Source organism: Lotus japonicus, chromosome 3 (assembly GCF_012489685.1).
Source record: "Lotus japonicus ecotype B-129 chromosome 3, LjGifu_v1.2".
Lineage (NCBI taxonomy): Eukaryota > Viridiplantae > Streptophyta > Magnoliopsida > Fabales > Fabaceae > Lotus > Lotus japonicus.
The window spans coordinates 8,627,626-8,769,769 of record NC_080043.1 but is presented as its reverse complement, the minus strand read 5'-3'; the positions used below and the strand labels follow the sequence as shown (position 1 = coordinate 8,769,769).

General features: G+C 35.5%; 15 protein-coding genes, 1 long non-coding RNA gene and 1 other non-coding gene across 21 annotated transcripts; 8 read left to right on the top strand and 9 right to left on the bottom strand.

The window, feature by feature from the left end:
• Positions 1 to 12,910: 12,910 nt before the first annotated feature.
• On the bottom strand, positions 12,911 to 16,003 carry LOC130748420 (uncharacterized). Its single transcript, XM_057601644.1, has 2 exons — positions 15,521 to 16,003; positions 12,911 to 13,774 (listed from the first exon to the last, which is right to left on the bottom strand). Exons 1-2 carry the CDS (start codon positions 15,785 to 15,787, stop codon positions 13,133 to 13,135), a joined length of 909 nt encoding a protein of 302 aa, XP_057457627.1. The 5' UTR covers positions 15,788 to 16,003; the 3' UTR covers positions 12,911 to 13,132.
• Positions 16,004 to 23,101: 7,098 nt separating this feature from the next.
• On the bottom strand, positions 23,102 to 26,770 carry LOC130749701 (uncharacterized). Of its 3 annotated transcripts, XR_009023032.1 has the most exons (5): positions 26,368 to 26,770; positions 25,772 to 25,868; positions 24,699 to 25,435; positions 23,832 to 23,876; positions 23,102 to 23,582 (listed from the first exon to the last, which is right to left on the bottom strand). It is a non-coding gene; the product is annotated as an uncharacterized LOC130749701 (long non-coding RNA). The 3 variants fall into 3 exon arrangements; XR_009023031.1 differs by having other exon boundaries at positions 23,832 to 25,435; XR_009023030.1 differs by having other exon boundaries at positions 23,102 to 25,435.
• Positions 26,771 to 28,228: 1,458 nt separating this feature from the next.
• Positions 28,229 to 29,995, bottom strand: LOC130742817 (GDSL esterase/lipase At5g45910-like). The gene is made up of 5 exons (XM_057594920.1): positions 29,761 to 29,995; positions 29,251 to 29,439; positions 29,009 to 29,154; positions 28,591 to 28,864; positions 28,229 to 28,470 (listed from the first exon to the last, which is right to left on the bottom strand). Exons 1-5 carry the CDS (start codon positions 29,993 to 29,995, stop codon positions 28,229 to 28,231), a joined length of 1,086 nt encoding a protein of 361 aa, XP_057450903.1.
• Positions 29,996 to 33,098: 3,103 nt separating this feature from the next.
• On the bottom strand, positions 33,099 to 35,757 carry LOC130742453 (transcription factor MYB41). Its single transcript, XM_057594559.1, has 3 exons — positions 35,511 to 35,757; positions 34,672 to 34,801; positions 33,099 to 34,089 (listed from the first exon to the last, which is right to left on the bottom strand). The coding sequence occupies exons 1-3, from the start codon at positions 35,641 to 35,643 to the stop codon at positions 33,258 to 33,260; spliced, it is 1,095 nt and encodes a 364-aa protein (XP_057450542.1). The 5' UTR covers positions 35,644 to 35,757; the 3' UTR covers positions 33,099 to 33,257.
• A 13,715-nt stretch (positions 35,758 to 49,472) lies between these two features.
• LOC130748136 (uncharacterized) lies at positions 49,473 to 50,134 on the top strand. The gene has a single exon (XM_057601292.1). It carries the CDS (start codon positions 49,676 to 49,678, stop codon positions 49,949 to 49,951), a length of 276 nt encoding a protein of 91 aa, XP_057457275.1. The 5' UTR covers positions 49,473 to 49,675; the 3' UTR covers positions 49,952 to 50,134.
• A 3,160-nt stretch (positions 50,135 to 53,294) lies between these two features.
• On the top strand, positions 53,295 to 53,828 carry LOC130748135 (uncharacterized). The gene has a single exon (XM_057601291.1). It carries the CDS (start codon positions 53,391 to 53,393, stop codon positions 53,664 to 53,666), a length of 276 nt encoding a protein of 91 aa, XP_057457274.1. The 5' UTR covers positions 53,295 to 53,390; the 3' UTR covers positions 53,667 to 53,828.
• Positions 53,829 to 56,022: 2,194 nt separating this feature from the next.
• LOC130749823 (uncharacterized) lies at positions 56,023 to 56,735 on the top strand. Its single transcript, XM_057603190.1, has 2 exons — positions 56,023 to 56,281; positions 56,427 to 56,735. The coding sequence occupies exons 1-2, from the start codon at positions 56,144 to 56,146 to the stop codon at positions 56,586 to 56,588; spliced, it is 300 nt and encodes a 99-aa protein (XP_057459173.1). The 5' UTR covers positions 56,023 to 56,143; the 3' UTR covers positions 56,589 to 56,735.
• A 6,780-nt stretch (positions 56,736 to 63,515) lies between these two features.
• On the bottom strand, positions 63,516 to 72,855 carry LOC130748365 (cyclic nucleotide-gated ion channel 4-like). Its single transcript, XM_057601586.1, has 7 exons — positions 72,235 to 72,855; positions 69,643 to 69,858; positions 68,691 to 69,007; positions 67,962 to 68,070; positions 64,914 to 65,150; positions 64,671 to 64,757; positions 63,516 to 64,208 (listed from the first exon to the last, which is right to left on the bottom strand). The coding sequence occupies exons 1-7, from the start codon at positions 72,808 to 72,810 to the stop codon at positions 63,678 to 63,680; spliced, it is 2,073 nt and encodes a 690-aa protein (XP_057457569.1). The 5' UTR covers positions 72,811 to 72,855; the 3' UTR covers positions 63,516 to 63,677.
• Positions 72,856 to 77,247: 4,392 nt separating this feature from the next.
• LOC130748818 (double-strand break repair protein MRE11) lies at positions 77,248 to 86,683 on the top strand. The gene is made up of 20 exons (XM_057602062.1): positions 77,248 to 77,622; positions 77,748 to 77,838; positions 79,313 to 79,432; positions 79,553 to 79,621; positions 79,717 to 79,808; positions 80,123 to 80,225; positions 80,312 to 80,419; positions 80,522 to 80,584; positions 80,720 to 80,791; positions 81,087 to 81,164; positions 81,560 to 81,622; positions 81,718 to 81,778; positions 82,555 to 82,637; positions 83,100 to 83,213; positions 83,417 to 83,494; positions 83,838 to 83,909; positions 84,002 to 84,225; positions 84,714 to 84,834; positions 84,982 to 85,179; positions 85,930 to 86,683. Exons 1-20 carry the CDS (start codon positions 77,321 to 77,323, stop codon positions 85,960 to 85,962), a joined length of 2,145 nt encoding a protein of 714 aa, XP_057458045.1. The 5' UTR covers positions 77,248 to 77,320; the 3' UTR covers positions 85,963 to 86,683.
• A 2,196-nt stretch (positions 86,684 to 88,879) lies between these two features.
• TRNAF-GAA (transfer RNA phenylalanine (anticodon GAA)) lies at positions 88,880 to 88,952 on the top strand. The gene has a single exon. It is a non-coding gene; the product is annotated as a tRNA-Phe (tRNA).
• A 257-nt stretch (positions 88,953 to 89,209) lies between these two features.
• LOC130748820 (chlorophyll a-b binding protein 13, chloroplastic) lies at positions 89,210 to 91,428 on the top strand. Its single transcript, XM_057602064.1, has 3 exons — positions 89,210 to 89,510; positions 89,770 to 89,931; positions 90,718 to 91,428. Exons 1-3 carry the CDS (start codon positions 89,370 to 89,372, stop codon positions 91,225 to 91,227), a joined length of 813 nt encoding a protein of 270 aa, XP_057458047.1. The 5' UTR covers positions 89,210 to 89,369; the 3' UTR covers positions 91,228 to 91,428.
• A 694-nt stretch (positions 91,429 to 92,122) lies between these two features.
• On the top strand, positions 92,123 to 93,650 carry LOC130748819 (chalcone synthase 4-like). Its single transcript, XM_057602063.1, has 2 exons — positions 92,123 to 92,395; positions 92,526 to 93,650. Exons 1-2 carry the CDS (start codon positions 92,218 to 92,220, stop codon positions 93,515 to 93,517), a joined length of 1,170 nt encoding a protein of 389 aa, XP_057458046.1. The 5' UTR covers positions 92,123 to 92,217; the 3' UTR covers positions 93,518 to 93,650.
• A 182-nt stretch (positions 93,651 to 93,832) lies between these two features.
• Positions 93,833 to 105,723, bottom strand: LOC130748817 (myosin-2-like). Of its 2 annotated transcripts, none has more exons than XM_057602059.1 (24): positions 104,783 to 105,723; positions 103,933 to 104,034; positions 103,702 to 103,845; positions 103,467 to 103,617; positions 103,338 to 103,365; positions 103,045 to 103,213; positions 102,779 to 102,842; positions 102,625 to 102,638; positions 102,456 to 102,540; positions 102,029 to 102,132; positions 101,777 to 101,915; positions 101,245 to 101,363; positions 100,996 to 101,148; positions 100,817 to 100,906; positions 100,082 to 100,159; positions 99,695 to 99,853; positions 98,795 to 98,992; positions 98,389 to 98,594; positions 98,179 to 98,314; positions 96,897 to 97,026; positions 96,457 to 96,567; positions 96,257 to 96,369; positions 95,254 to 95,469; positions 93,833 to 94,822 (listed from the first exon to the last, which is right to left on the bottom strand). In XM_057602059.1, exons 1-24 carry the CDS (start codon positions 105,194 to 105,196, stop codon positions 94,322 to 94,324), a joined length of 3,624 nt encoding a protein of 1,207 aa, XP_057458042.1. In that variant the 5' UTR covers positions 105,197 to 105,723; the 3' UTR covers positions 93,833 to 94,321. The 2 variants fall into 2 exon arrangements, with proteins under 2 accessions (XP_057458042.1, XP_057458044.1); XM_057602061.1 differs by having other exon boundaries at positions 95,254 to 95,466; positions 104,783 to 105,722.
• Positions 105,724 to 113,939: 8,216 nt separating this feature from the next.
• On the bottom strand, positions 113,940 to 114,557 carry LOC130743542 (diaminopimelate epimerase, chloroplastic-like). The gene has a single exon (XM_057595789.1). It carries the CDS (start codon positions 114,555 to 114,557, stop codon positions 113,940 to 113,942), a length of 618 nt encoding a protein of 205 aa, XP_057451772.1.
• Positions 114,558 to 119,086: 4,529 nt separating this feature from the next.
• Positions 119,087 to 119,704, bottom strand: LOC130743541 (diaminopimelate epimerase, chloroplastic-like). The gene has a single exon (XM_057595788.1). It carries the CDS (start codon positions 119,702 to 119,704, stop codon positions 119,087 to 119,089), a length of 618 nt encoding a protein of 205 aa, XP_057451771.1.
• Positions 119,705 to 123,917: 4,213 nt separating this feature from the next.
• Positions 123,918 to 126,689, top strand: LOC130749385 (uncharacterized). Of its 2 annotated transcripts, none has more exons than XM_057602732.1 (3): positions 123,918 to 124,110; positions 124,201 to 124,231; positions 126,359 to 126,689. In XM_057602732.1, exons 1-3 carry the CDS (start codon positions 124,023 to 124,025, stop codon positions 126,519 to 126,521), a joined length of 282 nt encoding a protein of 93 aa, XP_057458715.1. In that variant the 5' UTR covers positions 123,918 to 124,022; the 3' UTR covers positions 126,522 to 126,689. The 2 variants fall into 2 exon arrangements, with proteins under 2 accessions (XP_057458715.1, XP_057458714.1); XM_057602731.1 differs by having other exon boundaries at positions 123,920 to 124,110; positions 124,186 to 124,231.
• Positions 126,690 to 131,633: 4,944 nt separating this feature from the next.
• Positions 131,634 to 133,120, bottom strand: LOC130749138 (uncharacterized). Its single transcript, XM_057602431.1, has 2 exons — positions 132,382 to 133,120; positions 131,634 to 132,258 (listed from the first exon to the last, which is right to left on the bottom strand). The coding sequence occupies exons 1-2, from the start codon at positions 133,022 to 133,024 to the stop codon at positions 131,858 to 131,860; spliced, it is 1,044 nt and encodes a 347-aa protein (XP_057458414.1). The 5' UTR covers positions 133,025 to 133,120; the 3' UTR covers positions 131,634 to 131,857.
• Positions 133,121 to 142,144: the final 9,024 nt, after the last annotated feature.

Below are 142,144 nucleotides of genomic sequence, written 5' to 3'. Positions count from 1 at the left end.
TCCTTCTATTGAAGAGTAGCAAATTTCAAGCATTGCAAATCAATCATTAAATGAATTGTTGCTCTTATTTGAAGAGTAGTAATAATGGCTCTCTTTATGGTATGATTTTTTTGCCGCAAATGTTAGTTGTTAGAAATGTTCGTACATTAATCTCTCCTCCGGGTTCAAACCCGGGACCCTTCACCCCACTCAACCCTTATATCCCTAACTCTTACCACTTGAGCTATCCTTCGAGGACCTTTCTTTATGGGATGATGCTCTTACTGATATTTTTTCCTTCCTTTTCTTTTCTTTTTGATAATCAAGCACCTACCCTCTAATCAAGTCTCCAAACATGTAATGATTTGTTATTCAAGTGAAATCAAGTTTATACATGAGGCTAATCTTTGACTTGTTTTAGTTTTGAGACACTTCCTTAACATGACAATGGTTTCTGAAAGTAGTTGTTATTTTATTTTACTATCATTACTCATTTGCATAATTTTAATTATCGATCATTATTCTTGCTCATAAACCTATATTATTAATTACTTTTATAATGTATTTTTACAAGGACTAAACTATATATATTTAATTTTATGTATTTTTAATTCATGAAAGATTTTTTTAAGAAAATTCTCATTTCGATTACATATTAATGAGACAAAGTTGCGTTTGTGGAGTTACTTCAAATTATTTTTAGTCAAAAAATAGTGCTTAAGAAACATTGAAAAAAGTAACATTATATTTGGGCTTAAAGTGGCCAAGCTTGTTATAAAATGAGCAACCATAACTTTGCAGTTTGTTTTTTGGTTGACCGCTTAAAAAACCCTAAGGTCATGGCTGAAAGTTTGAGTATTAGAAACGGAGTATGATAGAATTTTTACTCCAACGGTAAATTAGAAAGATCGAAGAAAGAAACAGTGAAGAACAAACTCCATATTTTGAGTATGCATGTGCTGCAGAACTGGTGATACCATGTGATCTCCTTGTGTTGTGCAGTTGTGATACTATATGTAGGATGAGAATTAATTTTGTTATATATTAAGGGTGTATTTGATGATCTGGTTGATAGACTTTCACCATATCCTGTGTTTGAGGTATATAGGATAATAACAGGATATGATACATAATTAATTAGAAAAATGTATCAAATTTGTTATTTGAATAAAAAATACATTTAAAAATTGATTCTTTAAATTATCATTTTTAAAAGTGATTATTATATTTATTTATTTATTTTTACAATTTCGTCAATGAGCATATATACGTTTTAAAATAACTATCATTAAATTAATTTTATTGATTAGCTTTTTTAAGGGAACCAAATTTAATTAAAATTATGTAATCAATCAATTATTTTTAACTTAGTTGTGACAAGTGATAAAAAGTTAAAAATAGAGTTTAAATAAATTAAATAAATATTAATAAAATATTAATTTCTCCAAAGTACATTATGTTTAATTTATTATATAAGTAGATAAATGATTTTAATAATTGATGATAATAGAAAATTAATCTATTACTATTGATAAATTAATATTTATAAGTAAGTAGTCTATTTTACTATTAACTAGATATTATACCCCTGCAATGCATGGGTTTGCTCACAACATTTTTAACATTAAATAACAATAATAATAGTTTAAATTATTACATTAACATTAAAATAGTTTTTACCTTAAAACAAATAATAAAAATAATTGTGTTCAACATTTCAATAATTTCAAAAAAAATACTTTTCAATAAATAGTATTGGAGTTCTCTTTGTAAATAATTAATATTATTAAAGTTTAATAATTAATATTTAATAATCAATATTGAATCATTTTAAAAATTAAAAAAATTAATTATTTAATAATGTGAAAAATAATACTGTCCATGTGAAAAAAATTAAGCGATAAGTTTTTAATGCCATCAACAAAGTTGTTTTACCATTTATGTACTTTTTACCGAGAAAGTCATTTTTTAGGAAGGGCAATCACAATTTCCCAAAGACGTTTACACATGTTAAAATCGAGAAAAATAAAGCAATTTCATCTTTTTCAACAATAATAAGATATAAATGAAATAGATTAAGTTATATAGTAAATTTATATTTATTCAGCTTTGGTCATAACTTTTTTCTCTATTAATCTTGCTCAAAAACGCTTTTAGTGATATATAATATGATCATAAATTTTTTTTCGAAAGAAGAGAATAATAGATAAATGGATAAAGAGTTATTACAAACAGGTAACAGAAAGCCAAAGGAAGAAGCTAGCTAGTCTAAAAAACAAACGGCAGGGTACTGCCAACAAGAAAAGAAAAGAACAAAAAAAACATAATAGCCAAACAAGGCTAAACTACTAGCTTACAAAGACATAACAGTAAAGAAAAGGAAGCAATAAGAAATAACACTTAAAGCCCCATGTAACAGTGGAGCAGAATTGCTCAAATGCTGCATAACAACCTCTTCAAAATACTGATAATGAGGTTGCTTCTTCAAATAAAACACACATACGTTATAGTTTTTTTAGAAAATGGAAATTTATTTGAATAAAAGATGTCTTGAGAACAAAGCTCTCTCAAGTGAGTATAATAGCAACAGGAAAAAAACAGAAATAGATAAGCAAGAAATACCTTATAGCGCCATTTTTAAATTTAAACAATTTTATCTAAATTATTTATTGATAACATTATTTTGCCATTAATCAAGTGTAATTTTAATTATTTTTTCCTAATGCAAAATTCAAGTCAATTTTTATGTTTATGAATATTATTATTCAATTTAGGTACTTGAATTTCTTTTGATAATACAATTTTTTTCAGTTTTTAATTTTATTATTTAATATATTAATTACAAAGAAATTTGCTATTGCTTCCTTTATTTTAATACAAAGGCGGGAGGATTTACTGCTTAATGTATTTAATTAATTTTTTATGATAATTAAATTTAAAAATAAATGGTTATGAATAATATATTTAAAAAAAATATTTTTGTATCTAATTAAATATTTTATTAGATCATTATATTAACTCGTACTAACCTTTTTACCTGAAATAAAAGTATAGTTTTTCTTTATTAGAGTGTCTTTTTTCATTTTTTTTTTCACTCTTTTTTAGAGAACTAAAGTGTTATGTTTCATGAGTCTTTATTTGAAAATTATATTGATAATTTTTTAGTTTATGTTAATGTAATAATACAAAGGAATTAGGTATGATTGTACAGATGAATTTGCTTTGAATCAAATTACGGCCCAAATTCAAGCGTGTATGCCTCCTTAGGGGTGGTGATTGGTAGTTTGGTGTTTCTGATCGGAGTCGGGTGCTTTATCCTTTCTTTTGGTCTTTGAGTCTTTCTGGTATGTAGCTTTTGGTCTTTTATTTTTGGTTGGGTTTAGGGTCTTTGGATGTTGTAAAGTTTTTGGTTTGCTTTCGTCTGGGGATCGTACTTCTTGGAGGGGTGATTAGCTTTTTGTTTCTGCTAATAACCCCCTTGCTTGTTTTGTCTCCTTTTTAGCTTTGTTTTTCAAAGCTGTGAATAATACACTCTTTTGCTTTCTAAAAAAGTACAAAGAATTTTTTTTTTTTGATTTCTGGTGTATTTATAACAAAATTTCAATTGAGTTATACATTTTAGTAGGTAGTTGAATAGCTAATGACTTAAACAAATTTATTCATTTTTAATATTTTAATTTAATTTATTTAATACAAAGGAAAATGCTAATACAAATGTTCAAAGTAACTTTTACATTTTAGCAGGCAATGTAAAAATAGTAGTAATAAGTTTTATTTGTTATTTTTTAAAATTCAGTAATTATTAGTAAATTAATTTGAATTTTAATATATATATATATAAACTTAGAAAGTTTTACAATTAAAAAGAAGGCTTAATTGCACTTTTGCTCCCTGATCTTTCACCTTTGTGCGATTTACCTCCCTCATCTTTAAAATGAGCGAATTTCCTCCCTCTTCTATTAATATGTGCGATTTAGGCCCTTCCGTTAGTTAGCCGTCCAATTACTAACGGCGGTTGCTATTTTCACCCTCCCTTTTACTAACCACACCCCCATATCAGAAATAAAAATAAAAATAAAATAAAAAAATGGAGGTAAATCGCACAAAGGTGAAAGATCAGGGGGCAAAAGAGCAATTAAGCCAAAAAATAAAAAAATAAATGAAAAAGAATAATTATTTTTAATTTAGTGTAGGTGGTGCAAATAGAAACAAATTCTTCTTTTATTTTATTTTTAAATTTCTATCTTCAATTAAAAAAAATATGTTATTTTCTTTGATTTTATAAAAACATTTTTTTCTTTGATTTTTATAAAAAAAAATTCAGTTTTTTCTTTGATTTTATAAAAATATTTTTTCATATTCTATTAATTGTATTTAACTTATTTAATTTATTTTATTATTTTTTCTTTGATTTTTATAAAAATATTTTTTCAGTTTTTTTTAATTTATAATTTTTTTATTTTCTATTAATTTTATTTAATTTATTTCGTTTATTTTTTATTTTTTTATTTTTATTTCTGATAAGGGGGTGTGGTTAGTAAAAGGAGGGGTGAAAATAGCAACTACCGTTAGCAATTGGACGGCTAACTAACGGAAGGGCCTAAATCACACATATTAATAGAAGAGGGAGGGAATTCGCTCATTTTAAAGATGAAGGAGGTAAATCGCACAAAGGTGAAAGATCAGGGAGCAAAAGTGCAATTAAGCCTAAAAAGAAGTATAAAAAATTACTATTAACTATCTAATATTGTTATTATTGTAAAGTTAGTCAATTTCAATTACTTTTATATTACTTAAAAATTTCCCTCATGTAGTAATTAATAATTAAAATTTAATTTAAAATATCAGAAATTCAATAATTATTATTAAATTAATTTGAATTTTAATATATATATATATATAAACTTAGAAAGTTTTACAATTAGAAAGAAGTATAAAAAATTACTATTAACTATCTAATATTGTTATTAATGTAAAGTTAGTCAATTACTATTATATTACTTAAAAATCTCCCTCATGTAGTAATTAATTATTAAAATTTAATTTAAAATATCAGAAATTGAAAAGTTTAACAAATTATATTGTTTAATGCATTTAATACTTATAGCTCAAGTGAGCTTTACATATATACTAGAAATTAAACTCGTGCGTTGCACGAGTTCATTTTTAATTTGTATTTTTTAATTGTAATATTTAAATTTGCATAAAAGTAAGAAAGCTATTATTTAGAAGAAGATTTAGAATATATGTATAATTAAATATAATTGAGTTATGATATTCTTACACTTTCTTTCTCTAATAAGGGAAAAAAGGGATCAAACATGTAGATTTCTTTTTTTTGCTTCATCGGAAGAAAAAATAGGTAGATTTCTATTGAGATTGAAATGAGAGTAGTTTTTTTTTTATATAAAAGAAATTTAATTACTTAATTAGATTAGTATTGAAATGAACGTTGTAGTCTACTATTTTTTTTTTCTAATATTGATTTAGTCATTGCAGTGATGTTATCAGTTGTGCTAAAATTTTTTTATCAAGATTGATGTGGTTGTTTACCATTGTTGGTGGCATAGAAGTTCTTTTAAATCACGAACATAAAAATAGATTCTATCTAACTGCAGGATGGACGTCATTTGTTCCCTTTGAATGATTAAGTTGCTATTTTTTTTTTCCATAATATGACAATATTGAGGAGTGAAAGATTCCTATTTCTTATCAAGAATATAGTGAGTACTACATTTTACACTTATCTTTCTAGTGTAGTATATAAATTTATGTGGCTCACACTTTGTTACTGATTTGTGTCATATAAATATAGAAATGATGATATATTTGTATGATTTCAATTGAATGAGAAGAATTGTTTAGTAAATTACCATATATGTGAAACTCACAGTTTTATTTTCCAATCATCTGCAACAGAGATATATCACTAAGTAATGTGTGTTTCTTGTTGTTGTTGGTGATCTTTCTCATGCAATAAAGAAATAAGAATGAGTAACTTAAAAAAGAAATTTTGAAATTAACTAAAATAATTAAAAATGAAATACTTGTTGAAGTAGTTAGAGACAATTATCATTTTTTTCTCACCAGTAGCTGAAGTCTAAGAAATATGAATAATTTGAGTTTGTGAGTGATTTCACTGATTTGTTTATATAGAGATATAATAGATGCATGGTTCAATATAATACATTTCATTTTTTATTTATTTAATGTAGATAGTTGAATAGCCTCCTGACATTAACAATTTTATTCAGTTTTTGACACTGGTATTGCCATCATGCCACTATTTTTAATTTAATGTTAGTTTTTCTTCGGAGTTTAAGAAAAATAGACATATATTCCTGCAGAAAATTGGACAGCAAACTAAGACCAATGCATATCAAGATTAATTTTGGCGGAAGTATGCTTTATTGTTAATAGTTTTTTTTTCTTGGACTAAAATGATACTCCCTCCGTTCCTTATTATAAGAACCAAATGAGGGGTGTAGTTTGGTCCTTTTTATAAGAAGCAATTCAAATTTTAAGGTGCATTAATTATATTTTGGCAACAATACCCTCATTTAATTGAGTTTCTCTTTCTTTCCACTATGCAACTCATTATAATGAGTAGAAATTAAGAAAAATAAGTTGCGGTAGTTTTCGAAAGTCAAGATAAATTTGAACAAATTTAATACTACCAACCACTTTCTTAAGGGGTGTGCATTGGTGGTTTGGTTCTTACATATAGGAACGGAGGGAGTATTAGTTTAAAATTAACATTAAATTTGATTTTAAATTAAGGTACTGTGCTAAAACCATTTGCATATATAATTTTGTGGTCTGTTACACTTTTGGCATGGATGTTACTCTTTTGCTTATACATTTGATATTTATTAAGTTTAAAACTGAAATCATTAGTGCACAAGTTTTCACTACCCGCTCATTCACTCACTAAGCTATCTCATTAAAACACCAGTTTTTTTACTAATGTATGTAGGTTCTCATGTGTATTTGTACTTAATACTTAGCTCAAGTGAGCTTTACTAATATATATATAGATATAGATGAACAATTATTTATTTGTTTTTACTTTAATTAAAAATAATATTTTTCTAATTATTAATTAATATCATTATATATTGAAATAAATTAATTTGAGGTTCAGATACCAAAAGAGAATATATAACTGTTATCTTATCATATCATGTCAGGATAAGTTCTATCACAACTCTCCCCTCAGGATAGTTTTTACACATGATAGACTGGATAAGATAAGGGACAAGATAGTGTTATCCTATCTTTTGACGCAACAAACACCCGATAACAACATGATATGAAACCCTTATTCAATGATGAGATTTACCAATTTTGTCCACCAAACGGGCCCTAAGGGTACGAAACCCTTATTCAATGATGAGATTTACCAATTTAAACCAAATAGAAGACACTAGTTTTTAAACAAAACAATTTGACCCAAAAATATATGTTAACCCCCACAAAGTCTAACTCGGTAAATACAAAGTCATATGAGAAATTTTCTTAAAAATTCATCAATGAATTAAAAATAAATAAAACTAAATACATATTATAGAAAAAATGTGTATCACAAAAAATAATACTCCTTATTAAAAAGATAGAATATAAGTATTGTAGGTTGGTGACCAAGAGTCATAGATCAGTAAATAAAATTATGCAAATGAGAAATGATAACAACAAAAAAGAACTACTTTCAAAAATAGTTGTAATGTTACACTAAAAAATGTCTAACAACTACAACAAGTACAATGTCCCTACATGATACATCTCAACTTCACGTTAAATATCAACTCAACATTTGCAAGGTACTGCTTGCTCATCTTAAAAACTTGTTTGGTCAAACACCATTGGAAAATAAGCTCAAAATTCATTGGAAAATAAGGCTAAGATCGATCTTGGGCTTATTTTCCAATATTGTTTGACCAAACATGTTTTTAAAATGAGCAAGCAGTATCTTGCTAATGTTGCATTGATAATTAACGTGAAGGTAAAAGGTTGGATGCAGGAAGATTGTGCTTGTTGTAGTTGTTAGGCTTTTTTAGTGTAACATTGCAACTTTTTTGAAAGTAGTTGTTTTTTATTTTGTTATCATTTCTCATTTTCATAATTCTATTTACCGATCTAGGATTCTTAGTAACCAGCATACAATAGTATTTTAATTATGTCTTTTCTAATAAGGAGTTATTATTTTTTGTGATATTAAAATTTTCTATAATTATATGTATTTAATTTATGTACATTTAATTCATTTATGATTTTTCAATAGAATTCTCCTTTAACTGCTTATTTAATGAGTTTGATTTTGTGTGGTTATTTTAGAGTTTATTGGTCAAACAATTTTTCTCAAAAACATTAAAAAATAAAGTCCGGTTTATTTGAGCTTAAATTGGTAAAGCTCATCATTAAATTAGGGACATAAAAAGTTGTCAAATGGACATTAAAACACGACGTAAGACATGATAGAATTCAAGATTGAGTTGAGGTTAGAAATATAAAAGTGTCAGGACATCACACGAATACATAGGTACTTGAAACTTGAGAGAATGAAAACATACATGCAGCCAAAGCCATTGGTACATAGAGTCAAAATTTCAGGTCATTGATAAAAGAAAGACTGGAAGAATTCAAAAAAGAAACATGAATGAAACATCATTTTCAAAATTGCAAACCCATAACATGAAAAAGAAAATTCCTAGATTAAAAGTTCAAGTTTTCTCTCACCTTTCTCAATTTTCTGGAAAACTCATATAGAATGAGAGATCGAAAACACAAATAACTCACATACAACCATGAAGAGTGAAGTTAGGGGCAGTTCTCAGTGACATTTCAAATATCTGAATTATTCAAACATTCACTTGGTTATCAGCAACATGCAACGGGAAAGAAGAGATGAAATAACTGAGATGAAATGGATAATAAATCTAAAAGGAAAAAAACCTATATAGAATGAGAGATCGAAAATAAAAATCACTCACATACAACCAAAATGAGCGGAAATTTTCTGGAGAAAGTTTTAGGGGCAGTTATCAGTGAACTTTTGGAGATCTGAATTATGTAAACATTCACCGAATAATCTACAACATGCACCAGGAAAAAAGATATGAGAAATAAGTGAGATGAAGGGTGTAATAAAGTAAAAATAAAAAAAGACTCAAATCAACCTATACACACCAAACTAAAGCTTCCATGCAACCACCTGTATGAAGAACAAGAGTGTATGTGTGCGTATGTATATAAAATATTTTGTTGTGGGTATGAACTGAGTTAGGATGTCCTTATATAGTTGGAAAAGTGGTGAGAGGATTAGGGAACGTGAAAGTAGATAAAATTGGATTTTACTGCCACATCAAACTGTCAAAATTATCTTTCCCAAAAAGAAAAATATTATAAAAAATTAATGACGTAAGAATGGAAAAATATTTATTATAAAATATAATATTGATATAAATCATAAAACATAATTGAATGTTGTTAAAGCATTGACTATTAAAATAAAAATATTTTGTTTAAAATATAATATTTTATGTTATTAATATCAATAAAAATCAAATTTAATTTACTTTGAGAAAAAATATAATTGTTAGTAAATTTTGTTCAAGTATATACCAACTAACGTTCTAAAGCATTGACTGAAAATGAAAAAAAATATTTATTATAAATATAATATTCAATATCATTAAAATATAATATTTAATACATCATAAAGGTCAGTATTCAATGTTCATGAAGCAATGATTGATGATTTAATATTATTAATATATTAAAAGTTTCAAGTATAATTTTTAATACACTAAAGTGTGATTGATTTAAGTATTACATGTTTGATTCTCTCTTAAACTAACTCTTATGTTCAATTCTATTAGATGAAAATAATATTGCATAATGAAATCCTTGTGTTGAGTCTGCCGCTATTGCATGACAGGCTATACTATGTGAACTACTTGTATTGCGCGAATGTGATACTATTGTAGGATATAATTTTTTTTTTGTTATATATTAATGTCATCGAATCCTAATTCGATGATAACCTTTACCGATTCAAGGAAAAATTGAAGAGACTTTAGTTTCTTTTAATATTCTTAAGTATCATCTTTTGAAAAAAAAAAGTCAAATATAAACCACAAATTCTAACTTATTAAATAAGTAGTCAAATGGGGGAAGGGTGGTTCACTTGGTGAGTTAAGAGAAATGAAGAGATTGCAGGGTGAAGGACCAGGGTTCAAATCCTGGCGAATGAACTAATTTGCTAACAATTACTAGTAACAACTAACATTTGCCTATAATAGTCAAATGATATTTTTCTTCAAAAAATTCCAATGAATTAAAAATACATAAAATTAAATACATGTAATTATTACGAAAAGTTTTTTTTATAGGCAAATGTTAGTTGTTAGTAATGTTAGTAAATTAATCTTCCTCAGGGTTCGAACCCCGGACCCTTTACCTTTCATCCCACCCAACCCTTATGTCCCTAGCTCTTACCACTTGAGTTATCCTTCTGTGACATTTCGAAAAGTAATTACTCCTTATGAAAAATACATAGTAATAATAATAAGGATTAAATATGTTTCAAGTTCTTGGCATATAGGATTAAATCTAAATATGTCCCTAGAATTATTTAATGACTTTTGGTCCTTGTCAAATATTTTTAATTATATTAAACATAAGTGATGGCATGGTGCTCACAGAATCATTCCACGTGGGTTTTCACGTCATTTTTTGTTATTCTAATTTCTTTAATCACTTTCGGTCTTTCTCCTCCTCTTTCCCTTTTTCCTCTTCCTCCTCCCACCCAACCTCCACACCCACCGCCCAACTCTCACTCAACCACCAACTAGCCCACTCTCAAAATCATTCTCATTGAAACCTCTATTTCTTCTTCTTAGTCGGTCACACCCACTTTCACTTCCCCTCATTATCTTCCTAGGATTTTTCCATTTTCACTTTTTTATAATCATAATTTTGTTAATGAGAATTTTTGGTTTGTTTCTTTTTTGATATTTCATGCCATCCATGCAATGAGAACCCTTCTTTAACTTATCACTCTTCAATCTTTAATGCACATCTTTTTGGGTTAAGCAGTTCAATCATTTTCACTGATATGATTAAGTCTTCAATGTCACTAAATTGTCTCAACAACCATTACATTTACTTTGTCTTTAACCACAAATTTTATCTAATACAAATTAGATATTTTCACCCCTCTAGCCACAACCAAGTTACGTTTCATGAGCTTTCACTTTCCAAAACCAAACTAATTATCAAAACAACCATCATAAAGTATCGGCATAGAGATCAAATTAAGGAGAACACATGTTAGTTTGATCTCTAACATGTTGGTAGCATATTAGTAGGCGACTGGGTTATGAAAAATTGGCGAAAGAGTGCTCTAATTGATAAGGGCAAATTGAAATTGGTTAGGAAGACTAAAAAAATTCAAGATCAGGTGAGTTCTTATGGCTGTTAAATAATATGAATCTTGGTATTGAAAGATAAAGAAGTCCAACATAGTGGCTTGAACACTAAAACTACAATGCATGGGTTAGAGTGTTGGAAATTTAAAATGTCTTATGAGATTTTTTGGACAACTAGGCCATTACACTCACTCAACCTACATGTGTATTTTGGGTTTGCACTTTCAAGTCCAACAAGTGAGATTAGAGCTCCAATAGCCACACACAACCCATGCTTAAAAAAAGGAAAAAAAAAAAGACAAGGAAAAAAAAAAGAGTTATGAGCTCAATCGAAAAAAGAAAGAGAAAACTATCAACAACTAAACTTTCAACTAAAAAAAATAAAATTATGCATCTCTGATACTCAAGTTCATGAGCTCAAGCCCCCACATAGGACTCTAAGGTTTCGCTAAAGAATAGGCTTGTTCTGGGAGTCGGCAAGATCGCCCACTCCCCACCCAACCAAGATAGAACGACCACACTTTTAGTTCAAACTCCACTATCCTAGTGGACCAAAACTAGGGGACTACTGTTCTGGGAGTCGGTAAGATCGCCCATTCCCCACCCGACCATGATAGGACGGCCACGTCCTCTTCTAGGAGACGCTCCAGCCGATCAACCCCCTGGTCGATCACGTTATCTCCTCACCCGACCAATTATAGGGACCAGCAACCAAGGCAAAGACACAGAGCTCGATGATGTACTTGACACTCATGACTGCTCGAACTGTGCAATCTCAAACTCTATAAAAGACAAGGCATGGAGAACTTAAGGTATATATTAATCTATCTCAGTTCTCAATCTGTTAATCCATGTTCTAACTTGAGCGTTGGAGTGTCACTGAAGGGACCCCTCCCGGGCACGACGAACAACGGAGCACCGTCAAGACCATCACCTCGTCACCCCCTCACCGGAGTTTCGCCGTTCCTCCTCTACCCCTTATCGGGTAGGCTAGCTTGGTTGGTTCCCCCGATCAAAGCTCATGCAAGTTTTTAATTTGACTAATCGAGTTAGACTTGAGTGGAAGTGTTCAAATTATGTGAATGAAAGAAGTCTACTATAGTATATATGTTGGAGTGTTGGAAGTCCAAAATTTCCAAAGGACCCAACAACACTCATATCTAACCTATTACACTCGCCCAGCCTATATATAGGTATATATAGTTTGGGCCACGCTTTCAAATCCAAAACTTGCGCCCGACACCATGAAGATGATTGTGACTATACCATGTACAAACTTGTTCATAACGTAAGTAAGATCATTAATTAAGGAATACTACCATATCACAAATATGATTGTGATTTTATTCCTCGAAAAATTAACTACACTTGTAGAATAGAAACGTACCATTTTTTGCACAATAAGGTGAGAGAAAAAGACGTGTGAGAGATATATAAGATGTTATAATGTGATAAACAGAAAGAGATATAGAGTGAAACTAACGCTATAGAAAATTTTATAAAAAAACGTTCTATGAATTAATACTTTCTGATATATACATATCTTAATTACTGTACAATTGTCATGATTCAGCAATTACTCAAACTACATTCAAGCTCTAGCTCACCCAAAAACATGGACATCATCACGTATGTGAAAAAAGACATCTAATCAATCAAACGAATTAACAATGAAAAATTAATTATCAATGATGTTCAAGCCTCTTGCCATTTCCCCAATTTAGCTACAACACCTTGGGCATAGAACTGGAACCTAGAGGCACACGGCTGTGGCTCCTATCAAGCAACCCTTCCATAATGACCTTCTTCTTATACTGAACTGAGTCAAACTCATTATTATTATTACTCTCTCCACACAAAACCCCTTCGTTATTGCATGATGATGGCCATCTCCTACTGGGACGCACCAGATAGAACAAAATTGATGTGCATAATATAGCAACAAACTTACCCCACAAAATCAAAACCAACAAGCTAACCAAAAACATGCACAAAACCATGTTTGAAACACAACAATGTCCTTTCCTCTTGTCCTCAAAATCACATTGCTTCTGCTTCACCGCGCTGCTTCCGTTATTTAAAAACGGAGAGCAAACCTCGCGAGAGGAAGTGGCCGAGATAGGATCCGTGCTTCGCGATGAGCAACTTAAACTCACGGAAGAGGAAGTGGAGGGGGTGAATGCAGATGATAAGCTGCTGAAAGTTGAGGAAATGTTTGAGGTATTTCTGCTGCTAGTTTTGGGTTGTGGGGTTTGGATTTTAGTGCTGCCTTCTCCTCCTCCTTCCAAGGTGCTGCTTGATGAACTGGACATGGATGAATTAGTGTCCTTATTTGATTTCCGTCTGCTAGTTTTGATCTTCTTCATCTGTACCAATCACCAAAAGACAAGCTTAAGTTTTTTTATCTTGATTCTTGACTAATATATTCATGACTGATAGTCATGAGACTAATCAAGAGAAGCTTAATTTGTAGTCATCTTATAAACTTAGGGTCCGACAATTAAGGCTTCTAAAAATTTCAAACACTAAATTAAACTATAGGGCACTTATTCAAAAATTTGTGTTCAAGGCTTTACATAATCTTTAGTTGAAGGAGATTTGGGGAATAAGCTTTTGATTCAAACTTTGAGAAAAGGGAGAGAAAAATGAAAGGGTTAAAAACTTCTCTTAAATAAGTTTGGTAAGTTTCTAAATAAATTTTAAATTATTTGGAGGGGAGATAAATTATGCAGTTTAAATACTCAAAATCACATTTTGAAATTAAATACAATGAAAGTAAATTTTGTTTAAAATCTCACACATGTTAGTTTCGTGATCGCCATTAATATTAACCATGGTCATAAATATTAAAATTCTCCCTCCCTTTCTCATCCTCTTTTAAACCAAATCTTTATCACCAAAAAAAAAACAAATCTAATATTGAAAAAATAATAATCTAGTTTCATAGATTTACTTACTATTCTTAATGTAAGATGACATGGGCAGAGAATTCTAAAACCAATAGAATCTATTTATAAAAAAAAAATACAAAACAGTAAATAAAAATACCAGCATGAACTCCAAACATTACTCTCTCCCTTTAGATTTGGATGCCTTTTATGAGAATAATGGTTTTTATATGATAATAAATCACCACAATAAAATTTAATGATGAATGACTAAGTTTGAAATGGTCATGTGACTTTTTAAAAATAACACATGACATATATTTAAGTGGTCATGTGATGACCATATAAATGATGCTAACACCATGCATGTTTGACTCTCTTTTTTACTAAACCACTAAGGGGGTGTTGAGTTTTAGAGGGGAGAGAAAGGAACCTGGATTCTTATGAGAAGTCCTCCCTCTTATGAGAAGTCCTCCCCTTGTTTGTGAGATTTTAGGAATGGGAAAGGTTTGAGGTTTTTCTAAAATCCCTCCAAAACAATATTGTAGCTAGTTATATTTTTTAACTCGCCAAATTTAGAGTTTTGAACTTGCAAATAAGCAAAGTGCTTACCCCTTCCTAGGCCTCCCCTCTCCTTCCCATCTTCCTCCACTCCACTAAAAACTCAGAAACAGACCTTAAGAGTAAAAATACACATCAAACACCTTATTTTTCAATCTATATCTTATTTCTAATCACATAATAGTTTTCACTCTTTTTTCCCTTTCTAAGTCTACCCTTTGATGGTCAACCGAAAATTCCCCTGTTTCTCCCCTGTTTATTTCTCTATTCCTATGGTCAACCAAAACATGTGTTAGTTATCACTTTTTTCTTCTCTCTTATCCTCCTTTCTCTCCAATCTTTTTTGTTTATTTCGGTCGTGGGTGCCTAGGAAACATATCCTACAAACTCTATAACCTACGGAAATTCTGCTACTACGCAACCACGGCGAGAGAGGGAAAAGGGTATATGAACAAGAAAAGAAAACAATGGAGGGAAAACCGACAGAGAAAACAAATTAACAAGGCATTCTCATCACTTTGGATTATAAAACACAACGTTGTTGTCATCTTCCCTACCCAAACAATATTTTAACAAACATGATTAACTCTAAGATTATGATCACAACAACAACAACAAAAAATGAAAAATTGAATTGAAGGAAAAAATAAACTACGTACGTACCATTGTTGTGCCATTAAAAGCCGTCTTAATGGCCCGCCACCTATCCCTACCATCCTTTCGGCGGCGGCGCCTTCCGCATTCTCCTCCGGAATCCTCCGCCGCCGAATACGAAACAACGCCGTCCTCGTCGGCGACAGCGAGATACTCAAGAACCGGGTCCGTGGCTCTGAAAGAGCGGTCCTCCATGCCGCTGCTGCAGGCAGCGGGTCTGAAACACGTGAACAGCGACTTCTTGTTGCTTTTATTCGTTGGCCCAGCGGACTCCATTACAAGATTTTGGAACCGCCACAAGAGGTTTTTGGAACCGCTGAAATTATTACAACGAATATGAAGAGTTTTTTTCTAACATCTTGAAGAAAGAGGGAGAGAAGAGAGGGTGGTGTCGTTTGAGATTTCGTGGGTCATGTTATGTCGCTGTTGGTATGTTGAACTCATCATCATCATCATCATCGTGTACAAAAGAGACAGCGGAGAAGTGATTCTTCAAAGGGAAAAAACGGATAATATATATATCCCGTGAAACTTGGATTAGTCAAGTTTTCTTAACCAACAAATCGTGTCTATTTATTTATTGATTAGATCTCTTTCTCTCTCTAATCTTTTCCAAAATATATACTCATATACTCAATTTATTCTTTTGCATGAAAACAATCTAGGGTGAGGAGATGATGTCCCAATTAAATCTGAAAAGTTATCGGGTGGAGATTTAGAGTTGTGATATGTGAACTACGAGATTCTATTTATATTGTGTTTTACTAGACCAATTAACCCTTGAGCTATTTGAATAATAAACTCAATAACTTGTGTAATCTTATTATAGTGGACGTGTAATTGTGTAATACTAGTCTTTTAGCCGCGGGAAAAATAATTTTAAAATTATTAAAATATAATTTATGTAATTATTTTCACATTAAGTAATATTATAGATTAGAAAGAAATACTAATAAAATTTTTAATATCTATATTTTAAAGTATAATTTTCTAATTTTAAATTTAATATTAATTTAGTATCTATTGAAAAGAGTTAAGATATGAATTAAAATTATAATGTTATCATAGATATGGAAATAAGTATCTTAGACCATGAGCAATGGTTCAACAAAAAATGTTTTGTTTACCCCTTCTTCATCCCACTTTTTCTCTTTCCAACACTCCACATCATCTTCTCTCTCCAATTCAACACACTCTCAACAATTACCCACTCCAATGGTTTTCACTCTCAACACCCTACCCCACCACTTTTTTATTTCACATTTTTATTTAATTTTATATTTTTGTTTTTATTATTTACATAAAATTACAATTATTGTTTTAAATTAAATTAAATAATAAACACTTAACAATTTTTATTTTTTTTAAATATAGACAATAATTCATTTTATTTCCTTAACTTAAAAATGGAAGACAACTAAGCAATAATATAGTGAGAAACTTGGTTAAAAAAGATAATAAGATGGTAAGAGAGATAATAATATGGTGAGAAATTTGGTTTTTTTTTTTTTTCTGTGTCCAAATCAAACAAACCTAGTCTCTATTTATAGAGGAAAAAAAAGTTATGAATTTTGGTTAAAAAAAAATTTTAAAATTGTTTTTTTTCGACCAGATAATTCAGTTTAAAATTTTTATCAAAACAAAATCCGCCGGACCAATACACTCGCGCCACGCGTCCCACACATTATCCCAGCAGTTTCTCTCTCTTCTCTCCCCTGCCACTCACGCCCCTTGTCCGCGCGTGAGTTACACGCGCCTATCTGAGGCCACTCACGCGTTGACACGTGGCACCGAGGACCTCTCTCAACATTGTTGACAATCCTCAACATTTTTCCCCTCCCTCTCTCCTCCACATCACTCTAAACAAGTTTCAACAACCATTGCACCATCTAAACAACTCTCAACAAAAAGTTTCAACATCCATTGCACTTGGTCTTAGAGAGGAGCTGAAAGAGACCAATGAAGTTGATCAAAGTAACACAAGAAAGGGGGTTTGAACTGTGTCCCACTTAAAACTTGATTTCCCAAACGATATAAAGATTTGTCATCTTCGTTGGTATCGTTTGGTGCAGCAGAAGTGTAAGAGCATAAGAGTAGATGATACACACAGACAAATTTATCCTGATTCACCCCAAGAACGATAGGGCTACATCTAGTCCTTGGCAACACCAAGATTTCACTAATAACAAGTATCAAGGACTTCTCCTTACAAGTATTCGACATGACTTCTGAAAAAGAAAAGAGTTGCGTAACCACTACGTAGCTTTCCAAAAAAGAAAAGAGTTGCGCGACCACTATGTGGTCTTCCGAAAATAAAGAAACGAGCTAGGGGAACCACTACATGGTTTCCTTAAAGAGACAAACGTGCGATGGACCACAACGTGGTTTTTTATCGAGCACACTACGTGTGCCTTGGACGCTTGTTGGCCCACTACGTGCGCCTTTGAGCGGGTGCACTACGTGTACCCTGACTGAATGATGGCCCACTACATGTGTCTTTGAGGGTACACTATGTGTACCCTGAATATATTTTGCCTCACTACGTGTGCCTTCGAGCGGGTTCACTACGATGGATGCTGGCTCACTACGTGCGCCTTCGAGCGGGTCCACTACGTGTACCCTGGATAGATGTTGGCCCACTACGTGTACCTTTGAGCAGGTTCACTACATGGTACCCTGAATAGATGCTGATGACATGCCCCTTTGAGCGGGTCCACTACGTGTACCCTGGGTAGATGTTGGCCCACTACGTGTGCCTGTGAATGGGTCCACTACGTGATACCATGGATGGATGCTGGCGTACTACGTGCACCTTTGAGCGGGTCCACTACGTGTACCCTGGATAGATGTTGGCCCACTATGTCTGCCTTTGAGTGGTGCACTACGTGTACCCAATATAGATTTAGGCTCATTACGTGCGCCTTTAAGCGGGTTCACTACGTGTACCCTGACTGGATGATGGCCCACTACGTGTGCCTTTGAGTGGGTGCACTACGTATACCCTGGATAGGTTTTGGCCCACTACGTGTGCCTTTGATTTTTTGTTATTTTTTCCTTTTGCATGGGTTGCTCTTTATGAGCTCACCTTCTTTATCAGTCTTTATTGGATATTTAGGCGCAGGGCCTTATATGAGAGAGATGTGATAGCTCAGGCGTAGAAACCTTAGATGAAACGATGTTGAGGTCAAGACGCGGGGTAATGAGACGGACGCAGGGGTCCAGGGGCGGGGGCCTTAGATAAGATGGACGCAGGGGTCTTAGCTCACTTGAGTATTCTTTTACCACTGCCTCTCCGGCATTAAGTATTAGAAAGGACTCCTCCATTACAAGTATTGTACAAGACTTCTCTCAAAACAATTTTTCTCTAGATTGCTTTCTCCTCTAAAATCTCTTCTTGAAAGAGGGATAGTAGATCAATTAAGTTCATGAATCATAAAGTATTAAGGTTTGACTTTTAAGTGAATACTTTATGTTCAGTTACATGATAGAGGTAGAAAGGATTTGACTCTAAAGAATATCTACTCTACATGTTGAAGCAGATGATGATAAATGATATGATCAATTGAGGTTCATCTTTGATCTCTGATTGTTGAGCTCTGAGACTTCTTTTCACGCTTAAGTGATTTGAGCATAAAGCTCAATCCATGAGAGCCTAAGCACTACTTCTTCAAGTCTTCATTTCCTCCATTTATACTCTTGAATCTTCGGTGAGTGAAATATAGTCGTTGTGGCCCATTGGAGCGTGTTGTTCACATAACTTCTAGTCATTGGATCAAACTGTACAAATGGTACTTTTGTCAGAGTGTGGTACAGTTTGATTGAGACCTTATGCCGTAAATATGTAATCTATCATGTAGCAGGTAGCATAGGTCTGTGTTTCTATCTGTTGGTGTAGAGATATGGAAATATGATAGTGACACCACAGAGCTTTTCTCTTTATCATAGCATTGTGTCAGATATTTGATTTTCAACTTGAATCTTATGCACAAAGCTTTCTCGGCTTTATCTTCAATGGGAAGTTTGCTTGATTTGACTTTGTAGCTTGCTTGTGTGAGACCTTGATTCTTCTTCAAATGGTCTTCTGCTTCTATCGTCTTCAGTTCTTCAGACGAAGACCTTTCTTCACATGGTTGATTCTCATTTAGATGATTCTTCTATTGAGCTCACATCATCAAGCTTCACTCTTGACATAGCAGTCTTCATATGATGATAAACATTGGTTGCCCTTGAAGATCTGCTTGCTCGGTTTATCTCAGATGAGGCTCTTTCTTCACCCATTCTTCTTTTAGAAGATTTTTCGGTTTGGCGCATGCTTCATGCCTCTTGTCTGTTGGTCACTTAGTAGTTGAGACTTTCAGCTTTGACCAATTTCTTCTTCATAAATGGATTTTCTAGTTTGTTTGTATTAAATAGATGCTTGTATACAATGACAATAGACTTCGCTCCATTCCATCGATCATTTGATAAGAGAGAAAGAGGAAACTTTGATATTGACATGTTGCACTATTTTCCTTAATTAGTTAGAGTGCTCTGTAGAGTATCACATGATTTCCTAGCACTTGACTTTCTTTTCAAGAATGTCAGAGATATTTCCATTTGAGTATGGTGCTCTTTTCTCTGAACATTGTTTTCCTTTGATCAGCCTTGAGATAGACGATGTAGTAGAAGTTGAGTGCAGTTTTCTCAGACAATCGGATAGCTTGGATAGTTCTTGCATTGTATGTCCATGAATCTCTGAATCTTTCATGTGTAGCTCTGAAGCTTTTGATTATCTCCCTAAGAGTATGTGCTTGAAAGCTTGAGCTCTTCCTTGTGAAGATGATCTTGATGATTTGACTCTTCATGTTTCTTGATCTATTCATCTTGATTACTTTCTCTTGATAGACGTTCTAGCATATATGACTTATCTTTGATAGCATTGTTACGTTGTAGCTCTTGATCATTCTTCACTTATTCAAGATATATGTTGAAGCTTTGACCATTCTTCTACTTCTTCTTCTGATCAGGCTATTCAGTAGATAAAACATTCATTTGCTTGTGTAGTCTGCCTTGATGCTTTGACTGACTTTCTTGGATAGACGATAAAGCATGTATGAGTTTCTTCTTTAGTCTGTCGTCTGCCTTTGTCGCTTTGTCCTTTGGTTGACTCATTTGGCTTTGCTTGTCTTCTCTTTCTCTAGTTGATATGTCTTGAAGGGTGTAAGATTAATTTCCTAAAAAATGCAGTTCACATGATATAAACAATTAGTTCATTTACACTCTTGAAATTTTTTATCATTCAAAACATGATAGGCGATACGATTGACGTTTAAACTTAACAACCGATGCTTCTCGAGCTTGTCACTAGGTTTTTTTTTATATTCTCGGGTTTTGCTAGTCGCTGTTTTTTTGTTTAGGGTTTTGTTCTCTCTTGTTCTTTGGTGTTGGGTTGATATTTTCGTTTTTAATTGAGTTATTTTTTTACGTAGTTTCTCTCATGCTGGAGTTTTGTTATCTCTTGTTGTTTGGTGTTGGGTTGGTATTCTCGTTTTTAATTGAAATCTTTTTGGGAGGTTCTTGTCATAGTGACTGAACTTTTGCCAGCTTTTTTGCTGGATACTCATGTTGAGTGAGGTTATTTCTCATAATTTTATATATATTATTATCATATATTTTGTTTTCGAAAAGAAAAAAAAATAAAATTTCTTGCCCATTTTGGGCACCCATTCTTTTCCAAAATTTGAGATCTCACTCAACTTTGTGAAACTTGTGAAAATTCAATATTTAAAAATCATTGACTATGTTTGACCCGAGTTGGTGACGTTTAAACAGGAATCATATTTGTTACGACTTACGAATAAGATGTACTAGGATTATGCCCGTTACCCGTGCGATCCACGGGAATATTTTTTTACAAACTTTATGATAATTACAATTTTTATATATTCAGTATATATATAATTATGTAATAATATATATATAGATACCTATACAATTTTTTTATAGGCAAATGTTAGTTGTTAGTAATATTAGTAAATTAGTCCTCCTCATGGTTCGAAGTTTGGTCTCTTCACCCTTCAACCCACCCAGCCCTTATGTCTCTAACTTTTACCACTTGAGCTATCATTCGGAGACTAACTTACTATACAATGATAATTTATCTTAATAAGAGACTAATTTACTTACAACTAATATTTGCCTAAAAAAAGTACTTATACAACGATAATCAACTTTCTTACAAATTAATGCTTGAGGAGTTGAGACCGTATTTGTGTTTGGAAGCTAACTATGTATAGTGGTGATAAAAGATGATCAACATATATTTGGGCCATAGTATATTAGACAATTAAAAAGACATTCCCTAAAAATATTACTCCATCATATGAAAAAAAATTATTGTTAAATATAAGTCCATTTATAATATTTAAGAAGCATTAATTTTTTTTCTTCAAATTTACATTCATATTATAGAAAATTAAATAAGGGTAATGCAAATTTATTGTGAGTAACTATTTTTCTTAATCTAATAAAATTATGTAAAAGTAACTTATATATAGGAACAGGTTAAGTATGATAAGTGAACTTAATGACAAAAACCTCTAAATATAGTGATTAATATAAATAGAAATACAAAGATTTGCTCAAATATAGGTGCAAAAAATATTACAAAGTTATTCCAACTAATTATTGTAGATCTTTTGAAGAATGAAATAATTTACTTTCAATTAATAATTATTGTAGATTGTGAGACTATACAATTAAGTGTTACGTGTTTTATGTTTATCTCACATGGGCATGGCACCATGGAACACTTAAAAAAATATAAGTAGACTCAATAATTACTTTTTTCAATATTAAACAGAAAATTAGATTATGACAAATGGAGGAAAGTATATTTGTGTGCCAAATATTAATTCATCTTTTTAATTGCTCTAAGATGTTTTCATATAATTCTTGACAAAGCCCAATTTGTGAAGAGAAGGAGTTTGATTCAACAAACAGGTGAAGTAGTAAACCATTTGTGGCTTCCAACTTTCCAAAAAAGATTGTTTGAAAAAAAAATTCAAAATGAAAGGAGATATCATAGGCAAAATTAATGTTGGACAAAAAGAAAGAAAAAATAAATGAGTGTCCCTATGTTGTTGATGTATTTTTTTTTAGCTTCATATATTTGAGAATAAAACAATTACTTATTAATATCAAACTTGACCATATTTCAAGGAATCAAAATCAAACGGTCAAACATTGTCAAACTCCCAAACATGTTTTCCATCCTGTTCTATATCATTGAATAAATCATTCATAAAATGGAGATGAAAACAGTTATGCAAATGGAACCAAGAAAAAATGGTGTAAATTGAATGTTTTGCATTTTGATCATGTCATGTAAACATTAAATTACACCAATTTTTTTTTTAATTACACTACATTAAATTGCAAACAATCAGATTGTACTCAATAGCAAAGCAATTCAAGGGGAAGTGATCAAAGTCAGTATAGTTACTCCAAGACTAATTGAATACCTACATCAATAATCACAGCTAACATTAGTTTTTCCTTTTCTCCTAGAAAAAGATATATACACATGGGATCAGCCATCCTCCTATGATAGAAGTTAACTAAATTACCATTAAATAAATTTGTTTTACAAACTCAATAAGTATTGTTTATTGAAACAAAATGAACTAAAATAAGAAAGATGGGTTTCAACAAATTTAAGATCAAAACAAACAAAACTTCAAAAAGGAATACACATGGTATTCACTAAAAGCTTTCACCTTTGCAAACGGTATCATAACTACAAACTACTTACCATTAGATGATAAGTGCTCATTCACGATATGAAAATATTCATCCAACAAAGTACAAACTCAAAAGGGGAGTGGAACACTTAGATACAAACTCAGAGACATACAGAAAAGAGATGGGAAAGATCTGATAAGATGAGGCTGTTGATGGAAGGAACATCACTCCTATTTACTGAGGTCCTTTACCTCATCAAGCCAAAAGGTCGCTACTACAACCAAGCACATGGTGCACGCTTCCTTATAGACATAGACACCTTCAAATGCGAATAATATGTACGTTACTCCTATAGAGCATCAAAGTAAAAAATGTTTTAGAACAGAAATAGTTAAAAGTGGAAAAAGAAATAACAGACAAAAATCATATAGGTAGACATTTTGATAAGATTTTGCAAGTCAAGCTAGATCACTGCAAACCAAACACTTCACATGTCATCAATTCATATCGTCTTTTTGGAAAATAATATATTATATGAAAATTCACAGAACATTGGATCCCGATAAGTTTTGTCATGAACATGAAGATGATCTCTTACAATGGAAGGAGAGGTACTGGAATGGATTCAACGCTTGAAATGACACTGCAAATGGCATAATGGATGAACCATCAACTTTTTGCTGAAAAGTAACTAAAATAAAAATTGTTGTTTGTTTGTGATATTCCAAACCATTGAAAAGGGGGAATGCAATTGATATTATTTTGCTTTGTTTACTTTTTGCAAACAGTGGATGATTCACCTATTGTTTCAAGTTGTTTCAATTTTTCCCGCGTCATCATCAACATATATACATCTTAGGAACTAAGGTGACTAAACTCTTTTGATTATATTGAGTTTGAGCTGCTGTCATAGGTCAGTTCACTCTAAATTTACTCAGGCACTAAGTTACTTTTCACAAAAATGAAGCAGTAACCATTTCATGCTTAAGTGGAGAGGGGAGAGGCTGTTTAAGAGACATACTTAAGTCATACACTTCACCTCATAATGAAATGATGGGATTAACTATTCCAAGCATTTATTTTAGGTCACAACAATGGATGCTTGCTGACAAAGAGTTCATAGAACAAAATGTTCACATATTCCAAATCAGTTAAATATAAAGCCCCTTAATTCTACCAGACCATTACATTCCTATTTGCTACTATGAATATATGGTTATATTGATACGCAAGCAAAGTCTTATAGGATATAAGAATAAAATAGAGAGGTTAAAATAGTTAAGGTAGTTAATTAGCGGAGACTTAATCAGGTAAATTCTTTGTTGAACAGGAAATTCTTAGAGGGGAGACTGCTTTGTTTCTCCTCAATTCAATAAAATTATTTTCTTCATTTATTTAATTATTCCAATCAATTCTTCAATTATCTTCTCTAGGTTTGGGACACAGTCAAAGTGAATGCACTTACATTGGGCCAAGAAACTTTCTTCCTGTACACAACAAATTCTGCATAAGTGCATAACTATTGAAGGTGTTACTGCGATCTTTGCCATATAATAGAAACCAATGCTGCAAATGAATATATTAAATAGAAACATAACAAATAGCTTCAAGTTGACATTAGCAGGAATATTAAATAGAAACATAACAAATCCAAAAGTAATTAAAGCAGATAGCAGAGTTGATTTTGAGGTAGAAAATGTAGGGAGGAAAGAAAATGTACTTAGTAGAGCCAATAAGAACCAGCTCACAACATAGTGATTTAGTGAGAGAAGTATAAGAAATTGGAATTTGACAATTTGAAACACCTGAAAGAAGTCATAAAAATATAAAGCCAAATAAATCTGCATAAAAATCCATGTACTTTGAAATTTTGACGCAAAACAGAGCCAGATAGAAATAAAGGGAATGAATAAACCATTTTGTTCATACCAATTGCAACCAGAAAATTGAAGGAAAGTGACAGTTGGCAACGAACAAACACAGAGCATGTTAACATTATTTATAGAGCACTTCAAAATTCAAATCACTCTAGTGGCTCTATGTGCTGAAGAATTATTAATTTTAAATTCAAAAGCATACTTCACATCAACTCATACAGATTTTAGAAAAGTAGAATCACCTACTAGTTAAATCAACTACCGTTTTTGGTGAGTGGTGCTATTTCTGCTTACACTTCCCTTGTTTGCCTTCACTTTTTGTGTTCTGCAGAGTTTGCTCAAAAAGAAAATACTTAATTTTTTTGGGAGGAGCATGTAAAGAACAAAGTTGAATTGGTATGAATATAATATGAAAGAATCATAGCTGAATACACAGACATGAATTAGCAAAAACACCCTACTCTACATAACTCAAATTCGTTCTTAAATATAATCAACTAAATAACTCATTAATGAATAGATCAGTGAAAGTACTCATTTTTTAGTAGAATGAGATAGTATATTAAAGATTACAAAAAACGTAAAGTTCCAGATTAGGCAAAGCTTCAAATATGGGTCTAACAACATTATTTAAACATGGGTGAAGGTGGACCATGAATACCTGCCATATGTTAGTTTAATCTGTATAGCCCTGGTAACTTTGGAACACTTCAGATACTGCTTCTCCTCAGAAACACCAGTTACCAAGCCAATCACATCTTCATGCAAAAATAAAATTGAATGATCAAATGGACTAATAAACATCTTTATATATAGATATAAAGTGTATAAAAATCAAATTAAACATATTTTAAATGAACGTCAGTACACTGACCAACCAAATAATCAGATTCACCCATAGTTAATGCAATTTCTGCAGCAAGGGTTATGTGAATGGTGCTGGAGTGAGGGTTGTGTGAGCATTTATAGGCAAATGGATCTGAGGAAAAATTTGAAGGAGAAGAGGTTGTGTAAAGCAATCCACCTATAACTCTAGATTTTAAAACCTAATCCCAACTTCAAATCAGAATGGGAAATGACAGGTGCATAAAAAACTGATGAACCCAACCTAAAAATGGGGAATGATTGCAAAGCAAGTACCAAAAGCACATTTAATCAATAGAAAACTCAAATAAAGGATGAAATTAGGAAGAAACGTATGAGATGTGTTGAGCAACAGTGGGTTTGAGATGAATGAAGAACTGGTACAAAGCTTACCGATGTAATGGTTGACGGGCGACGTGATAGCCAGCGCCGGAGTGACGTCGATCACAGCTGGAACGGGGGAATAAGTGACGCTGCAGAAGAGAAAAATCGGGAAAAAGGACGAAATTTGAAGAGGAAGGGATGTGGAAGAGAAGTGGAGGTCGTACTTCCCCATGGAATCCGGAGATGAGGGGAGGCGGCACTGCAACCTCACGTGTGCGATGAGAGAGAAACAGGTTAGGGTAGGGTTTCTCTGAACACGACATCACAGCTAAGATTAAAGTGAAGAAAAAGAAAGCTTGAAAATATAGATGAAAAGAGATGAACAAATCAGAAGACTGTCAGTTGTACTTTAGAGTTGGTAGAAAGAGGGAGAGAACACGCGAAAACAATCTAGGGTTCGTCATGGTTGGGGACGAAGAGGGAAAAAGGAAAACGACGGCGTTTGGTTTAGCTCACAAAAAAAATAAAAAATTGGTTAAAGCAACAGACACGTGGCGAGCAACGATTGGAGGTCTTGAAGGAATAGTGAAATTGAAACTTAAGAATAAGAAGTAGTAGATACGAAACTCAAGAATCCTTATAAATGTGGTTATTTTTAAAGTTATATTATCATAACCCCACTATGTATTGTTGGAAAAATCAGATTGGACAAATAATAACTACATGAAAAGATTTGCATTATCTCATCATACTACTTCAGGGTGCTCCTTATATTGGGTTGAAGTATCTCTTGTACTTCTCTTCAATATACATTCTATATTGCGTATAAAAAAAACTTTGGGGTGCTCCTAGAGAAAACATATTATATTGGTTGAGACGGTAGAAACAACATAAAGAACCCAACATATAACTTTGGAATTTTGTGGTCGGATTAGCTGGTCTTGTTGGGTTTTAAAAGCTATATACATTTACATAAGTCACATGTTCAATCCAACAACACTATCAACTTAAATATAATCTATATGGTATTAAACTCAAACATATTACAATCTTCTCCATGGTTACAATCCACTAAACAACCATAATTCTTCTTTAACTAAGATTTTAGATCATATACATTTTCTATCCAACAAACTATTATGAACTTTATTATAATGTCTATGATATTTAGAAAAATCTTAATTCATATGAAATAGAATATATTTGATCCTTCTTCCAATCCAATGGTTAGATTTATGATCTAGATCATTTATACTGAGTTTTTAAATAATGTAAAATTTAGAATGTTTACTCTTACAGTAAGTAAATCTACATGTATCAAAAAGTAAGTAAATCTACAAAAATTATTTACTGTTATTTTTAGAATAACGTAAAATTCATTGATTCCATATAAAATATATTTGTGTACTTACTTGATTACTTAATTATGGACCAATTAGTCTTAACAAAAAATTCAATCCTTCTAAAAAGGCCGGCCTATTTTAAAATTTGAAAAATAGGTTCTGTCGGTGAATTATGACATCATATGACCCATTTCTGCCGTAATTGATATGAAAAATATAAAAATACCAATTAATGATAGATTGATAATAAAGTCTTTATGTTCTTCAAAAAAAAAGAAGAATGTTTTTTAATGATAGTATATTGAAGTTATTAGTTCTTTTATTTTACTTAACTTATATTTCTACATAACAAATTTAATAAAATTCATATTTTAGAGATGGAATTTAAACTACACCAAGAGCATTTCTAGAGTGATGGAAAATTAACATTTAATTTACTTAACACTCACATGAACACAAAAACTTCATCTTTTTATTGTTGTGTTTCAAGGTACAGCAATTGTTTAGACTTCTTCTCATAGAACCAGAGTCAAATCTTGTTATGAAATCATCGTGAGAAAGCATTCATTAGTGGTTGTGCCATCAATCTAAGATATCTTGACGAGAGGAGATTTAAGAGGCGGGTATACAAAAGGTCCTTCAACAAGCCCCTTTGCCAACTGTTTATTAGCCGCTTCTGTAAAGTGGGCTCCATCCCAATTTATACGTTTTGAAACGTCAGAGCAAATTGTTGCGTTAGGAGATCCACAACTTACATTTAAATTAACATTATATGGTCCTCCTCCTCCACAACATGCTTTCAAAGCCACATTCCTATCAGTAGTAAGACCTGCAACATTCAAAGACATAAGATGATCACATGAGTTTGACATGAATAAATCAGAGTAAATCCTTAATCACATGTACTTGTTGTTATATTCTAGTAAAAGAAAATAAAATCACAACGCACCAAATTGTTGAGGTGCTTGAAATAAACGTTTGGCATCATTGTAGTAGTCTAAATACATTATCTTCGCCTGAGGATACTTCTTTCTTAATGTCTCTATCGCTTGTTTGAGTTGTCCATTAAAGTACTTGATGAAAGCATTGTAAGCTATAGAGCACCCAAACTGATCATAATCGTCTTTGTTAGTAATATTAACGATTGTCAAAACGCCAGCATTACACTCAATGGGGAAGTTCCCTGGCAAAGCTAGCTCGACTGCTCCCTCTTCTATTAATTCCTATAAAATAGAGAAAAACAAAGAATGAAATGATATTCTTGTTACCTATATGAATGATTATGGTCATGTCAATCATATTTATGACTAAAGGTTGATTAGTAAAATTGAAATGACTTTTGAGTACTTTAGTTTAATATTACATACAGTTGTGATATTTGTAATCGTTTCAACAATTGAGGGAACTATTTCTCGAAGTTTTGAGATATTTTTATGTGAGAGGAGCGCAATCACATCATTCCCGCCAATCTCTCCCACTAGAAATAATGATTTTTTGAAGTAGCTATTGCACTCTGTCATAAAATAAAGCACACATGAGTTATTATTGAATACATAAAATTTCATGTATCTGACAAATAAGAATTTCATGGAGTTCTGGTAAAACTTACCTTCTTTACTCTTACAGAGGGATGATTTCAATTTCTTAAACCATCCAAATTGAACGCTCAACGATTTATCCATAAATACTCCGGGGAGCGCAGTTGAACCCGCAAAAGCAAAATTTACACCTTTCTTGATGTCTTGGTCTTTGGTGAGATTTAGATAGGCCGGCAAAAATGGCAGCCCATATGCCTCAGCTACAATTAAAATTATGACATGTGAACATATTCTTAAATTAAAAAAGTATGATTGTTCAGTCTAACTAACTCATGATAAGTGATTTTAAAAATATTATTTTAACACAACTTTTATTAGTGAGTAAAATTTATATTTGTATATTATAAATTTACATCAAGTGACCAATTTCATATTTAGAAGTAAACACATGAATTTTTTACAATAATATAAAAATATTAGAAAAAATATTGTAGCTAAAGTTTCTCTCACTTTTTCTTCATTTCATCCTAAGAAATTATATTTCAGCTACTTTGAAAGAAAAATTAGGGTTTCCAAAGTACCTATGAAATCTATGATCAATCGGCCATTCGACAAGCGCCCAGATGGATGTTTAAAGTAGGTTGATCCATAAGGACTATCATCAGGTAATTTACCGAATGTTGCTGCATTCCCAGTGTCACTTATAGAGTCACCAAAGTTAAAGATAGCTTCATACGGGAGAGGATTTCCATTAGAAACAACACTTCCAAGGAGAAAACATGTGCATGTGATGCTAAAGAGATTCATAATCTTCATGATGTTCATGTTAGATAGAAAAAGCTTAAAGAAAAATTTTAATATTTGTGTTTGGCATTGAAATTTATCAGCTTTATATATTGTCGCAACAATTAACCACTTGTTGTCTTGTTATACAAGTGTATTCTAATTTTGAAATGGTTTATCTATTTTTGTTCTTATATAGTTGGGATAATGCGTGTTTAACTAATGCTTTCCAACATAGGAGAATCCTTCAATAATGATTTGTTACTCCAAATAATATCTTGTGTCATTTTGTTAGTATAGCTATTGTTGTGGGAACGTAGCTCCTATATTTAGATAAAAAAAAATTAAAAGAAATATATTTTACCAAAAAAAGGTTGAGTAAAAACTCAGGAGTGAAAAAAAGGAAAATATGACAAAACAAAGCGACAAGCTAAACAACATCGAGCCAAAAAAATCCTAAAGCCCATAAAACTACCTAAAGAAAAAAATAGCAAACAAAAAATTAAAGAATTGTGAAGAAAAGCAAGAAATTTAACCTATCTAGCCTTATTAGACACAATATGGTGTATTTTGGGTCTTTTTTCGGGTGATTCTCTTAGTGTTTTATTTTAATCATAGGTTTCTATTTAACTTTCCTTCATTTAGTTATTTTTGTAATTTAGGTGTATTTATGTTGTTCAACATAATTTTTTTACCAACTTTTTGTGCTTTTCTTGAAGAGCGGTAGCTAAACGTTGGAATAATAATACTCCCAACACCATAAAGTTAGAATACTTCAAAGTTGTCACAGCATAATTGATACATTGTATTCGTTCACGGATGTATCCCGATGAAATTTTCATATGATGTTTACAAAACATGGAACTTCATTCTAAGCAATTGGATTGGTGAGAAAATATATGAGGAGAAGTAAATATGCATTCAGTATTGTACGGTCATATCGAGAGTTATGGCACGATAGCACCGTGTTTACAACAATCATGTTTTAAACACTTGAAACTCAATTTTTAGGGATCCTATTCATTCATTTACTCATCTACACTTGGGAAATGCTTTGAGGAAACTTTGGAGGCTTGGAGCTTTGGTAGGGTTTAAGATATCTTCCCAAATCATGGCCATGGTCATTTGTCATTTCTTCTTTGCTCCTATTTCGTTTTAATCATGTGTAGCTATACCCCGTGCTCGGCGATGTTGTTGATTTTATGATTATGTTATGATTCATCATAAGCATGAGTTTTAAATTTTTCTCCACGAATCCCTTTCTCATCATTTTTCTCCATGAATCTTTTTCTCATGCTTGTTTGCAGCCAAATACATGTGGGGCTACCTATCTTGTTCATTTTCAATTTGAAATTGGTTTGGATCAGGATTTTGGAAGAAGTCGATTCAAATTTCCACTATCACAGGGATAAGAGAAAATTTAGTTATTATTGATTTTATTTTTTAGCTATTAATCCATTGATTGGGTACATAGGGCTAAAGAATCTACTCTAGTAATTTAATTTGTAGTTTCACATAGCTAAGGGATGGGTGGGGTGGGTAGCTCATATAACATCCCGATCTGACGACTGGCTTCACGGTAACAACACGAGTCTTTTCAACGCGCTTTGTCCTCACTTACACGCTTCCCGGGAAAACTTCCCATGAAGTCACCCATCTCAATATTGCTCCAAGGCAAACACACTTAACCATGGAGTTTTTATGAGTTGGACTCCCGAAAAGAAGATGCATCTTGTTGTTATGAGTAGTACCAATCAAATCTTTTATGCTCTCCTCAACTGTATAGTCTCATACCTATGCAGTCTCGAAATACCTCTCTGAATACCTCTTATAAGAACATATCTCATGGGCTTATAGAACAAAGGAGAGCACAGGAGAGAACAAATCAGATTATGGAATTCTCCCAACACACCATAGCAATATATCAATGTGAATTTCCTTCACACTCTGTCACTTACTTTAATTTTAACCAATCAATGACAAAGTATTGAATTTTTTTTTTGAGGGGCATTGAAAATATTATTGAAAAAGAGTGTTGGTAGTATTTTTGTTGTCCAAAGACTCTAGGCCATGATTAATTGTGTGATTTGAGGCTTAGGCTCAAATGGCCCAACCTTAACCCATAATAAAATCTAAATATAAACGGGCTTATGCCATACCCGAGCAATCTAATTATGTGGTTTTTTTTATCGTTTTTCTCTCTAGTTTAGCTTTGGGCCCAGGCCCCTTGTACTCTCCCACTTTGGAGAACTTGTTTGGGCTTTTAAGCCCGTGATATCAATTAACAAACAACCTTCGAATATTGGTTGTAAATCGCTGTACGTGGGCCAAGATAGTTTCTCACACCATCACCATTAATGAAATTATTAACCTTCCCCCCCCCCCAAATTAATACTTTCTCCGTCCCTAATTATAAGCTACAATTGAGAATTATGTTTAGTTATTAAAAATAAACTAACTATGCAAAAGGTAATATTTTTTCCATATTTATCCTTGCATTTATTGGTTTTCCAATTTCAAAAATTTGAAATTTAAACTCACTTTTATTATCTTTCATCCTATTACTACCCACTTAAATAGGGGTAAATATGAAAGATTGTACCATTTTTTAAAAAATAATGCATCAATTAAGACTTTCTTAATAAGCATGATTTTACAACTTTAGCTTATAATTAGGGACGGGGGGAGTATATCATATCAATTCACGATATTCGCATGGTAAGAGCGTTCTTACAATGACTAGTATGCAAGAAGAAGAAGGAGGAGGATGGAGAGAGAGTGTGGAAGAGTGAGGCAGGGATGGAGAACTTCAGGGAGATAAGTTTTTTTTTTTAAGGTTTTGTTTTATTATTTTTAAATTAGTTACTTGGAAATAGTTTTATTAATTATTTATCTACATGGCTACTGATATGACCTGCCACGTCAAATAATGAGTCTACATCAGCAAACTCCGTTAATTTTTTAACGACAGATTGACGGAAGGATCAAAATCGCTCACGTAAAAAACAAGTAGGACTAAAAGCGCTCGTTTTAAGCAAAGGAGATTAGTTTTGCACAATGGTGTTACATCAAGGAACAAAAGTGCAATTAAGCCTATTACTTTTGAAAACTCTCTAATAAGTTTTGACAAAAAAAAACTCTCTAATAAGGTGTTGTTGATAAAGATGTTTAGAAAAAGGAAAAAAAAAGGTATTGTTGATAAATAATAAACTCATGCATGTTAATACAAACGGAATAGTCTAAACTGAATAACCAAACTCATATTACAGCCGGCCCAACTTGCAACCAAGTTCAATCACAAAAGTCCAGAGTCATTCAAGCCATTTGAAATGTTATACATGAACATGTTGCCGTAAGTGTCTCTTTCATCTTCATTGGTTCCTTTGACAAATGTTGTGGAAGATGATGAATTCAAGGTACTAGGGCTAGAAGATGAAGGCGTGGAAGATAAAAGTGAGCTTAAATTGAAATTCGGCATTCCCTCGCTATTACATAAAAGCGAAGAGAAAGATTGTGTAGCTGATGATGGTTCAGGCCGTTTTCGATTCGATGTGAAACCTCCATTGTACTGCAACAAATTTTGCATTGAGTTTTGATGGTTAAAAGGACTAGCAATTGGAGATATTTGATGCTCTAAGTTGGTTTTCATGAGCTGGGGTGGTTCCAATATATGCAATGGATTAGATGTAGTACAATGGTTTTCTTCATTGACCTGGTTTGGTTGGAAGGCATGGATAGAATTATCAAGCTGCATTGGTTGGGAGCATTGTGTTTGATGTTGCCATTGTGTGCTCCCACCAAGTTGATTTTGCTGGTAATTATTAGTATTCCAAACATCTTGGTTTGTATTTTGACATGATAGAAGAGTGGTGACTAAATTTAGTAGCTGAAGCTGGCTTGGATTCACTACCCTTTCCATTCCAAAAAGACCAGGGTTGTTAAACTGGGCTGAATTATTGTATAAAGATGAGTTTAGAATGGAAGCTAATTGTAGGACATCAAGGCGTGGAGTGTGAGTCACTGGATCAAGCCCCATCTTCAAAAGCTTTTTTTTGATGTGGGTGTTCCAATAATTCTTGATCTCATTGTCTGTTCTTCCCTGCAAGTTGGCAGCAATTGTAGACCATCTGTGCATAACGTACACAAAATTTCCATTTAGATATAGTAAAAGTTTCATCAATTAAGAAAAATTGGATTCACAAATTAAAAAAAAAAAATCATTTACAAATTAATTTTGATAGTTGAGAAACATATTATAAATAACATGTATTAAATATCAGTAGTAAAAGTATGATTTGTGGAGGAATAAATACTTCATCCTCATGACCTATAATTTCCACGCTACATAAAGTGACAAAAGAAAATTAAGTTTGATAGCCATTGACTTTGCAATGTTTCTTAGCTGTACCATTCAAACTAGTATAAAATAGATTTCAATGCTTCAATTAATTTGAGGTCTTTGAATTAGTTGGCGATTGTGCATAGCATATGTGGAAATTTCAAGAAAAGATTCCCTTTTAATGTATTTTTAAAGTGAATGAGGAAAACGCATGTACCTACCTAACAAAAAGTGAGGATCGGATAAGCAAAATAGGAGGGTGGGGGGTATTGAAATTTGAAATGAATCATATTGGCTTTATCACTTTTTTTTGTTACTTTTTTTTTTTGTTACATACATGAGGAAAAAAGATATTAGCTTTATCACTTACTTGTTACCCAATACACTGTGTAATTGGATGATGGCTTCTTCTTCTTCTAAAGAGAATTTCCCCCTCTTTATATCTGGCCTCAAATAGTTAGCCCAGCGAAGCCGGCAACTCTTTCCACATCTTTTAAGTCCTATTATTTGTAAACGATGGAAATTAAAGCAAGCACAAATTAAGAATATTTATGATAATTAACTGCTACTATAATACATATATATGTGTAGGAACTTTGTACATAGAAGAATATGTGTGCTTGAGTGTATTATGAGAAGAGAAAAACAACTAATTAGTAATGAAAGTAAACAAACTCATCATCATGTTGGTTGAACTGGTTACCGTTTTCTCAATTTCAATGGGGACCTTTTTAGTGGGCTAGGCACTACAGTCGCAGGTTTTATCAGCAGTTTGGGCTGTTAGCTAGGTTACTGTACTCATGTTGAGAATGAGTTATTTCTCAACACTATATATATTATATATCCTTCTGCTTTCAAAAAAACTCATCACCATAACATGTTTGCATCAACCTTTATTTTCTCAGAAATAATTTTGAAGCTTACAAGCTACTAGAAACTTCATAAATTTTGACTCCAAAATTATTTATACAAGTGTATGTCTTGATTTTTGGTAAGAAACTAGAGCAAACGTACAATCAGATGGAAGGAAGCAATTTTTTTAAACTATTGCGACTATTCGCCATGATTTTAATTTCACTGTAATTTTTCAACGTGTATCCGAACATATGCACAAAATTTCCAAAACATGTACAAATTTCTTAATGATTAATTGAAGTGGCTTTCATGAGAAGGCCAGAAATAGCTAGCAGCCTAGCACAAAGTTTGTACCTGCATTCTTGGGAAGGGTTCTCCATTTCCCATGCCCATGTTTCTGAATGTAATCGACGAGTTTCTGATCTTCCTCTGGAGTCCATGGACCTTTCTTCACTCCATTCTTTTCACCAGAATTCGACTTGGCCATGATGAAAAAGTGCACCAAATTGGGATTCTCAATAAGGGCTTTGATGAAATTAAATATGGAGTGCTTAATTTTGTGTCTCAGAAAATTAGAGAGAAGAAAACACGAAAATATAGGAAAAGGTTGCTAGCTGTAGAATAATAAGCGAGAGAATGCGTATATAAATAGTAGAGAGCGAAGTAGAAGGCAATCTACCTAAGGAACATGATCAAGTCAATGGAGTTCGGTACCGTCCTTTCACTCTATGTTTTTTACTTAGTAGACGTGTCTTAATTTGAAGAAAATTTATAAAGTTGCACTCACTCACATTGACAGGGTTTAGAAGCTGACAAATTAACCTTATAATTAGAATTAGAATCATGAATAAACATGTGTGTTACAGCTTTGAACAAACAAACTGACAATAGTGATAATCTTGTATGTAAGAAGTACCATTAAAAATATAAAATGACTGATTTACCCTCATTAACTCCACGTTTTTACTAACCTCTTCTCCTTTCCTGTAAGGCATGCATGTTTGTTGGTTGCACTGATCAGAAACTCTTACCTGGTTTACGAGAAGGGAGAAGAAAAGAGTACGGTACAAAGGTAAGAGTTTCTGATCACTGCAACCAACAAACATGCTTTACTGAAAATGAGAAGAGGTTAGTAAAAACGTGGAGTTAAGAAGGGTAAATCAGTCATTTTATAATTTTTATGGTTCAAAACTTTTTTGCTCCATCCCATTCCTTTCAAATTTGAGGGAAACAAAAATAAAGAAATTGAGTGGTATCTGATGGAATTTGTGTCATCGAGTTCCATTCCGTTCCATTCACTTTTAAATATCAAACAGTCGACCAAGCAAAAATCTAATTTTTTTTAAGGTGAAACAAACACACTCTTTATCATAACTTTTTATTTCAAACATATTTTAAAGTTGAAAGCAATTGACTGGTTTGTAATTGCTTAGAAAATGATTTTAAACAGTTTGAATACAAAAAATTACAAATATAAGTTATGATCATTTTTAACTATATATGTAAAAGTTTTAAGAGTATGTTTCGTTCTTTTCCGTTTCACCTTTTTTCACGGAATGTAAGTGTCTCCTTACGGGAGCCTTACGTCATGTTCAATTTCATCTTAAAAACAAGATAAATAAAGAACGAAATTCATATGTTATATTTCATTTCCTTTCCCCTTATTTATCAAACTCAACCCTACCATATAGTTTTTAAAAAAAAAAACGATTTAGATCTTATTGGATCAAGCGCTTACCACTATACCAAAGGTAATTGCTTTGTACAAAGTATTCAAGGGTCTGCGATGTTAAGCGTCATGGGGTGGGATGTTAAGCTCATCAAGTCCAAATGGTGACGCTGAATTAATAAATCCAACAATCTCTCCCAGTGTTAGCCGAGAGATTCGAACTCGTGACCTTGCTCTGATACCACTTATTGGATCAAGCGCTTACTACTACACCAAAAGCAATTGCTGTTAGTGAGGACGCATCTTTCCTTATAATATTCTAATTAAGAAGTGTTTATTTGTTGATTATTTGATGCCCTTAATTGGTTAATTAAATGAATTTCATTTGTCATGAGCATGATGAAGTGATTCAGTTCCTGGATAGCGGCAGTGGAATTGATGATGGAGCTTGGTTGTGCCCGCGGTGGACTCTGCCGCCAGCTGGTTGTGTCAGTATGTGTGTTGATGGAAGTTTTGGTCTTGATGGTGATTGGATGGGCTACGGTGGAGTTGTGCGCGACGCCCAGTGCCAGTGGGTGGTGGGATTCCAATGCATTCCAGGAAGGGGGTAACGCTCTTCTATATGAAGCTCTAGCTCTGAGGACATGACTGGCGTTAGTTTGGGATCGAGGTTTCCGTGACGTGATATTCAACATCAACTATGGCGAGCTATTGCGCTCTTTGGATGATGAGGAGAGTCTGCGTTTCTTTCCCATCCTGGAGAAGATTCAAGCTCTATTACATCAGTAGTGGAGAATTGCATTGGTTTGTGTCAGTAGGGAGTGCAACAAGCCGGCGGATTGGCTAGCCAGGAGAGGAGCCTCTACTCCTACAGAGTCGTTGTGTCTGATAGATGCACCTCCGTTGAACCATGAAATTCTCATTATGAGGGATAATTTTGATGTTTCTTAGTTGTTTTTAGTTGATGACTTTTATTTATTTTGCTGTTCTCTGGTCTGTAATTTTTTTTAGAATTTTCTCTTGTATTAAGGGTTTGTGTACCCTTATACCCCTTTTAATACAATCCTTTGCTTATAAAAAAAAAACGACCCAAGACAAAAATTACATCAATGTTTGACTGCTTTTGGGTGGCATCGACTAAAAATATTTGATTTAATTCAAATTTGAAAGTCGCATACTCGCAGTCCCTTCCTTTCATTTTAGTTTTTAATTTTTCTTGTCATAAAATCTTATATGCAAAACATCAAGTTAAAAATTTATATAAGGAAAAGTAAAACAGTGTAAAGGGCAAGCTAATAAACTGGACAACGTAACTAGTGCCTAATAAAATGACTCATTTGGAGACCACCGATTTAAAATATTGCTGGATGCGCTGTCAGCTAACTTGAAGTTTTGAACTATAAATCAAATGTCTGCATGGCTGCATCACATACAGTTATGGTCAACATACGATTTAGAAAAAAAATTGTTAGATTTAACTAATTCTATTAAATTCATTAGGATTTAGGACCAACATACCATACAATAAAATCAAAACAATAGCCACGAGTAAATATGAGTAAAGTATAAAAAAAAAAAAGATAATTTTTTTAAATTTAGAATTATTTAATCAATAATTAATTATTTTAAAACAATTTAGCCTAATAAAATCTCAAAAATGGATTTAATATTCATATACCCAATAATTTTTTTCCATGGTCAGAGGACCAGTAATTGCCGGCGATTTTGTGTGTATCATCATGATGAACAGAATATAGCACGTTTATCCATCCATAACTGACGCTACTATGAACTATACTAGTACTACTGTAATTCAGTGAATGCTTGTATAGTTGTGGGCACCGATACTTCGTTTACATGCCAAGGTTCGATATATGCAAATAACTGGCCTGAGCTGGTATGGAAGATTTTTACTGTGTAATATTGAAACTGAACTTCAAAGCCCACAAAGGTGTTCAAAGTGCATGCCCTTGCATTTAATGTGGTGTCTTGACTTCATTCTTTATTCAATTTGGGCATGTGATATGTGACTTGTAAACAGTACTGTGATGATGAGCCTCTTTATCCAGAAATTTCTATTAATATTTAATAATAATATTGGGTTTTCCATTGATTTTATGTCATGCCTGACCAATTTCTATTTTGCTCTTCAAATATATTGCTGTGTTTGTGTTGTATTCCCTTCTTGAAAAGATTCTCTGATTGGATTAATTAGTCCGTCAATCACGAAATAAAAAAAGTATCAATAAGATAGTAACTTTTGTCCTAGGTAAAGAAATGAGGGTAAAATATTAAATTAATTATTTTTGGTTTAGACATAGTATATTTGCCAAATGGTCAACAACAGCTTACAAAAATTTGATTCATCCTATAGGATTAAAATTTCGAACTCATGATTAAACAAAGATGTGAATAACTATCACGTCATATCTAATGATTAAAAAATATTTAACTTTTCTACAACGAGCGATTGGAGGTTTTTTCTTTTGAGGGGTTATTGTTTGGGCTTTTTGCAAGCTATTTTTGTGTTTTCTGGAGTTCTTCATCTCACAATCCTTCAATAATTATAGCTTTTTGTTTTCTAAAAAAAACTAATTGAAGAACTAATTTGATAATGTTCTTAAATTTTGGAAATGACATTATGAGGATAGGGATATGCTCACGGGATTGAAATGTTAGATTTTTACATGTTTCAAGTCACGTGAAAAATATTGTTGCTCATGCTTTAATTTAACTTGTCAAGTTTTACGGGAGGAGTCTTTTATATGTATTTGAAAGCTTTCCCTTCTTTTATTATTTCTTGGTTGTACTTAGATTTTGGCTTGCGTAATTATACTTTTGTTTTTCAGTATTGCAAGTGTAAAAAAAATTAGGCCCCGTTCAGAATGATTGTCAGTTTTCAGTTTTTGATTTTCAAATACAAATTTAATTTAAAAACAAAACGCGTTCAACAAAATAGAGCTGAAGTGAGCTTTTTGCTGAATTTCAAAACCCTTTTAGCCTAGTTTTTAAAACCACAAAATGTGGTTTTTTATGATTATAGTTTTTAGTTTCAATTACATGTAACTTCATCACCATCACCACCCACCGCCACCGCCCACCACTGTCACCAGCACTACTATCGTTGCCGTCATTATCCTCCACCGCCACCACAGCCACCTTCACCGCCACCGCCACCGCCACCCTCCAACACCGCGAGGCCACTTCCATGCTGCACCTCCACTACCAATGTCGACTCTATTGCAATCACCACCTCCACCACCACAATTACTACCGCCGCAACCACCACATCGCTGCCACCACTGTCAAATATCGTCACTACCACCAGGTAACTATCATAGTGTTCAGATATATACATACATGTTATCATTCGCAAATATATGTTAATATGCACTTCCTTAAATAATTGATTTGATTTGGGATAATTACACGTTTATATATAAGCAATGTGTGAAACTCATTGTCTATTGAGAGAATACAGGAAAAATTTGAGGATAGCCTCATTGAAAGAGTCTCACAATGACATCAATATCTAAAAAAATACTCTAATTTATATAATAGAGAGAGTCGACTTGCCCTTTATTCAGTACTGGATTATTCTACTATAAAACAACTAATAAACATACCCACAAAACAGAATTACATCACATAATCTTGCTATATATCAATCAATTACACGAAGAAAGGACACGTATTGATAACTTTCATTTGTAATACGTGACTAGTAACCACCTACAATCTAGGCTTCTGTAGCTTCTACTTCAAGCTTATTATATGTATCTGAAATTATGTTGAAACCTTGAACGCATGCAGAAGCACAGAATTGGAATGAAGCAAGCAACAGAGGCTTTTCACGTAATTAAGATCAGAAATATTATACGGTGTTCGTTAACCATAATATCAAACACGTTAGCAGATGTTGCAACTTGCAAGGTCATCATCATCGTGTTTAGGTGAGGATTTCATCCACGTAGAGCACATTGATTATCTACACCTGTAGCTCAAAAAGTGGCTTCAATTATTCTCAATTTAAAAATGCTTGGTGTACAAGCAATGAAAATTTTCAAATTAAATATCACATAATAAACTTAAATTATAGATGATCACAAAGTCCTTGCATACCTTGTGAGAATGATCAATCCAAACAATTTTTCTTTCCAATTTACAATCAACAATCATTTTGGTAATGAACAGTACTGCTGCAAATTCTAGCAACCAGCAAAACTAACAATATTCAACTTAAAAATAATGACAACCATTTAAGATATTGTGGCCATGCATCAATTTGAAAGCCGGAACATTATGGCAATTTTAATATGCATGTGTTTCCGAAAGAAAATATAGAAAACAATATAAAAAGTGCAACCATTTTGTTTTATTTGTTGAAGACTGAGATCTTTGGTAGTTCTGAACATTTCATAATACTTTCGACGTGTTGATCGAGTTAATTAATTAATCATCAGAAGCCAATCGATATCAGATTGATTATGGTTGACGATATTGGACTGGGCGAGCCCCTAGAGGGGCAACGCCCAGCATGTATCCCGCCCCGAGGCGGGGCCCTCGCCTTCAGATGGGCCTTGATCTCGGAGGCCCAATTGGCCCAATAGGTAGTACCCAAGCTCTATAAATAGGAGGTAGTTATCAATTGTAAGGGACTTTTGGCTCATTTGATGAAATAACACTTGAAATTCAGCACTCTCTTTCTCTCTTGGCACAATCCCTCTACCTCTAGGTACTATGCCTCTCCTCAATGTTCATTCCCAGAACATTTGGCGCCGTCTGTGGGGACTGTAAACTTTCTACTCCCATTCACGTGGATTGATTGTGCATGAAGTTACCTCTGATTGTGATTAGGCAATTCTCTGGTTTTCTGATTTTGATTCTGTGACTTGTTGGTTCTCCGATCGAGTTTGCATCGTTTCTGGTTTGGATGGAGACTCGACGCAGGAGGCAGCATCATTCACCAATGCGACAGCGGATTTCGCCGCCTCGGCGGCCTCATCGTGTGGACCTGGATTCTCCGGTACGAACGACAGGAGTACAGTCGCCTTCTCCTCTTCCATCACCACCACCTCCTCCATCGCCTTCACAGGTGGGATCTCTGGAGCGCTCACCAGAGAATTCACCTGCTCCGGAACAACAGCCGGCGGTGACACAGGAGCAATGGCGCCATTTGATGCGCAGTATTGGCAACATCCAGCAGCGGAATGAGCATCTACAGGCTCAGTTAGATTTCTACCGTCGCGAGCAGCGAGATGATGGAAGCAGAGAAGCAGATTCTGTGGCTGAGTTCCGTCCGCTCTCGGAAGATGTTGAGAATGTGGCGATTCCGGATAACATGAAAACGTTAGTTCTGGATTCTTACAGCGGAGATTCCGATCCGAAAGATCATCTTCTGTATTTTAATACGAAGATGGTGATAATTGCGGCGTCAGATGCGGTGAAGTGCAGGATGTTTCCATCGACGTTCAAATCGACGGCGATGGCGTGGTTCACAACTTTGCCGCGTGGATCGATTTCAAATTTCAGAGACTTCTCATCCAAGTTTCTAGTGCAATTCTCGGCAAATAAGAATCAGCCGGTGACGATCAATGACCTATACAATATTCGCCAGCAGGAAGGGGAGTCACTGAAAGAGTACATGGCAAGGTATAGCGCGGCGTCGGTAAAGGTAGAGGACGAGGAGCCTCGAGCTTGTGCTTTAGCATTTAAAAACGGTTTGCTGCCGGGAGGGTTGAACAGCAAATTGACACGTAAGCCGGCGCGCTCGATGGGAGAGATGCGTGCTCGTGCCAGCACTTATATTCTCGACGAGGAGGACGAAGCTTTCAAAAGAAAGCGCGCGAAGTTGGAAAAGGGCGACACGTCGCCCAAGCGCGTGAAAAAAGATAGGAGCGGCGAAGATAAGGGGGATGGCAAACAGCAGAGGCCAGGTAAGGGGAAGTCGGTATTCAAACCGACCAAGGAACAGTTGTATCCACGGCGCGATGATTATGAACAACGTCGGCCTTGGCAATCTAAGTCTCATCGCCAGCGGGAGGAAACTGATATGGTGATGAACACAGATGTATCGGATATGCTCCGAGGGGCAAGCGACACAAATCTAGTGGATGAGCCGGAGGCCCCAAAGTATCAGCCACGGGACGCCAATCCCAAGAAGTGGTGCGAGTTCCACCGGTCCGCCGGGCATGATACGGATGACTGTTGGACTTTGCAGCGGGAGATTGATAAGTTGATTCGGGCGGGATATCAAGGAAATCGTCAAGGCCAGTGGCGCAATGGAGGCGATCAAAACAAAGCGCACAAGCGGGAAGAGGAGCGAGCGGACACTAAGGGCAAGAAAAAGCAAGAATCAGCGGCTATCGCCACAAAAGGGGCTGATGACACGTTCGCTCGACACTCAGGACCGCCCGTCGGGACCATCAACACCATCGCCGGGGGATTTGGCGGCGGTGGCGACACTCACGCGGCGCGTAAGCGCCATGTTCGTGCCGTTAATTCCGTTCATGAGGTCGCTTTTGGATTCGTACACCCTGACATAACAATCTCGATGGCGGACTTTGAGGGGATAAAGCCTCATAAGGACGACCCGATTGTGGTGCAGTTAAGGATGAACAGTTTCAACGTTAGAAGGGTACTCCTGGATCAATGTATCCCCGCACCATTACTTGCTCCCCCGCGAAACCTACCAAGGTTCCCGCGTATGGAGTTAGATCATTGTCAGTTAGTCCCAACTTGTCAAATGCATCACCATAGATAATATCAGCCGAACTACCCTGATCCAGGAGTACCCTTCTAACGTTGAAAAGAAAAGAAAAGATCAGTATGTGTGCGATGTAAAGATAAGGACAGTGGGACTCACCGGAGTAGGATGTGAAGAGTGGGTAGCGGAAAGGGTGATAAGCGACGGCTCCGGAGCGGAAGTGGGCAGAAGGAGTTTGGTAAGCGATTAGGGAAGTGAAGAGGGGTCTTGGAAAGGGATGACAGTGGGGAAGAAGGGTTTTTATAGGAAAAGGGGAGAAGCTGGAAGGGTGACGCGTGTTGGACGCGTGTGGAAGGTTGGAAGTCATGGTGGTTTTGGGGAGGTGGGTCGCGTGCAAAGGGAAGTTACTGCGCACGATGGGACGGTTATGAAAGGTGAAGTGACTGTTCCGGAGAAAGAGGGAAATTGATGTAACCAACACATCACGTGGGGCAGCCACGTGAGGCAGATAGAAATTTGAAAGGGTTTTAAAATAAGGGAAAGCGCGAAAAGCCTCGCCACTATAAGGATCAAACGCCATCGACTGACGATTGACACCAACAACGAAGTTCAGTCGCTCGCCGGGGTCACCGCCAGTCAATGATTGAATGATCGGCACATGACCCATGCCTGCCACCTTTCCCGCCGGCGAGCGATCATACACCTGCTCCAACTTATCACCAATACAGAGTAGTCGTTCTCGCCGCTTGCGGACTTGTGGACTTGCCAGCTTGGTTTGCTCGTCAAGTCAGTGGACTGAGTAACTGAAAATGATAGTTTCCTTTTGCTCACGCCATGTTGGCGATATAGTTAACTTCTCTTTTCTCGAGCCATGTTGGCAGTGTAGATTCCGGTGTACAATAAGACATGTAACAGCATTTAAAAGACACCCTTAGCTCTCGTACCTCGAGCTCGGTGTCTTGTGGACTAGTGGACTGGGCGAGCCCCTAGAGGGGCAACGCCCAGCATGTATCCCGCCCCGAGGCGGGGCCCTCGCCTTCAGATGGGCCTTGATCTCGAGGCCCAATTGGCCCAATAGGTAGTACCCAAGCTCTATAAATAGGAGGTAGTTATCAATTGTAAGGGACTTTTGGCTCATTTGATGAAATAACACTTGAAATTCAGCACTCTCTTTCTCTCTTGGCACAATCCCTCTACCTCTAGGTACTATGCCTCTCCTCAATGTTCATTCCCAGAACAGATATAATTTCCTGGATTCTATTCATTTGTCATCTACCTATATTTTATTATTATCATGTATAGAAAAAGACAGGAAACATTTTTGTCTCCATCTCTTATGACAGCTTAATGTTGCCTCATCTTTCTCCAAAGAATCCTCGTCCTTTCATATTACTATTAGTTTTTTTTTCTATATAGTAAAATTAAAAGAGAAAATTTTCTCCTTATTTAATTATCATAAAAAAACAAAGATAATAATTTTAAGAACTTACTTCAACTTCTATTTAATTTTATACTTTATGGGAAATACAACACAATAATAAAAACAATATGCATTGGATAATAATTTGATCATCAACTTACAAGAATCTGCGATGAGCAATAATAAACAACAGTAAGAACTAAATATATATCATACACAGAGAGACACCAAAATTTATCGTGGAATTTTTCTCAATGTGGGAAGTAAAAACCAACGGCACATATCAATCAATCAAGCTCTACTATGAATAAAATAAGTATACAAGAAATTTTTTTCACAACACAAAAATGTGCTCAACAATTAGCCAAATAGCAAAGCAGGTGAATATGAGTGTAAGGAAGCGGTGATCTTTAGAGAGAAGGGCTTGAGCTAAAATGGTCCCTATATAATTACAAAGCAACAAGCTTAATATAGAGAACATCGATAACCATTAAAACCAGAAAACGTTACTGATATCAATGTCAATTTCAACCACCTAAGGAATTTTCTCACCAGACAGACTGTTCAGATTGAAGAACTAGATGTTAGGAACTTGTTGTTCAAATTTTACCCCGATCCAACAGTGAATAAAAAAACGAGTGACGAATCTCTGACGGGTGCTTTGAGTTTTTGTGTAAAATGGTTTCTCTTTTCTCTCACTTTTATGTTGCCTCTCTTGTCCTAATCTGACTACTATCCACTAGCTAGGTTGCGTCTGCGTTTTCTTTTTATAGCTTTTCCTCCTTTGTATTAAAGTAACACTTGTACTTCCCATTCAATACGTCTTTATCTTATAAAAAAAAGTGAGACAAGTAGGGTTGCACCCATTAAGTCTTTCACCACATAGGAAGGAAGTCTAAAACCGAACAAATTTAAAATAACAAACTTAGAGGTAGTAAAAATTAAAGTCCTCAACAATTTTGGGTCTACATGACTTTAAAACTATCAAACTCCAAATTTTATCCAACCGAAAATCAGAAATTTCGAAATGTAATTATTGTTGTAAAATCTATGTTCCATACATAAAAACAACATCAATTGGAAGCATCAAACTCAGTGAGATATTTCGTGTTTATATTGTTTTACAATCCGAAATTTTAGTTCCTTCACCATGGTTTGAACCCTGAACCTTCACCCATTCGATACTCTTCATTTCCCTTGGCTCACCAAGTGAGCTACCCTTTCCCCCCAGATAAATTAAGAAGTAATTGTTGATAGTGGGATGAGGATCACAAATACGAGGGGAGGAAACCAAATTTGAAGAGAACAAACTCATATTTAACGAGAGGAAAACCGGATTTGAAAAGGGAAAATTTAGGCCAAATGAGAGGATCCTTGATCCAACTTCAGATTACTTTTATGACAAGCCGCGAAAAGTGGAGCAGATGCAACCACAACAGCCGTGGAAGGGAAGAGGAAAAGGAAGAGGCAAAGAGAAGAGATGAGGGTATTTTTGTAATCTTCATTTTAGATTTTTATATTACTGTGTTATTGATATTTATTTTTTTGTTGATGTAAAATCTGAACCATTAAAAGTATTTCACTATTATATCTAATATTCTTAAATAAAATATAGAAAAGTTTTTTTCTAAATGGTCCATCATGCACCTAGTCCATATTAATCAGCACATAGTTTTCGTTTTTTTGAAATTGAAGTGCATATATAGCTAAAATCAAACTTTGCTTCTTTCTTCCATGTAGTTCCGTCAGTTCAATAAGGGCTCATTCTTCTTGGAAAAGTTGTTAAACAACAAGTAGAATCGGTAGGGCAATCAATCTTTTATTTATGTGTGCAATCAGAATGTAGTGCCTCTCTGGCCCATATGGGCTGGGCCAAACAAAAAAGGGTAAGGAATGGGCCCTTAGCACAATAAGAAGTGCTACCATAAAATAAATTTGTGGTGAAAATTAGACTTTTTTTTTGTTGAAAATAAGACTTAATATACCACACTATTAGTATAGTAGTCAATTGAATTTGAAGCATCTGAGTCTGTCAAATCGTGGCAAATTAAGGAATTTTGTTATTCAGATTCCAAAATATTCTATGATTAATTAATGATTTAACAATCGGTGCAAATTAAGATTTCTTTTTCTTCAAGACAAATTAAGATTTAATTTCAACCGCACCTGGTTTTTCTTTTCTTACACCCAATCACCTAATTAAAACTGTCCGTGGTTAAAAAACATGGAAATCAATCCCCTAATATTTCTCAAGTACCCACATATATAAAAATCAAGACACCTGAAACCTAATCTCTCTTGCACAAATTCAGAATGAGTGCAGCAACCAGATCTCTCATTGTTGGGGCTGTGGAGGCATTGAAAGACAAATTGGGGGTTTACAATCGCAGGAGGAACTATGCTCTCAGGTCACTGCAACAGCGTGTCGTCAAGAACAACAATATCACACCCAATGGAAATTCATCTTCTGCAGCCGCAATTCCTAGCAAAGTCAAAAGAAGCAACCAAGAGTTTATGAGGAAAGTCATGGACCTAAATTGTTGGGGGCCTAGTACAACAAAGTTTTAGTGATGCCGATAGTGGTGCGGTTAATTCATCACCTCGCAGTAAGTGCATAAAGCGGTCGAAGACTTATCGATAAGTTTTTCTTTTTCTTATTTGTAAAAGTTGAAAATCAAGTCGCTTGCTTACGAGACGAATGTTGGCCACTATGTTAACCCTAATTTAATCTTTTGCTCTTTTGAATTAGTTTGTGTTATTATATGAGATTTCGGTCTTAATTTTTTAAGCTAGTAAAATCTCTTTATTTTTTTATTTTTTTAACCAATAAATCTCTTTATTTTAAAACTAGTAAAAGTTTGTGTTTCTTTTACTTTGATAAAACTAAAAAATTTAAATCTATTTTTTATTTAAATACTTTTACGTTTGGTATGAATTGACGGTATTGAGTACTTTTAAAAATATTCATAAGCTTGGGTTCGGAACTACGGTGGAGCATAAAAAAACAATTAGGGATGGCTTACCTGTAAAATGCATATTGGTACTCTAAATGAGAGAGTGAATTATTTCAAAATCTTAACGAGTAATGCATTGTCTGACAGCGTTGATCAAACACGTATTTATAATGGATGGAGGGAGAAGATAACCTTTGGTTGTCTTTGCTGACCAACTCGACGGACTCTTGACCACGTTGTCACTTAGGTCACCAGGTTAATTAGGGGCAGAAGGTCATTTGGCCCAATCAAATTAGGAGTCACGAGCGTAGTAATGTATATGCAATGCCAATATGACAAAATTATGGAATATCCATCGTCATAATCTTCACTTTGTATTTCCCAATAACATCTAAAACTAAATCATAAAAGGTGCTGTGATGTTTAATTAGTATGAATTTATTTTTAATTTTTCATGCTTCAAAAATCTTATTTGGTTGGATGGTCAAAGAAAGGGTAGAAATGTTCTACAACATTACCTTTTTTTCACCAAAATTTATATATACAAACTTTTGCATTTTAATATTTTCATAGTTTACCCTAAATTTCTCCAAGCTTCACAATTTCTTGTTCATGTGTTAAGTGTTTAAATAGAAAGTTAAGTGTTTATATGTGGTCATCCCTTCCTTCCTTTTCACCTTTTTCAAACAAAAACACTTCTTCTATTTTTAGTAGTGTTTGGTATATATGTATGAACTGGGATGAAACAGACCATACAAATTCTGCTATGGGTTTATTATATTATTACAATGCAATAAAACATGAAATAATGCTTTTAAACATTATATTTTAATTCTATGCAAAAAAAGGTGGAACTAAGAAAACACAACAAATACTCAGGGCATGTGTGGTATCATGTATAGTATTAGGTCTGATAGGATAAAGTTTGATAAAAATTTATTACTACACATCATTTAGTTATACATTGCATAACTTATCAGATTATTTAAATTGGTGCAATCATATATTTCGTGGATGGTGGTAGTGTGGAGAGTAGAGATGGTGGGTGATGGTGATTCCAGCAGAGATGGCAGAGATGATCGATGACGGCAGTGGTGAGTGGAGGGTGGTAGTTTTGGCGGAAATGGTGTGGCGGCGTAGAATGGTGGCGGTGGTAGTGGAAACAATGGTGGAGGGGATTGGGAGGTGATGGTGGAGCTGTTGTGATGGTGGTGGTGGTGGCGGCGGTGGCGGAAGTGGTGGTGAGTGGTGACAATTGTAACAGTATTGTAGGGTGGTGGCGGTAACAAGAAGGTGGTAGTGGTGGTTGTGAATGTGTGTTGCTTCCCTCTAAAGATTTAAAAGTAAACATGACAAATTTTTTTAAATGAACCCGACAATCTAATTTTTGCATTATATATATGTATCTCACTGTTCAAGTAAATGTTTTTATATTTTTCTAAGATTTTTTTATAAAAATAAATCTAAGTTGGTCCCTCAAATATTTTTGGAACATATATTTTATTTGTCCTTCGAATCTTACAACTTACATATGAATAGTAGCCTCAGAAAAGAGGCCGCGCGTTGATTTGGGAAAGAGGTCCGTGGATTGAGTTCCAAACTACATGCATAGGTAGAATCACCCTCGCCCCTGGTTTTGTTCCTCTTTCCTTTCAGTCCACCAAAATAGACGCATGTGGTCTAGTTCCTTCAACTTATATATATGAAATCAACAAATCAACCCATCACCACAAATCAACCACAACACCAAAGTCACATATCACAACCAACATGAGTGCTAAAGCAGCAACCAGAGCTTGGATCGTGGCATCAAGCGTTGGGGTAGTGGAGGCCTTGAAAGATCAATTGGGTGTCTGCAGGTGGAACTATGCTCTCAGGTCACTGCAGCAGCATGCCAAGACCAACATCAGATCTTATGCTCAAGCCAAGAAATTGTCCTCTGCTTCTTCTGCTGCAGTTTCCAACAAGGTCAAGAGAACCAAGGAAGAGTCCATGAGGAAAGTAATGGACTTGAATTGCTGGGGTCCTAGTACTGCAAGGTTTTAATTTGGATCTATGTATGTGATGCAGTATGTTACAAATATAATTTAAAAACCTAGAGTTTTACCTAAGAGCTTAATATTTTGAGATAATTGGTTGTTTGACATGGTATCAGAGAGTCTATAATTATGTGGTCTAGAGTTCGATATGTGCGCCTCCAGCTCTTCTAATAAAAGTGGAATTTCAACACATGGTGCATTGTTCACGCTTCAAGCTCAAAGAACTATTGTATGAGAAGCGTGTTAGAAACATAAGTTAAAACCATTCAGAATCATTTACCTTTACGGAATAGCTTAAGCCTTTGAGCTAATCGGTTCTTTGATGCAATCCCATATAAATCATGATGTTGATGCTACAACTTACCTCTTTGTAGCCCTGTTAACTCATCTCCTTATGTAATTTATGATTCATAATTTTTTTGTCAATGGAATTGTAAATATTGCCCAATTGATCAGGTCTGTTTTTTGTGTTGTTCATTTTTTGTTTTCATTTTTTCAGCTCAAATCACCATCACATCTCAAAGATGTGCACTTGTAGAGGGAATATCTGGGTTAGGATGTTATCAATCTGATGGGATGTCATCATGTCAAAGTCCAAATAGTTAAAATTGAACAGGGAAAGAAATAACTTGCTATGATCCAAAGGTGTTATGTCTCCAATTAGTCCATAGGTTAAATCTCTAATGATCGTTAGTGACTTAGGTCTTGTTTGGTTGGAGGGAGGGAAAGAGGGAAGGAAAAAAAACACAGAATTTGAGGTGTGAATTTGGACTACACTTTAATCTAAATTCATTCATCGATTTGTGTGTTTTCTTTCCCTCCCTCCAACCACAAAACATGAGTGTTTTCATAAAAGAAATCAATTAATCCTAAATCTTGAAATTTGCTATTGTAATAGAAACACAACAACCTTTGAATTCATGCTCTCAGCTGAAAGAATTTATCTCCACTATTTTGCCTTTGCTCTCTCCAATCTTCTTCTCTGCTTAGGTCAATTGTTTAGAGTTGCTGTGGATTAAAATAATGGCCATATATATTATCTGCATCAGGCAGTGAAACCACTCTCTTGGGTTTGTATAGTTTTCATCAACAAAGAAATAATAAAATCATTATGAATCATATTTTCAAAACAGGTCTGATTTGGCTTTAAAATAAATAGATGTCATCATAAGAATGAATTGGTTGTCTGCCAATCATGTTGTGTTAGACTGTCACAATAAGATTCCGGTGTTTGGAGCCCAGAGGAAATAACTGACTATAGAATGTCATCCTTGGAGTTGGCTCGGTTGAAGAACCAAGTAGCTAGGAGAGTTCCCAGAGAAAGGGTTTATTTGTTATAATGAATACACACCTCATTTTTTAAACACTCAATTTTCACATCTTTTTATTTCTATTTCTCTCCTCTTATCATTTATCACATTTCATACTTTTCTTCTCTTACTTTTTCTTTTTTTCACATCTCTCTCCCCATTTCACCTCTCTCCACCTTAAAAAGAGGTGTAAATAGAACATTATTCTATCACTAAATACGAGTAAAGTCGAATGACATACCTAAAGTTGCTTTAAGGACACATTATACATGTGTTTGTTTGGTTTTCAGTTATGAAATCTGTTTAAAGCATTAAAATTCAATAGCATGATTTTCAAAGCACATTCACCCAACTGAAAACCAAACAGGCACATGAATATTAGGATACCTAGTGATGCCTTTGATATAAATAAAGATAACACAAAGTTAAATGCATTTATAAAATTCTATTTGAACTCTTAAAAAATATTACTTTTGTCTATTAATTTCAGCAAATGTTGAAAGTTAGAATAAGTTAGGAAACTTAAAAGATCAGCAGGCGCTGATGAGGTTCATCACATGAGTGCAACCTTAGAAGTTAGGTAGTAAATATAATTTCTTAAGACTTAGAGCAATCTTTTATAACCTTAATTCAGTTTCTCAGTTAGCGAATAAATTAAAATGAGAGAGATAAGGAACAGAAAAAGATCACACAAGCATATTTGCCTCCGTCATCAGAAGGTTAGCTTCTAGTTGGAAATTTGCCTATGACTTCAGTTCCTTCATCGACAGTGACTGAGAGAGGGCTAGGATGACCCTCTAGCGTTTCTTTATTGATTGAGAGGAGTGATAATGAAAATGTAATTTTTCAAGTTTTATAGGGATAGAAAAGTATTTTTTCTAATTTAATTTCACCCCTAAAACCCCCTAAATCGGGGGAACTACAATATAAGGTTGAAGGTTTTGTAGGGTGTAATATTACAAACCTTCCCCCTCTAATTTTAAGAACTCACGAACAAGGGTCGGACTTTGTGTTTTCACGACCATTGATTGACATAGACATTTAGCGACGATTTGCAACTGTTAGAATATAATATAAAATCATTGCTAAACACGAAAAGTAAAAATTAGTGAGGTTTTTAACCTCTACCAATAAACACGTCGATTTTGTGGTGGTCATTGTAGCATTCTTAAGCCGTTAGATTTTCTATTTATTTAAATACTATGTAGATTGTAGCGGTCTGAAACAGTCATAATCTGCGTATGTTGATTAATGGTCGTTGATTTCCTATGTCTAACAAATATTACTAATATTAGAAATAAATAGAAAGAAAAAACACTATCAAGTATCAACATTTACTCAAAAAAAAACAATCACTTTAGCACTCTCATTTATTGGTTGAAATTCATGTGGAGTCTACTAAAAATATGAATCTCACTTCGATTTTGGTGGTAAATACATTAATTTCATAAATGAGAGTGTTAATTGAGTGTTGTTAACACTCTTTATGGAAGAAAATACATAAAAAATAAATATTAATTTCTATGCACTGACGGTGTAATTAAATTTTGCACAATCATTCAATGACAACCTTATATTTTGTTGGCTCATAATTAATTTAAATTTAATAATATTTAAAATAAAAAATATAAGATGTAATTGAATGAATGTGTAAAACTTTTTATCCTAATGCGTAAAAATTAATCTCATGTAGAAATTAATCTCATTTAAAAAACTACGGAATGACTACTTTAGCCGGGAACGCGGTGGGATAGTTTTGGCGTTTAATAAGATATTTAGTTTTTTACATTATGTTTCCTTCTCTAATGGAGGAAACTAAATTATTATTAAATGAATAAGTGGACAACAAGAGCCTAGGAAAAGAGACCCCCGCGTTGATTATGGAAATTCCGTGGGTTCACTTCCAAACTACATACATAGGTAGCATCGCCCTGGCACCTGGTTTTGTTCCTCTTTCCTTTACACTCGCCTGTGGTTTAGTTCTTAACTCCCACATGTCAATCTTTCAACTTACTCACCCACCTATATATATATAGCAATTAACATAACAAATTAACCAACACAAATCAACAACAACTCCACTACAGTCACATTAAGAGTTTCATTTCTGATTCATTATCATATCAAATCTAAATCATGAGTGCTACAGCAGCAACCAGAGCATGGGTCGTGGCATCAAGTGTTGGGGTAGTGGAGGCATTGAAAGATCAATTGGGTGTCTGCAGGTGGAACTATGCTCTAAGGTCATTGCAGCAGCATGCCAAGACTAACATCAGATCTTATGCTCAGGCCAAGAAATTGTCCTCTGCTTCCTCTGCTGCTGTTTCCAACAAGGTCAAGAGAACCAAGGATGAGTCTATGAAAAGAGTCATGGACTTAAATTGCTGGGGTCCTAGTACTGCAAGGTTTTAATTTGGAGATCTATATGACTATATGTAATGCAATCCCATATAAATCATGATGATGCAGCTGCAAGTTAATTAATTACCTCTTTGTAGCCCTATGATCTCATCTCCCTTATGTATCTCATCAACCATAAAAGTTTTGTCAATGAATAGTATATATTATTGCCTAGTTCATGTTGTTTAATTTCAAATCAAAATTATTTCACATCTTGAAGATATGCCATTTTATGGATCTGGGTTACCTACAGTCAGAGATACCCTATGTTCATGCATTTACAATAGACATGAAAAATTAAGATGGATAGTCTCATATTTGTCATCAAAATCGAATGGTAAACATGTCTTAAAAGTTTAGCCGTCAGATCCGGATCAAAGGACTCAGATTCGGTGCATTTACAATCAATGCATTTGATCCATCATGAACAATTAAGATGGACCGTCTCATATTTTTCATCAAAATCGGATGGTAACCATGTCTCAGGAGTTTGGCCGTGTCATGCATTTACAATACACATGAACAATTAAGATGGATCGTCTCATATTTTTCATCAAAATCAAATGGTAAAATGTCTTAAAAGTTTAGCCGTCCGATCCGGATCGAAAGACTTAGATTCGGTGACTGCGTGAATGTAGCGAAAGGGTCTATAAGTATGAAGGTGAGTTTGCCAGAGGAGTTCTGTATTGATGCAAACGTATCATGTCTTCAATTAGTCCATGGGTTAAATCTCTATTGATCGGTGTTTTTGGAAATCTAGTATTGATCTAAATCTGTATTTTTAGCGTCTTTAAACACAATCTTTCAATGCAAGCTGCAAGATTCTCTCCAGTATTTTGCCTTTGCTCTGCCCAATCTTGTGCTTCTTGTTTGGTTCAACTGTTGGGAGTTACTGCAGATTAAAATAACAAACATATTGCCTGCACCATACAGTGAAACCACTATCTTGGGTTTGCAGTGTTTTCATCAACAAAGAAAGAATAAAATCATCAAAATAACATGTTAACAAAAAAATTCATGTAATTTTGTTAAACTCCTATTTACGGGTTAAAAAACAAATCTAGGATGTCCATAACCAAGTAAAAAAAATCTGATCAATCAATCTAATGACCTCATTTTCATTGAGGGCCGGGTGATTTGGATTTCATCCTATTAACAAGTTATGATACATGATTGCTGCGAAATTACAGGCAGGGCATGAAACTCATGGTGAAATGATAAAATTCAACATTAACATTGGCCTTAAGTTTGTCCTTTGTACATTCAATCCACTTCTTATTGCCTAGAAAACTCTTCTCTCAGTACGAGAAATTTGCCAATAGAATCAATTCATCAGAGACTGTCTTCATGATACAATTTTTTATTACAAATCCAAAATTTTCCTGCTAAAATAAAGTCTTTTGGGCAAAGATTATGCTATTTAATGTTGTTGACCAGCATTTCCAATCTTTAGGCCTTATGAGATTGCAGTATAAGATAAATTGAGAACATGGAGAGAATCCAGTAATCCACATGTGAACCAAAAAAGAATCCGAGTAGCAGGGACATTATATGCCTCATAATCAAGGTTCTAAGACTAAGGCCCCACCTAGATGATGTGTGTTGGAATTTCATGTATTTTTACACATCCATTTCTGATAATTAAACTCGAGAAAAAGGTTTTAACAATAGGAACTTGGAGCTAGGATTTGTATGTGTGGTTGCTGTCTATATTTCCTCAATATTGTACACTTGGATTACTTTGGCTGGCATCTCCAAATTTTCTGTCGCGTAAAAGCCAAAATGTCTCAAAGCCAACAGACCAAAAGTCCATAATCAGAACTAGAGCACCTCCTTACCTTGAGACAAAACTCAAGGCCAAATCCAACCGACAAAATTAACCACAAATTACACAACACGTACGTATACAACATTATCTAGGATCAAGTCATGCCTTGTATGAATTTTCTCTCGTAATCAATTTATTTTTGATACATGTCTGATTCCGCTTAAGCTAGATCTCATATTCATGTTTTGCCAATGGAAAAGAAAAACAACATTGTAAGAGTTAGCTCCACAGTATGTGAGTGTTTCTGACTTGAACAAACATTTTGGAGGATACCTGCAATACAACCAAAAAAAATGCATTGATTGTTCATGTGCCAAATACAGTAACACCAAACTCAATCCATGTGCAATTAAAAATACTTTGTGCATAACAATACCAACAAAAGCCCTTTCTATGTGGAATGACAATAATAAATCACGGGTATTTCCATGACATCTTGTGGCCACAAAGAAGGTAATCCATACGTGGCTGTTCTACTAGCACCAATCCTGGATTGTCTATTAAATCATCACCACCACCTTACCTTCAATCTACATTTTAACCTAGCTATAAGAAGCGGGCCATTTTGCTCAACATTGTGCTACCTCATCAGCAGCACCATTACCATCCTCAATTCCTTTCCAATAATTTACTTTTGGTGTAAATTTTCCATCAATTCACCATGCTAGAAGGCAAAGCAGTGATTGGTGAAACTGACATGCTCCAAACCATGCAGCAGGATGCTCTGCATTTAGCATCCAAAGCACTCGATTCCTTCGATGTCACCGAAGCAATTGAGATAGCCCAATTTATCAAGAAGGTACACACTTAATTAAAAAGCCTATGTTATTTGATGAAACTTTCCACTAGTCATGGTGATGAATTTAGTTGTAACACTTAGAGTAAGAGTAGCTTATTTAATTTGCTGATTCTTCTTTGGACAATTTTGTGTGATGTTGTTCCAGGAATTTGATAGGACGCATGGACCTGGTTGGCAATGCATTGTAGGCACTGATTTTGGTTCATACGTGACTCACTGTTATGGCTGCTTTATCTACTTCTGCATAGGCACCTTGGCCATTTTGCTCTTCAAGGGTTCTGCTGTACCAGAGGCACACGAAAATTAGTTTTCAGCACTAGAGGCAGCAGCTAAAGCATATCAAAGTTCATATCCTGCTAAATAGCTATATATATATATATGTGTGTGTGTGTGTGTGTTACTTTTTTTAGTGTAAGGTCCAATAAATGGAGGCAATTTTAGATTGTCTTGTTAACCATCATAGTTTTATGTAGCTCACTCTATTTTTTGGCCGAGGCCCGAGGCAGCAAATGCACACACATTAACTCAAAACCTCAGGGTCCTTACTCTAGAATCTAGATTGCTGGTTTCTAAGCGTCACCCACAAAATCACTTTTTTTTTTGGTATCTAGGTTTAGGATTTGAACCCAGGACTTGAGAAATTTTAATCCATCAAGTACCATTTAAGCTATCCATACTAGTTACAAAATCACATTTATATAGGACTATATGTGCTGCCTCTATCATTTGTTAAATTTATAGGAAAGTATTTGGATTGGTGGCCACTTTACTCATCCGTTACCTTGGGGAATATTTCTATAAAATTCATCAACTTTGATTCCGGATTCCTCTGCACATTGTATTTTCACGTTAGGTCAGGTGTCATCTGTTTTTCTTTTATTTCACATATTGGGCCATGCTTGAAAATGTTCTCCTCCCATCCTCTACTTCTTTCTCAGCCCATTTCCCCCTCCTGCTGTGTTTCACGCACAACCCCCTAAAATGGGCCAGTTTCAACATCTGATAGCCCAATTCTATTTTAGCTGTTTTCAACAAGTGGTGGCCACCGAAGCTGGCATTGTACTTTCCCGTTAGTGGGCCAAGGCTTTTAGGCCTTTTTAATCGAATCTTGAAACATTTGACCAAAAAAAAAAGTGGTGGGCCCAAGATAATTTGTCAACCCTTTCTTCTTCTGCCGAATTTTTTTTAGGCAAATGTTAGTTGTTAATTGTTAGTAAATTAGTTCTTTCACTTGGGTTTGAACCCTGGACCTTCACCCTCCAATACCCTTCATTTCTCGTAGCTCACCCATCCCACCCTACTTCTGGCGTATGTGATTCCCTATCTCCATTTTCTAAGTTCATCATTACTTCCATATTGAGCCTTGTTCCATTAATGATTTTTTGTGTGGCCTCATTAATGCTCAAATCTTTCTCTCACCGCTGACAACCTTGGGATACCTCCTCCACTCCTTCCCCATCGGCCGTCAATGTTGTCGTCGTTCACCTGGGCCTCTACCATATCATTTTCTTCATCGCACACCTCTTCCTCAATGTTTTCTCTCATCATTGCCGCTCATAAGTGAAATACCATCCGAGCCTAACTTATTTTCATGCGAACTATAGTTGTTCGCTGATTCTATCTCTTTCACCTTTTGCATACAATTACACTGATGCACCAATTCTCCTCCTAACAATTCAATCATTCTGACACTAAAACCTTGTCTATTTATCTTCATCTGACAAATCATTTCCACTGGTTCTTGCTGGGTTGTCCTTGCCAAAATTCGGGCATATTCAACTATGGATAGACATATCGTTTTTCATATCCAAACATACATTTTGATGCAATCTTTGTGCCACACATCGAGAGGAACACCATTGCATATGATCCAAGCCATTATGATCGTCGTCGTTGTTGCCAGAGATCATAGTCTTACATCATAAAAGATCACCTCTAGCCACTCCTCTGGTCCCTCCAACATCTCTTGAACAATCCATTCCTCCAAAAAATTTAGCAACACTTGTTTATCCATCAGATATCTTATCTTTATTGAGTGAAAACCTGATAACTGAAATGTCTCATAAATCGTCTCCAACTTCATCGGATCCCTTAAACTCTCGACGTAGCTATTGTTTAACCATTCTAAATTATTTCTCTAGAATTGGAAGTATGGTCCCCTTCCATTCCTCTTCATTTGTCATATTCGTTGCTTTTCTTGGTGTCCACTTGTGTGTCCTCCTCCTCTGCTAAACCATTCTCTAGTTTCTTTTTTATTTATAACCATTTAATTTGTTCTCTGCATTCCTCCTTGTCTGACAGCCTTCGCCGCCATCAATTCCAAGACCTACTGTTCCTCCCCTTTGTTGTGGTCCAACACTGAACTTTTCATCATATCTTAAGTATTTTGGTAGGTTCACATGCCTTTTAAAATTACTCAAGACAATCTTGTCAAGTTGGGACTCAAGCCCTTTTGGTTCTTGCACCTCTAGAAACCTCACAAATCTGAACCAATGCCCTTGCATGTTCTTCTTCTCCGGCATGAATACCTCCCATACGTGACCCAATCTTTGGAAGACCCTCCATAGATTAACTTTTGAGCAGTCCTCTGGATTATTTGAGAAGAAAACGTTGTCACCCTTTCTTTTGATCCCACCTCTCCCTGGCGTCGTGGAATGACCCGTTGAAAGTTATCCCTTGTCATGTTGCTGCCCAACTCCGATTCGATCTTAACTCTCTCTCTCTCTCTCTCTCTCTCTCTCTCTCTCTCTCTCTCTCTCTCTCTCTCTCTCTCTCTCTCTCTCTCTCTCTCTCTCTCTCTCTCTCTCTCTCTCTCTCTCTCTCTCTCTCTCTCTCTCTCTCTCTCTCTTAAAGAGAGGAGAAGAATAACATATACCCTTACGACGCGGAAGGAGTAGAGAATTCTAGTACTATAAATAGACCGTTGTAATCTAGAATACTAACACTCTAAACGCTCATACATCAATCACACAGACAAGATGTGGCTACACGAGTTAATGTATAAGTGTTCCACCAACCTTCTTTCCTTTTCTTTTATTTAATTAATGCATTTTCTATTTTCATTCACATGCTCTTACGCATTTCTTTACCGTTTTGCATTACTTTTATGCTTTCTCTAAGTGCTTTCTTTTATTTTCCATGCACATTTACTTTCTTTTTCGCACTTTAATTTTCTTTTCTAAGTTTTCTTTCAAAACTCAAGTCTTAGTTCATCGAAACCTTGATTTTCTTTGTTATCACCGGATAACTTAGCTTCTATCACTAGAAACCTTTCGAAACTAGAGTCTTAGTTCACTTGAATCTCGATTCACCAAGTTATCACTGGATAATTTGGTTGTATTTATTTTTTCTGGGTCAAAACCTTTTCGAAAGTCTAAGTCTCAGACTCACCGGGGTCAGAACTTCACGAGTTGTCACCTGATAAGTCCATGTTTACTAACTTTTTTCTTTATTGAACTTAACATTTCAAACCACATTTCAAAAATTCGACGCATAAGATAACAAATAAGCCATCAACCAACGGTTGGTTGGTTCAAGTGGTACATGTTTGATTCCTTTTAAACAATGTCTCGAGTTAGAGTCTTGTGGATGGAAAACACCCGCTTGGAGAATTAGCATCACAATGATGTGGATGTTCCCGGCTCGAACAACCGAAGAAGAACATCTGTCTTACACAACAACAAAAAAACCATCAAATAAAAAGACTCCACACCTCAGGATCTAATCCAAATCCAAGATTACCCGTTGGTTCTATTTATTTGTGTAGGAAAACACATGAGCAATTTCCGAGCGTAAATAGTTACATGTTTTGAATATTAATTTGTTAAGCCATGTCACCGCCAGATTTCAGCGTACTTCTATTCCTTGGGGTCAACTATATTTGCACGTGGATGTACTATACGTTTAATACGTTTAATGTGACCAAGTTCACACCAACAAACTTTTGAATTTTTAAAACGAGCGTGGACTCTGTAAAGTGTCATCCCTGGTCACATTCCTGGTCACATTCACAGGGAATTTTCTCTTCAAAATCAGCATTTTACTATCAAAATTTCTTGTTCTTCAGAAGACAAGAAAAAAGGATGCCACACACAACTGCAATATTGAACTCTAGTCCCAGAATAAGGTCTCAAATGAGGTTAGTAAGTGATTTCTTTACATGAAATGCTTCAGTACACTCTTCATATTCTGCTTTTCTGTGCTTGATCAGCACCAAACTTTTTACTCATTTTTCATATTCCATCATCTACATATGTCTAACCAATTAAACCCTCATCAGGGTGAATCACTTCAGAGACTCACAAGAGGTCATTTACAAATTCTTCATGTGCTTGTTTGCTTTCATTGCCTTCAAGACTACACCTACTGGAGAAGCTTTATTTGTTACACACCCCAATGTCATGATGATCATGGTTTTGATGATTGTGCTCTTCTTCTTATCATGGATTTCGGAAACCCTGCTTCGAGAGCATTCTTGGATCTTTTCAGTGATCTTGGTGTGTGTCATTCTGGTGATAGGAAGTGTCTCTACAATTTTGGTTTTGACCATTATATCTTCACAGATAGCTTGGCTAACTTCGCTGTTATGGGTTGGGATTTTTGCTGTGATCGGTTATTATTACTATCAAGAGCTTTACCAATTGGTTGTTTGCGCAATTTCAGACACAATCAAGAAGTTGACTGAGAGTTATAATTCAAAGAGACAGAGTACAAGGTTGCCGGTCTAGCTGAAGTTGTTAGATTAGTTTTTGTTGTATCAAATTTGTGTGACTTTCAAAGGTATGATCTGTTTCTTGTTTGTAGTAGAAATATTTCTGTGATCCTTACAATTAGAGTGTCAAATATTTTTTGTAAATTTGGTTATAGCAGTAAAAGACAATGGCTCTGTTTCTGTTTAATTATTATTTTATTCATTTGGCGCCAAACAGAATGAATCTGAGTAATCATACTCAAGAAGCTGGGACTGAAAAAGCGATTTGGAACATTAAGCCCTTTGGTGACTTTGTTGCAATAACATTATAGAATATGATCAATACTTGATTAATGCACAATAAAGAGAGTTACACTTGTGATAGATACACTTCCAAGTTCCAACATATTAAGGTGATCATTAAAATCAAAGAACATAACATATTAGTCCAAGAACTTAATCCCCACAATTAGATGAACATATTAGTGAAGTTGTATCGACCACCATCAGCAAATGTGTTTATGTGTTTTAATCTTTTAAATTATTATTAAACAATTCAATTAATGAAATATTATATCAAATTTACAGTTACATTACATCAAATTACAGTGCAATACTTATGAGGGTCACTTTATATATTCAACCTTAGTTGACCAATAGAATTATTTATAAATAAATTAAATAAAATATAGAAACTTTAATCTATTTATCTTAAATATCATTTGTCTACTTAAGACTAGAGTGATTTATCATTTAACTCAAACTTTATCTAAAGTACAATCCATGTAGATTTATTTTAGAATAGAATAAATACCAAAACAGCATGGATTTTATGGGCACTTAAAATGCTGATAAAATTTATATTGTCTACATTAACAACATATTATTATAAGTAATTTTTAAAGCTATAAAAAATATGATTAAATATGTTTTTGTGCCTGATTTATACATTCATGTTTAAAATGGTCTCTAAAAAATTTATATTTTTTTCCATAAATTTTTTTATTACTTCTATTATGCCAAGACATACATTTGTGGCCTCACTCTTTGTGAGAATCGGAGCTTGGAGACTCGTGATCTAGCCTAATCATACCTTCCGACCCTCACTCCTTGTGAGGACTAGAGCTAGGGGATTCCTGGTCCAGCCAAGTCATACTTCTTTGTCCTCATTCTCCAAGAGGATTTGAGCTAGGAGACTCATGATCCAACAAAACTATACCTCTCAGCCCTCACTCTCTATGGCGACCAAAGCTATGGAACTCCTGAACCAGCCAAGCCTAAACAACGAAAATCACGTTGACAAGATGGTTAGACTCACGTGTTGATTAGGACCTATAGGCTAGCCATGTGAATCATTCCCCCAAGACGACCATGCGATTACGCTTGCATGCTGGCTAAGGTTATTGACAAACCATGTAAAGCACACCCTAACTGAGCAAATCACGCGCGATGACATCGGCCATACAGCTAGGCTCGCGCTTAGGCACGCGTTGTGGTTAAGGCTTAGTGGTTGATCATTAAGTACTCTACTAGATTTTCTCGTTCCCCCTAGGATGACTAAAAAAATTCTATCTCGCCTTGCCCGAGCTAAAGCATCTTGAGAGTCAGTGGTATGCTTCACAAGAAACAATCCCACATATCAAGGAGTCAAAGGAAGCACAGAAACCTCGGAGGCTACCTGACCTAATAGTACAAACGTCTCATTCGTTAGACACTCGAGTGGTTTTGGAAGGATGACGTTGAACTTCAAACTCCAAACTTCATCGACTTGTACCCAAAGGTTTCAACCCACACTATAAAAGGTGAAGAATAACCCTAGGTAAGTTTTCACACGCTCAACTCTTCACTAATTTGAGCATTGGAGTATTTATTCTTTCTTTTTTCATACCCCACCAGACAACAGAGCATCGAAGATCGCAAGGTTTGCACAAAAGTCTATTTCTAACGACTTGACTCATTCCCTCCACTCAGGTCACTTTATTGATCCAATTATTCTATTGTTGGTTCAAAAAAAAAATCTTGCTACTAGCTAACAAGCTCCTCCATCGTCTTGATTCAACGATACGATTTCCTATCTTCATCCATCGTCTTGATTCAGCGATACGATTTCCTATCTTCATCCATCGTCACAATTTCCTATCTTGAGTGTCTACTACTAATAATAGATAAGAAACACCCTATTAAATTCATTATATTCATCTTCATGCACTTCATCAAACCCTCAATACCCACCCTATCGAGTCAAGTAAATTAAAACTGTTTTTAAGACATGCTATTCAAAACGGTTTCTATCAAGTTTTTCTCTTTTTTAATTTCTTAAAATAGTAATTAAAAAAACTTAGAGGCTCACTTTCAGAAGGAAGAAGGTAAATGCATCGAGAACATCCCAATGAATGAAGGTGAAAACTGAAAACAATCACTAGACGGCTATAGCTTTGAGAGCATTTTCAACACAACTTCACAACATCATACTAGTAACCTTCATTTTAATTTGTTAGTTAATTGATAGTTTTAACTTTTAAGTGTCCTTTTGCTGTCCGCCTGTCCATAAATAATTTTATTCATTAATTACTTTTTACATTTTCACTAGTCAGCCTAAGATAATCCACATATCAAGTCAACAATCAAAGCACTCCAGCACACTCCATACATTATATACTTCCTTCTTTTCTTTTTCATTCAGGTTAACCAAGCAAAATCTACATACTATGAAAAGTCAAAGTCATCATATTCCTCCTGGTCATTAGGCTTTGGCGAGGTTAACAAAGCCGTATAAAGGCGAAGCCTGTCCTCCTCCATGGAAGTGCACCTCGACGCCGGCCTCCGGGGCCTTATAAATGACAAAGATGTCAAACTCAACCTGTGCTTGTACCTCCTCCAAGCTAGTTGAATGGCCACTGCAGCCCAAGTTCTCCACCCGGGCGAGTAATACCTCGCGCTTCTCTTAACCTTTTCCTTCATGAAGGTGTACCTGAAATGCTGTGTCACATACCTCACGTCCTCCGCTTCAAGCCCGAATGCTTCGGTGGTTTCGAGCGTCACCAGAGTGGCTGAGGACGGTGGAAGACGCTCTATGAACGGCCTTCTTAGACACCATGAGAGGAGCTCGTCGCCACTGAAGTTCCCGGGGCCTAAGGTGCAGTAACTTTTCACCCCGTCTCGTAGGTCTTGGCTGCTCTGAAGGTGGCCCCTTACCACGAATAGCATTCTCTTAACCGGGTCTCCCTCTCTAGTTATCTGTATATGCACAATAACCACAAATATTTAGCTCATTCAATTTGATTAGTAGTAGTTCACAATTGACTCTAAAAGGGAAATGAAGACATCTCATAGCTGGCATGTCTGGTTCTGCGGCCTAAAACTCCATAATTTACTCTGGAAAGAAGCTACAAGAGTTACCGTGATTTGAATTGTGTGTCACCACTTATCCAAACAAACTATCATTCATTAATGAGATAATTGATTTGTTATGTATGTATGTATGTAAAATATTCTTAATTGTTTTTTTTCCCAGCAACTATTGAGATGTCTAAGGTCATTTCTCTTTTGAAGTAAGAAATCACTTTAAATAAGTGAAGTTCATTGACCACATGAACAGCTTGTTGTTTGAACTCAAAAATTTGCATAACGCCTCCTATATGAAATGTATATGCTATATGTTGTTAGTAATACTGCAATTCAGAGGGATTTAGATCTTACCGTTTCTCCCTTTGTGAACACAAGAGACTTCACACGGTCACAAATGTTCTCTAGCACCAAATCATCCATATGCTGAAACAGTGGCACCTGAAACAAAATTTGAATGATGACAAAAAAAATATTAGCATGATTAGAATCCTCTGCAGACTGCAGTCCTTAAAGAAATGCAAACAATCTCTACTGTTTGAAATTTTAGTATGGCACAAAAAAAAAGTGATGTTGAAGTGAGGAATGGAACCTTACCTGTCTGACCAAATCCAAACAGAGATGGTACTTGATGTCCCTTCTGAGCCCCTGAGGGAGATTTCTGATCATCTGGCATTCATCAACCCCACGCATAGCAGTCCAACGCTGCCGCTCATAGTTACGCACACGCTGCCGGAGCCCCTGCGGCAACTGCCTCTTTCTCATCCACCATTCAAGGTTCCTCATCCTTAACTGCATCGCTTGCTTCTTTGATGTTGTAGCACTTAAAAACACCTATAAGATACCAAAAAATAACTAATAAGTGTATGTTTGAAATTTTTAATAAACTATTAGCTTACTAGTAACTAGAGTTATCAGTTAGAGATATAGTGTATGTTTGAAATTTTTAATAAACTATTAGCTTACTAGTAACTAGAGTTATCAGTTAGAGATATAGTTAGTAGTTAAATAAGTGGTTAACAGTTAGTTAAAACTGATTAGTTAGTTACATCTTAGATTTTTATATATAAGCTGAATCTCATTGCAATGATACTCACTCTCTCAGATGAATAATAGAATGTGAATCTTTTCTTTGATTTCTTCCATTGCTTGGGGAATATCGCGCGGTTCATCAATGTGATTGTGGAGGGGTACAACCTCTGATTGCACATTTCAGACTGAATATGCTCTTACATTTCTGATGGGATTGAATGATTGCTTTTCTCAAATTAGAGGGAAGATCTTACTTATACGCTCTATTCCCTCAATCGATGATGTTTTCTCGCTTGTCATTCAAGATGAAAATCATAGAAAGATTGATTCTTCAACTCAATTGTCTGATAATCAGCTTGCTTGTACTGTAAATACAATGGCAATTCCACACAGCAGTCCAAGAATTTCCAGTCATCACAACAGTTAAGAAAAAATACAAGAAGAATACTGCATCAGTTACAGATTCTTCTTCAGCACAGTTTGATAAGATACTGATGCCAATGAGTCAATGACCATATCTGACTTCCCACTTGAAACTACAGTTTCTGTGCCTGCTGCTCCTACACAAGTTTTGGTCCCTACACCTGATAATTCTCCTATTCTTGAACAAGCCCCTGCTGAACCGACCAAGAGGTCCACCAGAGTTTCTAGACCACATTCTCATCTACAAAAACTACGTGTGTCATACTCCATACCCTCTCACTGCATGTCTTACATTTGATCGCTTATCTCCCACCTATAGGGATTTTATCTTGCATGTGGACAGCTCTTATGAGCCTCAATACAATTACCAAGCAGTCAAGTTTCCTCAATGGAGAACTGCCATGGTAGAAGAAATTGCAGCTCTTGAACTCAATCATACTTGGTCTATTGTGCCATTACCAGAGGGAAAGGAAGCAATTGGGTATCGTTGGATTTACAAAATTAAACATAAAGCAGATAGATCAATTGATAGATACAAGGCTTTGGTTGTAGCCAAAGGTTACACAGAGCAAGCACAGATAGATTTCATGGAAACCTTATCACAAGTGGCCAAAATCACTTCTATTAGAGTCTTGCTTTCTGTTGCAGCTCAGAGGCATTGGCATTTAGTCCAATTGGACACAAATAATGCCGTTTAATGAAGAATTATCAGAGGAAGTCTACATGAAGCTCCCTCTAGGGTATCCAACATCCAATACTGGTCATGTGTGCAAGTTAAATAAGTTCTTATAGGGACTGAAACAAGCTTCTCAACAGTGGTTTGTCAAATTTTTAGAGGTTTTATGTAGCATGGTTTAATTCAATCATAAGCTGATTATTCACTATTTACAAAAGGGAGTCAAGATTCCTTGGTTCTGCTAATGGTTTATGTAGATGACACAATAATAGGAGGACTAAATCCAACCAAGTGCTTTCTGCAATAGTGGTTTGTCAAATTTTTAGAGCTTCTTATTAAGCATGGTTTCATTCAACCATATACTGATAATTTACTATTTACCAGGTGCTTTCTGTAATCTTTCAGGTCAAAAACCAGAGATGATCTAAAAAAAAATTTGGGTTTGGAAATAGCTTCTTCACCTACATGTTTGTATTTATGTCAAAGAAAGTACACCCTGCAACTTTTGAACGATATGGATATAGGGATTGCAAGCCCCAATAGTTTCCTATGGATCCTAATATATCTCTCAATGCCACTTCAGGTGAACTCTTAACAGGTCCATCCCAATATAAAGACTTTCTCAGTTCAAGACCAGATATTACATATGTTGTGAATAAACTTTCTCAGTTCATGTCTCAGTCTAGGACAATTCATCTGCAGGCAGTTCACCAAATTTTACAATATCTGAAAGGGCCACCAGGTCAAGGCATTTTGTTTCCAACAAAGTCTTCACTCAAAGTAACTGTTTATGTTGATGCAGATTGGGGTAGTTTCTCCCTCACCCGAAAGTCTTCAACCGGTTTTTGCATATTTCTTGGCAATTCTATCATAGCTTGGAAGTCAAAGAAGCGACCTGTCGTTGCAAGTTCTTCTGCCGAAGCAGAGTAAAGGGCACTAGCTTTCCTCACTAGTTAACAATTGTGGTTTAAGCAGCTTCTCAGGTCATTTGAGATTTCTCTTCAATCAGTCATGGTCCTTTGTGACGATAAAACAGCCATTCAATTAGCCACAAATCCTACTTGCAATGTGGATATTGATTGTTATTTTGTCAGAAAACATGTGAATTCTAATTAGTTCCTCAATCTCATACATGTCTCTACTCATGATCAACTAGCAGATATGCATGCTTACTAAAAAACTCTTCCCAAAGTACCATTTCACCATCTTATGAGGGGGTATATATATTAGCTTACTAGTAACTAGAGTCAGTTAGAGATATAGTTAGGGGTTAAATAAGCGGTTATTAACAGTTAGTAAAAACTTAAAACTGATTAACCACATTTCCCTTTTCTCTATTAGTTAGTTACATCTTAGCATTTTGTATATAAGCTGAATAATGATACTCACTCTCATATGAGTAATAGAATGTGAAATCTTTTCTTTGATTTCTTCCATTACTTTGATATAAACACTTGAATTAATTTTATATATCATGCGACTCAAATTAATTAATTAAATAAGTGTGAGGGTACCTTGATATTTCCTATTAACATGGTGACCAGAATGAGGCCAGCAGTGACCACAATAATGTTGAAAATCACTTCTATCCGTTCCGCTGTGCTCTCTAGGTTCCCAAATGTGCTGTTCACGTCAACAAATAGGTAAGAGAATAAAGGTAGAGTGACTATGAAGCTATTCACATTTATGTCACTTTTTCTTTCTATATCTATCTTCTTCTTTTTTACTGTACCCACGAATCATATTTCTTCCTTTTCTATTCGTTATTCAATTCTTATCTCCTTGTAACTACATTTGAAGCGTCAACTAATTTTTTTCCAATTTTTTTTAACTAACACTAGTATCTCCAATATAGGCAACCATGTGCGATCCATAAACATCCACATCTTTATTCTTATGCGACTAGCTCTCCAAAGGTCCAAACACATGATTTTTTTCCCCATAAAAGTTGAAATATTACAATTACCGAATTTAACATGTTTTAGGAGCATATTTTTTTTGGTTACGTTTTAGGAGCATTTTGAACACATAAAAAAAGGATAGTGGCTGCTTTTGGAGTTGTGTCACAACACATAAAGTGACACTAGAAAGAGCGAGGTAAAAGGCATACACATGCAATCAAACAAAATCTTCGTCAAAAGAAGAATGTAAGACAAAGCACATCATGAGAGAAATTAATCAATAATCATGCATGATGAGGGGGAACCATGGTATATGAGAAAAATGGAGGTATAGCTACCTACCTAAGAGTCATGAGGCCCCAGAAGATAGGTAGGAGTATCTTTTCCAATCGACTATCATTGGTTACGAGCTGAACAGTCCATTCATAAACACCATAGTCGTAGTTATCAGGGCTATCCAAGCATGTGGACCTTGCTTCCCTATTCTGTGCCCAAGCCAACCTTGTTTTGTCCCTCATCACCAAGTTGGTGGTTCCATAGTATATAGGCTTTTGGCAACACAGGGTTTTAAGGCTACAACCAGGGGCATTCCCACATTGCTCTTGCAGGCACTTGGTTGCCCTTTGGATTCCTAGCAAGTACCAACATGCACCCGCTGCCTGTTCAGAAATGCACAAACACACAATAATAATGAATACTTAAACTAAGTACAAATTCTGTTTGCCCGAAGCACGCTGGCCCAATATGGGGACTGAGGACCAGGAGAATGATGGGCTGTGGATGTGGGTGTGGTTTAGTCTAAAATGGACTAACGCAATCCGACTTCCAACACTTACACTTATAATTTATAAACGAGTAATGATATATACACACCTCATTTTTAAAACACTTCATTTCCACCTCTTTTTGTTTTTATCTTTCTCCTTTTACCATCTATCACATCTCATACTTTCTCTCCCTTACTTTTTCTTTTCTTCCTATCTCTCTCATCATTCCACCTCACACACCTCAAAAGAGAGGTGTGTGAGTAACATTACTCTTTATAAACTATTGCTTTAATCTCCAGCTATTTTAGTTTTCCGTTTTTAAGAATAGTTTTAAAAATCTATTTTAACATTTGTTTTGGGAAGAAAAAGTAGTTTAAATGAAATATTTCACCATCTAATTATTATTTTTTGAGTGTTTAATAATTAAATAAATTAATGGTATAAAACTTATCATGATCAAGTTTTATTTTATAATTAAGAGGATCTGGATTGCTAAGCAAATGTAGACACATAAAGGTGTTACTTACATGGGAAGCGACAAAATATGCGATCAGGTTGAGCGAGATACCCCACCAAACAGTGCCAAAAATGTAGCCGGAGAGGTTTTGCATGCGGCGCAAGATGCAAACTGAGTGATAAATCTTGGGAAGGTATTGAAAGAGGAACATTGTTAAGAACACCGTCGTCACCATCGCAATTGAGCCTTTCTCCAACAGAGATGGAATCCCTATCCATAGCACAATCTGCAAAATTGATAAAATTTTAAATTTTACTCTTTTTTTCTTTTCTACAAAATTCCACCTGGTTAGAGTCTGTTTCTTCTAGTGTATTGAAGTTATTTTCGAGAAAAAAAAAACGTGTTAGAGGAAAGTTAAACCAAGAAAAGAGAGTTAGAATTGGAGAGTGGAAGTTTAAGAACAGATTTTATGCTATGTTTGTTTGTGTGGAAATAATGGAAGGAATAAGGAAGGAAAGAAAAATGGAAGGAATTGAGAATTTTCATGTATTTGGTTGCAATAGAAATGAGTGGAAAACAGTATTTAAGTAGAGTGAGCATCTTCTTTTAAATTACAGATTTACCCTCATAGTTTCCTTTTTTAATAGTTATCAATCTTATTACATTTTTGTTTTAAATATTATAATTTTAATATAATATATATAATTTAAATTTAAAAATTGTCTTTTAAAAAAAGTGAATATTTTTAAAAGTTCATATAAAAAGGATGAAACACTAAATATGTATACATTTCTTTTTTTTTCACTTAATCCAAACAATTCAAAATTCATTTCATTATCTTTTGATATTCTTTCAACTTATTTTCTTTCAACTCATTTTCACATATACATCCAAAAAAATCGGACACGTTCCCTCAAATTAAGGAATAGATGATCTCTCCTTTCTTTAGTTTTCTATGATATTAAATGAACATGCATCATCAGTGTAAATTGATTTTACATTGTAACAAAAAAAAATTATCATAAAACATATCTTTGTTTTAATTATAATTTAAAATGAAAGTTATTATTCCTTTTATATGACATGTTGTGATTGATTGTCAGTGTAAAACTATTTTACACCGACATTGCATAACTATTAATTTTTTTTTCTATTATCTCAATTATATCCTCTTCTTTCATTTGTCCTATTCGTAAAAGAAATTTCCAAGTTAACGTTCACCTAGTCTTTTTTTTTTTGAAAGTACGTTCACCTAGTCTTTATAGCTATATATTTTATTTATAAATGAATTAATATCATCATTAAGTGTATTTCTAATTAAATTTTAATATTAGAAAAATGAGATGAGAGAATTTCCGTCATTTTTCTCCTCTCTTTATCCTTAATTTTTATCATACCAAATAACTAGCTAATTAAATATACTTTTTTAATTTTCTCCTCATCAACTTCTCTCACATTTTATCTGGTCTTGTTTTTTCTATTCTCATTTTCTCTTTTATACTAAACAAACCATTAGTCCTGAACTTCCTGATCAACAAGACAATGACTGTGTTTCATAATATATACACAACCCCAACCCACTGGCCCCTGTCAAATCCAAAACGTATAACGGGCATACCAGAAAACATCCACATGATGAAGTGTAATGCCGTTACCCATCACAATCTGCACGAATAAAAACAAGCCGCGTTTCATGCGTTTCTTCCTGATTTCCTCCATCACTTGCAAGTGTACCAAACTTCGAACCTCCCCCCCTCTCAAATTAACATACTTTCTCCCAAAAAAAAAGGTAGTACTTAAAATTATATATTTATAGTAAAAAGGACACATGTACTTTTTCACACACAATATGTATCTCCCTCATCCCTTTCATCATATATCGTAGGATCGATAATTATCTACTATTAAAAAGAAAAAGAAAAAAGGACTGAGGTATGGGAGTGTAAAATAATAGTGTGGAAAAATCAATACTCAAACCTCTTTCTTATTGCACCAAGGTAAAACTAATTCTCTCAAGACTTTAAGATCACATTAAACGAATATATACCTCTTCCAAGAAATCCTTCTCTACATGCACCAACCAATGATCTCTCATCCTTTTTATTGTTACACTTCATCATGCTTTTCTATCTCATTTTCACTATTTTTTCTTATTATCTTCTCTTATATCTTGTTAATATCATTGATTATATCTCTCATTTCAGTCTCTTATATATATATATGTTCATGTATCTCTCTGAGTGGGTTGCTTTTCCATTGTCAGCTAAACATTAATCTTTTTGTAATATGCTCATTGTTTATACTTTATACACTTCTTTTCAAAGTATCCAATAATCAAATATAATTTTTTTTAGGTAATTAATACAATTCTCAACCTACTTTATTTTAAATATCAATTCTTTGATATATATATATATATATATATATATATATTTAATGCTTTACAGTGTTAATTAATGTAAGTGTAAGTAATGAGGGTCAGATATTGATTTCATTAAACATTTCATTAAATATACAAGGAGATTGAAGAGAAACTGAAGTCTAAATGTGTCAAAACTTCTTATGTAACTAATGTGGCAATTAAAGAACACCAAAGCATAAATGAAGTTTTAAATGAAAAAGAAAATAATAAATACAGAGATACGACGAAAGTTAAAGTTACCTGGGGAATTGGAAGGATGACAAAGAGGTCAAAGAAGAAACCGGTGTTAGCCTTAAGATAATGAATCGCAAAGGAGCCGCCACGTAAGGTGGTGGTGGTGACAGCAGCTGGAAAAGACAAGGAGGAAGTTCCGGTGGTTGGTCTGGCCATGTTGAAGTGCAACCACATGTTCCAGAGGTGCAACGCGTCCGTCATGCAGCGGATCACGGTGACGCTGATGAGGAGCCAGCCGTCGATGAAGAGACACATACACGTGTCGCTCATCGACAGCGCGTAGAAGAACAGCGGGTCCACGAATAATCCGGTGGCGCACACTAGTAGGAACATCCTGTTCCATTCTTTCACCCATTTGCCTCTAGGGTCACGCCACCGTGATGATGAAACAACCACCTTGCCGCTGGTGGCTCCTCCTCCTTTCTCCACCACCTCCTCCTCCTCCTCCTCGGTGTCATCTTCCTCAATGTCGCTGTCCTTGAGGTCTAACTCGTCGGAGGAGGAGGTGGTATAGTAGTGGTGGTGCATGTGTGAAACACGTGAGTGGTGAGAGAGAGTGTGGGTGGTGGGGGAGGTGGCCATGGAAGAGAGAAATGAAACTAAAGTAGTGAACAACAGATTAATTTGATTTTGATTTTTGAAGTATTGACTGGATGGGGTGAAGGGGGGATAAATAAATAATTGGAGTAGGAAGGTGAGGTGAGGTGCAAGAGTGGTGTGATAAAGGGAAATGGACAAGTAGTGGTTTTTTGGACTATATGATGTTGCCTTCTTCACATCAGGTATGCCAAGTCAGGTAGTGATGTAGTTTTCATCTTTTGCCTTTTCACCCCTCCAAATATTCTTGAAAAAAGAAAATATTAAAAAATAGATAAATTTTAGGGTATCTGTTTTTATTTTCTCTCTAATTATAGGTTTGTGATGTTTGTTTAATAATAATTAAAGGGTTGTTGTATTGTTCACCATTATAAAAGTGGTTCACAACCATCATATCATATATGGTTGTTAGTTATTATATTAAGGGTTAATTAATCCTCAAATTGGTCTATGTCTTTGTGTCGTCATCTGACCTAGGTCTCTCGTCGGAATAAATAAAAAAAAGTATTTTATTGTTGTAAAATGTTTGGGGCAGGTCCTTGCCGGAGCCCGAGGCTCCGGCAACGGATGAAGTGGCACGCTGAATGGATCAATAATGCTTACATGGATTTTAAAAAATAAAATAAACATTACGCATTAGAAAATTAAAATCAAATTAAGAAAATTAAATTAAATTAAAAACTCAAATTACCCCAAATTAATTAATTAAAATTAAACTTATTAATTAAAAAATAAAAATCATAAAAAACATTTTCTGAATAACAAACTTTCTACCATCTTCTACCCTCTTCATCATCATCTTCAACCATCTTCATCAATTGTTTTCAGAATTTTCTTCATCTTCCTCCCTCTCCTACCATACAAATAAAAAATACCTAAACACTCCCATCTTCTTCCCCATCAACGCTTCTTCACCAAAATCACCATCAATACCCTCCAGCTGGCATTCCAGACCGACCCCACTCCCTCTTCCTCTTCTTTAACCCTTCAAACCTTACAAATGACAAGATGCAAAAAGCCTCTTCCATCGCACGATACCTATAATGTTCTCGACCTCCATCGCACCAGTGAAGGAGGAGAGCGCCCCCCCCCCCTCCATCGCACCACCCTCAACCACCAAAACCCCTCAAGGCTTGTCCCGATTTGCTGAGGTGAAAGGCGATCTGGGTGCGGAGGCCACAATCAGAGCAGATCGATGGAGATTGATAAAGCATATCGATGGATTCAAAGCCTTCAATATGGAGTGCTCTCCGATGCATCTTCTATGGTGGCAGATTGATGGATTCAGAGCCTTCAATGCGGGTGAGGTTGGGGTGGGTTGCGAAGGTCCAGAAGCTGAAGGTGAGCCATGTCCAGAAATTGTTGAGGATGCTGAGGAAACGAAAGCTCAAGTAGTTGAGAGCAAGAGCCTTTGCCCTTCGATTCACAGATCTGGTTCCAGGTTGGGGTTTGAAATTCTGGTTCGTGCACAGGACAGATGTCGAACGCGATGTCGGGACAATCGGTTCGACAATTGCACAACAGTACAGAAATTAAGCCACAACGTTTAATACATTAAAAACAGCACATTAGCAACAATAAATCACCAAAAAACACAGAGAATTGTTAACCTAGTTCAGTGTCAAAACACCTACGTCTGGAGGATACCAATCTAGGAGTCAATTCACTATCTTAGTAATAACTCTTAGGTCATACACGAAAGTCCCTCCTATACCTAAGTTACTCCCCCTTAGTATAGAGCCTCTTCAATGTTTACCACTATTACAAGTAGTGAATCTAGCTTAGCCCTTCCCTCTAAGCTACGAGGAAACTTCCCCTAACTCCTAATGATCACTGCCACAATGATCGATCCCTTACAACTCACAACAAGAGCAAAGATGATCTCAAGATCAAACACATATTTGAAGAGATTACAACTCAACTAAACAAACTAACTCTAAGCCATATGATTATCAATGGAGGCAGTAGAGAGGTGTACAAAATAACAGAAACAAGGACTCACAAAACAAAACCCTAAAAGCACAATCCTTGGGTGCCCAACGCACGCTTTGCAACTAAGGTTAAGCCTCCTTAAATAGCCAGTCTTCAGGTCTTGATCTTCAATGGGCTTGCACGAAAATAAAGTCCACAAAACAGATCTGGAACAAATCTTTTAAACCAGTAACAAATCTTATCAAATAAGATTTGAACAAAAGATAACAACTTTCACAATTTAAACCAAATCAAATCCTCTTCAACATATTTGATTCCACTATATTATATTCCAGATAGAACAAAGAAGCTTCTTCAATAACCCTAACTTGATTATCACGAAATCCATCCAAAGCTTCTAAAAAAATCAGCCAAACACACAGCAGATCCGCAGGGACAAATGTCACAGCCATATGTTCCAACATCTGGAGCAACATGTTGTGTTTGTGTATGTTGGTAGTTCAATCACTGAAATCAAGTTGTCTGTTGGGCTGCTGACTGTATGGTGATTCAGAAGAGTTATTCTATGTTGTGTGTTCCTAGATCTGGTTGCAGGTGGGGGTTGAAGCCAAAATGTTTGTTGTAGATTTGGAGTACTGCTTCAGGCGGAGGAAGGTATGGAAAAAGGGAGAAGAAATTGGAGATTTTGTTTAAGAAGATTATTTTAATGAAGATGAATTATGGATTTAGAATTGGGGTTGATTTGGTTTCTAATTTAATTTAATTTTGTTAATTTGATTTAATTTTGTTAATTTAATTTAATTTTAGGATGTGTATTTTTTTTTAAATCCACGTAAACCTACTATTAACATAGTCAGCACTCGCCGGCGCCCAGGGCTCCGGCGAGGACCTACCCAAACACTTTACAAATGAGAGATCCCTTTTTTTATTTGTTCCGGCGAGGGACCTTATATTAAATAAATATTGAATTTGTTTAATGTTATTGCAAATGGTTTACTAGTGAACCGCTTTTAAATGGTCCAACTCATATATTTTTATCATTAAATGTTATTTTAATAGTTATTATTATATGTCATCACATTAGACATTTACTTATTAAACATTCATCTTTTGCCTTTTCACCCCTCCAAATATTCTTGAAAAAATAATTTTTTAAAAAAAGATAAATTTTATGGTATTTCTCTTTATACAAGGGTTGTTAGGTTTTTCAATTTTTTTGTTTGAAAGGAAGTTTTTTAATAATCATTTAAGGGTTGTTTTACCATGGACCATTATAAAAGTGGTTTACTTGTGAATAATCATATCTGACCCTTAGATAATATTATAATAGTCAAATATGATGGTTCACCGATGAAACGCTTTTAAAATGGTTAATCTTATATATTTTCAGCATTAAAATATTTTAATATTCATTATTATCTGTCATGACATGACATTTATTACATTAAACATTTACTTATCCGTTGACCTCCCAGATTATAGTGTAAGAGGTCAAACCGTACGACATATGAATTGTCATCGTAGAAAGAGAACACAACGAGTATTTTCAAACCCTCAAAGGACAAAAACTTCGAAATACATTAACAGAAATGTGACGTGTTACGAGACGAATTTGTCTCTTGATTGGTCATTCTTCCCTTTTATATTATTAATTTTATCCATAGAAGTGTCCCACAATATCCACGTATGATTAAAAGCCACATGTTCATTCTTGTGTTTCTCGCAATGTTTTATTCATAACATTTAGGATTGTTCATATATTAAATAACTTTATAAATAATAAGTTTTCTTCTTAGTCAGAACTCGAGAGTTCTCCAGCTTCGTTTCCTTAAAACCTTCACTTTCAAGTAAGTAGGCTATCCCTTCTTGTTTACGATTGTTTTCTTTTTTCCAAAGCCTTTTCATGCATCCAAATTGTTTTAACTTAGATAAATATTGTACATTATTTTCACGCATTACATTCATTTAGGAAGAAAGCAAAGCTCAGCTCTCAAAATAATACACATCGAGTGCCATAGAATACTTAGTCACCTCGGACAAAATTTCCTTGTAGCAGTATCTTCAATGGCTAAGCTACGTCCTCAACCTACCCAGAAGAACAAACGACCAAGGCTAAGAATTTTAGCCTTGCCGTCCCCTCACCACCTGGGCTTCAATAGGTTAAGAAGTAAGTTGCTGGTATTTCATCTATTTACACTTGTCTACTTTAGTGACAAGTGTAAGTCTACCTTAGTGAGAGCGAGAGCAAACCTTTTATGCATGTGAACGTTCTCGTATGTTCAGTTGCTAGGAGTTAACCACTTACCTGCATCGCGTAACCGAATGACCTAGCAACTTAACCCTAATTCAAAAAGCTCGATTACAGTGGTCAAGTTAGAGCAATGAAATTTTTACAAAAAAAAAAAAACTTTTTAAGAGTTAAAATTTATAAAAATTAGAATAAAAGAATGCGAAAAATGATTTTTTCCACTCTGTTATTATTTTCACAGAATAAGACCCAAAATTCTTCAGAGTATACTCACTAGTCACTGCAACTTCTTGTGTTCCTTCACCGCGAGCATCCATGGCGGAAGCCGAAGCCACGGACACGCTTCGCATACTGGTAGCCACCGACTGCCACCTCGGGTACATGGAGAAAGACGAGGTGCGCCGCCACGACTCATTCCAAGCATTCGAAGAGATTTGCTCCATCGCGGAGGAGAAGCAGGTCGACTTCATGCTACTCGGCGGTGACCTCTTCCACGAGAACAAGCCAACTAGGTCAACGTTAGTCAAGGCCATTGAGATTCTCCGTCGCTATTGCCTCAATGATCGACCCGTTCCCTTCCAAGTTGTTAGTGACCAGACCCTTAATTTCCAGAACACGTTAAGTTTCTTTCTCATTCTCCATTTCATTGGTTAAATGGTCTTCAGTTTTGGATTTTTAATTTGAAGTTTTGGTTTTGTGAATGTGAGATTGTTAAGATTGTGTATTGTTTTTGATTTTACAGGTTTGGTCATGTGAATTATGAAGATCCTCACTTTAATGTTGGCTTGCCGGTTTTTACCATTCATGGAAATCATGACGATCCCGCAGGCGTGGTATGAATCTATATAAACCTGTGGCATTGATATATCTATGAATTTGGACTTTTTTTTCTTCATGTAGTTGTATTGTTTGCTGGTGTTGGTGTTTTGCTTTGAGTTAATCTAAAGCCTGACAGGCTGCTAATCTACTTTTCCATCAGTGGAGTCTTTATTGTTTCAGGATTGTAGAGTTTTGCTACTCGAAAGTGAGGGGCCACTTTAAACGGGTAGAGAGGGGAGTTATAAATATTGGTTTGAACTGGGTAGATTTTAGAAACATCACATGTGCATGTATTTTATCACATTTTAGAGAGTGGAGTTATGAGCAGTGGAGTCTTTTTCCACTTGCTTTTGTTTTGTTTACTGTGGAACGTGGATGTAATGTTTGTTAATTGTTGGTGTTGGTGTTTTGCTTTGAGTTAATCTGTAGCCTGTATATCAAGAATCAGAAAAAAAAAAGCGTGACAGGATGCTAATCTACTTTGCTATTAGTGGAGTCTTTATTGTACCAGTATTGTAGAATTTTGCTGTTCTAAAGTGGGGGGTCACTTTAAATGGGTAGAGAGTGGAGTTATAAGTATTGGTTTGAACTGGGGTAGATTTTAGAAACATTACATTTGCATGTATTTTATAACAATCTCAGCTATTGGTTTTTCAATTGGTGGTCATAATTTTTCCCTTTGCTTTCTAAATTGCATGACTCATTTAAAAGGAATCAAATCCACGACCGTAATTTGTTGAGGGTTTATGCGAGTCCAATGGCTTTGACTTGGTTTGTTCATTGGCCACTGCTGCATTTAAACATGGACAATCAAGATGAAAGATGATGCAGTAGAAAATATGTTTCAAGTTTAGGATTGGGCTAGTGATGAAGGGGCTTGCGTAGATTGCATGGGGTGATGGGTTCAAATCTCATTGTCACCATTGTATACGAAAATAATTTTTTTTCAGAAGTTTCTGTGTTTGCCAGAAATTATTGATCCTTTTTAAAGTTGGCATGTTTGAAGACATGCTTTATGGTAAAATTTGCTTGTTGAAATGCATTTGATTGATTCCGTTACTTAGTCATTATTCAGAACTACAATTGGCTAAAATGAACTATAAATAACTAAGAGTTTGGAAGAAGGACATACATTGTAAACTGAGGACTGGGAGAGATCATCATAGATGTCAAAGGGATGATGATTTTTTTCCCCTTGGGTTTTGGATCCGTGGTAGAGAGGGGTCATGAAAGGGGTTAATGATTTCTAATGGACTTTGTAGATTACAAGTAGCTTTTGGCTGTTTATAGCACTGTACAGGCAATAGATACTATTTTCTGATTCTAGTCCACTTCTACGATCTCCACTCACACGTTTTTTAAAAAATCATTTACATTATATGGAAACCGATTTCATGTACATTAATATTTTTTCTACTTAATTATAATTTGTTTACATCTATTCTAAACTGTAACAAAAATGTATTCCTGATTAAATTATTATGACAGGACAACCTTTCTGTTGTTGATATTCTCTCGGCATGTAATCTTGTCAACTACTTTGGGAAAACAGTTCTTGGGGGTTCTGGTGTTGGTCAGATCACTCTACACCCTATTCTTATCAAGAAGGTTTGTTTTTGGATATTGTTGAACAAATGCAGATATCCTAATATGGGAAAAAAAAGGAGAGAAAAGGATGATGATTGTAAATCTCATTTTTTTTCCTGGGCTGTATTGTATGACTTGCAGGGTTCAACAGCTGTAGCTCTGTATGGTCTGGGGAACATTAGAGATGAACGGCTTAATAGGATGTTTCAAGTATGCTACTGATAAAATTTACTTTGAAACAGTTCATTGATTGGTTAAAGTGTACTTACATATTGGTGTGACATGTTATTTTATTTCTTTTTCAGACACCACATGCTGTGCAGTGGATGCGTCCTGAATCTCAGGAAGGGTGTCAAGTTTCTGATTGGTTCAACATTCTGGTACTTCATCAGAACAGGTTATCAACATGTTTGGATCCACTTATAATCATCTCAGAATCATTTCTCCGATCACAAAAGCTACTCCTAGTAGCTTCTCTCATAATTACTTCTTCCCCAAACGTGGAAGTCTATTGAGTTTCCAAACACAGACTATGTCTTTATATGTGTTTTTTTTTTCAGTGATTGCATGAAATATCACATATTGATAAAAATGTGTTCGTACAATCTGAGATTTAAGCATCTTGAAATTATCGGTCAATGATGTACAGTATCTGAGTTTTAGATTTTAATCAACAAGATTGTTGATCTTGTTTTCAACAATGGTTTGCAGAGTGAAAATGAATCCAAAAAATGCAATAAATGAGCACTTCCTGCCACGCTTCCTGGACTTCATTGTGTGGGGACATGAGCATGAATGTTTGGTTGACCCACAGGTCTACTGTTTAAACTTCTCTTAAAATGGTTCCAGATAGATACATGCTATGTTCTGCATACTTAATTGGATTCTAATTTTCTTCAGGAAGTTTCTGGGATGGGATTTCACATTTCGCAACCAGGGTCATCAGTTGCAACATCACTAATTGATGGAGAATCGAAGCCAAAGCATGTACTTCTTTTAGAAATTAAGGTTGTATATATATAATGAGATCTAAATGCCTCTTTCATTGTAACAAATATTTTGTCATTTCTATATATTCTAAGTGCTTGACGACTTGATCGTTTTTGACAGGGAAATCAATATCGCCCAACTAAGATACCTTTAAAATCTGTGCGGCCTTTTGAGTATACAGAGGTGAGGTCAAGCACTGATATTATTTTGGTTTCCTTTGTTTTATTAATTAAGTACTAAAATTTTCATTTCTCAAGTGCTTGACATTTCAAGCCATCTTATTGTTCATCAATAATCATTGAAATCTTCATAACACAGATTATATTAAAAGATGAGCCTGATATTGATCCCAATGATCAACATTCTATTCTTGAACATCTGGACAAAGTGGTATGTGGGCTGTTAATATTGGATGAATTTTTTTTCTGCATTTTTCATTTGCCATATATTTTTCTGTGCCCTTTTGGTTTGGTTGCCTAGTTTTTCTGTGGGAGAGGCTCACCTAGTTACTCTATATTAAAACATGCTTATTCTGTTGTGGTAAAATTTGCTACTCTGCTTTATAATCTGTTTGGAAACCATAGTGGAATTCGTGAGCAGAACTTAACATTTGCAAATTATCTTTGTGGAGGGACCTGTAGTCATATGTGTAGCAACTGTATTTTGATAGTAAAAGATTGTTCAGGTCGGGAAGCTTATAGAAAAATCTAGTAAGCAGGCTGTCCATAGAGCAGAACTCAAGCTTCCACTAATTCGTATCAAGGTAATTTCTATGTACTATAACACCACTTTTGAATACCACTTCTATATTTGAGGAAGCTTCCTCCCTCCAATTAAGCTTTTCATTTAGCTGAATGATTAATCTGCAATTCATTTCTTCTATAATCTTACTGGTTTTGATCTTACACTTTTCTTCCTGAAAAGTTCTTACTAGAAAACATAGTATTTTTCGTGATAGTAAATCAATTAAACCCCATTCGTGATACCTGGATTCAGATTCTCAAATCCATCAAAAGAAATAATTTGTTATGAACTTTTATTTGAACTTCCGTTTCAGTGTTTATTCTATTGGCTATAACGGACACCCAGTTCCATATTTTCATTAGACACTGCATAATGGTTTCTGGACGACCTTAACTTTTACAATGTAATTTACAGGTCGACTACTCTGGATTTATGACTATAAATCCTCAAAGATTTGGGCAGAAATATGTAGGGAAGGTAATTTCTATCTATCACTCTTCCTGAATTACTATGCTAATGTTGATTTTACTTGAGGTTTGTTTTGTAGTTTTGATTGGTCATTCTTATATTAGGTTGCAAACCCCCAAGACATTCTTATATTCTCGAAGTCTGCAAAAAAGGCCAAGAATGAAGGTAATCTTACTTCTTCTACCTTTCTGTACCGGTTCATTTGATATCAACAGCATAGTATTTTGCAGTTACAATATCCTAGTCAGGCGTCTTTCATTAATTCTCTTGAGGGACCTTCAGAAAATTTTATTTTTTATTTACTTCTTAACCTGCAAAGTATATTTCTTGTTCAGGTTTATCTAGTTCTTTCTTTTATTTTTTATTTTTGAAAAATTCAGTTTCACCTTGTCCAAGCGCACACCATTGACACTGTTACCTCAAAACATATGACATTGCCCCTTGTGATCTGTTTTAAGAAACAGTTATGATCTGTTTAAAGAAACAGTTACCCCTGAATTTATTTCAGTAATATCTGTTACAGAATTTTGCACATGGATTGCACATGCTTATTACTAACCTAAATAAAAACTTACAAGATCCAAATCCTTTAATTCCCAAAAGCAACAGAGAGGGCATAAGATCACTTATATAAGATATTTATAATTGCCAGATGCTATTATACCAATACCCATACACATCTAGACATTAGTTTCATTTGCTTGAGTTACTCCTCCTTTCTGTTGTTTTTGTTGTGATTGGAAATTTAGAATCAACATTAAGGACATGTAAGTCATATGTGATCGTTATTCAAAGTGACTAAAGTCCCAAGTGGCATTTACTGACTCTCTTTTTTATTTTTTATTTAGTCAAGTTACATAATTTGAAAAACTGTGATAATGCCATTTTTTAACTGAAAACATGGGAGTAAAGTTAGTTACCCTGGCATTCTTCTTTTGCAGGTAAAATTGATGATTCTGAACGTCTTCGTCCAGAAGAATTAAATCAACAGAACATTGAGGCTTTAGTTGCTGAAAATAATCTGGTACTTCAATCACTGAGTACTTCGCTCTTTTACTCTCTCTACAGATGGCTTTTATGGATATTTTCTGTTAATACAATGAACAGCCGCATATGTTACTGTATACTGTAGTCTGTATATGATATATTGAATTCACAATCTAATTTTCTTGAATTTGGCTGGATAAGTTTAAAGGATATGATGTCCTCGTTCAACAAAGGATGCAATGAAAAAAATATAATCATCAGTAGCAAGGATCATCCAATCTCTTTTGCATATTTGTCCATGTGATTTGTAACTCAATAAAAGTTCTGATTTACTACAGTTTAAGTTTGATTTTCCTGTATAATTTTATTGGACAAATTTATTTGTAATTAGAATTCTGGATTGGCTTTAGATTTCATTGTAGATAAGGAATATAAATATAAAACAAATCTAATTCATGTGATTTTATCTTTCAAGCTATCTTACGCTATCGTTTTGCAGAAAATGGAGATACTTCCTGTCAATGATTTGGATATTGCATTGCACAATTTTGTGAACAAGGATGATAAAATGGCATTTTACACTTGTGTACAAAACAATATTGTTGAAACAAGAGTAAGTTACCATATTGCATTTATCTGCTGTATGCTTTTGTCTATGATAATGCTATGTTGGAGCATCTGGTCCATTTAGTACTCTACAGCATACTTAGTTACTGAGATTAAGTACACTGTCTCTTCTCATATTCTAGTATGCTCTTGTCTTAATGTCATATTCCTTCCTCTTCTCATTGATGACTTACTTCTGTGTTTGTGCAGAATAAAATTGCTAAGGATTCAGATAACCTGCAGTTTGACAATGAAGATTTAGTCGTTAAAGTTGGAGAGTGCTTGGAGGTTAGAATCTTCATCATTGGTTTTCATTAATTTAGGAATCAAATATTCTCCAATAAATTTGAAGTTAACATACAATTTTCTTGTGGTTAGGCCCAGCTATTATTAGGGCTTTCGTGATATAGCATTATAGTAGCTGCAGATAATCCAGGCACAACAGTTGCCCTGTTCTCTGGACCTTCATTGATCAAAATTTTGTTTGCATATTTCCACTTTTGTGGTCTTGTCGTCTTGATAAATTTTTACTAGGTGTGGCTGTGTGATCAGTGATCACAATAATTTGATGCATTGAACATACATGTACATGTCATGAATGACTCTCAGTAGGTTCTCCCTTTTGTTGTAGGAACGGGTCAAGGAACGATCTGTACTCTCCAAGGAACCCACACAGTTCACCGCTGGTGCTCAGTCATTGGAGGTATTGCAATATTGATTACAAAAGCAGTATTTTGGGCAGGTATTAATATTATTTATGACCTTCATTCTTAGCTTCTCTTGTGATTCTGATAGGATTTCCGAGCTGCTGGAGCTGGAAGTGCGGTTTCCTTCAGTGATGATGAAGATGCCATGCCAATGTCTAGCTCTAAGCCAAGCACAAGAGGCCGGAGAGGGTCCTCTAGTACATCTCAAACTCAAACCAGAGGAAGGGGCCGGGGCAGGGGCAGAGGCAAGGATTCCAGCACCTTGAAGCAGACGACCCTTGATGGAGCTTTAGGCTTTCGCTCTTCACAGAGGTTGCATTTGCTGAGAAATAATTCATTTCAGTAGCTTTTATGAATTCTAAGATGCAAAGTAAATCAAGAGGGGATATGGATTGATCCCAACTCCTTCAAAACACTTTCTAATTAAAATTTAAAATCATGTTAGAGGGGAATTACATTTCTTATTTTGGTCTCGCTGAATTTGGTGTCTGTCTTCGGTAAAGACTAAAAATATGGTTACGGGATCAGCTATAGCACAGAGATATTGGCTCAACTCAGTATCCTATCTCAGAAAATTTATTTTCTTAAGAGCTATGACTCTGATATCTGACTTCCGAGTTGCATGCATCCCTTTTACTTTGGCCAGTGTGGACAAAGCTAGTTTTAGAGAACATGCATGATAATAATCTAAAGGATTAGTTTTCCCCATTGTTGGGCTTATATACAGTCCCTTTGGTGCTCTACCGATGTTGTGTTGGCTGTGGATAAATATTCAACATGATTTTATTGATTAAATGCAGATCTGCATCGGTTGCTGCATCAACTGCCATTCGAAGTGTTGCTGATGGTGGGGATAACTTGGCATCTGCTTCAAGTGATGATGCCATTCAAAATGCGGTCGAAGGTGTTGATGACAGTTCGGTATGGACCAAAGGCAATTCTTTGCGTATCGCATTCCTTAGTTAGCAGTACCTTCAATTTGTTTTTTATATATATATTCTTTGGATTGTAAACATCTTTGACATTCTCAGTGATTAAGTTGGATCTGCTGCATCTTACATTGCATAGGAAAATGAATCTAAGCTGCCAGGACGCAAGAGGGCTGCTCCAAAGGGAAGAGGCAGAGGATCTAACCAGCCTTCTAATTCTAAACGTGGAAGGAAATCAGAAAACTCTTCAGTCCATAGAATGCTGATGAACAATGATGATGATGATGACGACGATGATGACAATGTCAGAAAGAGATTAAATAAGTCTCAACCTCGGGTTTGTGTCTCCTTTCATTTCTTCACTTGTTTATTATCATTTAGACTTAATTGCACTTTTAGTCACCCAGATTAATGATTCTGTGATTTTGGTCCCCTATATTTTTCTCAATTTTAGTCCTCCTATTTTAATAATTCTACAATTTGATCCCCTACTTCTCTTTTAGCAATTTTGGTCACCTAAATTTAGTGATTCCATGATTTTGGCCCCCCATATTTTTAATATTGCAAATGTGAATTCATTTTATTTATAATTATATTTTTCTTCATCTTTTAATTCTTAAATTTTTCGTGCATTAGAAAGTAATAATTTGCCCGTTGTTGTATTTACTATTTAGTAAGTTAATCATTTTTATTCGAATAACAAATAAAACTGATTTGTAGTTTTTTTTTGATAAACAACTGATTTGTAGTTGTTTAATATTATTATAATAATATTAGATCAATTTTGTATTATTATATATATATATATATATATATATATATATTATGTTTAAATTTTTGGGTGAAAACTTTCACTATTATAAAATTAATTGAATATAACTTATTGTTGAAAATTAGGGTAATTTTACTTTTGAAATATTTTTTGACATGGTATATGTCATTATACATTTTTAGGATTATATTTTTTATTTTAAAATTTTAGATAATATATATGTGTGTGTGCGTGTATATATAGTGATAACAGTTATGCACAGAAACTAGGAGTTGTATGGTTTCATGGAACTAAATCCATTTTTCTTGTTTCTAGGTGACCAAAAACTATGGAGCTCTAAGAAGGTGAACACTTGGATGTGTTTTACACAGACAGGCCTTATGACAAGATAAATTGCTGTCATAGGATGAATGATTTAGCTGCATTACCTTGTGCAAAAAAATAGCAGTTGAGCCTTCAACTAGTTAGAAGCGTTTTGCCTTGGATTTAATGATGGTTCACCAGATTGCAGAAAGTAATGACAGACAAGAACCCTACATGAGGAGCCAAAAAAGAAAAGAACCCGGTTACTTGGGGGAGCCGACCGACCAGCTTATTTTCTAGGAACTTACTTATTTAGTGTGATTTTGATGTGCAGAGAAAGTATTGTTTAGGCATCAGACACTCATGGTTTCATGCTTTACATAGCGCCTGTGTGTTAGGGAGCTACTAACATTTGAACGTTGTAGCGCTGCTACGTTGAAAGCTTTTCACGGTCTTCAACTCGTTCAAGGAGCCGACCAACCAGTTTATGTTATGCTGGATACGTTCCCAAGGGGGGGGGGGGGGATAAAGCCATTAAATTTCGAGTGACATGTTATATGTGAAAGTGAAATTAAAGCTCCTTTTTTTAGTCAATCCTTGAAGTGTAATTTTTTTAAATTTAACTGTACAAACACCCATAGGCATGGCTCGTAGATTTTCTATTTTAGACCATTCAAGCTGCAAACATTAGATAGGAGTTTCAGATATTGCTTGTGACGTAAGGTACTTTCAGTGCTGTTAAGATAAGAATGTTTTATTTCTATAAGCACGATAATTTTTATTACTGTAAGAATCAGATTTGAATAAAAGATGTAACCAAAACTGATATACATAAATTATACATGGCAAACGAATAAGTTTTGAACGGAAAAGACTACTATCTCATACCCCAAGAGGACTTCCTTTAAAAAAAAATTCCTAAACCCTAAGAGGACTTCCTAACGACATTCTAGCCATCTTACTTTGTACTTTGATGCATTCATGTACTTTTTGAGAGAAACAATTCCCAATAAAAATGGAGCAATAAAATGTATTTTTTCTTGCTCTTGGCCATTGCAAAGATCTTAGCTTAATTAGGTGGAAAACCAGATTGTCCATTGCAATCCAAATAGACCATATTGTTGTATGTCAAGTAATCATCCAAGCATTTCATTATTCTAATGAGCGTGAAAAAACTTTAGTATTGATTGTAATGCTCTTGAGATGAACATGGCAATGCAGCCGAGTCATTGCAAAACATAATCTCATACCATAGAGCACTCAAAAGAAGAAGACGAAACTTCCACATCATGATCACGAGAACAAATAGAGGAGGATGATCATAAATTTCGAGTGACATGTTATATGTGAAAGTGAAATTAAAGCTCCTTTTTTTAGTCAATCCTTGAAGTGTAATTTTTTTAAATTTAACTGTACAAACACCCATAGGCATGGCTCGTAGATTTTCTATTTTAGACCATTCAAGCTGCAAACATTAGATAGGAGTTTCAGATATTGCTTGTGACGTAAGGTACTTTCAGTGCTGTTAAGATAAGAATGTTTTATTTCTATAAGCACGATAATTTTTATTACTGTAAGAATCAGATTTGAATAAAAGATGTAACCAAAACTGATATACATAAATTATACATGGCAAACGAATAAGTTTTGAACGGAAAAGACTACTATCTCATACCCCAAGAGGACTTCCTTTAAAAAAAAATTCCTAAACCCTAAGAGGACTTCCTAACGACATTCTAGCCATCTTACTTTGTACTTTGATGCATTCATGTACTTTTTGAGAGAAACAATTCCCAATAAAAATGGAGCAATAAAATGTATTTTTTCTTGCTCTTGGCCATTGCAAAGATCTTAGCTTAATTAGGTGGAAAACCAGATTGTCCATTGCAATCCAAATAGACCATATTGTTGTATGTCAAGTAATCATCCAAGCATTTCATTATTCTAATGAGCGTGAAAAAACTTTAGTATTGATTGTAATGCTCTTGAGATGAACATGGCAATGCAGCCGAGTCATTGCAAAACATAATCTCATACCATAGAGCACTCAAAAGAAGAAGACGAAACTTCCACATCATGATCACGAGAACAAATAGAGGAGGATGATCATAAATTGCTCTTCTCAATCAATTCTGCTTAGTGGGTACTGGGTAGTTAGTTAAGCTATAAATGTTACATGGGTTATAAATTACATGTTTTTTTTATGGGAAAGAGGTTGAAAACAAGAAAATAAGGTTGCAGTTGCGAAAAGGAAAAGGTAAAGCGAGAGCTAGAACAAAAGCACAAGTTGATGATGCCTTGTGTGCCTATATAATTTCAGCTCTATTTGAAGAGGTTTCAGAAATTTCGGGTGAAAATTCAGTGCAATGGGGAGCTTGTTGGGATGCTTGCATTGATATCATGAATGTGGACTTGTCAAAGAAATATAATGGCGTAGTGAAGTTGGAAGTTAGAGCTCGAGCCTCGAAGAGTGTGGACTCTGGGGAAGAAACTAGGATTGTATTCTCTTAGATCTAATGAGGAGGCTGTGCAAAGGGTTAATTCAACAGTTTTAAAAAAAAACTAATGAGTAGATACTTTTGGTTGTTTTGATAATTGGCTTGAATTTGTTGGGTTTCTTAGTTGTGATTGTGAGTCACTTTTTTTGAGTTGCGCTTTAATTCTTGATGCCTTATTGTGTTACTCTTTTGGGTTGAAATTCCATATATGTATAGCCTACGAACAAACCTTGAGTCTTTAATACTACTTTTTGTATTAAAATTAAAAACCTCATCATTTATAAAGAAAAACCTTTTTTTATAATTTTTAAATTTGTTTGTGCCTTTAAGCTTTAACCGAATATATCAAAGCATACACAGAAAATTACAAAATTAATGTATAAATTAATGTGATAGAAATAAGTCTCAACTACTGCTATTCAATGTGGTATTAATAAGATACAGTGGCTCCACCAGTCAACAAAGCGGGGATAGCTCAGTTGGGAGAGCGTCAGACTGAAGATCTGAAGGTCACGTGTTCGATCCACGTTCACCGCATTTCTTTTTATTTTTCTTTCAATTTTTCACCCTTTGCCTATGTTTTCAAGGATATTTCACTTGTTGGAATTTTTCAGTGTGAGTGTGCCATATTTCCATATCCTAATTCAAAATAGATACTGACAAATGAAATTAAAAAGACAGAATCTAGTTGGTGGCAGAGATAAAATATGGATAGAAAGATATGAGTTATCTATACATAAAATCCTCTGAAGCCTTCTCATTGGTTGCTCCAAACCACACCATCCCCACCACCAATTCCCATTCATGTGTTACTCACCACACATTCCTCTGACTCTCTTTCCCTACATATGATGTTATACTCACTCTTCCTTTCTACACATTTCTACAAACTCTTCTTAGTTATTATCTTTTTTTGAGTACACTAAGGTTTTAAGTTAAGAGAGCTTGCAAGCCATGGCAGCAACATTGATGGCAGCCACCACTGCAAGCTCTGGCACTGTGATTAAACCAAGTCCTTTCCTTGGCCAAACCAAGGGTTCCAACTCCAACACTCTTAGAGATGTTGTCTCTATGGGAACTGGGAAATACACCATGGTACTCTTCAACAACTCTTTTTACTTCACTTTTTGTCTCAATCACTCTCATGCACCATTGACCATAGCTTAGTACTTGTTTGAAAATTCTTCTACAATTAATTCTAAAAAAGTCAGGATCAATTCTGAGTAGTAGCTTCTAAGTTCCAGAACTGAATTGATTTTGATGAAAGAGAAGTTGATCCAAACATGCTTTTAATAGTGTTGGTTGTGACTTGTGAGGCTGATACAATATTGGGTATGTGTTTGTGAATGTGTAGGGAAATGATTTGTGGTATGGACCAGACAGGGTGAAATACTTGGGACCCTTTTCAGCTCAGACCCCTTCATACTTAACTGGAGAATTCCCAGGTGATTATGGATGGGACACTGCTGGGTTATCTGCTGACCCTGAAGCATTTGCCAAGAACAGGGCTCTTGAGGTGAGTTTTTCATACTTAGATTGCAACATGATGGCTCTTTCTCATTCCTTTTTTGTACTTTACTTCTCAGAAGATTTCAATTATAGAAAAAAGCCAAAATGCTATGAACTTTTCTAGTTTTCACTAGCAATCATTCATTCAGCTGCTTTTATTTTACATATTTTAATGTCCGTCCTGCCGTTAGGCACTGGTTAATGAATTGAAAGACTAATTCTTTACTGAAGAGAATAACCTTCAATGAATTGATAAAATGAAAAATGGAAGCTCATATCCTCTTTCCTTATTATTCACTAATTAAAATGCTAATTTTGAAATTCATTATTATCTATCATGGCAGATGAAGATCTTCTGTCTTTGTTTGATGTTTTCTTCTCTGTCCCACCAATCAAATTGTGCCATGTACATACTCATGCCTACATGACACAATTTGATTGGTGTGACATGGAAGATGACATCAAACGAGAAGGGGGATTTCGGGCCCTGTCATGACATATATTTGTGACACCATACATTCACTTATTAATCATTTACCAGAGATGGCACCAATTAGGAAGGCATGATGATAACCCTTTCCTTCCCAAAATTAAATACTACACTTCTCAAACAATACATTTCACTTTTGAGTTTTGACTCCTTAATTGGTTACCATTTGCCTTATAGTATAAAGGCCTCAATTTCAATTAATCTTTTACAACAAGCATCTTCTTTCATGGTGTGGATTTGATTCATTTGTCATGATGAGACCAACAATGAAACTAAATTGTTATATGATGTATGATATATAAGGTGATCCATGGGCGTTGGGCCATGCTTGGAGCACTAGGCTGCATCACCCCAGAAGTACTAGAAAAGTGGGTTCGTGTGGACTTCAAAGAGCCAGTATGGTTCAAAGCAGGATCCCAAATTTTCTCAGAAGGAGGCCTTGACTACTTAGGCAACCCCAACCTCGTCCACGCACAAAGCATCCTCGCAGTGCTAGGCTTCCAAGTTCTTCTCATGGGTCTTGTCGAAGGCTTCCGCATCAACGGCCTTCCCGGAGTCGGAGAAGGCAACAACCTCTACCCTGGTGGCCAGTACTTTGACCCTCTCGGCCTCGCCGACGACCCTGCCACTTTCGCTGAGCTTAAAGTGAAGGAGATCAAGAATGGAAGGTTGGCCATGTTCTCCATGTTTGGTTTCTTTGTTCAAGCCATTGTCACTGGGAAAGGACCCTTGGAGAACCTTTTGGATCACCTTGATGACCCTGTGGCTAACAATGCCTGGGTCTATGCCACTAAGTTTGTGCCTGGGTCTTAAACACTATGACTTTTCTTTCTTTAATTCCATCCCTGTGATTGTCTTTTGGGTGAACTAATGATGTGTAAATTATGATCATAATGATTGTCGGATTAGTGTACTTCTGAATTAAACCTGGAATGTCCCATGTTAATCTGTGTTGTTCCAAGGCACAGATGAGAAAAGTATAACAATGTGAAAGCAGTGAAGCGATTTAGAATAGTTTGAGCTGTCATATAGTTTCATTAACTTGCAACAACAAAACTAAAATAAAGCTACTCAGATTAATATAATGGGTGATTAATATTGGGTAAGTGTTACATGTAGGCACTTATTTTATTTCAGAGAATGGCTCTACAAAGACAAGAGTGAATACTGAATATTCAATCAATCCTGAATATTAAAAGTCTTTTTAAGATATCTTCAAGCATGTTACTATCATTGCCTAAAATAATTGCTATATCTAATACAATAATAAGCTATTCATACTTCAAATCCGCTTGAGTGAGATAGAAAGAGATCGAAAGAATAAAGATATGAGTGATATAATAGGTGATGTGATAAATATAAGTTGCAGATAGAGATATAAAGAAAAAGTAAATAAAAATGTGATGGTAGTAGAAACACTTGGAGTGAATGAGTCATTACCTAAGCAAATTATTGTTTTAGTTTCAATGAGGTATAGAGGGTCTTCAAACTTCAAAGCCATCCAGGTATTTTCCACCAAACTTCATAAGCTAATTGACTGCGCAGCCAAGCCCGCCATGGACCAAACATGGTCACCAATATCAACTAAGCAAATTATTGTTGATTAAAGAAAGAAAGAAATTGTTGAATGAAAACGGTAGTCAGCACGTGAAGTTCAGCTACCAACCCCATCCACCTTCTCACGGAGCACCCTTATAAATTCTCTTCTCCCCTCACAACTTTCCACCACAACGTTCTCTCACACTACCAACAACAACAACAACTACTGCAGTGCAAACCTTATTCCAGCGACAGAATTTAACGATGGTGAGTGTAGCTGAGATTCGTAAGGCTCAAAGAGCTGAAGGCCCAGCAACCATCTTTGCTATTGGCACTGCAAATCCTCCTAACTGTGTTGATCAAAGCACCTATCCTGATTTCTACTTCAGAGTCACCAATAGCGAACACAAGACAGAGCTCAAGGAGAAGTTTCAGCGCATGTGTAAGCATTCTTTTTCTCTCTAGTTCCATTTTTTTTTGTTTCTATATAACATTTTTTATCATTATCATATAGATTTTGATATTTTCTTGACTTTATTGTACTAATGTTGTTTCTTTATAAATGATTTCAGGTGATAAGTCTATGATCAAGAAGAGATACATGCACTTAACAGAAGATCTTTTGAAAGAGAACCCTAACATGTGCGCTTATATGGCGCCATCTTTGGATGCTAGGCAAGACATGGTGGTGGTAGAGGTACCTAGACTAGGCAAAGAAGCTGCTATCAAGGCTATCAAAGAATGGGGTCAACCTAAGTCCAAGATTACCCACTTAATATTTTGCACCACAAGTGGTGTAGATATGCCCGGTGCTGATTATCAACTCACCAAACTCTTAGGTCTTCGCCCGTATGTGAAAAGGTACATGATGTACCAACAAGGGTGCTTTGCAGGTGGCACGGTGCTTCGTTTGGCTAAGGACTTAGCTGAAAACAACAAAGGTGCTCGTGTGCTAGTTGTTTGTTCTGAACTTACTGCAGTTACTTTTCGTGGCCCTAGTGACACTCACCTAGACAGCCTAGTTGGGCAAGCATTGTTTGGAGATGGAGCAGCTGCACTCATTGTTGGTTCTGATCCAATTCCAGAAATTGAGAAACCTTTGTTTGAGATGGTTTGGACAGCACAAACTATTGCTCCAGATAGTGAAGGAGCCATTGATGGTCACCTTCGTGAAGTAGGATTGACCTTTCATCTTCTTAAGGATGTTCCTGGAATTGTTTCAAAGAACATTGAGAAAGCACTAATTGAGGCATTCCAACCACTAGGTATTTCTGATTACAACTCAATTTTTTGGATAGCACACCCAGGTGGCCCAGCAATTCTTGACCAAGTTGAGCAGAAGTTGGGGTTGAAACCTGAAAAGATGAATGCCACTAGAGATGTGCTCAGTAATTATGGTAACATGTCTAGTGCATGTGTCCTATTCATCTTAGATGAAATGAGAAAGAAATCAGCTCAAGATGGACTCAAAACCACTGGTGAAGGACTTGAATGGGGTGTCTTATTTGGTTTTGGACCTGGACTTACTATTGAAACTGTCGTTTTGCGTAGTGTGGCCATATGATGTACTTGATTTTTTTATTATTATGTAACACTTACAGACTCATTAGATCTTCTATCTATGGGAATGAAAATAAACTCAAGTTTGATTATGTATGTTCAAATTAAATTAATGAATAACTAATTTCTTTTTCTCAGTTGTTTGAAAGATGAGTACTTAACAATTATGAGATACATGTTGTCTGCATATAAAGATGATGAAGAAATCAAGATCATTGGAACTAGTTTCTTTGTTTACATAAAAGTTTAAACACAAATCATAAACAAATCGGTTATGAAAAATTCGGGACAACTAGGACTACGTGCTTTGACAAAAAAATAAAACAAATCATTTGATTCTTGATTGCATAAATATAAAAATCAATTACAAACACGAAAATGAACATCTAAGCCCAACAAATAACAGTACTGATCTCCTGGGAAATGAACCTCCACATTAATTGAGCTTCTAACTATTTAACCAAAAGCGAGATATGAAATTCTTTTCCTTTCATTTTGAAGACATCAACACTGTCTATTTATACTCTTGGGGCTAGGTTTTACAGAATATACAAGAGAAAACTATACTGCTATTACAACTATGCAACCCTAGAACTAGAAGACTACAACTATACAAACAACTCACCCCCATGTCACAAAATTGGTAGATATACAATATTTTTCCCTTCATCAACTAGTACAAAATTAACACTAATCAAACATTCCCACAAGATACAGAAGAAGCAACTCCTGAAAGGGACAGTTTATGACAACAATCATTGTGAACTTGTATAGACTTTTGGCAAAGAGAACATTTGCAAACGGAATGTTATCTATTAAACTTTCCCCACCATTTTCGCCGACTTTTATCCATATCTGAGTTCCCTGATTTATAAAGTCTTGCTTTTGCCTCCCTTAATCTAACCTTGTATTCTTTCTTCCACCCCTCAAATCTATGTTTGAGTTTCCTAAGTTCTTCAATGGAATTCGAGCAAGCAGATTGCTCAATTCTACCGTCAGTCAAAGACTTGACATCACCATCAAAGGTCTGTCTACGCTGCTCAAATTCCTTCATTAGATTGTTGACTACAGCCGTAGCACCGTTAGCATCTCTCCCTAATCCAGCTTCAGAAAGGCTACTAGAATACTTCAAAGGTGTGCTGTTACCAGGCGTTCTACCTGGAGTTCTACCAGGCGTTCGAGGTGTTCGAGATCCCATTGAAGTCGCATCTTCAGAATCATAGCAGAAATGTGATGCAACATCATGTCTCACTTGCTGACCAGTGGCAATTTCTGAGGCAAGGCTGGTTCTAGCAGCAGCAAGACTCATCTGCAAAGAAATTGCAATCAATATTTTCATAGAATTTCTAGGTTCAAACCCAACTATGCATAGGACTCATTAAGTAATAAGGTTGCAACAAACTCAGGGTATATAAGAAAACCAACTGTTGAATAAATTTAACAAATTACATTCTAAATATTAGTATTTTTTTATCAGCAATGAGCCAATAATGAATGCAAAGCAAAATCCATCTCAATAACATAACAGTTCTGCTAATTCTTCATTGAAGACCAACACAAGTGACTATAAAACTGCATTTACTTGGTCATAGGGGGTAAGGGAAATGGCATTTGTTCAAGGAGAGCACCATGAAATGAGCTGAATAAATGTTTGATTTGATCAGACCAATTAACTTCATCCATTACAGTAACATTGAAGAGCACATTAAAAACTGAGAAATATTCAAGCAAAAAACTTACTTGCAAAGATGCCATCTGTTTTTGCCACATCTCCTCCATTGTTTTCATCTTTGTCTCATATTCAATCCACCTTTTCTCAAATTGTTTTAACCGTTCTCTCAATTCTGTACTTTCCTGTTCCTTTTGCTGTATAGTTGCTTCAGCCTTGACAACCCGTCTTTGGAGCTCTTCCAAGGCTGAAGGCAGATTATGGGCATGCTCTTTGGATGCTTCCTGCTAAACCCAAAAACAAATAAGAGATTTATCATATTGAGCAGTCCAGAATTTCACAAACAACATGAAATTCAGCACTATAGATTCATGAGTAAAGCTCATTCAAAGGGTAAATAGAGAAATATATGAATTGAATGAAGGGAATACAATATCCTTAAGGAGGAGACAGACTTGAAGTTTTTCACAACACATTCATGCACATAAGTACTTGGAAATGCTCTGCTAGTGCTAGCATAATGTTTAAGATATAACCGCAAGAATTAAGTAAAAAGAAAGTGCTTGTGAGATGTTGATCTCGCGTAAGGGACAACTAACATCTTTGATTACTACCAATTAAATCATTCAATTACTAGTGCATAAGCATTTTGATCTATACTTTACAACATAATGAACAAATTAGTGTTATACTCCAGATTAATGAATTTAATATGCGAACTTCAAGAAACATTTGATAACAACAGAATGAGTGTGTGGAGCAAAACTTAAATATATCTCCCACTTCTAATCAGAGAATTTATTTGCACTTAATGAACTGCCAAATATAGGCATCCTTCATTCTTGAAAAATTAAAAACAAAAATCATCATACCGGACAAAGGTTGAAAATGAACTGAAAAACATGATTTTAGAAAGTCCATTTTTAGTTGGAATAAGAAATAAGGGGAAAATATTATTTACATGTATAAGAAAATCGAAAAAGAACCAAATCAATGAATTATCTAAATTAAAAATGAGGAATAAGAGTGGAACTTATTGTGTTTTTCTAATTTGAATACATGGATAGTAAGTACCTCCACTTCCGGCATCTTCGTTCGTGACTTTCGTCTAGGTTTTGGATTTCCAGGATATTTCTTGAACCTATTCAAGCTACCAGTATGCTTACGAACCAGCCACCCACGTATTGCTACAAAAAAAGGAAATGGATAATAAGCAAATCATACCCCTCCCAAGGGTTAACTTGAATATCACAGATTCACATAAACATACTAACCAGATTGTAGTGCTACGATTGCCTGTCTCTCCTCCATTGTTTCAGAAGAAATAGTAAGAGAAGATTTCACCATAACACCATATTTCCTTCTTGCCATTTCTCCGCGAACAACTACAATAGAATCAAGTTCACACTTAAGATATATATACAAACGATAACCAAGGTTAAGAACAATTGCAATAAGAATTTGACTTATTTGAGCCTTAAGTTTAGGTGTATAAAGTTCTTAACTAAATGTATGTCAATGAGGTCCTTAGATTTTGATTTTAAAACGTAGAAGCAACAAGCACCAAAGGTTTCTTTTAGTTTAATATTGATTATGTTTTTATGAATAACATTTTGAAAAGTCTGAAAAAAAAGAAAAAGAAAACGTTTATAAACCCTTGACCAAGTTGAGACTTTTGTTCCAAACAAAACTAATATTAATAGGAAGGCATTACATGATTGTAAAGTTGTCGCTCCACTCTTAAGCTCATGGTAATAACGGCGAGCTTGATGACAACGAATGCATTTTTGAGCCCCAAGTACTCCTCGCAGAACTTTTTTTCTCCTATCCTCCAGTGCACCAACCTATAAAATCAACCAAAGCACAAGAATAATCACATCACATAACAACTGTATGAATTAAAAATTTAACATAAAATGTAGCTGAAACAAGACTTTTAAAGTCAATGTATAATTTTTTTTTCCAAACAAACAAATTGGACCGCCATCGGTTCTCATCACATCAATGGGCATGTCGTCTGTCCTCTAGGTCTCTAGGAAGACTTTTGATTCAAGGAACCAGTAACCAAAGTTACACCGTCAGCTCTAAAACCACTGTTGGGTCATGAGGGGCCTAAAACTCTAGATCTCCACAATTAGGTTAAGAGCAAATCACATTAGTGGATTCAACACCATATCTTACACCCAAAACCTTGAGGTATTAGGTGTAGAGGTCCCCCACTTATATGTTGCTCAACATATCTATTTCCACCTAATGCGAGGCTTCTTTATTCACACTTGGAACTCCAAAAAAGTCAACCATGACTAGGGTGGACAATGAATGGATTGGATTGTAATGAATGGATAAATCAAACCATAAGCCATGAATTCAATTAGAATCCATTAAAAACTGCTAAACCCCACCCAAATCATCCAGGAATCATTTTAATGTTTGGACATCCAATTCATATATTAATTCCTTTCATGGATGGGTTATATGAATATCCAAACTAATCTATCTAAACACAAATTGTGTTGAATAGAAAAAAACTAACTCTCCTCTCCCCCCCTCTCACTCCATTTATCTATCAATAAATCTTATGAATTAAGTACGGTTTCTTAAATAGATACATCTAGAAGACTCCTTTATACAAATATATTTCATTCTCCACCTTTTTTTCTTGGTTAAACGCATCTAGACTCCTATGTCCAAATGCATTTCACTCTATAATAACATCTAGCTATCCAACAAATACTTTTGTTGGTTCATGGACCAGAGACTAATTAAAACTAATCCAATCCATTAAATCTATCGATGATTTGATATAATTGGATGTATAGGATTAGGATTGGATTCAGATATGGATGGATCAAGGATCGATGAACTCAGTTGCCACCTAACCATGGCCCAGCTCCAAATACTATAATTGTTCTTAGCATTTTAACCTCAATAAGTATTTTATATACATGCCAAAATGCAGTTTTGAGAAGTGAAAACATGAAACTACTCAGACATACCTGCCCTGTTCGAAGATACAGTTTGGTGAAGCCAACTTGGTACATCTCAGGAGGGATATTAAATTGTTGCAAAACAGCAACTGAGATGCTCAGTGGATCTTGAGCTGCATTGGCCTCAGAAAGTAGAAACCCATACCTAAAATATATGCAGCAATATAAATCAGCCTGTATCTTAAGTTAATATAAAAGTATATATGGTTTCTACACTACCTTCTGGCAAACTCTTGATGTGTCATTCGAGTAGGATATCCAGCCCTTGAAATCCTAACAACTTCCAAAACTCCACAACACTTGAGTTGTTGTAGGACAAGATCTTCATCATATACGCCAGGAAGTTGCTTAGTATTTGGCTTTATACACCGAATAAAGTGAGGTGTGGTGCTCTCCAACTGATGCATCAACTTGAATAATTGGCCCTAATAGAAAGAGAGTTGTTAGGCCTATTTCCCCTCAAATTACAGCTTTCTGCATATTTCTCAGTGTACTATTAAAATCCCTGTAAATCAAATCACTGTTTTTTTGGAGCTCACCACCCACCAATCAATGATATCATAATCATTTCTTTCCAAATATTAAATATGTAGAACAAACTCAAGTAAATGTTACAAGAAAACACCTTGAACTTTGTGCCAACGCTCAGCCTTTGCGAGTCCAGAGCCCCTACGTGCTGGGAATTTGATTGCTTATCAGACTGGTTAAGCATCTCCGAGAACAACTGAAGTAGTTTACAACTACATGATGACAGTAGTTGAATAGACTCAGAAGGCAGTGGATCTCTGTTCTTTTCTAGAAAGCCGCTTGTATCATACAAAACCTGATTGAGGAACAGAAATTAGAATAGTCAGAAACACAAATGCAAAATTGACTTCCATTGTATGCATTCTACATATACAGATATAGCTAAGGTCTAGAGGAAGCGGGAAATTCTCAAAGATACCTAGGGGAAAAAACTCCAGCAAAAACTTTTTTCAAGAAGCAAAGTTGTGTGTTTAACATCAGAATGATATTTTATAATGTCTGTAGGTTGTAAGTGAAAACACTATTGCAAGTAAAGAATAATATTAAATCAGCAAATTTAGTTAGTAGAAAAGAAAAAAAGATACTATCACATAGTCCTGAAACAACTAATTCCGATCAAAAGTGCAGTTAAGCTTTACATTTAAAAACAACTAAATAATCACATTACGATACTTGTGCCTTTACAAAACATATTCTGTATATGATGATATTATTATAACAGATTTAAATTATCAGATATCAGTACCTTACTTCTACTACTTTACAATATCAACACGAAGCAGGAATATGCATAATATTATAATACTCTATACGCAACATTTTGAATATGAACACAACTAAAACTAAGTAATAGAAATAATTAATTAAACTTTGAAAAATAGAACCAAGAAGAATTATAGAAACAAATTGAAGGGATGAATTTGACTTCAATAACAGCAAACAAATAGATTAGAGTGACTAACTGCAAAAGCTCCTATAACATTGAGCAGTCACTAACCTCCCCTGCATAATGGCAAACACTGAAAGTCCTGCCTCTTTCCCCTTTAAAGCAAGGTTTAGCGTGCAGGTGCTGCCTAAGTTTGTTGGCAAATGATAGATCAGTGGCTCTGGGGAACTTTGATTCCTCATCCAACAAAGAGAGTAGCCCCAGAGGCTTCTGCTTATTTTACAACAGAGTACAGATGAGTATGCTAGACACAAAGAATAATGTGAGCTTCAACATCAGGTTCTCAGCATAATAATTTTTTAAAATAATATGTTTAGTCAAAAAGCATATTGTCCAGAAACGAAGGATAAACAAATGCCAAAACAACGGCCCCAGTTTCCAGCTCAGCATAAGAGAAATAACTCACAAAATTTTTAAAAGATTAAACCATGTAAATACCTTCTCAATGAGATCTAAACATTCTTGATTGTCCTCAAAATCTACCTTGGTCCAATCAACACCATCTAATTCATAGTCCTGAAACAAGATATGTAAATTGTAATCTTGATGTCATGCACACCAATCCAGAAAGCCTTTTCAAGAAAAGATGCTTAGCATGTGATATTATTGCCACCTGCTCATTTTGTTGTAACTATGCTTGTTTTAAACAAATTCCCATTTATGCACTTTATAAGTAAAGTTTTCCCCTCTTCTCTCTATCTTTTTTCTCCCTCATACACACACAAATTAGGCCTTAGATGACAAAATATTATATGGTTCACAATCATTCAAAGCACTAAGACATCACTAAGTGGGATAGACAATTTACAGAAGTAAACAATACACTGATTGATATAGGTATGTCAGGATTACTATGTATTATGACTTAGAAAGTCTTGACCGATAATTAGTTTGATAAATTAATTATAATTAACCATGTTGTATAGTGGCCAAAAAACTTAGGAAGTCTTGACTTATACTGCACATATCTAAAAGATAATAACAGTAGTAAAACTTTTTAAATGCATCGACACTATATTTTGGAATTCGTATAACACCATTTAAATTAAGTTACAAAGCATCAAATTACCCAGCAACTTTAAACTTCAATGCAGTAATAATTAATAAATTTCCTGAATCATATCCCATATTTATGATTTTTCATCCAAATTCAAGATTAACATAGCTGCTGACCTCCTGCTCAAGTTTGAACAGATGCCGATTGAAATGTTGTTGAAGCCTTTCATTGGCATAATTTATACAAAACTGTTCAAAGCTGTTTTTCTAGAAAAGAAAAACAAGAAATAATCAGAACATATTCAAATAGTCTATGAACTATGAAGCATCAAATAACATTAATAGAAATTGAATACCTGGAATGATTCAAACCCATAAATATCAAGGATAGATATGGATCTCCCAGTTCGTCGTTTACCCACTTCAAGTGACTTGTTAACTTGCTCTACAAGCCAGTCAAACAAACTTGCATAGATAAATTTTGCTAATGCATCTCTTGCATCAATTGCCTGAACATAGAATAAAAAATTGGATATGATAGTATAATATATAATTAGAGGCTGTAGAATACTAGAACAATTAAATTGTTCAAGTAATAAACAGACCTGCCGCAACGTCAAGGTTTTGGTAATAGTGTCCTTGCCAGCTTGGATTTTATGGGTAGATAATGCTGTCATTAACTCCTGGGAACTGCAACCCATCAGCAAAGCAGCACTGGTTACAGCTGCCAAAAGAAACACCGAATAAAAGTCACTTTTAAGGAGGAGCAGAAATTTTTATGTATACCCTCTAGGTTACTATATTAGCCACAGTCAGTATGAGTCATTGGACAACCTAGTCCTACAAAGTTCAAATCAAATATATTTCTTTCTGCACAGTATGGCATTGAAATAAAAATACGAGTGACTCTCAGCTAGCTTTAAGTATTCAATACCACTGAATTAGCAAACACAAAACATGATAGGGTCATCTCAGATAGCTTTAAGTATTCAATACCACTGAATTAGCAAACACAAAACATGATAGAGTCATCTCAGATAGCTTTAAGTATTCAGTGTCACTGAATTAGCAAACACAAAATATGACAAGGCGCAAGCAGCCCATTAAAAGGCATTATCCATAAATTATGAATCTTACCTTCATCATTAACCACTTCAATGTGATTTTCATTATCCGTAACTTGGAATGATATATTTCCGAGCCACAGTATTGCAGTAAGCATCTTAAAGACAAGCTCTTGATCCTCTTTGCACATTTGAACAGCATCCAATGCTTTCTGGGTAAAAACACAGATGCCAAAAAGAGGGGGGAAAAGACATGAGATTTTAGTAGGCCATAAAGATAATTAAAGAAGCTATACTTTAACAAATGAACTGTCAAATAATATACCATCAGCCTATGAAATTTTTTTGCATCATCAACACCATCAATTGTCATGCAGTCACTCTGATTAAGATATTTATATTCATTGGCCCCTCTTAGATTCAGTTTATCTGCACAAGAAAAGAAAAAATGATTTTGAATGAGAATATATCTACAAGCCCAATTAAGCTGATTAAAGAATCACAATCCAGAAAAAGGTAATTTATGGCATTGCCTGCAGAAATTGGTATCAATGAATTTCCATTTAAAATAAAGTATCTGTTAATGAAAAATTCGTAAATAAAATTAAACAGAAGAGGATAATGATACTTCGAAGACCAAACTCAGCAATCATTTTTAAATTGATTATCTTAAGGATGGTCATTGAGATCTCAAATATGACACAGAAGTATAAAAGAATGCAAACTAGTTGATAGATTGCATAGAAATACACCTTTCAGATCAGGTGAAGATCCAGCACAAAGTTGATAAAATATGTGATACGACCTCTCGCCACAAGCCAGTTGAACAACTCTTGACTGCCAACAGGAAACACGAGAATATGAGAAGAAAGATAAATATTTCAGTTCCACACTTTTGTTCAAATAGGAGCCACATATTACCTTTTCTAATAGAACTGTTTAAGTTGGCAGATGGGAATTTGCATATCAGAGACACAAAGCCATAAGAATGAGTCAAGTCAGTAAATTGCTAAAAAAGAAAAGGATGTCTCAAAAGAACAATTGTATGTAGCATATGTAACTTGAACATGCTTACAGGTTTGAAGTTTAGCCCCACAAATTTTCCCCGTTATGCTGAAATGAATTTCGATCAGCCTCCCCTGCAATAAATCAAAACGAATATCAATTAAACCACTCAATCATTAGATACCTCCACAAAGTGCTCCACAACTTTCAGAAGATTCAAATTGTAGAGTTTGGTGGACATATTTGATAGAGAAAGAGAACCAACAAAGTTATAGAAAAGTTAAAGAGCAACAACAGGAGTAAGTTGCACTACAATGAAAAGGGACATGAACTCACAAATCTGCTAGAGTTGTCATTCCTAGATGTTTTCGCATTCCCAAAAGCTTCTAGTATTAAATTTGTCTGAATAATATCATCTTCTATCCCACAACTGCCCCCACCAATAGCAGCTAAGTATTGCATAGCAATTTTTGCTGTCTCTGTTTTCCCAGAGCCACTCTCGCCGCTGTAAACAAAGTTCTAACAGTGATTATTAACAAGTATACTAGTGACTATATCTTCCTATTTCAATAAATAAATCAGAGCAATTGATTTCAGGAAAATAGAGCCCCTAATTTACGAGTGCTAACCTTATGATAATGGACTGATTTACTTCATCTGCATTGCACAGCATGTGAACAGAAAACCTTCATAAATACACCATTCAACTGAATTCTAAAGATTTCAAAGGAGGAGAAAGAAAGGGAAATTTCATTCACCTCTCATCATCTCATTATAAGCTGCATCTGCCGTAACATAAACATGAGGACTATTGATAGATTTCTGCCTATAAGCTGTGATATAATCATCTCCATAAATTGGTATATCTTTGAAGGGATTGAGTGCAATTAAAATCAGCCCTGCTTTGCTCTGCAAAAAGAAAGCACAAGCAACTTAAGAGAGTACATAGGTAACTATTAAAATAGGAAAAACAAGCCAGAGCAGAAAGCATACGTAAATCATATCTTGAGAATATCTAAACTGAAGATTGTGAAGAACTGAGGGCTCATTTAAATAACTGAGCTGTATAAGATCATCCACACCCTCTAGAAGATCCGGATTAGCTGGTAGGAGTTCTATTCTGGCCACTCTCATAACCTGCAATAGCAACTCAATGGAACATGTCATCTTGCATATTCAAGAGTGATGACTATCTTTCAAAGACACAAAAAGCTAAAAATTTACATTTCCATTGGAGAGTGAAACAGATGCTTCCTCTCCTGAAGTTGACTGTATCGTTCCTAGCCCCCACTTCCCTTTTGGCTGCCTACACCAAACATGAAGCTTCTGTGGAAACAACCAAAAACAGAAAGGAAGTTTTAAAGAAATGCACATGCCATTAAAAATGCCTCAACTTTCAATCTGTGCGAATGGTTAATACTATAGACAAAAGGAAAAAAAACATAACACTGATATATGACTCTTTCCTACACAACAACCGCAAATAAACATTCTTCTTAAGAACATGTTAAAATGAACTTTCATATCTTTCAATCAAATTTTACATAATCAACCAATAGGAAGGCTCCGGGTAACAATGAAAACAAAAAGAAAATTGGACAGAAAGTATGCATGCTACAAACAACTTATCCATGCCTAATATTGACCCACTAAAGAACAGAAATGGTGCTGATATGAAAGATCAACGAAATAAAAGCTCGGAATCAATCAATGTATCAGCTAATAAAGAACAAGATAGTATGATATATTTAAAAATTAAAACTATAATAACCAACCAGAAATTTAATTGAATTAATGTTGGCATAATTTATCTTAGTTGCAGCTGAAAGAGCTCCATGCTACATGGCAGTATCACAATAACATTTTTTTTCCTAACACCATCTTGCATTAGCAGATGCTCTCATCCAAATACCAAAAAAGCATCATACTTAAACTTGAAAACATAACTAACTGAGTAATTCAAACACTAAGAACCACTGTTAAAACTTCATCCACAAATCTAATACAAGTTGTAACATCATCTATCCATAAACCAGCAAGCTATCATTAACAATCATGAACACTTTCAAGTTACCTTCTTAATGAAATAAGCAACGTTATCATCCTCCAATTCCAAGGATGGGGGAGCTACAGAAGCAGCAGCAGAATCATCAGCAGACGTCGAAACAGGACCTGTCAACGCTTCTTCAACAATCTTCTCCTCCGATTCCGCCACATAAGGAGATTCAAAATCCAACTTAATCTTCTTTCCCCCAAAACTACCTTTCCTGCTATGCCCCTTCTTCTTGGCATCTTCCTTCTCATCCAACATTAAACCCTTCGGCAACGTCCTCCTCGCCGGCGGAAGCCGAGCTCTCGACGTCGGCCGCGACGGCAATGCCGGCGGCAAGTCCTTCGGCTTCTCCTCATCATCTCTCCGGCGAATCGAATCAAGCATCTCCTCCAACGAGCTCCTCGCGAGAGAAGATGGCGAAGGTGATAACATCATCTTCTTCAGATTTCTTCAAAAATTTCTTCAAATTCTCACAATCCAGCTCGAGATTTCAACACCCTTTTGGGATATTAGGGTTTGTTTTGAATGAATCAAGAGAAACTCGGAAAACGAATTACAGAAGTGCATTTGCCAAATCGAGGAACATGTCGGGTTTCCATTACTGAAAGCGAAGAATACGAGGTTGTAATAGCGAGGAGGTTGAGGTTGTTGAGGGAAACTAACCTCCTCAAAAACAACACAGAGAGAAAGAGAAAGATAACAGAAACCAAACACCCAACAATATTGGAAAATTTGGTTAGTTGTTTTGTGCTCTGTTTCTTCTTCTGTTGTGTGTGTTTTTCTGAAAACTCAATGAAAGGTAAAAACTGTGTGTGTGTAAAGAGTTTTGGTTGGTTTTTTATGGTGATGTGATGATGGTGTTTTGGTTTTTAGCCCAGAAATTCAAATTTCTCAGGTGAGGTGAGTTGGCAAGACAGACATGAGACAACCAACCTAGCAATGTTTCATTATTCCTTACTTCATAGAGAACCGTTTGCATATCTTAGGGTAAATAAATAATGTTGTTTTAATCTACCAAAGTATATGAAAATGATTTTTTGGATATTGTAAAATTGATTTGTGAAGTTTGAAATAAATTAAATTAAATTATATGGGGGTTGTGGGGGTTGTGTGGGTGGGAGTGAAAAAACGTGGGAAAAGTCTGACACTAGGATTAAAGTGGAAGATTGCTGAAATGGGCCTGGATTTGTAGATCAATTATTATGAAGCTTGTTGTAGCTTCCACTTTCCAAAACTAATCAAAGATTTGCTAATAAATACTATTGAATACGGAGATCACCCATGGTTAGTTTTTTTTTTTTTTTGAAATGCATGGTTAGTTACTTCTAATTGTTTATAAAATAACAATTGGTTTTCTCTTTCAAATCTAGTGTGTGTAATTATAAAATTTAAATGATTGGATTAACATGCAAGTCTTAGAGTTAATTTTAAGAATGTAAAAGTAATTTTTTTTGTTTTTCTTCATCGGAAAACAATATATAAAGAAACGACGACACTGAATAACATGCAGAGAGTTTTTGACAAGAGAGTTTCCAAATTATTAGGAAGAACATCTAAAACACTATCACTCGGAATCAAAGAATGGGAACCCAATCGTGCCAACCAGTCCGCCTCTGAATTGTGTTGATGGATTCTCTACAACTCCACCCTCCAAGCTCTATTGAGAAGTAATCTAATGTTCTTCGATCTTCCTAATGGGGAAGCACCGCTCACCTGCTGCATCCTCAAGAGCAAGCAACAACTTTGCGCAATCAACCTTGCATACCGGCAACCTGTTTATCTTAATAGCACAATTTAATCATTTATTTATATAGTATCTCCACAATTTAACTAAACTATTACCGCTCTACTCAACAAATAGAACAATGACCCACATGTTAGAGTGGCGCGGTGGAATGCTACCCTCTTCACAGTCTTACGACTCAAGAGGGGTTGGGAGTTTACCATCTACACATTGATTTAAGAGGCTAAAAGCATACATGGTCTATGACATCATCCACATACATTTACCACAAAACCTTAAGGAAATGGGTGAGTGGGTCATTCCACTTATAAACTCTTTAACTCTTGCTTACATATCCAATGTGGGACTATTTCATTCACAATTGTTACTTCAACACTACAGGCCTATACTTCTGATTTTGAACTTCTCATCTATATTAAATTCCAACTCATACAAGCTAGGGGTGTTCGTGGGACGGGTTTCGTTTGACCCTCACCCGACCCTAAATATTGATCGGGTCATCTTTGTAGACCCTAACCCGTCCATAAACCTGAAGTAACCCGACAATGACCGGGTCTAATTTGAACCGGGCGTCCGGGCCTATATAGGACAAGATCGGGTTGGCTCGAAGACACTAAAATTCTTAAGGAAAAATTTATGGGATAATTATTTTAATCCTAAAGCTTGAAAAAATTAAAAAAAACCAGATTTTGTATTACCAAACATTGTAGTGGCTTGAAAGGAAACTTGCAATTTTCCAGTAGAGAATTGCTAATGATGCAACACGAATTTTTATATATTACCAATACATAAAGAAATGAATATAGCATCATAAAGTATACAAGAAACATACATGATCAGAACTTTTTTTCCATAACAAAATCATTCTAACGATGACATTTTGACCAAATTCAAGCGAATGGTATATACATGGCTATATACCGACCCAACACAAGAATACTATACAGAAGTATATAATGTGAAATTTTAGAAAATTTATATATGGGACGGACCGGGTGACCCGAGGTTCAACCCGAACCCGGCCCTACCCGAAGTCGGGTTTGATGTTGGACAACCTTTCTTTGTCCTCTTTGCATGATCGGGCCGGGTTGGACCCGACCCTAAAGGCTTGGGCCGGGACGGGTTGGCGGGTAGGGTCGGGTCTTGTATACCCCTAATACAAGCAACACTCAGAATTTAAAGCCCTATGTTGATTCCATGAACATTATTCTCATAATGTTATAAGCATGTGCTTTCGAATGAAAGCACGAATTGACCCCCTTTATAACACATGTGCTTTCATCCTTTTGAACGTTCTTCTCTTTCCTCAAGCTTGTAATAAATCATTTGACCCAATTTCCATATTCATCTCTAATAACTATGTGAATACTTGTTTTCTTATCTATAACCCTGTCATCAACATTTGCAGCAATTCCACTAGGAGGGTGAGCTTCCCATCAATGTTATATTAAATATACTCAAAGCAAAGAATTTTTGTAGAAAAGGTCATGTAGACATTATAACTATGTTTTCAACCGCCCTTTAGGTTTCAAAGTGTCAAGGGGTTGTATTGGAATTATATCTCATTTGAGAGAAATTTAATAAACTTTTCATAATTAAAAGAACATAACAAGTGAGATTCTCAGTATGACTACATCTAAAATGAAGAAATTTCCCATTATGATGCTAAATAGAAAAAACTTCCTCATTAAATATCTACATCCTCAGATCACCCTTTTTTTATTCATTCTTAGTATCTTAAATTTTTTATAATCGAAGTACTTTAAAACAATAGTATATGTAGACATTGAGGTTCATTTTTCTAGTGTCCTGCAAGATCAAATAATTCAATTTAATTGAACCAGTATCACGTGACCCCTTTCCCTATTTATTTTTTTCTTGTTGCTTTTTTCTGAAATTTTTTAAAGAGGAACACTTGGATTCCTAATCCTAATTTTTCATCCTAACCTAACCATTAGAAGCCTCACTAGACACCAAACATTGATCTCAAAATCAGCAGCGAAGTTGTTCCTTCATGAAATCTATTTTCTTCTTACAACCTCCGTGTATGAAAACATAGTTTCTACCATAGATATTTCAGGACATAAGAAGTTATTTTGTATCTAAGGCTTTTTTTAATGTCAAATTAACACCAATTCTAATTAATCCACACCAAACAGAGCAGAATAGAGCACAACAGTACATCTAAGTGCTAGATAATAATCGAAGGTTAAAAACAGAGTTTCCACCACAAATATTTCAGGATATAACAAGTTATGTATCAATTAACACTAAATAGAGCAGAAACAGAGCACAACAGTACCTTGCTTATCTTCACATTTTCAAGGACGTTTTCGGAAATTTATAGAAGTGCGCACGTGAATGGTAATGGAAGGAATAACAAGTATATATTCTTCATCTTTTCCTTTGCCTCTCTTTTAGCAATTTTCTTTCTGAACTCTGATTTTCTCACCTCATTGATAGCTTTGAAAGAAGGTTCTCAGGGAGTAATTTACCCCAAAAATTCAAAATTGCACCCATGAATGGAAGCGCTAGAAGGTTTTATTGCACTTTCTCAGTTTCTCTTTTTTAACATTTTCATTCTTCTTATTCACTCGCCTCTTCTTTCCCTCATATTTCATAGCTTTACAAGAATGTCATCAACCGTCTCGAACAGCGACGATGATGAGTTCTTGAAGTTCACACTATTTGAAATTCGGAGAATGAGATGGATCCAGGTTTTGTTGCTCTTTCTCAGTTTCTCTTTTTTAACACTTTCATTCTTCTGATTCACTTATTTCTTCTTTCCCTTATATTTGATAGTTTTACAAGAACGTTCTTGAATGTCTCTAATGGTGATGATGATGATGATGATGATTTCTTGAAGCTAGCACACTATTTGAAGACTGTACAATGGGACGAATCCAGGTTTTCTTCCTCTTTCAACTTTTCCTCAAATCTATTTTATTTTATTGATTTATAATTTCCACATGACAATGAGTTTCAGTGATGTGTTGATTCACATAATTTTCCCACTTCATTGATGATGGTTGAAAAAGGGTCGATGTTTTCCTTAGCTCTGTTCACAACTTTTACCCTCATCGCGTTATCACATTGAATTTGTATGATTCTTATTATAAACCAGAAAATAAAGCAATTGTGTGATTGTCTTTTAAGCTACAATTCAAAGGATGTTAAATAGTCTGAGGTCTTATTGGCCTCACGGAAAATCTAGACTACTTCCACATGTTTCTATTATACTTAAGGCATTTTATATCCTCGGTCACTTCTTTGATGATGACAAATTTAAAGCCTAGTGTAAGTGCTCAGTAGTCAGTAGTGTGCAGCGTGAGTAAGTGTTTTTTATTATAGCGGTAATATCGGTCGGACCATGATTCAATTACGGTTGAACTTGTGAACCTTGAACTAGTGCCCACACCGGTTCGATCACCAGTCCGGTTTTCATAACCTTGATAAAATATCACACTATACAAGGAGAATTCAATTCATATGCATGCTTTTAGGTTGAACATTTTATTTAGTAGATTAGACTTTTTGTTTAGTGATTGAACGGAGGAACAGATTCTCTTGACACACACGATTGAGATTGAGATGAGCTCGTTTGAGGAGGAATTCGGTATTAGTGTGGAAGAACAAAAATCTGCCCCAAAAGTTGTTTATAGGATATGATAATAGGCAATAGACTGGAAAAAATAAAACTACAAATAGACTCTCATGACTAAAATTAAAAAAATGGAACCTTTTGGGCATGAATTGATTAGAAATTCCATTTTGTTTTCTTCAGGGAAGGAGGATGAAGGAGGAGGTACAGAAAAAGGCCAGTGTCATCCTCAGCTCCGTTCAAAGCTTTTACCTTAGTTCGTATGATTCTTCCTATAAATCAGAAAACGGAGCACATGTGTGATTGTCTTTTAAGGTAGAACTTAAAGGTTGTCATGTAGTATGAGGCCTTATTGGCCTCCCAGAAATGATAAGGGTGACTAAATCACTGGTTTTTGTGGATTCTTGGGGGAGGAGAAGGAGGTAGTCATTACTGAATATGCTGGAATTCAACATGGATTATCAATTTGCTTCAAATTAGAAACTGTCAAATATAGAAAGATCTTGGTGTATTGTTACAATAACACAGTTGTCAGAACTTTGAACAATGATGAGAAGAGATAAATGATGATCATTCCAACTATGAAGTCATTATAGAAATCAAAGTTATGATGTAACTTAAAAATATGATCATTTTACCCCCTAAGAGAAATGCAAATGGGAGAGGCCATGGTATGACTGATGTTGGCTTAAGTGCGGAGAAGATGCATGAATTCCCCCCAAAGGGAATTGAGAGAATAATTCGCTTTGATAACACAATTAAAACTCATTCCATCAAAGTAGCAAGATCATCAACCATTGTGGCCATGGATCGACCTATAATTTGGACTTTGATTTTGTTTTGTTCAATATGGTTGTAATGTTCAACCATTGTGGTCATGGCATTAAAATCCAATATCAAAGACCCAGTTGAAAGACCTTCAGAGACCAAAATCTTAATTGGTATATTAAAGGATATAATTTAATATTAGAAAAGGTCGGTGTTGTCCTCAGCTTTGTTATCTCAATCATGTTATCACATTGAGTTCGTATGATACTTCTTATCAACCAAAAAATAGAGTATATGTGTGATTATTTTTTAAGCTAGAATTTTTACATCAAACTCACCCTGTGTATATATGAAGGTATTAACTACCAGTGAAGAATGAACACAGTAAAATGTCTCTAGAAAAAAAGTCACAAGATCTACCAAGGTAGTAACATCATACACAACCAAGATGAGAATCACTGTCAAAATTGTTTGAGTAAAACAAAATATTACAACACAATATATGTAGGGCAGGATTAATTGATTGTTAATCAACATGTATCCATGATCAATACTTCTACAAGAAAACATTCGACAACCTGCCGAAATCAAAGTCTAATGCAAAAATCAGAAACAAAGTGGAAGATGGCGAAAAAACCCAAATACAAAGTTTTTTGTGACCAAGATCCTTGGAACACAAATTCAGTCATTCAAGTCATATAGACATGATTGTCCTTCGCCCACTCAATGTTCACTGACCCTCCTCGTGAGAAACGAACAACACAAGATTCCATATCAACAATGCAACAACAAGCGCACAAGCCGCTTCGCCCAAGTAATCAACAATGCCAAAGTCCCACATATCCATCTTCGCCTCTAACCTACTTTAAAAGTCACAAGGTCTACCAAGGTAGTAACATCATACACAACCAAGATGAGAATCACTGCCAAAATTGTTTGAGTAAAACAAAATATTACAACGCAATATATGTAGGGCAGGATTAATTGATTATTAATCAACATGTATCCATGATCTGTACTTCTACGAGAAAACGTTCGACAACCTGCCGAATTCAAAGTCTAATGTAAAATCCATAAACAAAGTGGAAGAGGGCGAAAAAACCCAAATACAAAATTTTCTGTGACCAAGATCCTTGGAACACAAATTCAGCCATTCCAGTCATATAAAATGATTGTCCTCCGCCCACTCAATGTTCACTGACCCTCCTCGTGAGAAACGAACAACACAAGATTCTCTATCAACAATGCAACAACAAGCGCACAAGCCGCTTCTCCCAAGTAATCAGCAATGCCAAAGTCTCACATATCCATCTTCACCTCTAACCTACTTTAAAAGTCAAAAGATCTACCAAGGTAGTAACATCATACACAACCAAGATGAGAATCACTGCCAAAATTGTTTGAGTAAAATAAAATATTACAACGCAATATATGTAGGGCATGATTAATTGATTGTTAATCAACATGTATCCATGATCTGTACTTCTACGAGAAAACATTCGACAACCTGCCGAATTCAAAGTCTAATGCAAAATTTAGAAACAAAGTGAAAGAGGGCGAAAAAACCCAAATACAAAGTTTTCTGTGACCAAGATCCTTGGAACACAAATTCAGCCATTCCAGTCATATAGACATGATTGTCCCTCGCCCACTCAATGTTCACTGACCCTCCTCGTGAGAAACGAACAACACAAGATTCCCTATCAAAAATTCAGAAACAAAGTGGAAGAGGGCGAAAAAACTCAAATACAAAGTTTTCTGTGACCAAGATCCTTGGAACACAAATTCAACCATTCCAGTTATATAGACATGATTGTCCCTCGCCCACTCAATGTTCACTGACCCTCCTCGTGAGAAACGAACAACACAAGATTCCCTATCAAAAATTCAGAAACAAAGTGGAAGAGGGCGAAAAAACCTAAATACAAAGTTTTCTGTGACCAAGATCCTTGGAACACAAATTCAGCCATTCCAGTCATATAGACATGATTGTCCCTCGCCCACTCAATGTTCACTGACCCTCCTCGTGAGAAACGAACAGCACAAGATTCCCTATCAAAAATTCAGAAACAAAGTAGAAGAGGGCGAAAAGACCCAAATACAAAGTTTTCTGTGACCAAGATCCTTGGAACACAAATTCAGCCATTCCAGTCATATAGACATGATTGTCCTTCGCTCACTCAATGTTCACTGACCCTCCTCGTGAGAAACGAACAACACAAGATTCCCTATCAAAAATTCAGAAACAAAGTGGAAGAGGGCGAAAAAACTCAAATACAAAGTTTTGTAACCAAGATCCTTGGAACACAAATTCAGCCATTCCAGTTATATAGACATGATTGTCCCTCGCCCACTCAATGTTCACTGACCCTCCTCGTGAGAAACGAACAACACAAGATTCCCTATCAAAAATTCAGAAACAAAGTGGAAGAGGGCGAAAAAACCCAAATACAAAGTTTTCTGTGACCAAGATCCTTGGAACACAAATTCAGCCATTCCAGTTATATAGACATGATTGTCCCTCGCCCACTCAATGTTCACTGACCCTTCTCGTGAGAAACGAACAACACAAGATTCCCTATCAAAAATTCAGAAACAAAGTGGAAGAGGGCGAAAAAACCCAAATACAAAGTTTTCTGTGACCAAGATCCTTGGAACACAAATTCAGCCATTCCAGTTATATAGACATGATTGTCCCTCGCCCACTCAATGTTCACTGACCCTCCTCGTGAGAAACGAACAACACAAGATTCCCTATCAAAAATTCAGAAACAAAGTGGTAGAGGGCGAAAAAACCCGAATACAAAATTTTCTGTAACCAAGATCCTTGGAACACAAATTCAGCCGTTCCAGTTATATAGACATGATTGTCCCTCGCCCACTCAATGTTCACTGACCCTCCTCATGAGAAACGAACAACACAAGATTCCCTATAAAAAATTCAGAAATAAAGTAGAAGAGGGCGAAAAAACCCAAATACAAAGTTTTCTGTGACCAAGATCCTTGGAACACAAATTCAGTCATTTCAGTCATATAGACATGATTGTCCTTCGCTCACTCAATGTTCATTGACCCTCCTCGTGAGAAATGAACAACACAAGATTCCCTATCAACAATGCCACAACAAGCGCACAAGTCGCTTCTCCCAAGTAATCAACAATGTCAAAGTCCCACATATCCATCTTCACCTCTGACCTACTTTGAATATCTCCATAAACGTAAGTTTCTGCACGCAAAATAAGTATAGAGGTTTGAGGAATTCCCATCCGTATCAATTGATCGATTGTCATACTAGCTCTCACAAGAGCGGCTTTCAAGTTCCCAGTTGTTGCTTTTCCGCCGGCAAAGACTATGTTGTATGGTATTATCATGTCAACCCAAGTCCCAAGTACTCCAGCGGTAGGCACAAGTGATGCTTTTAACATTGGTGATCTCATATCAATTTTAACTGAGCCATCTTTCAATACTTGCACATTCATCTCCCTAGCACCACTAACTAAAGAGAAATTGTCTATGTTGTCCCTATATGAGATGAATATGCTCAGGCACATCAGTCCCATGCTACAAGGAATTCCAGGCACATGAATGTGAGCACTTAGGACTTTATAACCAAAACTTGTTAATTTTCCACTTGTTAAGAAGTAAATAGCTTCTGCACCAACACCGCCCTCTGAGTTGCACATGAGAGATGCAATCTGGGGGTAATTAGGAGATTATCAAGTCCTCTATTATCAACCCTTTCATTGCACTAACATGAAGCCTCCCAAATTAACAGTGCCAGAGCACTCCCAACCACCGAGCAAACCCAATCTACCACCGATCGCTCCTCTTGGTGTGTGATCATGCGGATGCGACTCGAACTGAATACGCTCCAGGGTCACTCACACGAGTTTTTTAAGCTAGAATTTAAAGGATTTCATATAGTCTAGACCAAAATCTTAATTGGTAGATGAAAGGATATAACACAATATTAAAAAAGGTCGGTTTTGTCCTCAACTCTGTTAACATCTTTTACCTCAATCGCGTTATCATATCGAGTTCGTATGATACTTCTTATAAACCAGAAAACGGAGCAAATGTGTGATTGTCTTTTAAGCTAGAATTTAAAGGATGTCATATAGTCCGAGGCCTTATTGGCCTCCCAAAAATCTAGGCTACTTTGACATCTTTCTAATCCACTTAAGACATTTTATATCATCATTCACTTCATTGATGATGGCAGAAAAAAGATTTGTATTAATTTTCACCTCCGTTAACCGCTTTTACAACAACTGTGCATCCCGCGTGTATAATCGCTCGTTCGTGTAAAGAACAGACACATGTTACTATCCTAGCACTTCTTATTGGCATCGCATGTCATGTATGTCCTAGTGTTACGATTTCTAAGAGCTTTTTATTATCCTGTTAGACTTTTATTTGGAGATAGGCCACGTGATATGTAACACCCTCTAAACCCCACATAATAATATATCATAAATCAGAGTAAAATGCATAACACAGAGGGTGTCACACTTATTCTCCAGAAACATAAATCAAAACACCTGTCATGCTCATAATAAATATATAAATTTTCCAACTTTAATGTCGCAACATCATATGCATAGCACAGCGGATTTATTTCAACTCCAAAATTTAACATAAAGAGAGTTCATAGGTAACTCTTAACATCAAGGTACAAAACTAAACGTTTCCCGGTGTTACATAACAGAGCATGACTCCCCTAACTAAACCGTAAATGAAAGACTAGCTCCTCCAACTAACCCTCGCGAGAAGCTCCACTATCTTCGGTACCTGAGCGATGTCGCATAGAACATCATTCCAACAGAAGGGTGAGAACTCATATCATATGGATAAGCATAATGATAAATAATGTAAAAGCTTATCTATGCTCCACATAAATTACTCACATTCACTAACAAATACTAAATTATGTAATTTTAACATAATTAATCAAGTTCACAGTTATGGCAAATACTCCATAAATTATAGCTCAATTAGAACATATATAATAGTCTCTAATTACCACCACATCAAATCTCTCCAAAAATATCACCATAACACATATGACTCAAGTGAGACCCGTGCAAATGCCTTTGGTACCAAAGTTGTTATCCTTAGCGGTATCACCGCGTCCACTCCAGACAGATAACCACCAATAAAGCCCTCGCTCTAGGCTTCAAAACCACTCCAGTTTTGGGACAAGTCACTAGCCTCCACGAGAACTAGCAAACATTGCCTCTTGACAACTATGCAGTGTATTGTGCAAAACTCAACTAACATATGCATATTTAGAGCATCTCCAAGTCCTAATTATTTTAGCATATTCATCATCAGTTGCACAAAACACATATTACATGTTATCAATTATACAACTTGCAATCACAACAACTTAGCATCTCAAACATAACATCAATTCAGAAACAAGATCATATAATGATTATTAAAAATAGATGTAAATTAAATATAATTCATATATAACAGGTTCTGCAACTATTTCGTAAAGACTGGATTTCTCTCTAAATTTTCCCAAAAACTCGCGACATGCTCATGCTCGCCATCTCGCGACATCTCACTGCACAACTCGCCATGTCGCGACATCTCACGACATCTCCCTACGCAACTCGCCATGTCGCGACATCTCACGACATCTCCCTACGCAACTCGCCATGTCGCGACATCTTGCGACATCTTCCTGCGCAACTCGCCATGTGCGCGCACCACACATCTAATGAACTATTAAACAGATGTAAATTATCAAATATACTCAGAAAAATCTAATATTTTTATCATGGTTCCGTATACACGTTTTGTAAACCTCTATAAACTTTCAAGTCACAATTCACAGTACAAAAATCAGGAAAAATCGTACACTAACCGCAGTTCGTAAGAAACTGGACAGCTTAACCTACACTCACTAAAATACACATAACTCGAGCTACAGACGTCGGAATGACGTGAAACCAGTGGCAAAAGTTTCGTAACAGAAAAACCTACAACTTTTATGAAGACTACTTCTTCAAATTCGGCCATTAACATAGCACGAAAAAGGGTAAAAGAGAACGTAAATTTCTGCGCATCATGCAAGCCTATCATCTACCCCCAAAATCATCTAAAAGCCAAACCCTAACTATTTCAATTTGGAAATTTTTGCAACCTAGGGTTCCTAAATCATGCTTTCTATCATTATCCACTATCATACCAATCCATAAAACATGAATTCAAACCCTTACCTCTTGTAGATCAGTTCTAAGTTTTCTCCTCTTTTCTCCTCTCCTTCTCTGCTTTCACGTGTTTCTTGTTCTGCTTCTCTTCTAATCCTTATTTTTTTTTCTTTTCTTTCTTTCTATTTCACTCATAACCCTTAAATAGCCATACAATGGGCCACACTCTCAATTACTCACACTAAACCCTAAAACTTTATTTATCTATATCACATAATCACTTAATTATCTAACAAAATCACTTAATTACCATATACCATAATACTAATTAAAATAAAATAATAAATAACCTAATAACAGAAAATGGGGTGTTACATGATAAGTTTTTATTTTAATCTCATTCGTTTGTTTATAATATCCTTCCTCACTTCATTGATGATGGTTGTAAAGGGGCCGATGTTTTCCTTAGCTTTGTTCACAACTTTTACCCTCATCGCGTTATCACATTGAATTTGTATGATTCTTAGTATAAACAGAAAATGAAGCAATTGCGTGATTGTATATTAAGCTAGAATTTAAAGGATGTTAAATAGTTTGAGACCTTATTGGCCTCATGGAAAATCTAGACTACTTCCACATCTTTCTATTATACTTAAGGGATTTTATATCTTCATTGTGATGACAGAAAAAAAGTTTGTATTTGTTTTCGGCTCCGTTAACGGCTTTTACCACAACCGCGCATCTCGCATGAATAATCATTCATATGTTCATAGCACAAACATGGGTGACTATCCTAGTACTACTTAACGAGCAACACTAAATACTTTATAACCATAAACAAATATACAAAAAAAAAACCAGAAATGAAAAAACATTAACTTTAAAGTGGTAACAACACAAATAAAGAACCAAAAGTAAAACCACCTCATCTGCGGCAGGAACAAAAAACATTGAATTTAAAGGATGGGATATAGTATGAGGCCTTATTAGCCTTCAGAAAAATTTAGGGCAATCAATTGATTTTTTTTCATTGCAATGATGACTAAGAATAGGTTGTGAGTGACTAGTTAGCAGTGCACATGTACAAGGAGGAAATGGAGATGCTGGGTGAAAAAGTTAACTTGACATAATGAACTCAAATTTAAAATTTACCTCATCGCCCACTCAATGTTCATTGACCCTCCTCGTGAGAAACGAACAACACAAGATTCCCTATCAAAAATTCAGAAACAAAGTGGAAGAGGGCGAAAAAACTCAAATACAAAGTTTTCTGTGACCAAGATCCTTGGAACACAAATTCAACCATTCCAGTTATATAGACATGATTGTCCCTCGCCCACTCAATGTTCACTGACCCTCCTCGTGAGAAACGAACAACACAAGATTCCCTATCAAAAATTCAGAAACAAAGTGGAAGAGGGCGAAAAAACCCAAATACAAAGTTTTCTGTGACCAAGATCCTTGGAACACAAATTCAGCCATTCCAGTTATATAGAAATGATTGTCCCTCGCCCACTCAATGTTCACTGACCCTCCTCGTGAGAAACGAACAACACAAGATTCCCTATCAAAAATTCAGAAACAAAGTAGTAGAGGGCGAAAAAACCCAAATACAAAATTTTCTGTGACCAAGATCCTTGGAACACAAATTCAGCCATTCCAGTTATATAGACATGATTGTCCCTCGCCCACTCAATGTTCACTGACCCTCCTCGTGAGAAACGAACAACACAAGATTCCCTATCAAAAATTCAGAAACAAAGTGGAAGATGGCGAAAAAACCTAAATACAAAGTTTTCTGTGACCAAGATCCTTGGAACACAAATTCAGCCATTCCAGTCATATAGACATGATTGTCCCTCGCCCACTCAATGTTCACTGACCCTCCTCGTGAGAAACGAACAGCACAAGATTCCCTATCAAAAATTCAGAAACAAAGTAGAAGAGGGCGAAAAAACCCAAATACAAAGTTTTCTGTGACCAAGATCCTTGGAACACAAATTCAGCCATTCCAGTCATATAGACATGGTTGTCCTTCGCCCACTCAATGTTCACTGACCCTCCTCGTGAGAAACGAACAACACAAGATTCTCTATCAACAATGCAACAACAAGCGCACAAGTCGCTTCTCCCAAGTAATCAACAATGTCAAAGTCCCACATATCCATCTTCACCTCTGACCTACTTTGAATATCTCCATAAACGTAAGTTTCTGCACGCAAAATAAGTATAGAGGTTTGAGGAATTCTCATCCGTATCAATTGATCGATTGTCATACTAGCTCTCACAAGAGCGGCTTTCAAGTTCCCAGTTGTTGCTTTTCCGCCGGCAAAGACTATGTTGTATGGTATTATCATGTCAACCCAAGTCCCAAGTACTCCAGCGGTAGGCACAAGTGATGCTTTTAACATTGGTGATCTCATATCAATTTTAACTGAGCCATCTTTCAATACTTGCACATTCATCTCCCTAGCACCACTAACTAAAGAGAAATTGTCTATGTTGTCCCTATATGAGATGAATATGCTCAGGCACATCAGTCTCATGCTACAAGGAATTCCAGGCACATGAATGTGAGCACTTAGGACTTTATAACCAAAACTTGTTAATTTTCCACTTGTTAAGAAGTAAATAGCTTCTGCACCAACACCGCCCTCTGAGTTGCACATGAGAGATGCAATCTGGGGGTAATTAGGAGATTATCAAGTCCTCTATTATCAACCCTTTCATTGCACTAACATGAAGCCTCCCAAATTAACAGTGCCAGAGCACTCCCAACCACCGAGCGAACCCAATCTACCACCGATCGCTCCTCTTGGTGTGTGATCATGCGGAGGCGACTCGAACTGAATACGCTCCAGGGTCACTCACACGAGTTTTTTAAGCTAGAATTTAAAGGATTTCATATAGTCTAGACCAAAATCTTAATTGGTAGATGAAAGGATATAACACAATATTAAAAAATGTCGGTTTTGTCCTCAACTCTGTTAACATCTTTTACCTCAATCGCGTTATCATATCGAGTTCGTATGATACTTCTTATAAACCAGAAAACGGAGCAAATGTGTGATTGTCTTTTAAGCTAGAATTTAAAGGATGTCATATAGTCCGAGGCCTTATTGGCCTCCCAAAAATCTAGGCTACTTTGACATCTTTCTAATCCACTTAAGACATTTTATATCATCATTCACTTCATTGATGATGGCAGAAAAAAGATTTGTATTAATTTTCACCTCCGTTAACCGCTTTTACAACAACTGTGCATCCCGCGTGTATAATCGCTCGTTCGTGTAAAGAACAGACACATGTTACTATCCTAGCACTTCTTATTGGCATCGCATGTCATGTATGTCCTAGTGTTACGATTTCTAAGAGCTTTTTATTATCCTGTTATACTTTTATTTGGAGATAGGCCACGTGATAAGTTTTTATTTTAATCTCATTCGTTTGTTTATAATATCCTTCCTCACTTCATTGATGATGGTTGTAAAGGGGGCCGATGTTTTCCTTAGCTTTGTTCACAACTTTTACTCTCATCGCGTTATCACATTGAATTTGTATGATTCTTAGTATAAACAGAAAATGAAGCAATTGCGTGATTGTATTTTAAGCTAGAATTTAAAGGATGTTAAATAGTTTGAGACCTTATTGGCCTCATGGAAAATCTAGACTACTTCCACATCTTTCTATTATACTTAAGGGATTTTATATCTTCATTGTGATGACAGAAAAAAAGTTTGTATTTATTTTCGGCTCTGTTAACGGCTTTTACCACAACCGCGCATCTCGCATGAATAATCATTCATATGTTCATAACACAAACATGGGTGACTATCCTAGTACTACTTAACGAGCAACACTAAATACTTTATAACCATAAACAAATATACAAAAAAAAAACCAGAAATGAAAAAACATTAACTTTAAAGTGGTAACAACACAAATAAAGAACCAAAAGTAAAACCACCTCATCTGCGGCAGGAACAAAAAACATTGAATTTAAAGGATGTGATATAGTATGAGGCCTTATTAGCCTTCAGAAAAATTTAGGGCAATCAATTGATTTTTTTTCATTGCAATGATGACTAAGAATAGGTTGTGAGTGACTAGTTAGCAGTGCACATGTACAAGGAGGAAATGGAGATGCTGGGTGAAAAAGTTAACTTGACATAATGAACTCAAATTTAAAATTTATTTCATTTACCCAATTCAATCGGTATACATGATCTAATGTCAGAAATTGCACTAAGTGCACACTGCCTAAATTGCATTATATATAACGATCCAATATCTCATTCAATAATTTTTGGTTGAGAATCATATATATACATTACATCATACATAAAATATCACACTACACAATGAGAATTTAATGCATATGCATGCTTTTAGGTTGAACATTTTACTTAGTAGATTGGACTTTTTATTTTGTGATTGAACGAAGGAACAAATTCTCTTGACACACACGATTGAGATTGAGATGAGCTCGTTTGAGGAGGAATTCGGTATTAGGGTGGAAGAACAAAAATCTGCCCCAAAAGTTATTTTAGGGAAAGAAAAGTTCATTCAATATTCAACATAGCTGCTCAATACAGTAAAAGAAGCATAAATACTAAGACTAAATGAAAATGAAAACCTAGTTGGGAAGCTTGGCCTCTTCACTAATGGGTCGGCCTCTTTAGGGAAAAGATGAAATAGCTCCTAAAGCTAGGTCCTATCACTGGGTCTGTGAAGCAACGAGATCAATGTGGGTCTGACCTTGAGCGGAGCAAGGAGGTCAGTGTCTGACGTGGAGCAAGGCGCGCAGCTGAGAATGCTCGGGGTAACGTGGTCTATGTGGTCTGAGCTGTGGTGTCACTGAAGTCTAGGAACCAAATCAAAACAATGGCAATAGTAAGTGCGACAAAAAGCAAACCCTACCGGACCAAACACCGACGTGAGAGCTCAGCTTACTAAAGATAGTAAACGTAAACCCAATCAAGTAAGTCGTCAAGCATGCCCCATATTTGGGGACTTTGAGCCTCTTGCTCAGGAAATTCACCGCGATAACCAGTATGACGCATGATACCATCAATATGATATTGGGCAGCAATTTAAGATCTTGAAGAAGCGAATCCACACCCGCTCCAAAGAGCGTAGTGAAGAACAGAATGTAGAGTGATATTTGTAGTTTCAGTCCTTGGATTCCCTGTTCGTCAATTGTGCGAACGAACCACCGGAAGTGCCCTAAAAACAAACCTCCAATGTCGAATATCAAACCATATTTCTCGGCAGTCGAATGCAAGCAAAAAAGAATCACGATGTGGGTAGATGTCGTGCTAAGCAGAATCGCAACAACGATAATCAGCTTGGGGGTTAGCTTCCCCTTCATTTTGTTGAGCCAAGCGAGAATCCCCTCGCGGGTCAGCTTCCCCTTCATTTTCTTCACCCAAGACTTCGACGCCGACTCATCAATCACCACATGCACATGTCCTCCCCCGTCAGCTGCCCCTCTTCCGTTAGAAGCCATCCTCATCACGTCAGAACTTAAACTCCCTCTATTTCTTTCGTCACCCAATAACTTGTGACTGGTGCGCTCGATGACTACTCAATTTCCCTTGTAATTTTTCTGATTTCACTCTTCAGTCTTCAGTACATAAAATTAAATTAAACCTTTTTTTAAGGGCTCGTTTGGCACGCCGTATAAGGTATGATAGTATAAGCTTATACAATACATTATGAGTTTATTCATTGTTTGGTGATGACATTGTATTGTATAAGCTTATCCATCAAAGTCCCCTTAAACGTTAAAATGACGTATTATTTAATCCATCATGTGAGTGATGGATAAGGCATGATAAGACATCATCACCACCACACTCAATTGCTGCCAACTTACACCACCATTGGCACCACCACTGCCACTGGTGTTGCCACCACCACCCGATCACCACCGTCGCCGCCACCACCGCCCTACCGTCACCACTGATGTTGCTGCCACCACCACCGCCGCCGCCCTACCGCCGCCACCGACACCACAACCACCACCCTATCGCCACCACCACCATAATCGCCGCTACCACTCTATTGCCACCACCACCACCACAACCACCACCCTATCGCCACCACCACCTTGCCTCCACCCTCCACCGCCGCCGCCATCCTACTGCAGCCGCCACCGCCACCACCACCCTATCGTCGCCAACATTACAACCACCATCGCTGCCACCACCCGATCACCACCACCGCCGCCCTACCGCCGCCACCGCCACCACCGCCGCCGCCGCCCTACCGCCACCACCGACACCACAACAACCACCATATCGCCACCACCACCATAATCATTGCCACCACCGACACCACAACCACCACCCTATCGCCACCACCACCACCATAACCTCCACCCTCCACCGTAGCCGCCACCCTACCGCAGCCGCCACCGCCACCGCCTTACCACCACCACCACCACCCTATCATCGCCACCACCACAACCACCATCGCTGCCACCACCACCACCAACCTATCTCCACTTTCACCACCACCGCCACCAACACTAACCTACCATCATTGCCACCACCACCACCAACCTACCACCACTTCCATCACCACCGCCACCACCGTTATAATCACCTCCATATTTGATTTTTATTATATATCATTATTCAATACTTCACTAAACATAAAATTGCATTAACTTAAACGATATGGTAAATTATACAGAGTATGGCCAAACGCTGGATAGTATAAGAAAGTTATCAGGGCTTATACTATCAGGCCTAATACTATCAGGTCTTATACTATCAGGTCTTATACTATCAGGTCTTATACTATACGTCGCACCAAACGGGTCCTAAGGGTTCACATTACACGACCCAATAAATTGTTGTTAATATTTATTTGACTAAAATAAGATAACCCCTAAACAACGTCCCCTTTCTCCTTCAACAAAACGCCGCAACCCATCTTCTTCTGCCGCTTTCACCGCCGCCGACTCTTCCTACTGAGACTATGGCGAAAAACAGGAACAACAAGAAGAAGAGAAACGACGTCGTTTCTATGGATACCACCGACCCATCTGTTTCGGAACCACCTCAAGGTAATCGCTTCACAACTACAATGTTTTTTTGTTTTTTATTTCAACTTTTGGTGACTGGGACTTGTTTACTTGAAGCAATGGATACTTCAGAATCAGGTGCTGCTAGTGCTACTACCAATATGTAAGTAACCCTAAATCCCTCATAGGCATCACAGATAGATAGATATACTAAAGTTCACATATGCCCCGATTGGGAAAACAGCTTAATTAAGCGCTTATGGCAAAGATGGATAGCTTTGGAAATCAATTTTTGAAAAAAATTAATAATCTTCCGTCTGAAGACTGTTGAATATGGATGTCACAAATAATCAAACCTGACTAGGTTACCTAGCAGTAGGAGAGGCGCCCTTGATTTGGTTATCATTACAATAAAAGCAGGACTTTCAAGTGCAGTTGGTGTGTTAATTGGTGATATAAAAGACCATTTTAAAGATGAAAAATTTATAAGTTTTAGAAGAAAATCATTGAATACTGATAAGATGAAAAGATTATTACCTGAAAGATTAGGTAATCTCGTCTGGAGGGTTTGCCGGAGGAAACTTAGTCGAAACACCAGGCCTTAGAATTCCTTAGAATCTTGTCTAGGTGAGAAGCAGGAGAATATTTTCCTTTGTAAATAACTGACTGTTTTGGGAGGGAAGTCTGATAGTATTAGTTAGTTAGTCGAGGGTTAGCCTATAAATAAGAGTGGGTTAGAGAGGATTAGTCATCTTGGAGATCATTTGAGAATTGAGATTGGGAGAGTGGCCGAGACTCTCAAATATCTCAGCAACCGTTTGTACATTTCTCTACTCAATAATATCTGGGTTCTATCAAAGTCTTTTAATTAACAGATTATTAGTTAAAACTGCTAGTTAGATGCTGTGTATAAATAAGTCAGTCAGTAGAGTAAGAAGTCACTTTTAGATTTGGGCAATTGTGGAGTAGTCTGAGCTTCTTAGAATTCTCTCATCACTTCCTTACTCTCTTTGTAATTCTCCTCCGTGTTCTAAGTCTATCCTACATTGGGAAGGCTTGGTAACTAGGATTCTCGAATAAAAATTCAGTTCGTTCAATTCTGACTGGTGCCAGTTCCTACCGAAGACAGTCAGTAGTTACGAAGGAAAAAGTCTCCTACCTCTCACCTAGACCTCCTCTGATACAATTTACTAATTACTAATAGGAGGTCATACATTTCTATCAACGACCATCAAGGCCCGGCAACACTGACAGTGAAAGCTTTGCCGGCCTTCCAAAGACCCTTTGCTCTGTCGTTGAAGGCCCATCTCTGGTTGGAACTTCGGGAGCACCGCCTTGTTAGACATGAGGATAGACCTGTTGTCACTAAAGTCTATCAAAGAAGGGGAAAAGAAAGGGTTAGTTAGACTTTGCCATGTGGCAGTTAGGTTGTTATATCTGTTAGTGGGGAAAACAGTTAGAAAAGGGAATATAAATAGGAATTAGAGCTGTCAGTTAGAATTAGAATTGGGACTCTCGAAATTCCCAGTATTGTACTATTTCTTAATTCCAATTGGGATTAGGGTTCTTGAATAACACAATTGGTATTCTGATTCTGCTTGAGTCTATCACGCCTTCACAAACTCCCACGGTGTTGCTTTCCTATTGCTTCTTTGCCAGCAAAACCATCAAATGAGAGCATTGGGTACCAATTCTTTCTATGCCTTTGATAAAAGCTTTTTTTCCTGTACTATACTCACAGCTTCAAAATGTTGCTCCACGTTGATGAGCCACCCATAAGCTTTTCTTCCGTCTAATGTTGGAATGATCTTCAAGAACAATCACCCACAGCTCCAAGATCAGAGCGCTTATATCAATTGATAGGTACCAGCTGTGAATTAGAAGAAAAATTATAATTATTCAAGAATAGTAATGAGCTACAATTACTGATTATTTGAGAGAACCAACACTCCCTCGCGTTTTCTTATTACAAACAAGATACCCTCCAATTCCCCTCATCCTCTTATTTATAGTCTCATCTAATTGACCCCTTTGTAACTAACTGACTAACTAAGTAACTAACTCTCTTAGTCACTAACGGTTATCTATCAGACGAACACATTGTCCTGCTTCATTGTATCCATTTATTTGCTTAAACTCTCATCTTTCACTTGTTAGCCCCGAATTGTTGTTAAAACATAAAATTACTCTCTGAATGATCAAGTCAGCATTCTATTTGCTTTTTCAAATACATGTGCCTGCTCTCTTAATGTTTACTTGTTCTAAACTTCTTCCTCTAATTATGAAACAGGAAGATGAAGCTGAAGGGAAGGCCGATGAAGAGAACAAAAAATGTTCGAAAGAAGAAGGCAATAGCTAAAGCCATATCCGCACACGAGAAGTCTTCGGAGAAAATATCAAAGCATGAAAACAAAAAAAGTAGAGTTCAGTCTGCCAAAACACTCTATGAATGAATAGCTGGGATGTCCTATATCATCACTTGGAAAAATGATACTTTATCTGGCAAAATGCAAAACTGAGTACACGGCTTTTGTCATTTGATTAAGCTAAATTTAATTATTTATTTTGGCTAGGCTTTTTTTGTAAGTTTTTGATGAATGAAGTTCCTTTATTTTGTTGCATCCTTAAGGTAATGGTTTTAGGAATGTTTTCATATTCTCTCAATGAAAAGAAAAAATCTTAGCTCTGCTTTGGCTCTAAAAAAGAAAAAAGAAACTACATTTGTACAGGATAACATACCGAAACCATGAGCAATTAATCATTTAAGGACTTAATGACTTAATCCAATTGAGTTAGTCGTATTTGTGAAATTTTCAACTACTGTTTCTGCATACAATAAAGCATACAACTCCTCGAAAGTAAACTTGAGATTAAATTTAATCTAAAGTACAGTATAGTAAACCTATTAAAACTTAGGAAGTTTATTTAAAAGGAGTTATTTTTCTTCTAAAAAGGTTAAGGATCGCTAAACTTATAGAGGATGTTCAATGAAGGTATTTATTTCAAACTCAATCTGAACTAATTGTATTTTTTTAACTATTTAAATTCATAATACTTTTTAAGCTGAAACTTGGATAGCTGGTGATCGGGGGATACCAAGCAAGACTACCCGGGAAGAGGTAGGGAGAGAGGGGAGCGGCGAAATTCCGGCGAGGAGGGGTGGCGAGATGATGATCTTCACGGTGCTCTGTTGTTCGTCGTGCTCGGGAGGGGTCCTTGCAATGCCACTCCGACGCTCAAGTTAGAACATGGGTTAAGGGACTGAGAAATGAGATAGATTAATGTCTACCTTAAGTTCTCTATGCCTTGAATTGGCTTTTATAGAGTTTGGAATTGTGCGGTTCGAGACGGTCATGAGTGCCTAGTACATCCTCGAGCTCCGTGCCTTGACGTTGGTTGTTGATCCATAATTACTTAGTTGACCGATCGGGGTTGATCGTCCTTATAATTGGTCGGGTGAGGAGACAACGTGATCGACTCGGGAAGTGATCGGCTGGAGCGTCTCCCAAAAGAGGACATGGTCGGGAAGGGAGTGAGCGATTTTGCAGACTCCCAGAACAGTTGGATTGCGAATTTACTTATTATTAAATAATCGTTCTTTTCAATTTCACCCGTGCTATGCTTTACAATGCTAGGATTTGTTTTAACTTTGTTCTACTGTTTTTGTTGCTAGATTTTTTTTTTATCGCGGTTTGCTAGGAATTTTTGGCAGCCAATGACTCATGTTAAAGGTAAGACTTGAAAAGTGCTTTAAACATCTATTACAACTTATTATTGGGTTAAGGCGCTTCAGAAACAGAAACAGTTTAGTGCTTGTTTGAATTTCAGTTACGTTTACGTTTACGTTCACCCCAATTCTACTCAATAATCCCTTTCACGTTCAAAGCCTTGGAACGCCAAATCACACATTCCAAAGTTGTTGAAAGTACGTTGGTGAGAAACCCAAACATAGCCTTAAATAGCTAAAAAAAAGTGCTTTTAAGGACTTTTTTGGTGTAGGAACCCACTTGAGCACCACATAATTCTTTTAAAATATAATAATTTTATACATTAATTAAAGATTTTTAATATTTTTTATAACCTAATAAATAACAAAAGTGTTGGGGTATGTATATATTGAATTTGAGAGTGTAATCTAGCTAGGTATTGGTATAGAGGGGATTTGGCTCCATAAAATAAAGGATATACGTATAAACGTGTTTTATTAAAAAAAAAATTTGATTACGCACAAAGGACGAAAAATTGAAAACTGATTCCAAATCCATCCAATTCCATTCGCATGGTCCCTATCTACTAGAATAAATGCAAGGAATTCAATTCATTGGGTCTGATCTCAGAATGTAGTAAAGTATTGCCAGGAAAATCGCAGCAGTAGATAAGATCACTTTGCAAAGCTTAGCTTTCAAATTGCACACACTATTATTTAATGACATAGCACGATTCAATATATCTCTAATATTGTGTCTTTTTTTTTTTATATATAATGGGTACAGCCATGATGTGTGGTGTGGTGTGGTGTTTTATTATGATGACTAAGAGAACTAACCTCACAAGTCACAATGTATAAAGCGGAAGCTTCTTTAATCTTCCACAAAGCAAGGAATGTGGCTGAGTGTGATCGTGTGCTGTTTTATCATCAACTTGCCAAGAGGCAAACCTTGTAGTTTTCTGCATATACGGGTTTTCAATTCATCCTCAATATTTTGAGATAATTATCACTGCTTTTGGCCTTTATCCAATTTCTCTTCTTGGCCAAAACCTCATTGCTACATCATTCCTCCTATGTGGCGAGATAGTGAAGTAAAGAGCTTTGTCACATTTTAAATGTTAGTAACTACAGTTGTCTAGCAGGAAATTCTTCTATATTATTTATCTTCATAAATTGGGGTTGTCTAAATGACCATAGGTAAAAAATGGGTCAAATAACCCAAGCTTAGGTGTTCCAATTATATTATTACATGTGTCTTTTAAAAGAATCCAACCCATGTGACATGTGTCATCATAAAATCCAACTCATTCCATTGTTAACTTTTTAATATTTTTATCAAATTCATTTTATTAAATAATTTATTTATACTTTAAACCTATGATAAACTATACAATCAACCTCATTTCAAAAAAAAAAAAAAACTAAGAACCCTAATCCCAATTTTAATGTTCTGTTCCAATCTAGGACCAAAAATTCCACCATTGATGGATGGCCTCTTTTCACTGTCCATGTTGTTTGCTGCTTTTTTTTTTCTATTGAATGAAAATTGCACTTTTTGCAAAGGATGTGCATTCCATCCACCTCTCGATCAAAGGGCGAAGGATGCATCTGTGAAGAAGGCATGAATTGTGAGCCATTAACGATATAGATACACTTGCTGGTTACGTTACCAAGTACATGTTGTGATTTTTCCATTGATAGACTTGGCTTCACTTCAGCCTCACATTCGATGGTTGCTCCATTTTCTGATTTATTGTCCATAATTGAATGAAAATGGCACTTAGGCCATTCAACCAATGATTATCAAATTGAAACTGAAAATTCAAAATTGGGGTTAGGGTTCTTAGGTTTTTTTTGGGAAAAAGAGGTTGATTGTGTAGTTTATCCTAATTTATGTGTTCAAAGTATAAATAAATTATTTAATAAAATGAATTTAATGAAAAAAAGTGAATAATGAAATGAGTTGGATTGTATGATGACACATAATATGAGTTGTAATTTTTTAACGACACATGTAATAATACAATTGGAACACCTAGACTTGGGTTATTAAACCCATTTTTTATCTTGGGTCATTTAGACAACCCCTCATAAATTTAGTAGGAAATTTGTGTTTTTCGTTAACAACTTCAAATTTTAAACACCCTAACATCCACATACACCCGAAATTTTCTCTATATTTATCACATCACATTATATTATATATCATGTTATGTGTTTTTCCCATTGTATTGAGAAAGCTAAATATGTTTCTGGTCCCTAACTCATACACTTGAATTTAAAATGGTTGTTGAAACTTTTTCTTTTTTGATCCTTGAAAGTGTTTGTTTGATTTAAAATTATCCTTATAACGTCATAAAGCTTATGCGACAATTTTTTTTACCTAACCACCAGTCCACGTAGGCTACCATGTCACATATGTTTTGATCCCTAAAGAATTTCTTCATGAAAGTTAATCATTTTTCCTTTCCAAACTCATCAACTCCTCCATCTTCTTCATTTTGAAAATTCAGAAACCAAGAAATTTAGAACAGTGTTTACATTTAGTTTCCTAAATCTTGTCTTCAATAGGGTCGAGTTTTGATGACTCTGAGGTCATTCGTTGCATCTTCCGACATATCGTTTGATCGGACAGAGGAGGGTACATTTGCGTACTGTAGCTAGGGTTTTGAGCTCCGCGCTCAATCCTTGGTTAGTGGGCCGCTAACTTTTGATGGGACACATGCGAAGAAAAGCTTGATCTTGCGTCCTCGCGTGGTTCAAATGAATGGGCGTCGAAACGATGTCGATTTTGCAACATGTCCAATTAGGTGGAGCGGATCGCAGCCAACTTTGTTAAGATCGCTGTCGAAAAGAGGACATTCTTTAGGTGTTGGCCCCTTATGGTTAATTGTGGTAGAGCTTAACACTTGAGTTTGGATCACCTTGTAGTCAGGTTGTTGCATCTATAGTTCTTCACCTTTATGTAAATCAGTGTTGACTTTTCGTATAACATAGCCGATAGTCAATGATTTGAGCAGTCCCCCTTTTGGTTAGAACACAAGTAAAGAGTATTTTCGAAGGAAATGACATGATTAAGTTAAACGAGTACTAGAACATACTGAAAGCTTATGAAAATAATTATTAGAAGTATATATACGTTAGGTTTTGTCTACCGTAAATTAAGAAAAATATGGTTCACAAATTAAAACAATCTCTCTACAAACTAATTTTAGCAAATAAGACTCATATTGTAAACAATATAAAGTGAATATTAGTTATAAAAATATGGTTTATGGGTCACCCTATACTTTGAACAATACAGGTAGAGGACAAGGTTCATGCAATTTTGGCATATGTTGGGTTGGTCTGGATTCTCAATATGCTTTGGGTAAATGAATTGGTTAGGAGTGTGTTCTCTATATAAACAACATTAAGGCCAAGTGCACACATATGATGATGTTGAATGATTATGATTATGAAAGTCTCTTATTTTTCTCTGTTTAGATCTTCTTCCTCTGTTCTCCTTCTTCTTTTCTTCTATCTTCCCCTCTTTCTAATTCTGACCCTATCAGGTTATTCACATGCATATAAGCGCAACCCTTAAGAGGGATAAAAAGGACAGAATTAAGTTACAGTTTCAAGTTCCATGTATGCAATCTTTATTACTACATGTAAAATGAAAATGAGAAGCTATCACATTAATTAAATATTAATGAAATGGATAACTGAGTTTTTGATCAACCAACTAGTGTATGTAACAAAAGTGATTTGTGGTCCTGTCACCAAGTTCATACATGGCAGACATGAACTAACAAAAGCACATCTCTAAATTTCTAATCTTTTTATTCTTATAAAACAATTAAAAAAAGACAAATCTCAAAATTTACTCTGCATTTCTCCTCCACCAATCACAAGATTGTCTATTTAAAAAAGCAAGCACAATTATTAACATAATAAAGAACAAAAAAATCCAATTTATGAAAATTGACAACACCCCCAAAAACTTTAATACAAAAACTAAACTAATTTTCCTTCTTTAATTTTTCAAACCCCAAAATTTGAGGGCAACAGAGCAAAATGTGACCGTTGGATTGTCAGTTACACTCGATTCACCATCTCCTTGTACTGCCTCAGCGATTCCTGCCTCTGCAACCTCATCTCCGCGTTGAACTTATTGATGAACGCTTCAACTCGCCGGTTCAACTCGTCCTGACTCAGCGACGATTCCTTCCTCAGCTTCCCACCGGATCCCGGCGACGACGTCGTAGCCGCCGCCGCCTTCTTCTCCCTGCCGCCGAACGTCTCCGACTTCTTCATCACCGGACCGTTCAAATCCGCCAGCGGCGCCGCGTTCCGCCGCGGCTGAGTCTCCATCGTCTCCGATTTCTTCAAGTGCCTCGTCAACGGCATCGCTCTCCCCTCCGTTATCGTCCTCCACGTGCTCTCCAGCGTCTCCTGCCTCTTCGGTTTCGTCACTCCCAACGCAACCACCGTCACTCCTGCATCAAACACCAAATCAATTTCAGTTTCATTTGTCCTCAATTTCAAATTTCAGATTCCTTTGTCCTCAATTTCAAATTTCACAAAAAATCAAAGAGAGAAAAAAAAAACGGTTACGCTACCTTCGGGGCTAGATCTAACCGTTTTCCGGTGGCCGAATCTGGCGGAAACCGGCGGTTTCTCGTTCTCATCGTTAAACGCGAATTCCAACGACTCCTTCCTCTGCAAAATCGGAGCAAGATTCTCCTCCTCGCCGCCGATAACAGAAAAACCGTTACCTCCTCCTCCGCCGCCGATAACTGCATGCGTTTTCGCCTCCACCTCATACACGTATCCACCAGAAACGACGCCGTTGTATTCCATTTCAAATCCGCCGGAGAACTTCACCGGCGTCGTCTCCATTTCGCCGTTGTAGTCGATTTGCGAGTTTTCTAAGATCTTAACCGGCTCAGGAGCGGGGATATGAACACCGTAGGCGGCGACATCGGCGGCGTGGATGAGCGGCTCCGTCGGAAGAAGCGCGGTGTCCGGCGGGGAGTTGTTGTGGTTGTGGAGCTTGGAGGTGGCAACGATGGTGAGGATGATGAAGTTGAGAAGGAGGTAGAGGTAAGGAGGAGTGAAGCACGTGAGGAAAAACGTGGACAATGTAGGAGCAGCTTCAGTGAAGATGAAATTGGAAACCACTGGGACTGTGAGCTTCAACCCCATAGCCATGGATAAAATACCAGTGGAGATTAGAACAGTTTTCACAGAGAGGAAACCCATTTTATTTTATTTTTCTGGTTTGGGTTTTGTGTATGGAACCAGAGGTTACCGTTCTCCAGTGAGAATTGAGTGCTGGGAGGTTTTAAAAGGAAGAGAAGAGGCTCCTTAAATAATGTTAGTGAAGTGGTGGGTTCATTTATGTGTGATGAGATGTCGACCGTTGGATGAAGAGTGAAGACTGTGAGAAAGCATTAATTGTGGGGGTAATGATATATACACACCTCTTTTTTTATACACTTCATTTCCACCAATTTTTATTTCTATCTCTCTCCTCTTATCATCTATCACATCTTATACTTTCTCACTCTTACTTTTTCTTTTCTTTCTATCTCTCTCTTTTTCCACCTCATTCCACCTCATTTTGAGGTGTGAATAAATAATTATTGTTAATTGTGGTCCTTCTTTTCGGATTAAAGTCACTTTTGAAACTTGTTGTAAAGCCGTGCGTGAGTACACCTAAAATTTATTTTTAGAAAAAAAAATTAAAATTAATTTAATTTTCAAAAATAGTTAACTTAACAAATTCAAATGGTTATTCACTTATCCTAGTAGGATATGATAGAATCTCGTACCTGATAGGTCGCAGATTTAGTCTCATTTGAGTGAGGTAAATGTAAATCTTGTATAAGTGTTTTTGAGTCTGACTCTTTATTATCGACACCATCTCTTCACCCAAAATTAATTTTACTGAGATAAAACCTGATAATACGAAGTAATTTAATTTTAGAAAAAATCAGTTTAGTTTTTAATCTATTTTTAGAAATAGTTAATTTGACATGTACAGGTGTAAATGGTTATCTAAAGCAGATTAAAGTCGGCAATGCATAAATGGAGCGGTGTCACTATCTATACTGTTACTTACTTAGGACTGTGAGCCGCCATGTAACGAAAGCAGCAGAATTAGCAAACACATCATCATGCTCTTGAGGAGTATTAAAAACTTCCAGATGTTACAAGACATGCATTGTCATTATCTGATCTTTAGTGTTTTAATAACCATGATTTGTGTTTGGACAGCTCTAATTTCGTTTTTTAAAGTGATTCGTGTGATTTCTGTTTTGGTGTCAGTGACAGGGAGGAACATGGTTAATTAATTTATAGAAATGGAGAGGCTCAACGGCTATAAAATGTGACCGTTAAAAAACGGAGCGGTAACGATTCCGGAATATGGTACCCTATCCTGGATGGTCCATCTCCATCGATCTCTTCCGGGCCTCCCCACATACGCTACTAAAAAGTCCACATTCCACCGCCATACCGACCAGGACCAACCATTAGATGATGTGAAGCATTTAGAGTTTGACCAGTGTGAACCCCCCTCCCACAATAGTCAAATCCCCTTTCCTGGTCTTACTATCAAAAAGAAATAATGTGACTTCTCTCACTAGCTCCTAAATATGTTTTTCACCTTCTCTAATTTATTTTTCATTACACCTTATAATTTTTCTTTAAATCAGAAAGGTAAATTCTATAGGGTTTAATGTGTTTTTTTTTCTTCATGTAACTATGATCTGCTCAATTTAGCGGAGGCAAATGAATCTTTTTTTCTTTGGTTACGTAGGAAAATAACAGCAAAACAAAACCACACTAATATATCCTGACGGCACGGGAGAGGCACAACGTTAGAAGGTGGGTACTTCCAAACCTGCCATCTAGAACCTACCCGAGTTGCATACTTTGCTAACTCATCTGCAACCATATTCCTCTCTCGCGGAATATGGCTAACTGAGAATTTTTCAACTCCAATGAAGCAACTCAAACGCCTGCTGAGTCATCGCATGATGCCAACACCGAGAAATATCATGATCAGCTCGCAACCCCCCGCCAGTTCAAAACAACTGAAAAACATCGTACCTTGCAAAACCCCATCTCCCACCCAAGCTATAATCTCTCACATAACGCATGTAACTCAGCTAGAAATGCTTCATCGATGTTGCCGCAAAGCCATAAACTCACCACCCTACCTTATCTCTGAGAACATTGCACCCCCAATGACGTTGGTGCCCAATATCATGCTCCCATCCACACACAACTCCACCATAGTATCCTCATCACCATGAGCACCGTTACTCAAAGTCCTCATCCCAAATGACAAGTTATCCCAGTTTTGGAATTTCATAACAACAATATGCACCTTTCTCAGCACCATAGCTATCCGCCATGTGTTTTGCTCAAACATTGCATTGTTCCTTTAAAGCCACAAATTCCACAGGATTGCACAAGAAAAAGCATGATTAACATGATGAACCCGAGCAACCAACCAAGAACGAAAAACCGCCATCGATGTGGAAGTGATGGTAGCATCATCCGGAGCACATTCCAAACCTACCGTGAGACCAAGTTATTCATAGGCAGGGCCTCTCGTGTCGTCAATCAGAGGAAGAAACAAACCTTCTCCGACGCCACACTCTTCCAAATCATCTTCCACAGTCGAGATGTTGGTTGCCTATCACAAATGTCCACGTCTGACACACAATTAATAATTAATATTTAGAAAATAAATTCTAAAATTTCCCTATTTTAATTAACTCTAATCCTAAACTTTTCAATCCTGATTTTTCTTCCATTCCTTATATTTCAATTGGGCCTATTATTATATTTCAACTACCTCCACTCATTATTAATTGATTAGCAAGAAAAAAACAAAGTACATGTTAAGAAGTGAAGTTAATATAGTTAATTTTCAAATTTTTTATTTCTATTTCTATTTTACCATTAAAAATGTTCTTTATTTATTTTTCCCATGAGCGCGTTATATGGAAAACACTGTTTAATACTACTCATTTAGTATTCTAAGCGGATAAGTATGAAGAAATAAAAGATTTCTCGACAAATGAACAGTTAATAATTAAAGATGAATTTTCCCCTATTTTTCCAGCTTCTAGCTAGCTTGTTGTCTTTCATCTACATTATGAGCTCGTTTTGACAAACATGAAATTATCATCAACAAAAGTCATGATCCCATAATTATTTCTAGCTTCTAGTTTTTTTTTTATCAACATTTAAAACTATCAAACATCTATCAATAAAAATAAATAACCGATAGTATATATTTACAAGAGGATCAAACATGACAAATCATTTGTTAAAAAAAAAGACAAATCATTGCTTTTCTGTGAATATTAACATCTAAACCTGAAATACGTTGATATCTATATATGATATATCTCTTATGTTCGGATTATGTTAATCAATTATACTACATCTAACGAATCTTCCCTTCCACCTAGCTAGCTAGCCATTTTCGAACACGCAATGTTCTTGATGACGAAGGCCAAATATTGTAATCTGATCCCTTACATTGAAAAAATGTGCAGGGTGAGTGGCTGAAATGTGTGTATACTTTCAAAAACGATACGCAGTGCGTATAAATGGTCAATAACATCTTAGGGCCAATCGCCTACCATAGACAAATTACGCTAAGAATTGGTGTTTTCACTCCCCAAAACAAGACAGTGATGCAACTTGATTGAATGCGACGTATAGTATAGACATACTTATTTGTGGCTGCATTTGGTTTAAATTGTGTGATATCAGGCAATTGCACCAACCTCAACCAAACATTTAGAAATTTGGTTTTTTGGCGTTTATAATAATATGAAATTAAGAGATCTTCAAGTTCAAAGTACCATCTATGAGTTGATGGTTATAAAATTTGATTTCCATATGCTGCACCAAATTAGTCAGATATTGTTATCCTATTGATTTGAAAAATATAGAAAGTGTGAACAAGAAGATATCAACAGATACAAGACAGAATGGGCACGTAAAGACAATTAATTAATTAATATGTATGTAACAAACCATGCATGAGCAGTGACACTGATCCCCTGCTCGTGTCTTTGTTTCCATGTAGAACGAATGATAATATTATTATTATTTTTTTTACAAGAGGAAGTGTAAAAGAACACACACTAACTACTGATAATGTCACTACAAAAGTGCTCTATAACAGCCATCGGTGGCAACCACCACACCCTTCGCTGGGAGACCTCTTTCGATGCCTGTTTCGCCATGAAATATGCCGCCTTGTTCCGTTCGCGAGGTACCCATATTCTATGGAGACATGCCAAGTGAGCTTGGTCTTCACCTTTCCTATCACTCCCTTTCCCAGAATGTTTCAGTAGTAGCACCCATCTGGAGAGCTTTAACTAGAGGTAAACAATCAAACTGACATATAACATGTCGATGTCCTTGATCTCATGCCTGCTGTAAGCCCATGTCTACAGCCAAGATTTCTGCCATGAAAGCTCCTCCCGGGCCTCCACTGACCAAAACCCCTTCAAGCCAAGCACCACCATTGTTGCGAATGATCGCTGCCATTCCCATCACATTGCAGTCCGTCAACCAGCTTCCGTCTACTGCCACGAACACAAATTGGCCAGACATTGTTCGCGGCTGGGCCACAACATTCAACACCGCACCTGCAGTGTCACTCATCGACGCTATCTGCATTCCTAGCAAGGACTTCCAGGACGCAACATCATGCGCAATATGACGGAGGACTAGAATCAACGACCATGGCCTCGCGTCGAACACCACCTCATTCCGCCATCTCCACGCCCACCATAAAACTACGATTGGAAGTAAATTCTTCGTTTGCCTTACAAGACCTGGGAACCAATGCTGAAAAGGTACATGGCAGTGCAGCGGTGGAAGCAACGTACCAAATTGCGACCACAACTGCTGCGATTGAGGACAGGAACAAAACACATGGTCTTCGTCTTCAACTGGAGCATCACACCTTGGACACGCTGCTGAATTACTCAGGTGGCTCCTCTCCCGGTTAGCATTCGTGGGGAGCGAACCTTTGCCCACAAGCCACAGAAAATATCTCAGTTTCTTCGGAACCTTTGCTTTCCAAATGCTCTTCCAATCTCATATAAATTGTTAATTTTAATACTATTTTATCAAAATTATTTGTTAATAAATATTATTTTAATATTGACTTTCATTTTTAATATTTTTGAAATGACAAACTCAAGTAAATTTTAAGTTTATGAATGGTTTTATTTAATGTGAGTAGTTGAATAGTTTTTGGGAATATAAATTTTTTTAGTTTTTTATTTTCTTATTTAAAATATTTATTTCAAAGAAAGTTTGATTGTTTGTTACAAACTTACAATGCTTTTAATACGATGCAAACTTGAGTTTTTCTTTTGTATTTAATGCTAAACTCAAATGTGCTTTACATACGTATATAGAAGATTAGTGATTAACATTCATCATTTCACAAGGTATTTTATTTTATTTTCCTCATTTTAATTTCTAAAAACATTCTTCTAATGAGTTAGTACTAATTAATAATTTAAATTTTAGTCTCAAAATAATTATTCATATCATCATAAAATATTTTTCTCTTCTTTTAAATTTATTAATCATCTTATTTTATAATAATAACAGACATAAACAAAATAATAATAATAATAATAATAATAATAATAATAATAATGATATCTAATTAAATTAGTGGAGGGGAAAAATGAGATGTTACAACACCCATCGAAGAGAGGCAAAAACCCTAGAGCAAATGTTGGAGAAGAAGATCAATGCACTTTGTGAGGAGTTGGTTTTTTTTTTTTCGTGATAGACTCCACCGCCAACTAGAATTTTTGTTTTTGTTTGAAACCTTATTGTGCTACCGTTTTTTGAATAATTTGGTTTATTGTTTGATGAGTGCATAAGTGCTTATGAATAATGCTTATAATAAAGGTTTTGAAATTTGAAATTCAATTTTTTTTTTATCAAGCAAACCTCAGTTTAAACTCGTTTGACCTAGATGAGGAACTCTTGGGATAGTTCCGGCCAGGAAAGCTCTGGTACTTAAGTTTTTCACTGTGACACACCTCGCGCTTTCCTAGAAACTTCTCGGATGCACTTTCCTTAATGACAATAAGTGGATTTTCAGAACCTTAATGTTTTGGAAAACACTCAAAGTTGGTCCTAGGTTTTGTTGGGTTACTAATGTGATCCACAGTTTAGGAAAGTGGGGCATTACAACTGGTCTCCCTTGATGTTTATCATTGTTGCGCTGACATCCCTCTTTTATTTAACAAGACACTAACCATCCTTATTTTCTTCAGAACATTGCACTAATCTCCCTTGAAGCTTATTATTATTGCACTGACCTCCCTTAAGATTTATCATTGCAACACTCAACACCCTTATATTATTTAAGATAATACATGAAGGATGGAAGTTCAATGCAGTTTGCAAATTAGAGATGAGGTCAATGAAATAATGTTAAACTTGAAAGGTGAGTGTAATTTCTTTATATAAAAACTAAATCCTAAATATATATACTTATTAGTTTCCGTATTTCATTTCTTTCCTAATTTATATTTTGACTTGCCTATTTTTCTAATATATATTAAGATCGGTGAATGTGGTTCAAATCATCAAACTACGATTACAAAAATATTAAGATTATAATTTTTTTATCTTCACATATTTTCAAGAACCATGATTCTCTGTCCCTCCAAATCCAATCCACCATCTAAACTTTATATATGAAAACCATTATCGAAGTTTTTTTTATCATCATAGGGAAATACAATTGATTTGGGTTTTACATTTTTTTTAAATAACCTCAATTTATTAACGTTTAACTGCAACATTTACGGACATAATATCCTCTAAACCCGGAAGGTACTCGCCCAGCCATACAAAGTAAGGATAAGACACGGCAAATTTAGCCATAACATCTGCGGCTAAATTGCCAGTTTTACAAACATGCAACAATTGAAAAGACACAAAAGAACGAGAAAACATAAAGCAATCTGCCACAACCAAAATTCCACCCTTTGACAAATCCTTCTGCTATGACATTCCTCTTGAGAAAAATCTGCCCTTTGAGAAATCCTTCTATGCTCCACCATCACCTATTTTGCTCTTCCAATTTCGGCGACAAAACCTTGATAAAGTTATGCCCTTCCATTTCCCGCGGTGATGACCCCTTGATAACATTCATGAAAACTTATTGGGGCGAGCAATTGCCAAAGAAGTGGAAGCTGATAACGTTAATGAGAAATTACCGGGGCGAGCAATTGCAAAAGAAGTTGAAGCAGTTTGATAAGAGTTTAGGGAGTTTGAGGACGATATCTGATCCTCTATTCTGGGATTTCAACGATTTCAGAAAATCTTCCCGTGATGAGATCGACATGAATGTCTCCAAGTTTCGACGCCTTGTGGTAGGCATGGACTCCCAGACCTATAGGCAGCGGCAGACCCGGGAAAACCTGGAGATTAAGTTGATAAACATAATCAAAAGCATTAATAGATTGAAGGAAATAACCAATGAGGGTTTTCACTTGTATGAGGCATTGATCAACTACAAAATTGCTTCCTACGATGAGAATATCAAAAAGTTATCAGAGATAAGGAAAGATTTCTTTTCTTTGAAAGATTTTGCTTCTTTGCACGAGGAGTTGGAGAAGGCGATCAAGTGGAACAATGAAGAAGAAGAAGAAGAATCAAATGATGAGGAGTTGCAGAACAATGAAGAAGTAGAATTAAATGAGAAGTTGTGGAATGAATTATATGATGACTTGTGGGATGTTGATTGGGATAGATATGATGAGATGCTGATGGAGTGGAGGGAATGTCAATTGCTTGATGCTAAGGAGTTAGACATGAAGACCGACAAGGAATTAACTTACCTCTCTGTGAACTACAAGCAGCTCTATGAGATCAGAAACTTTTTATTTCCCAAACTATAGTGAAGTGATGGCTTAATCACCCGATTCTGAGGAGGCATGGTTTTTACAAGACATTTTTCTTTTTCTATACCAGGATGAAGTTTGTTATTTTTAACAGTTTTGGTATATGATATTCTTGATTTTGATTGAGAAGGAGAGTTAGACTGTATTTTGATTCATGATTCACAAGTTTTTGGAGGATAACAATAGAAAAAGTTATAGGAAGAGACAAACAGTAATATGAAATCATGATTTATGTAATACGTACTCTATTTTATTTTATTTTATTTTTATCAGCAAATTTAATGTGTATATAATAAATAGGGGCACAAGGGGTAAGAAGAAGAAAAGAAGAAAAAAAAAAAACAGGGCAAAACCCCACTGTAGACGCAGGGAAGTCAAAAACTAGTGAAAGTACTGTAATTTATTTTATTTTTTCAGTAGGAAGAACAATTATTTTAATTTAAATCTACAAAATCAATAAATAACTTTAATAGCTAAATAAGATAATTTTTTATATTTTTCGAAAGAGGATGGATATATTGATCAAATTTTTATCTCATCTAATTTATCTTATTTCTTTTTTCTATTCAAAATTTAAGATAAATCTCAAGACAAAACAAATTCTAATGAATGTAACCTATATTTTTTTTTGTTACATCGCAAAGTAAAATGTACTCCTTGGGGGTTCATGTTTTATTGTTTCTGTAAGGATTATCCTTTTGTGGATGTCTTGCATTGTAATTTCTGGTTAGTGTATGGGGTGGTGTTTGGAGGAATTTTAGCTCTCTTGGTGATTGTGTACTCTTTTTCCTTACCTAGAAATTTTCTTATTTAGTTTTTCATAGCAAGATTTTAATGAGGCTCTCTCCCAAGTGTGCTCCTTCAAAAATGCTAGTACTTGTTTGAAACTTTCATGAGAGGTTTGGTCTCATGGTGTTTTTTTTTTCACTCTTTCAATAAAGTCTTTTTGTTGTAAAAAAAAGTATGAAATTAAAAATAGTAAATAAATGCTATCGAAAAACGAAAGTAGTAGTAGTATAGATTTAGGATTCAAGAATCCATATTTGGTTGAATTTTATTCGACTGGTATATATTGTAAATAAATTTATTTAGATTTTGAACTTATAACATTTCCTTTTAAATATATTTAATTCACTTTTAAAAATTTAAATAATAAACAATTTACTTTTGCTCAATAAGTTTGATTATTATATGCACCAACGGTGTAAACACGGTAATTCAATTAAAATTAAATCCTTAATAATGTATACTTATGAGTTTCTTTATTCCATTTCTTTCCTAATTTTTATTTTATTTTATTTATTTAAAATGTGAAAATAAATTTAGTAGCGGACATTTTGCGACATACACCCTCCGGTCACTATTATAAACAAAAAACAATATTTTAGATTTATTGAAT

What these genes read in the sequence shown, in the direction of transcription:
- LOC130748420 (XM_057601644.1), bottom strand. Translation starts at nt 15,787, where the DNA reads ATGGAGTCCGCTGGGCCAACGAATAAAAGCAACAAGAAGTCGCTGTTC. An exon ending in CTTTTAATGGCACAACAATG is followed by an intron (nt 13,775 to 15,520) that starts GTACGTACGTAG and finishes TGATTGGTACAG; the next exon opens with ATGAAGAAGATCAAAACTAG.
- LOC130742817 (XM_057594920.1), bottom strand. Translation starts at nt 29,995, where the DNA reads ATGAAGATTATGAATCTCTTTAGCATCACATGCACATGTTTTCTCCTT. An exon ending in CCTCTGTAAGAGTAAAGAAG is followed by an intron (nt 29,155 to 29,250) that starts GTAAGTTTTACC and finishes ATTTTATGACAG; the next exon opens with AGTGCAATAGCTACTTCAAA. An exon ending in CGATTACAAATATCACAACT is followed by an intron (nt 28,865 to 29,008) that starts GTATGTAATATT and finishes TCTATTTTATAG; the next exon opens with GAATTAATAGAAGAGGGAGC.
- LOC130742453 (XM_057594559.1), bottom strand. Translation starts at nt 35,643, where the DNA reads ATGGCCAAGTCGAATTCTGGTGAAAAGAATGGAGTGAAGAAAGGTCCA. An exon ending in AACCCTTCCCAAGAATGCAG is followed by an intron (nt 34,802 to 35,510) that starts GTACAAACTTTG and finishes TACAAATAATAG; the next exon opens with GACTTAAAAGATGTGGAAAG. An exon ending in CACAGTGTATTGGGTAACAA is followed by an intron (nt 34,090 to 34,671) that starts GTAAGTGATAAA and finishes CGTTATGCACAG; the next exon opens with ATGGTCTACAATTGCTGCCA.
- LOC130748136 (XM_057601292.1), top strand. Translation starts at nt 49,676, where the DNA reads ATGAGTGCTAAAGCAGCAACCAGAGCTTGGATCGTGGCATCAAGCGTT.
- LOC130748135 (XM_057601291.1), top strand. Translation starts at nt 53,391, where the DNA reads ATGAGTGCTACAGCAGCAACCAGAGCATGGGTCGTGGCATCAAGTGTT.
- LOC130749823 (XM_057603190.1), top strand. Translation starts at nt 56,144, where the DNA reads ATGCTAGAAGGCAAAGCAGTGATTGGTGAAACTGACATGCTCCAAACC. An exon ending in TAGCCCAATTTATCAAGAAG is followed by an intron (nt 56,282 to 56,426) that starts GTACACACTTAA and finishes ATGTTGTTCCAG; the next exon opens with GAATTTGATAGGACGCATGG.
- LOC130748365 (XM_057601586.1), bottom strand. Translation starts at nt 72,810, where the DNA reads ATGGCCACCTCCCCCACCACCCACACTCTCTCTCACCACTCACGTGTT. An exon ending in TGTTAATAGGAAATATCAAG is followed by an intron (nt 65,151 to 67,961) that starts GTACCCTCACAC and finishes GGTATCTTATAG; the next exon opens with GTGTTTTTAAGTGCTACAAC. An exon ending in TGTTCACAAAGGGAGAAACG is followed by an intron (nt 64,209 to 64,670) that starts GTAAGATCTAAA and finishes GTGCATATACAG; the next exon opens with ATAACTAGAGAGGGAGACCC.
- LOC130748818 (XM_057602062.1), top strand. Translation starts at nt 77,321, where the DNA reads ATGGCGGAAGCCGAAGCCACGGACACGCTTCGCATACTGGTAGCCACC. An exon ending in ATGACGATCCCGCAGGCGTG is followed by an intron (nt 77,839 to 79,312) that starts GTATGAATCTAT and finishes TTATTATGACAG; the next exon opens with GACAACCTTTCTGTTGTTGA. An exon ending in TTCCACTAATTCGTATCAAG is followed by an intron (nt 81,165 to 81,559) that starts GTAATTTCTATG and finishes TGTAATTTACAG; the next exon opens with GTCGACTACTCTGGATTTAT.
- LOC130748820 (XM_057602064.1), top strand. Translation starts at nt 89,370, where the DNA reads ATGGCAGCAACATTGATGGCAGCCACCACTGCAAGCTCTGGCACTGTG. An exon ending in GAACTGGGAAATACACCATG is followed by an intron (nt 89,511 to 89,769) that starts GTACTCTTCAAC and finishes GTGAATGTGTAG; the next exon opens with GGAAATGATTTGTGGTATGG. An exon ending in CCAAGAACAGGGCTCTTGAG is followed by an intron (nt 89,932 to 90,717) that starts GTGAGTTTTTCA and finishes ATGATATATAAG; the next exon opens with GTGATCCATGGGCGTTGGGC.
- LOC130748819 (XM_057602063.1), top strand. Translation starts at nt 92,218, where the DNA reads ATGGTGAGTGTAGCTGAGATTCGTAAGGCTCAAAGAGCTGAAGGCCCA. An exon ending in GGAGAAGTTTCAGCGCATGT is followed by an intron (nt 92,396 to 92,525) that starts GTAAGCATTCTT and finishes AAATGATTTCAG; the next exon opens with GTGATAAGTCTATGATCAAG.
- LOC130748817 (XM_057602059.1), bottom strand. Translation starts at nt 105,196, where the DNA reads ATGATGTTATCACCTTCGCCATCTTCTCTCGCGAGGAGCTCGTTGGAG. An exon ending in GTTTAGATCTCATTGAGAAG is followed by an intron (nt 99,854 to 100,081) that starts GTATTTACATGG and finishes TAAAATAAGCAG; the next exon opens with AAGCCTCTGGGGCTACTCTC. An exon ending in AGCGACAACTTTACAATCAT is followed by an intron (nt 96,568 to 96,896) that starts GTAATGCCTTCC and finishes ATTCTATTGTAG; the next exon opens with TTGTTCGCGGAGAAATGGCA.
- LOC130743542 (XM_057595789.1), bottom strand. Translation starts at nt 114,557, where the DNA reads ATGTGCAACTCAGAGGGCGGTGTTGGTGCAGAAGCTATTTACTTCTTA.
- LOC130743541 (XM_057595788.1), bottom strand. Translation starts at nt 119,704, where the DNA reads ATGTGCAACTCAGAGGGCGGTGTTGGTGCAGAAGCTATTTACTTCTTA.
- LOC130749385 (XM_057602731.1), top strand. Translation starts at nt 124,023, where the DNA reads ATGGCGAAAAACAGGAACAACAAGAAGAAGAGAAACGACGTCGTTTCT. An exon ending in TGTTTCGGAACCACCTCAAG is followed by an intron (nt 124,111 to 124,185) that starts GTAATCGCTTCA and finishes GTTTACTTGAAG; the next exon opens with CAATGGATACTTCAGAATCA. An exon ending in GCTAGTGCTACTACCAATAT is followed by an intron (nt 124,232 to 126,358) that starts GTAAGTAACCCT and finishes ATTATGAAACAG; the next exon opens with GAAGATGAAGCTGAAGGGAA.
- LOC130749138 (XM_057602431.1), bottom strand. Translation starts at nt 133,024, where the DNA reads ATGGGTTTCCTCTCTGTGAAAACTGTTCTAATCTCCACTGGTATTTTA. An exon ending in GGTTAGATCTAGCCCCGAAG is followed by an intron (nt 132,259 to 132,381) that starts GTAGCGTAACCG and finishes TGTTTGATGCAG; the next exon opens with GAGTGACGGTGGTTGCGTTG.